The following is a 108,127-nucleotide window of genomic DNA, read 5'->3' on the forward strand; positions in this document are numbered from 1 at the left end:
ATGGTATACTTAACTCTAAACTTGCGTATCAGTCGGATTCAAAAGTACACAAAGTGGGATGTCCTCATGGTTAAGCATAGCAGCCTGTGTTCCTTTATAGCTATTGACTCATGGTCCTTACAGGGAAAGACTTTTTCAATCTAATGCAGTAAGATTGATTGTCTGTTCGACTAGCTCAATCTGGATCCAATAAACAGTATTTGTTACGTCTTGTAACCAAGCAATTAAAAGACAGACCAGAACACACAGTAACAGTTCAGTAAAACCAAAGAACAAACACACTATTAGTATAAATGTAGACTATCATAAACACACACTCTTTCACACTGAAAAGCATAAATATTGAAACACTCACTTATTCAACACACAGTTTCTGAATGGTTGAGGCCCTTTAGAGGCTGAGTATGGAGCCAAACATGTTTGGTTCTTTAAATAATAGTGAAAAGGAATAAACATTTTCATCACAAAATTCAGACGCAAGTCTTAACACACATTTTTGTTTATTTTACCACTGATGGCCAGCAATGGTTGTCACTGTGATACAGTGTGTGGGGATGATTGTCAACTTTGAATACCCCCTTTCCAGACTATTATTGGTAGAGTCCAGTGCAGATTGGGTCAGCTACCATCCTCGCGTGCCAGTCGAGGTAAATTACCGCAGACACCATCAAAGAACTGCCCCACCCTTAGAATAAAAATAGACCCTTAATGTCACTTTGCCAAATGTCTGGTACTGGGTCTTTTCAGGGCGGTACTGTGAAGGGAGCTGAAGATGAATAGGGACACATAAAGAATGAGATGGGCACTTAAGTGCAAGAGCATAGCTGGAACGTATCAACCCTGGGGTAAGAGTGGGCTAAACTGATCTACAAGTCATCACCGAGATGCTAAGTTAGCTAAACATCATGTGAGTTTCAGAATAACTTCATTTTCATCATCATTTACAGAAACACAATCACGATCTTGTTATCTTACCATCACACTCGTAAAGACTTTTTCCTATTTAGTTTTTACATAAAAATATAATAGCAAGCTCTCCCTTCAAGCACATGAGTTTTTCAGTCAATGTCTGTTCAAAAATCGGCGATTAAAAGGCACTTGGTGTAGATACATATTGAACACTTTTGGGTTCATTCAATCATTCAATCCCTGTTGCTCTGGGTTGGCAGACTTCATTCTTTTCTCCGATTCTGGGCAGTTGTGCTATTCTGTCAAGAGTCTGGACAGAAAAGACGTGTAGTTGCTTTTCTCTTTTGGCACGTTCCCATTGGTTGGAAAAACAAAACATTTCAGAAGTGTCTTTAAAAAGTGCTTGTGAGGTTGGTTGGGCTTTGTGCACACACCTTCCTCTCTCTCTCTTGTTCTTCTCAGGCATTCAGGAGAGCTTCAGCATTTCTTATTCCAGAAATCCACAGTACCATGAATAGGCATCAACATTCTGAAAACGAAAAAAATACAATTTAACATGCCGTACATTTTAATTTAATTAAGGGCTTTTCACTTTAACATTTGCACCATAGTGTAAAAAATGTATTGTAAAATTAGCTGGGTCTATCTATCTTAGAATAATATGAAAATTAATAAAAAGTAAATGTAATTTGAAGTGAATTTTAAGATTAGTTCATTCACACGCGTGCATCTGCAAAAAATCATTAGATATGTTCTATTTGTAAATGGATTGTGAAATTTTTATTTTAAGTAACATGAGTCGAAGGACCTATAATGACAAAAGAGAAAAACTGAAAACTGAATAGCACAGAGTTGGTCAGATTGATGGTCATTTTTCAAAAAGTAGGCCGTGAGCCATTCTCAGCCTCTCCACAAGACCCGTTGGTCTGCATAACATACCTTCACGTGTTGTGATGTTTGTAAAAAGAGAATAACTAATTTAGATAAACACAACAAAGGCCAAACTAACAACCATTAAAAAATGTTAGAAGACTTCATTAAAATGCATGCTTAAATTTATTTTATTTTATTTATGCTGAAATTTTATTTAAGAAGAAAATTGTATTTTTGCAAACAGAAATGTTTTTTTTCCTTAAAAAAACTTTTTTTTTAATAAATGTTTTTTTTTTAAATAGATGACTTTGAAATAATAATGAAATAAATAATGAAAATCAGCCAATGAGAGGTCAGAATAAATGGGAACTCCTTCAATATTGTATAAAAAGTCGGGGGTAAATGATAATAAATAATTTCTGCAAATTCGAGGCAATAGGTGACATTGATGTTGATCACTGAACATGAATAAAAATTATATTTGATTAAAAATAGTATTTGATGAGATGTCAGAGCTGAGATAATGGATGATTGCTGTCAAATGCATGGATATCAAAATATGCTGAAAATGTTAAAATTGTCAATTCTCATACTTCCACATTATAATAGATTCATCATCATGCATGTGTTTAGCACACCTGCTTAATTCTAAAACGTGGCTCAGGGAACAGAACATTGCTTTTCATTGCTACGTAGGTATGGAATATGCAGTTAACTGTTTTAAATAGAACGAAAATCAAGCACTGTTATACCATCTGATTCAGGATTTTTTTTTTTTATAAATGAATTCAGTGAAGTTGACATGAAGTTGTTATTGATGTACCACAAATGACATGGTGTGACTTTGGGAAGTAGTTGAAAATTGACTAATGTTCTTTTTGTTGTTTTTCTCAGTTTTGTAGTCCTGGCTCTAATTATTAAAAGGTTGCCTCCACCTCTCTTCCTCTCAGCGCAGTGCTTTATTTAGTCCCTTTAGAACAAGACGTACTGAAGGGAACACAGAGACAGAGTGACCCAAATGAATAATAAAAAAAATGAAACATCAGGGGATCATCAATGCACTAGCATATCTTACATTTAAAGATGCATGCAAATTAGGTAGACATTGAGATAGACGGTCACACTTTATTTTAAGGTCCAATTCTGGCTGTTAACAAACCATTATGTACAACTTTTGAGAATTGGTCCCTATACTTATACTTACTAAAGTGTTACCAGATAGACAAATAGATACAAAATGTACTCAGATTCAAATGAGAAATGATACACCCTTATTAACGTCATGCTTTATTCTATAATTTTGCATTTCATTTAAATGTATCTTGGTTTAACAGTGTTTGTATTATATTAAACAACAGGGGGATTAAAACTCCAACTCTAGAACTTATAATAATAATTTAATAAATGGATTTGAAATTGTAATGCTTGCGGGCCGGCTGCATTGATAAAGGTGAAACTGACTTACTGCAGTAAGTGCAGTAATGAGATGGACCACAGATCCATCCATCTCTTATTTCATCATGTGTTCTTTCACCTGATCAATTCAACAATGCCTCTGGGACCATGCCAGTCGCTACATTTTTTCTTCATCTCTCGCTGTCTGGTTTGTGACATGTTTTATGTTTTATCCCCCTGTCTGCATGACACACATTAGTTCAGTGGGGCAGAGAGTACAGTCAGGGACAGACTGTGAGTGTGCACATGACAGTGCACAGGAAGAAAAGCTGATGAGAGGCCTTAAATCGTATACTGGCATTTAGTATGTAATGTCTCCAGTATGCAAAAGAATGTATAGACAGCTATGTGTGTGCGACTGTGCATGTGTGAAAGAGAGCGAGAGAGAATTAACATGTGACAAACCCTTATGATAGTATGTCATGTTCCTTTTTACAATCTGAGTTTGTTAATCACTGAACAGCTTCACATCAAACTTTGGAGTGACATAGTGTGTTCGTCTTGGAATATGTATCTATGTGTGTGCACAAGTGTGTGTCTGTGTTCTTTCCTCAGCTGTTCTTTTATGTCAGTGTTGTAAGGCTCAATTACACCCACTCACACAAAAACATAGAGAATTCCTTCAGCAAAGCACACTGTTGTAGTCCACAAAATAAAGTGCAATATCAAGTGAATAAAAAAATAAAAAAAGTTATACAAATGACACATCAAAGCAGGGTAAAATAGTCCTCTGCTTTACAGCCGACTCATTGGACTCGTAGGACAGGGGCTTGTCCAGAGTCTCATAAAAATGTTGTAATGACCCTGCTAATACATTGTGTTCCATTTAGGTTAGAAACAGTATTTGTAATTAAATGTTAACAAGGTACAAATCTTATGTCTGCTTGTGTGAATATACTGGCTTAGTTTTGCGACGAAGGAAACAGAAGCAAAAAAGAGAAGTTCAACAACCCACAATGAACACGAAACGCACACACTTTGCTGACTCATCTGTAACCTCTAACTTGCACCTCAAGATCAACCGCTTTTACCAAGGTCTTTAAAAATACATGCAACATAAATCTCTCTCTCTCACTCCAGCTCTCTTCAGTAACTCCAGGCAGGATATAATATAGCACAGCAAAAATTTCACTCTATAATTAAAATACATTAAATGTCGACATGAAGCCCTCTAAAATTAAAATACATCTATCACATAACCGTCACATATCTCATATGCAGTCCCCTTTAGAGTAACTGATCTGGTATCATAGTTGTGATCACTGATGTGTCCTTAGGTTTGACATGTAACCCCAGGCTGTTTCGAAGGGACCGCCCTGCATGTGCTTACTGCACAGAAAGGTAGCTGAATTTGTAATAAAATAGCGTAAGTCAAGTCATAAGAGATAATAAGTGTGTATAATCTGTCTTTAAAACTTTAATAAACAGTGTGTCTGAGGGGCCAAGCTAGATCTGACAAAACCTTCCTTTGTAAAATTCAGGAACGATTGAAAAAACAAGATAAGTGTATGGGATGGGTTTATTTAGACAATGCAGTAAAAGTGTGCGTATGCTTACAGTCATGAACTCAGGGTTTTGGACAGAATTTGCTTTTATACATGATTCTCCACCTTAAAAAAAATGCTAATGCTAAGGGTCTATTTAATGCTAAATGCAATGGCCCAAAAAGCATATGGGAACTTGAAGCTACACTTTAAAATGTGAGATTTTACTGCATTAGTTGGTCTTGAGATCATTTTAGTAGTTGATATAGTTATCCTCAAGTTCACATGAGCTATAGTAACCACGTGTGAAATTCACAGACCATAAAATGTCCAATTGCATTTTTAACATTGAGACCGTTTCCCATTTGAAATCTAACAAACTTCTTTTGTGAAATGTTTTGCTTTAGAAGTGTGCATGTGCTGATTGTCTTTAAAATAAAATATTATTGATTAATATTTAGTTAATATAATGTTGACATTAACACATTTTAAAATGTGATCCAAATCCTTTTGAGACCCATTGAATTGTAAGCATGTGTGTGGAAACATTGGGTGGTTATGAAATCAGATTTTTTTCATCTTCAAGGGTGAGTCATAAAGCGTCTCACATGCGCCCTGCAGTATTTAACCTGCCAACACACATGGACAAGAACAAAAACCCACAAATACACACCTGATAAATGACACAGTCATCATTCACACAAACAAAAAGGTAGACAATGTAACATAGATTAGATTAAAACACAGTAGACAGAATGGGCCCAGGTATGGCATGTGCCGCATCCGGGGTCACTGTGTTTAATCTGCAATTGTTCCAGTGATGTATATACAGAGGGGAAAATAAGTATTTGACACTTCAGCATTTTTATCAGTAAGAGGATTTCTATGTGGGCTATTGACACAAAATTTCCACCAGATGTAGCCATCAAGAGAAATATTGCATTCATTCAAAGAAATCATAACATTTAAGTATGCAAATTCAGTCATAATGAATAAAGTGAAATGACACAGGGAATAAGTATTGAACACATGAAGGTAACAAGGTGCAACATGGAATAGAAAGCCAGGAGATCACCTGAAATCTTTCAGTATTGAGAGAGAAACCCTGCCCCCTATCAGTACTAATTGATATCTTCTCATTACCTAGGAGGCACACAGGAAAGACTTCATGATGGGTAAAAGCAAAGAACTCTCTGTAGATCTTCGTAATCTTATCGTTGAAAAGCATTTTGATGGGAATGGTTATAGGCGCATTTCCAGAATGCTGTATGTTCCTGCGAGCAATGTGGGGGCCATTATCCGGAAATGGAAAGAGCATCAGTTCACAATAAACTGGCCACGATCAGGTGCTCCACGTAAGATCCCTGTCCGAGCAGTCCAAAGAATAATCAGGAGAGTTCTCCAAGAGCCAAGAACCATTTGGGCAGAACTTCAGGAAGACCTTGCATCAGCAGGTACTGTTGTTTCAAAGAAAACTATAAGGAATGCACTGAACCACCATGGCATCCATGCACGCTCACCACGCAAGACTCCATTGCTGAACAAAAAGAATGTTGAGGCTCGGTTAAAGTTTGCGAAAGAACATTTGGAGAAGCCTGTGGATTATTGGGAGACTATAGCATGGTCAGATGAAAGTAAAATTGAACTTTTTGGCAGTCATTCTACACACCATTTTTGGAGAAGAAATGGCACTGCCCACCACCCCAAGAACACCATACCAACATGGTTTGGGGGTGGAAGCATCATGGTTTGGGGCTGCTTTTCAGCAAGGGGTACTGGCAGACTTCATATTATGGTATGAAGGTAGGATGAATAGAGAAATGTACCGGGACATTCTGGATAAAAATCAGCTGCCATCTACCAGAAAGCTGAAAATGAAAAGAGGGTGGACATTTCAGCAAGACAATGATCCCAAACACAAGGGCAAGGACACTTTGAAGTGGTTTCAAAGAAAGAAAATCAAGCTGCTTGAATGGCCCAGTCAATCACCTGACCTAAATCCCATAGAAAATCTATGGAGAGAACTGCAGGAGGCCCAAGGAACTTTCAAGATTTAAAGACCATTTGTGTGGAAGAATGGGCCAGAATCACTCCTGAGCAACGCAGACGACTGGTCTCTCCATACAAGAGGTGTCTAGAAGCTGTAATCACCAAAAAAGGCTTTTCTAAAAATTATTAAATAAAGTGTGTTCAATACTTATTCCTTGTGTCATTTCACTTGATTTATTATGACTGAACTTGTCTAGGCAAGGCAAGGCAAGGCAATTTTATTTATATAGCACATTTCATACACAGTGGCAATTCAAAGTGCTTTACATAGAAGAAATTAAAATAATAAAAAGAAATAAGAGTAATTAAAACAGTTTATAAAAGTAAAATACTTAAATGTTCTGATTTCTTTGTATGAATTCAATATTTGGCTTGATGGCTACATCTGGTGGAAATTTTGTGTCAATAGCCCACTTAGAAATCCCCTTACTGATAAAAATGCTGATGTGTCAAATACTTATTTTCCCCGCTGTAAATGACTGGATTGCACTGAAGCTACCATGCCGCCATGTTGGTATGCCCAAACATTCTATTAAATTAATAGGTTGTTATCACATATTATTAAACAGCTCATTTGAATGGTTGATTCTGATTGGCCAGTCACGACCTTCCAAGGGTTTTTATTTTCAAAAGGCTGTTATCGCGAAATAAGCCCCTTCAGTATGATAAAAGACCCAACGCGAATCACACTGTCAGGGCTTATTTCTACGATAACAACCGGCTGCCTGTACATTATCACTTACTTATTACACGGCTTATTGGAATGCTTGATTTGGATTGACCAGTGTTGACATTGGCAGGTTCGTTATTCCCAGATAACAACCTCTAAAAATCCTTTTGAAAGTTTTTTTTGCACAAATTAAATATAAATATATCTTTTAATAACATATATCACATTATATTTAATAATGATTAACCAAATTGGCTGTTCGTGACATTTGAACAGCGTTTCTTGCCTAAAAACCGAAAGTAAATGGGTTTTCCTTTTATGCATTCGGTAAAAATGAGCTAAAAAATATTAATGTCCAGTTTTATTCTCATTTGGCAATTACTTAATGATAAAACAGAATCTCAGCAGTCCCAGTTTTTATATCTAAAGTCTAACAGAACATTCTTACAACAATGTAATTGTCGTAAGCATATAAATGGTTCATTATTTAAAGTTGGGAATGTTCCTGTCATATTAGATATAGAGTGAGTAACGTTCATTTTCATTACAGTAGCGTACATATGAGATCAGCAGACTAATGAGACCTCAACATATGACAAATGTGCTTATTCTGAAATCTAAATACAGATACATACTGGCTATATATGTTCTTTAAGTCATGAAGCTTTATTTCTAAACATTTACACATGTGCCATTACAACAGTGTGCAATACACACTCACCTTCTATACATTGATTTTTAATTGTCACTTTTCTTTTCAAAATAAACATAAACATTGGAAAAACTTCAGAAGTAACAACTACCTTACACACACAATTTACACAACTAAAAACTTTTAGTCAAAGTCAAAGGCGCTCTATGTCAATTGGGCAAACCAAGATGGTGGCGTGATCGCTTCCGGGGACTTCACCTCTTGCCGTTGATCTAGCGTTCTAGGTGCAGTCCAGTCATTTATATAGATTAGTGACTTGTTCTCACGTAGGACTAGATGCTGAGAGGCTGCAAGCCCATTTATTCGTCTCTATGATTCAAACCTTTCCACTGGCTCAGTGGTTAGAGCATGGCACTATCAACGCCAAAGACATGGCTTTGATCCCAGGGGATTGCACATGCTCAGATAGAAATGTAAAGTACAATGCAATGCAAGTCACTTTGAATAAAAGTGTATGCCAAATGCGTAAATGTAAATCTGCATGTGCTTTAAGTGTGTGCATGTGTTTGTCAAATGCATGGGTTTGAAAAATAGCCTTGCTGTTTTATTTTTTATCACAAACAACACGCGGACGCAAGAGAAACAAGATGTTTTAGAGAGAACCCTGAATGTAATTACAGAACGGACGGAGATGTGTAAAGATGGAGAGCAAGAGTGCGTAAAGGGAAAAAATATAAAGACCTACAACAACAAAAATATTGAGGTAAATGGCTAGCTGATGTTTTTAAGCATCTGTACGTCACTCCAGAAGCTTTTCTATAGCTGCCAATTCGAAATCAGACATCTAGATCAATAGAAACAGACAGGAAAGTAATAAAATACTGAATGACAAAGGTGCTTGGGTATCTAAAATAATGCAGAAAGCCAGGGTGAAGAGCATATGCAGCTCATCAATCTTTATGAAGTCTTTGACAGGTTGACAGGACACTCAAAGCACACTGTAGTCACAGCTATGGTTCTGAGAAAAAGCAGCTTTTGTGGGAGAGTTGTCACATTCTGACTTCATATAAGGCCACATACAGGTTGATTTAGTTAATTGAATGTATGTGAGTGTCACATAACTCAGCCTGAGGCCCAGTATGTTCTTTCAACAGCCCCCACAAGCTTAAACCAGTCCTAGAGGGCTACATTCACTGAAGAAAAAATGTCTACAGTTATTCTTACACAGCTTCATAGACACAATGTGGAAGTGTGCAAACAGATTACATGCATGAGCATGTACAAATATTTGTGGTTGTTTGACATTGCCCTTGATGGGTATAATTCAAGAGTATTAGTTACAAAATATATTATTATTAGTGGTGGGCATAGATTAATTTTTTTAATCTAGATTAATTCCAAGATTAATCTAGATTAATCTAGATTAAAATGGCTCATTTGAATTCTGCCGAAGGCATTCAGAATATGTGTGCTACCCAAATAATGACTAAAAGTATGTCTTTGAGAACGGGTTTCTCAAGCCAGGTGGCGCATTAGACCAGGGGCTCATCTCCTGTTTCCAAAATGCTTCACAAACTGCTTGAGAAAGCTGTTCTACTATGATAATTGGTGATGACAATAAGTTATGTTCAATAAGATGTACTTGTGTTTACTTTCGCATTAGCTAAGGGATGATTTGCGTTTAGGTGGTACTTGAGACTGGAAGAGCTCCTACAGTACATTTACATTTAGTCATTTAGCAGACGCTTTTATCCAAAGCGACTTACAAAGAGTGAGGGAGCAACAAGCGATATGTCATACAGGAGCCATAATACATTAGATCTCAATACAAAGTTACTGGTTTCAACTAAAGCTAGACCACTACCTGTTGAGAGAAAGGTTTTTTTTTAAACCAATTCCGCATTGCACAAGGTGCAAACAACCTTAGTCTTGTCGAAGTTTCTATTGGGAAGCTTCTAAAAATTAATATTCCCTGAAGCAAACCCGGCGGCTTCATAGCTGCATCCATGTTAGCACGTCACGTTTGATGCGGTAATTTCACAGTAACGTTATGTTGTGTTCAGACCAAACGCGAATGGCGTGTCAAGCGCGAGTGATTTATATGTTAATGCAAAGAGCCAATAGACCTACTTGCTGCGCGAATGAAGCCCTGGTTATGAGATGATGAGGCGGCTTCTGCTTCCGCGAATGACGCGAATCACGCGAGTTGAAAAATCTCGTTTTCGCCCCGTACAGTGCAGTTAAGCTGGTATACATCCGCGCTAAAATATCAAGGTGAAAGTCATCATAGCTTGCGTAGTATAGACCCAGCTCCCAACCCAACTTTGAGAATAGATTAACGGCGACATTTTTTTTATCGCACGATAAGAGTCTCACTGCACGCCGTTAACGGCCCACCACTAATTATTATTATTACTATTCATGATTATTTTGTTGTTTAGATAATATGTTTGGTGCTTTAATACTTTTGTCTGATTCCTGAACCTATTCTATTCATCAAATACATGACACACAAGCACACACACACACACAGAAAAAAGGTTATGGGAAAAATGATTAATTTGCAAACCTTAATCCCTTTCCCAGTTTCCCAGAAGTCAAGTAGCCATAAACTCTTTACACACAAACTTAGTTGCCAAAGGACCTGGACGCTAAGATCTAACATCTGACCATCCCAGCTCAAGCTCAGGCAATTCCATCCCCAACCAAGAGCAAAGATGGTCTACGTGTCACATTAATGCAAAATTTACAATGATTAGTATTAAATGCTGAACTTACATCACATGACAGCAATTTGATGTTATAGCTGCACTCAGTTATGCCATTATTATTTTCCCTGCTTATAATATCAATCTGTTGCCTGATTTTGATAAAAAAATAAAACATAAAAATAAGACAAATTAGACCCAAACAGTTTCAACAAATGAAACTTCCTTAATCACAACTAATAAACTCTACCTATTCTTCATAAACATTTACTCAGTAACTTAAATTCAAAGCAACTGAGTGCAGCTGTGACACGTCAAAGGAGATCTGGTCCTCCCGGCTGAGACTTGTTTCTACCAAGGTTTTTCTCCATTTATTTATCATTGGAGTTTGGGTTCCTCTCCACAGGGCATTGTTGGCTGGCTTGCTCACCGGGATACTGCATTTATTAGATATTATTCACTAGAATAATCTCGCTTGTTCTATAAACACCATGCACTGTGCTTTGTTTTACATTTTCTGTGTTTTTCTCCTGTACAGCTGATTTGGAACAACCCACATTGTGAAAAGGGCTATATAAATAAATCAATTAATTGAATTGAACATATTTTATGCGTGTGTGTGTGTGTGTGTGTGTGTGTGTGTGTGTGTGTGTGTGTGTGTGCGTGTGTGTGCGTGTGTGTGCGTGTGTGTGCGTGTGTGTGCGTGTGTGTGCGTGTGTGTGCGTGAGCTAATGTTTGTGTGTTTGAGCAGAGAAGGCAAGATCCCCTCTCCAGAGTACGAGTACAACAGTCTTCATGCTTAAAGACACTATTGAGCAACTGAACAGTGAAATAGAATTAGAAACATTAAGCAATATCAAATATTGCAAAAGAGGAAAAACAGCAAAAGTACTAAATACAGATGTTTTAGTCAAGTTTAAGATATGTCAAAGATCTCACTTCAGTCAGCAATTTTACAGCAGTGTATTATATACATATAGCTCTATAGTGTTGCCCGGGACACAAGTCCGGACTTGAGCTAGAATCTTTATACAGATTATCTTCATACTGTAATAGAACATACAAACTTGTGGCAAGCTCCAGAAAGGACAAAAAAGGGGAGAATCCAAAGCTTAGAGAAAAGGCAGGATTGTAGAACGACATATCAGGTTGCCATATTCAAATAAAGATTTTAAAACAAAGATTTGGCTGTGACATATCACACATCAGGTGTAAAGGCCTTAAAACAATTCTACAAAAAAGTTTCAGAAAAGTGTTATTTGGTCTATTTGGCTTGTTTGATATCACCACGTCCTACTTTTTTCCTTTGAGGACAAATGTGTCTTGGTTCTTACAGGTGATACCTTTCTTTTTTTTACTATGGTAAAATGTTTCTAAAACATTTCTTTTCAGTGGTGAATTGCCAGCAACATCCATTTTAAGTTTATTTGAGACTTGGCCAAGTGAGTATTAAGAGTAACTTTTAATCGATTTGGGAGCTGCTTTAAGCAATAAAACAAAAAGCTTATAGAGCAAAAATTTAGGAAGCCTAAAATTAGGACTGTCTTGCACATTACTTTTAAAGTGTCACTTAAATCAGCAAGTTTGGAGATTTACTTCCAGCCATAAGATGATTTGCGAATACTGCCCCAAGTCTTCTTTAGTCTTTCAATAGGTTTGAGAGAAAACCTTGTATGCAAATGTACGCAAAAGACCAAAATGAAACACCATCATTCACTTTAAAGTATGCAGCTGTCAAATCAAATAAAGCACCCATGGGTGTAGGTTTGACGTCAATACTATGACATAAAACATAGCTGCATAATTATTTAGAGAGTTCCTCATATAAAGTGTATTGGTTTAGAAGACTTGTAATATAGAAGTATGTACTATTTGTTTCATAGTGGTTTTATGATCATTTCGAAGTTTGGTAAACTTTAATATGGAAAACATTAAGTTGGAAATTGTGCAAAATTTTAATTCCAGAAAAAAAAGCAAGGTTAAGGTGCATAAATATTGACTGAATTGTACTGCGTTTTGAAAGGAAACGGAGCCTGTATTTTATCAAAAAGAGGTTTTTAATAAGCTTGTCTCTGTTCTTTTTTTCCGTTGACAAAGCACTAACTTTGCAAACCAAAAGAAAGATGTTAACATAAGAATTGGTAAATAGTGGGTGTGTCATGAAATATAATTAGCCCATACATTTTTAAAAGATGGAGATTTCATTGAGCATGTGTGTATTCCTTAACCTACAAATCCTCTACACACAAAGACTAAATAGGAAGTCTAAACAATGCTTTAAGACAAGAAAAAAATAGGTGTGGTTAAGACAGAAGTAGAGAAAAGAGAGGGCATGCTGATTTTCGAGATCACAGTTCTATTTTGCTGATTTTTCATGTATGAAATAGCTTAATACATGTCAAATTACAGAAATATACTCCAAATTTACCACATGGCTGTAAAATAACATTTTACTTTACATTTTGTTAATGTAGTGTGTTTTCTGGCACCCCAGCTTTTTTACTGGATTTTTTTCAGTGTAAACTTTGGTACAAATAAGTCTCCACTAACACAATAACATATATGGGCTTGGATACTTAGATACTCCTACAGACTTCCTGAATGCCAAAAGCACCAATCAGATCTGTGTCTTGTGTCCAGGTACAGTAGCTCTGTGTTTAAGGGATCTAATCCAGTGTTCGAATTGTGTCAAAGCTCTTAGGGGGGCTATGTCCTCAAAATGCTGATAATCCATTAAAAGAGATCCATATGAGGGAGAGATTGAAGGATATACTCCTTTACCATGGTCTCAATCTTGCTTTAAATTTCTTACGTTTTTGCCTAGGTTTGATGAGTCTTTCTTGCGGAGATTTCACTTATTGTAAAATCTCTTAAATTTACTGATAACAAGAAAAACAAGTTTTTCTAAATGTATAATAACATTTTTCTTACTAATTGAGATTTTCCATTTTTTATTTATTTGTTTTCTTATCCTTTGATTCTCGTTCTTTATATTATTGTACTGCAGTGCTGTTCCCATTTTTGGAATATTAATAAAAAATCCCTTTGAGTGAGTGCGGGAGAGGACTCGGCCAAATCAATAGTGCCTGTCTGTACAGTGCTGCCAAACCAGCCAGTCACTGTATGCAGAAGCGTATGAGCGGTTTAAATGTTATTCATCTCCTGATAATATAGATCAAGTATATGAAAATAATCCATATGAACCAAAGCAGAATAAGAAAAACTAATGTCATTCCTTAGGGGTTAGAGTAGATGGGTACCCTTCTTGTTAGAGTCGGAGCTCATGTTTGCAGAAGGGAACGCACAATTCTCTGTGGAATGCGAATGTTTTTCGTGAACGGAAAATATTCGTGGGGAAACGCAGAAGTTTTGCAAAGCAACGCAATGTTCTTGGGGAGAGCAAAAGATTTAAAATATTTTTGCTCCCTTAGCTTACCTATTTTTTCCACCACCTGTATGTCCCTTTCAATATGAGAGGATCCGCATGCTGCAAGTGTCACTCTGTGCAACATCTCTGTCCATACATGTCATCAGTGAACACTGTGTGGCACGCTTGATCATGCATTGAAAGGCTATTTTCAGATAAAAATGTCATTTTAATTTCATTATTATGAAATTTGGACTAACAGTGTTTTGTTTTAGCGTGATGACTTACTTGACAAAAGACAATTTTGAGTTCTAAGTAGTCTAGTTTTAATGTAAAAACCGGACCGCCACAGCCCCCCCTAAATTGATCAAGTCTATATTCTTCACTCAGGTTATGTGAACCTTCACAGAAGTGCTTACTGAACAATGCTTTGACCGCAAAGAGATATGAACAAAACTATGCCAACATGCACACACACCCAAACAAGCCCTTGAATCGATAAAACGAGTGGGTCTTTCCATTACCTTAAACCTTTTCACACTCATAGGCTTACGAGAAAATACAGGCTGTACCCAACACAATAAATATATTGTAACGGCAATAATGTCAAACTGATTAAGAGAAAATGCTCTTATAAGACCGGTATTTCCTTACTCTTGCTTTTCTTTTTTATCTGCCCATCGTTCTGTCATTGCTGTCTCAGCTGACACCCTCACTTTCAACGGAATGAGCCCTGTCAGGTCTGAGATAAAGAGATTATTTACAGTGCACACACACATAAACACACACGCATACATGTGTGTGGATATACACACACTGACACAAACACACATATGGACACATTCAAAAGCACAAATCTATAGACATACATAATGGAATGTACAGAGATAACGGAGATCTCTAAGATTATGCGATTTTGAAGACTGATTGAAAATGTTTGAGGTTATGTAACAAAAACTGTAGACGCAAAAAAGAAAAATAGCATGAATTCAATGGGATAAGATGATGAAGAGTGAAGAAAAGTGCCTGAAGATAGAGTGGATGAGAAAATAAGTGTTTTTAAAAAGATTTTTCTTTGGCAGAGTAAGCTTGGGCAAAAATTATTTGTTGAGGGTCAAAGAGGAAAGGTAACAGAGGTTGAGGAATATTCATAAGATTTGCTATGACAACGATGTGTAACCCAATTTCCATGACGTAATAAGACAACAGTTTAAACTCCACAACATCGTGGCCTTCTCCTTTCCCTTTTTTCTGGTTCTCCCTCTAAACACTTGCTCCATATATACATCATGTAATTGATCTAAGTTGCACAATGGAATAATTAAATGAGAATTTGTGAGTATATACTCTGGGTAAAGTGTGACTCTGGGTAAAGTGTGACACAATATTCCAGATGGATTTGCAATTGTTACTATAACTAATGGGTAATGACAGTGAACTGATTCATATGGTCATTCACTTCTCATTCTGGCCCTTCTACACAAGTACACAAGTACACAAATGACAATGTTTGGCAATGCATTGAATGCATACCTTGAGACCTCTTTTTTTCTTTTACTCGCTTTGCATAAAATAGGGATTTATCCTTTACTATCTGAAATTCAGCCATTTCTATTGCTCTGTGCAGTCAATGGGAGATTAAGCATCAAAAGACAATATCCCTGGGCATTAACCTATGCTACTCTCACACACACACACACACACACACAGTACAACTCACAGCTGGGCAATTGTATAATACATTTACAACTGGGAACACATCCAAACTCACAGTCTGTGGGTGTGTGTGGGTTTAATTTTACCCGGTTCGTTGTATTCTGCTGCGTGGCCTAACGTTAAAAAAACTGCAACTCATCATTCACCTCTGCTGAGTTAAGCAGGGCCATCCAACAGAGGAGTGGAAGTACAAAGCAGGCATGCGAGTAAAAACAAAACGGGGGAGGGGAATTCCACCTAGACCATGAGGATTGTAAATATGGCTTCAGGTAATGTAACTGACTGCAACAGACGTTGATGCAATCACTGTCATGCACAAATAGTGTTACTACAATGATAAACATTAAATAAACTCATTCTGCTAAAAAGAAATCATAGCTGGTCAGCTCTAGAAAGTTATGTTTTGGATTCCGGTACCCGCATGAAAAGCTGACACCAGGCTTCTTAACAAGCTTAATCAGCAAGTTTTTATTTATCAATCAGCTTTTTCAAAAAACATGTTTGTTTACCAGCATCACCTGGTTCAGCACAAATCAGCACAAATTAGTTTCATAGTGGTCTATGCTAAACTGTTTAGCAAGAGCGTCCATAACCAGGAAACACAATTTTACTTGATGTGTATGGGATGTTGTAGCAAAAGATAAATTACATTTGTTAAATAATACATTATAGTTAGAATTTGTGTTAGGATATCACACGGGGACACCTGTGTAAGTGCACAGTAGAGGTCTTCTTGGGTCCAAACCCAACCCGAAATGACCCAAATCACTTTCTACCCAAACCCGACGTGCATAAACATTTTTTTAAAGAAAGACCCGACCAGAAACAGGCCCAATAAAGTTAGACTCGAGTCCGACCCGACTGAACGTAATTTTCTAACCCGAATGGACACATTAGTAAACTTCTTTGACGTATGTGTGTCTGCAGCACAGCACTCACCAGGTTGACCATCGGAGGTAGGCTACAGAAAACAAATCCCAGTGGCCTGGTAACCAGTTTGTCTCGCTGCTCCGTTTATTTTCATTTTATTTATGGATAAGCCCATTTTTTTTGTAACTGTGATTTCAGAATTTGTCTTTCAGTTTTAACCCGTGGATGTGAAAAACGAAATAGGCCAATAAAATTGAAATTGATAAGGCAACATACCGTTGTTGCAATAGGCAACTCTGGCAAATGGCATCAGAAAACTCAAGATAAAGACGGAAAACAGTATAATGATGCAGCTTGATCCAGTTTTCTTGATTGACAGGTCCGGCTCAATGTAAATTAGTCTACCATCCAGCCACACGATGTCGCATGAGGGGCTTGGTAACTGCACACATAAATGTCAGTTCGGGCATACTTCAGATTGCCTTTTAGGAGATGGAATATTGAATTACTCGCAGCTATTGTTTGGCACCGGAGTTAAGTTTTACTTGCACTTTTGCAGCTTTATAGTCTTGTGTTAAAGGGTGTTGAAGGAGACTCATCTCTAAGTTACCTCATTGTCCGTCTATTTAAAAAACTGTGTCTTTGCACCACATTACTGCGACATAATAATGCAAAAAGTAAATAAACGCCTAACAGAAATGACACATGCTGACATCTCTTGGTATTTACACATGCGCAGTAACTTACATGGATGTAAGCGTTTTCAGACATTTCAGCATTTGGGAAATGCTTGAAAGCGCTAGTGTGGATGAAGAGCGTTTTGAAAACAAAAACTAAGTTTTCAAATGAAAACGCACTAGTGGCCAGTATCTTTTAATTTTTTTTATTACAATTTACGTGTTATTAAATGAATCAAAAGAATGACATCATTTTGGCCAAGTGATTTAAATAAATAAACTGCCTATTTGGCCAAGCTGAATTGTAAAAACATTGCAATAATGTGCAGTATGCACTTTTAAGAAGTAATAAACAACATGAAAAGAAGTATCTGTAAGCTTTCTATTCATCTAGGCTAGTGTCTACTTTCATTCATTTCAGTTTAATGTTCAGACTGCAGAGACAACCTAAAGAGTAATTTACACAAAGAGTGTAAACATTTTAGTACATTTTTTTGTAAAGGGACTAAATGAGCAGGGGCTAACAGCCAAACCCTGAACATTTATTTCTGACATTATAATTAGGGGGGACTATTTATTGTCTTAGTATTAGTAAACGTAATTAAATGTATAAGTAACTCATATTTGATCAGGCAGGAAAAGAGCAGATATATTAGGTCCAGGTGTGAACTCATGCAGACACCAGTCTTGTCCCTCCATGTCAGCTGCTCTACAAGTGCAACCAATTTTGTCTTACCTTGCCCGTCCTACTTTCTGCCCTCCTGGACTAGTGCTATTTAACAACTTCAATTTCAAATCTAATTTAGCAGTGTTTTATAGAACACTGTAAACGGGCACATCAGACCATTTAATCATGGCTTTATATAATAAATCACAATATATAAAATGGATTGAAAATCATCTTAAAAAGTAATGTTGAAAAAAATGTATTGAGTAAATCCACCCAATTCCAATTGTAGCAGTAATTTTAAGTTGTTAACTAAACTCAATATGTATCCTTCTCAATGCAACTTTTTGTTGTCATACACAAATATAAATACTTACTGCATGTAAGTCAAAACACAATGAGCAAATGAGATGAGAGGCATCTCAGTACTAGCATTAGCACAGTTAAAGCTATTTGAATGATCCAATATATCAAGGTGTATACCACTCTTCAAAACAATGGCAACCCTAAAACTAAAAAATATAAAACCTCTTTTAAACCTCAAAGATAAATGAACATTACGCACACTAAATTTCTAAATGTACTGCCTAAATAAACTCTTACGCAAAGCATGCTGGGAACTGAAAATCCCCCTCAACCAGTTATGTTGAAAACTTGTTTATATTAAGTAAACTCAACGAGGTCCAATATTGTAGGGTTAATACCGTTATAGGTTTATTTAATTGCGTTCTACTCAACAATGTTAAGTTGACTGGTCAACACTTGTTAAGTAAAGCTGAAAGATCTACATTTTTAGTATAAATAACATAGTTCATTTATATTAATTCAGTTCCTTGCATTATTTATGTACTCTGAACAATGATGGGTTGAGTAAAACTAACAGCAGCGACAGCTCATTTCTTTGAGTATAGACTGGTGTCACAGTGAAACTCAATTTTACAATAGCTATAGGAAATTAAAAAAAAACATTTATTGTAATTGATAAATACATCTGATTAAGTCCGTTTTTAAGATTATTTTTAAGATTAATCATTAACTTGTTTTTTTTTATTTATTCCAGGGAATCTGACATATGTATGTAGCTGTGTATACTATACACCTGTAAACCTGAGCGAAAAATAAACAGATTCTGGTCTTGTACTGCTCAGTCTTTGTGAAAGTTGGATTACACGATATTCAAAGCCTCTCAAAATCATCAAACCAAAGCCAGATGTGGTGGGCTATTCGTGGATGTTCTAAAGTCCAAAGTACCTTTTACAGTACATGTATGCAAGGGTTTTTGGGTACATAACAGATGACTTTGAATAAATGGACGGAGTGTCCAAAAGTGTGCATTTGTGTTTGCGTGCGGAGTTTGGTGGATATCTGAACTGTGGTCCAGTTAAGCAAAAGCCCAAGAGAGGTAAAAAAACAAATTATAAAACCCAAGTTAAGCAACTATTTGAGTGCAGGGAATGGTTGCAAAACATTTTACGTCTCTGTGTCTAGGCACATTATGAGGTTATGTGTATTTGTGTATGAAAATAAGAGATAAAAATGCTCTGGCTTCAATATATTCTGCCCATAACCCTACATTTCGATGACTGCCGTCTTTGTGGCTGATTATGATCTAATATGTATAATTTTTCTCATTCTCCTTGTTAACAAACTGGCACTGTAGAGGAATTTACCTCTATAAGTGCCAGTAACTGTGTCTGTCTAAATCCACAGCTCTTCACACTCAGACACACGTGGCACTACCACACAAGGAGTCCTGCAAGAGCTTCAAACAATCTTAGTGTGTGTGTGTAGGTATGAGTCTAAGCGTGTATGAAACTTTGAGTATAATACCTATGGTACTTTGATGAATTTGGTTACTTTTCTTATCCACAAACAAAAAATAAACATCCATCAGCCTCTACATAGTACATACCACTCTAAACCAAAGACATTTAATTTCATAGGCATTCTGTTGCCACTCCTTTTCTTTACCCTTTAACTTTGTCTTTTTCTCCATTAGGTCCTGTATCAAAACTTGTAATTCTTCTCATTCTCTTTAAAAAAAAAAACGGCTTTCATTAACTATTATTCCCACTATAGCACTGAAAACTACCTCAATTGGTAGCTACAGGGCTAGCTATATAAAGAAATGTAAAACCCAAACAAATTAACCATGATCTTTCCTAACTTTGCACTTTCTCTCCCTTGCATAGTTTCTCCATCTGCCTTTCTCACATCCAGTCTATATGTCTCTCTTTTTCTGTCTCACTCCCATTGTGCCTCATATTCTCACCCTTCTCCCTCCTCCTTTCACTCATTTTAATCCGTCCTCTAAATCCGTCCTTGATGGGTGGGGGGGGGTGGTAGCTAACTTCCCATTCAACAGTTTCTCCCAAAAACTATTTTTGTACACACTCTCACTCTATTCGGACAGAGGCATTTTATTAAAAGGGGGGGGACAGAGCAGGGGAGCGATGAGTTCAAGCTTGCTGAAGCTGAAACACACAAGCAAGGGCAAAGGCACACACACGCACGCGGACATGGCAGCCAAGGAGGGAGATGATGAACAAAGGGATCATTTATTACATGCAGCAAAGGGGTGCTCTCGGTTGTGACCATGTTGGATCAGCGTAGTCTTGGCCCCTTCACAACATTCACAGCCAGCTTACTGCATTCGTGCCAATGCCATCCTGACCACTAAATGCGAATCGCCCACTCATAGGCATGCTTTATTCTCTGTTCTTCATTGCAATATTCTAAGTTAGAATTTAACTACGGTAAGAAAAACTGACAACTGACCTCAGAGTGTCACCTTCACTTTCAAAATGAAAATTCTGTCATCATTTACTGACCCTCTTGCCATTTCAAACCTGTATGACTTTCTTTCGTCAGCAGAACACAAAATAATATATTTTGAAGAATGTTGTTAACAGCCCCCCAATCACTTGTGCTGTGCTGTTCTGTGACCAACATATTTTAAAATGTCTTCTTTTGTGTTCTGCAGAAGAAAGAAAGTCATGCAGGTTTGAAATGAAAAGAGGGGGAGTAAATGATGATAGAATTTTCAATTTGAAGTGGAACTACTTTAAATTTAAGTATTAAATTTGTATTTTGCATAATTAGAACTGAACTCAGATTTAGATTAAGACGTGATTAGCATATGTATGAATAGTAACTGTATGTGAAAGACAATTTATGCAAACATGTTTTCACTGAATGGCAAGCAACATCAAAGCCACAATCCCATACATAAAATTAAGGACATGCATAAGGAACATAAATATATACAGACTGTAACTAAAAAAAGTTTAAAGACTATACTCAGACATTTAACAGACATTTAAACACTGGACATTTCTTAAATACATTTTGAAAAATAAATAAAATTTAAGACGGCAGAGAATGATATAGGCGGCAGACAAACCAATAGTTATACAATTTGTGGAAGGGAACTTCCCGGGGCTCTCTGATCAGCATTGTTGGCAATGTAATGCCAGACAGGCTGCTTGTGTATCTAGAGACACCAGGTTAATATGAATAAAGGATCAAATGAACCATGGCCTCATAAAGTTTTGTTATGGAACAAACTGTGCCCTGTTTCCAGTTTATCATAACTTGTTATTGACTAAAGTGGAACTAACGCCGAGATAAAAACAGTATACAAATACAGCCTCATATGTTGTGTGCTTAAAAGAAATCAGCCACAAAAACAGTAACATATAATATTGTGCTGAAAGAATATACAGTAGGAACTCAACCAGAACGAGCCTTCCACGGCGGTACATCTTTAATGTGTCGAGTATAACCCAGGTTTAAGATCAGAGTGCCTGTGTAAAACTCTGCGCGTGTTTGCTCGTGTGTATTGCGATGCACGTTATTCATTAAATATGGCAATGACATGATTTAGCTTTATTTCCTTTAAAACCGAATGTGCTCTAAAATATCGTTGGATTATCAGCATTTCCCCCATATGGAATAAATGCCACTGCCTGCAAACACAGCTGGGTTTCTCCAATGTTAACCCTGGATAAAGTTATAACCATTTACGTGTACATGTTGGTAGGCTACATTCTCATACATTGGGGACATGTTTTCATAAATCAAGAAATGTCTCTGCAGTAGGCTTTTCATAATGTCAGGCTTTTTAAAGTTCTTTTAAATGTTGCAGCCACAGCAAATTCGCGTTCAGAGACAAGCCCCATTCACAAATTGTATTGTACTGAAAGCGTGGTCTGTAAAAACATATGAAAACATTAAAAATGAAACTGTTGATCCAGTTTGCCAAATGAAAGCATGTTGTGATATATATGCATTAGATAGGACGTGATGAGATCTTTGGAGTTGGATAGCCAACCGAACTGCTTGTAACATAAACGTTGAAGAAACATTCTTTCTTTGTGTGATGCATCATTCTGCTTATAGTTCGTTTCAGAAACTACCTTTTAACTATTAGAATGTTAAAACTGATCATAATATTCAATCGACCGAGCAAACGGTGCGAGGCAAGAAACTTGCGACTTTAGCCGGTTTCTTTCTTTGTGAATATTTTTCAAATCGTCAGCCAAAATATCAGAAATGTTCCATTTGTTTTGTAGCTCAACTGACAAGTTAAACATCTTATTTGGAATACATTTAAAACTTCTACGTGCCAAAATAGTTCGGTTCTTGAATGACTTTCAAATAAGGCTCAATGTGAGATGGCGCTCTCGCAATTCGCTCAAAGCAGCATTTAAAATGGGATTTCTAGTGCAGTTTAAGCTTAGGAAACTATATGTATGCTATAAATGATATCAGGTTTAATTAATGATCAGAAATATGTTGTGTAAGTTGATTTTGCCAGCAATTTTATAAGTTAATGTTGCCAGGGTATCCTTTCCAGTTATCTGAACCCTGCACTTTAAATGCCTTTTAATATTCAGCTATTCAATTGAGAAGTTGCATATTTGAGAAGTTGCATATTTTGGACTGGCAGAAAATAAATTTCCTTGTATGAACCTCTTTGATCATAACACGTTCTAATGACTTTTGTTCTTATGATTAAATAATTACTTTACTATGTCCTGCATTTGGTTACATTCTCCGCCTATATTGATTCTTTATATTATAAAAGTGAATAACTTTTATAATATAAAATGTTTTAATCTTTAATGTGTTGCCTCCCGTCATGTAATACTGAATTTATTACATTGAATTTCACTGTTGCACAATTTGGTTAAGTACTGAAGGCGTAAACTCTTCCATTGCGCTTCCTGGCGGAAATTTTGCGAACTAGTTTCACATGTAAATGTTTTTTAACTGCCCCCCTTCAACAACAGGGTGGTAGAGAGCATTCTGGTCGACTACCTACTGTACAGAGTATATTGATTTTAGCATTTAATACTGTTCTTAGTCAACAACAGTTTGTAATTAGAACTGATCCTACCTGTACCATCTTTACTGCTACTGCTGCTGCCTTGATGTGTCCGTAGCTCTTCTGACTTGTAGAAGTCAATGCTAGCATATGTGTTGAGGCTTGAAGTGCTACTGCCTGAACCTCCAGTTCCCACAGAGCCCCCCGCAGCCCCACCACCTAGTACAGAGGAAAAGAGACGAGCAGCAGGGGTGTTGACAGCTGATTGACCATCTGTGTTAGTGTGGGGGCTTTCCTTGTTAGCCAGGTCCAAGTCTATGTAATTGAGGCCCTGCTCCATGAAGGATGTCTGTGAAGCAGATATGCTAGGTAGTCCAGGGTTGATGTAGTGAGTTGAAAGATCTGCTGAGCTATTCCCCCAGAGCATACCATCAAAACCAAGCCGACGGACTATAGCTTGGGTGTGATCAGGGAATGCAGAGGAAGATAACGTCGTAGAGCAAGGCGGAAGTGAGGAAGGAGCTTGGAACGTTTCAGAGCAGTGTCGCCGACGACCTTGAGGATCTGCTCGTATTACTTTAGCTCCGTGGTCTGGGTTTGGAACTTTGGCGAGGGGAAAATCTAGCCCCATTCCTAATCCTAGGGTAGGAACTACTGATTCAGGTTGATCTGGCAAAGAGGCTTTTGAAGATTTAGAACTTAAAGTTTTGTCTGACCTCTGGCTAAAGGCCATATTTGTGTAGTCAACACAAGCTCCAGGTGAATCTCCAGACTGTTGAGCTGATGACTTCCTGCTTTTTATATGTCCCACTTCAACCTCTGCTTCCTCACCATTTAGAGCTGTTGATCTATGCTCATCACAGGCTTTAGGGGCTGCTACAGGTGTGATAGGAGGGGTAGGGAATGATGGAAACACAAGTGCTGTGAGAGAGATGGGTGAGGGGGAAGGGGAGGCTCGTAACTCCATGTTGACATACTCCGAGGCAGTTGCTGGGAGGATGGAGGAGCTATGAGAGAAGGGCAAGAACCCAGCAACACAAGAGGTTGGCCTAAGTAATGGACATTGGCCACTAGGTAGAACAGAAGTATCGAGCTTAAGTCCTCCATTTCCATTTCTTCCTGTCTTTATGTTCCTCTCACCCTTGAACTCAATGCTAACATATTCCCCAGGGCTCTTTGGCTCGGAGGGAAGGGGTGTCTCACGAACTCTGGGAAGAGTGTTGGCTTTAGAGATATCCACAAACAAGCTAAGTGGCCGACCCCTCTGACCAGAATGCTTAACACCCCCAGACCCTTGTCTTTGCTGCAAGTGGCACTGATCAGTATCTTTGGCAGTACCACTTACTCCTCCTTTCACCTTGCCAGCTTTGTCCTCACCTTCACCTAAGCTTTCACAGCTAGCTGAACTGGAGGAGTATGAGGATGATGAAAGGGACAGATGTTGTCTAACAGGTGGTTCCTGATGCCTGGACTTGCTATTACTAAATCCTCTACCTCCACCAAACCCTCTACCTCCATTAACCAGAAGCTTCCCTCTCCCTTGCCCTTCCTCAAAGTGTGTTGTGGTATTATGTTTGTAGGAACGGGGTAGAGAATAGTATGAGTATACCATCTTGGGTGAAGGCTGCTGAGGATGCAGGTCTGATGGTGTGAAGGACTCATGTGGTGGTGGTGGTGGTGGTGTGCTATTGGCAGAGCGGGCACTAATAGGTGACATATTCATATAATCGCTGCCAGTGCGGCTATCTGCACTGCTACTGTCAATCCAGGCTGAAGGAACCCCACGCTGATCTGGCGAACAGCTACTATTGGGAGACATCATCATGTAGCCATCTGTGCTAGAAGGTGTTGGGCGGATCTGCTGGGGGGGTGAAATGCTGTTATTGGGGGTCATGGCCATGTAGTCATCTGCAGGTTTCAATTCGGGATCTGATACTGCTACTGAGAGAGAATGTGAAAGGGATACTGGGGAAGCTGTTACTCCCGGCAGCATAGACATGTAGCCATTATCAATTGCTCCGTTCCCTCCACCAATGGCAGCAGTTCCATCAGTCCCAGCATCACATTTGATGTCTGGAGCTACCTCTAAGTATCCTGTTCCACCCGTTGCTGCTCCAGAATCCTGCCTTGGAGCAAACGACTCTTGGCTGGTGGTACGGGTCATAACTGCATAGTCATCCTCTTCAAACACTTCCTCTCCAGCTTGACGGAGAGTTGCCAGTCGCTCTAAGGCCATGGGGGGGAGGGAGGCCCGCTTGCTCATTATCCTTGGCTCCGCTTCACATTCCCTACTAGAAGAGCGTCTCAGAACTCTCCTAGTCTGTGGTAATGCATGGTGTGGTAGCTGAGGTTTAGATGCCCCTCTCTGACCCATAAGAATGTAGTTAGATGCTTCATCCCCAAGAGAATGTCCACCTGAGGTACCCGCAGAACCTGTCTGCATTGTTGGTGTTAGCAGAGAGTGCTCACCGGGGCTTGATCCATATTCATCTGAGGATCCATAGTCGCTGAGAGAGCCTGAGACAGAGAGTTGCCGGAGAGGTATTCCACTATACACACTACCATTACCACCACTGCTGCCAGTCTCATTTTCAGTTCCACAAAACTCAGATGTAGGCTCAGAGCTAGAAGACAGGTTTGGTGCAGCTGAAGCAACAGGAGTTGAGGTGGATCTCATTAGAGCATGCTGTGTCATAACTGGGGTTGAAGCTCGAACAGATGTTGATCTCAGTATAGGGGTACTTGAGCATGATCCATTGGTGGTAGGACTTGAAAAGGATACACCTACATCATCAATTTTTCCACCATCACTGGATGTTCGAGTTCTGGGAAAGCTGTGTTGAGAAGGAGAGGTGCTATTGCCATTTCCACCTCCGGTACTTCCTGGTGGTTCAGTCCGTGGACGTCTTGTAAATCCAACTTGACTAGGTGGTGGGTTTGGGTGTTGACGTCGAGATGGAACGCTGATAGGATTTGATGCAGTGGCACCTCCCCCCGCTCCTGCAGCAGCTGACTGGGACTTACTCCGTTGTCGGAATTCCTCACTCAGAGCCTTCATGGCTTCCAACAGTGTTTCGTGCATATTCTGTGCTACCACAGAATCTTCCACTTGCATCCAAAACTCTCCAGGGCCAGTTACTGCAGACCGGCCGACTTCCACAAAGAAAAAGTTTTCAGAGTGACCACAACGTCTTACATTCATCAGCTGGAGAACAACAGCAGCTGCATCAGAGTTTAGCTTGACAAAGTTCACTGTCTTTTCAGTCAGACAGAGGCGGTAGATACCAACCAAATTCTTGGCTTGCCCCAGACCTTTAGGCCAAACCTTTACTTGCCAGACCTCCTTGAAGGCAGGACCAGGGGATGGCACACCATAGTCTTCACCATTTCCACTGTCACATAGTGCTTTAGCTGCAGAAAAGCAGAAAAAAAGTATAAGCACAGCATAGAATGAATGTAACAATAAATTATTTATACTATGAATAAGCACATTTGAATGAAGATTTCTTTGACTTTATCAATTCCACAAACCAAATTTTAATGGTTTTTACATTTCTGAGTAAGCAAAAAGGTGAAAATACTTGTTAAAGAAAATGCGAAAAGAGGACAAAGGTCCCTGATTAGTCAATAAACTAATTGCAGATTAGTCAATAAACCATTGCTTATCTGCAAACTTGCTACCATGAGTCAACATTATTAGTCAATAAAATGATTACAAATAATACCTGCATTCGTTGGTTAAAACATAATCTGTCATGTTGGACTGTGTAGCTTTATGTGAGTTCCCAGTGTAGAGAACCCACAATTTGGGTGAAAACACCAAAATAAAAAATGATAAACTATGTCAATAGCCTCATTACTCCATAACAAGAAGTTATTTATGTATCAGAGCTCCAACAAGCTAAGCCAAAACACAAATTTACCTTCCCAGAAGCATTGTTTAAACCTGCAAATTGTTTAACCCCCTCACAAACAAATGTTTCCTCTGGTTTTCCAAAGTTACGCTTACAGTATTCTCAGCCTCAGACGTCACGCCGTCCTTTCTGGAAACACTTCAGCACGTCATCTGATTGGTTCATTTTCACAGGATTTCGGGGAGACATGCGTGTCGCGTTCTTTAACGGCCCGCTTCGAAACAACAAAGACTTCTGATCTAAGAAGTAGGCTGTCGTGTTTACAACGGTTCATCACCGTATTCAAGTATTCATCACGATAGACTAAACGCTCAATTCTTAAAAGTATGCGAAGTTCATGGCTTTAAATTTAAACATTGTTGTTTCTGTTAACTTTTTACACATCCGTGAATGTACATCGGTCTGTTACTCGGTGACATTTCCATGACTCTAAACGTGACGCGGCACAAAACGAAACGTGAATGGTTCCATACATTACCTGTCGGTCATATGGCCTCTTGGGCGGGCCATTCCAAAGAAAGCGTCGATAAGTTCCAGACCTTCAGTATGTAGATAAGGCTTTGCCAGACTACCATTACAGGGCTTGTGTTTAAAATGTGTGCACCTGCCTTAACAGCCTAGCAAACTGTCTGAGGCCCCTAAGACAGGCTCCTCTGTTACAATTACAGTCATAAAGATTAAAAAAGGAAACATTAAAATATATCAAATATCAGAAAAGAAACACTCAGATTTTTCAACACAGATAAACAGTGATTGGACAAAACTAAAGGGAACAATGCTATGGGCAATTAGCTCTCTGAGGAAGAAATGGCTTAATAGTGAGTCGTTTGGTATCTTCATACTGATAAAGTATACAATCTCAAATTCCCAGTCAAATCTATCTTTTTAAAGATAAGTTTCCAAATGCTAACCCAAATCACAAAATAAAAATGTTAAGCAGTGCAAATCAGTTGACAAGGTATTCACTATTCTCTCTTTCTCACACAGTCCTGGCAAATCTTCCCAGAATCTCCTACAACAAACAGCTCTGTGAAACAACCATGAGATGTTCATGATCCTGTAGGATCTCATTCTTTAAATCTGTTTTACATTTGAGGGCTTTTCTTAATCTTCTGCATCTTGTTCCAAAAGACTTGCTTATGGAAATCATTACTCTCTCAGGTTTGCACTAGAGGGTGACACGGAAAAAATCCCGTCCCATCCTAATCCCACGAATAAACTGGGGGGAAATCCCGTCCCATCCTAATCCCACGAATAAACTGGGGGGAAATCCCGTCCCATCCCGGAAGAATGACTCCCATTCCCTCCCACTCCCGTGTTGCGTTTATTTAACGTTATTTACCTGCTCTTGGTGGGAGAAGCAGCGCTCGTGGTGCGGAAAGGGTTAAAATAAAGTTTGTTTGGCTTTAAATAAAGATATTACAGCAGGAGTCTTCATACGGGGACCGCGGACAATAGGGGGACTACAGTAGAACTGCAAGGGTTTCGCAAATTACTGTATACTCACAGGCAATTTATGGTTAAAAATGTAAAGCATTGGTACAGAAATATTACAACCAATGTTCTCTTTAAGCTGCGCACGTGCACGGCCGAATGGACTCATTGAAGCTCCAGGTCATTGTATTTCAAAAACATCCATTCAGACAGTGGAAGCAATGGAAGAAACGTTACAGCTGCATCATAAAAACCGGTAGGGCAAGAATCAGTGCAGTCTCCCTTCAGATAAAAGTCTGCATGCGTGAAAATAAAGTGTGTTCTCATATATTTCTAAAACTTCTGTTCATTTTGTTAAAGCGATAATTTGACAGCCAAATGACACCACACCTATCGATCTCTCCTTAGTCTGACATGATGCTCTGCAGAAAAAAACTTATGTTAATTTTTGTGTGACAGCCACGACAATGCTGATCCACGAAAAAGAGAAAGGAACTCAGAATTGTATAATAGCGGTGTGTTCTGCAACACACAGACAGGTGGAACAAATGAAAAGAATGACACTTTATAAAACGGCCTGATTTTAAAACAATGCATAAAATCTGCACTCATTTATTTCGCATCCAGAGACAAACCCTTCCTCCACTAGAATAATCTTTGTGCCATTAACCAGGGCCAGTCATCTCATTGAAGCCTTAATAAAAACCAAGGTAAAGTTCTATATCAGTCTAGCCAAGCTGGTGTTTCACTGGTTAAGTGCATGCTCAGTCATACAATTTATTAATATACACTATATTATCGATTTAGTAGTCCTGTGGTGTTTGTGAAACTGGGGTACATCATTAAAATGTTTGAAGTTTATGTGTGTGTGTGGTCAAACACTGCCTGGTCATGGGTTCGGATAGTCATGTAGTCAGAAACAAATGTATAATACAATGTAATGTAAATCGCTTTGGATCAAAGCATCTGCCAAATGCATAAATGTAAATGTAAGGGTATTTTTGAGTACTATTTGGAAACATCTTGCTCTAGTACCCCAAAGCATTACATGTCATTATACCCAGCCTCTTACTGTGAATCGAAGCATCACAACGCTTACAACACAAATGAAATGATTATAACCATGTGTTCAAAAAGCACACTGTGGCGTACAGAAGAGAGGACACCCTCCTCTGTTGTCTAACCAACATATTCGTTACAGTTTCCAGAATTTTCCTGTTGTGGTAACAAAACTGTGTGTGTTCTTTCTCCTGAAAGAACACATGAGATGTTTCTTTCTAACGTGGTTTGTCACACTGTGTGTGTATGTGATTTCATGTGATGTAAGCCGCTGTGAAACTGGTAGCCTGCATTAGATGAGTCATAGACATATGATAATCCATGCATTCTCCCGAAAGCTGCTTTCAGACAAAGACAGGTCCAGTTTACATTTTTTTTCAAGAGGAAGAAGATTCTACAGTTTTCTAGGCAACACATTGAACGGGAGTTCTAATTTGCCCAAACTACCCCCAAGCAAATCCCTAAAGGGATAGTTCACCCAAAAATGAACGTCTGTCACATTTTACTTGTATTCACTTGGCAGACGCTTTTATCCAAAGCGACTTACAAGTAGGGTACAGTGGGCAGCTATCACTGCAGAGCAAACAGGGGTAAAGTGCCTTGATCAAGGGCACTTCAGTTATTTCCTGGAAGGCACTGAGAATTGAACCAGCAACCTTCTGGCTACGAGTCCAACTCTCTTACCACTATATCACAACTGTCACCTTTTCCTTACCCTCTTGTCATTTAGAACCTTAATGACTTTCATTCTTTTGCAAAACACAAGAAGATAAAAATAAAATATTTTGAAGAAAGTTGGTGACCCACAGCAATGGCCCCCATTCACTTCTATAGTATGGACACAAAACCAATGCAAGTGAATGGGTGCAAGTTAACAACATTCTTCAAAATATCTTATTTTGTGTTCTGCGGAATAAAGTCATACAGGTTTGAGATGACAAGAGAGTAAGTAAATGATGATAGAATACTTAACTTTCACTTAACTTTGAGTAAAGCTGACTCACCAGGTCAATGTAATTGTCTTTCGGATGAGACCTTAAACCGAGGTCCTGACTCTCTGTGGTCATTAAAAATCCCAAATTTGCCCATAAGCCTCTATACATCATGGCCTCCGAATCATCCCCATATGTACTAATTGGCTTCGTAACTCTGTCTCCTCTCCACCAAAAAACTGGTGTGTGATGGGCGTTCTGGTGAAATATGGATGCCGTTGCATTATCCAGGTGGATGCAGCACATTGGTGGTGGTGGTTGAGTAGATTCCCCCTTCAATGTAAAGCGCTTTGAGTGTCCAGAAAAGCGCTATATAAATGCAATTAATTATTATTATTATTCACTAATCGCTCTCTGCGGACTCGTCTATAGCCCCGCCCCTCTCGTTCTCTCGTTTAGCTTCCCGCCTTCATTACCCACACCTGCCCATTGTTATCTCTCTTTTTAGTTCCCCTTTAAAATGCCCTCTCTATTGTCCTGTGGTCATTCGTTTTGCATGATGGTTTCTTGACCGTGTCTTTGGATTACCTTTTCGTGTTTCATGCCGTGTCATTAGTATGTCTGGTTCCTGTCATTTTAGTGTAAGTCTAGTTTTCTTATTTTGGGAATAGTTTGTTTGAAGTTTGTGTTTTGCAATAGTTTCCTCCTTTGTGGGTGATTTGTTTTATCATTAAAGTTCAGTGTTTCTTGCACCGCTGCCTGCGCTTCGGTTCTTCTCGTGCCATTTCCTGACACTAAACTAGCGGATAACATGCAGATAACCCAATGACTTCTGAAAATCTGTACATTTGCACCTCCTATAAGTAACAATAAAAGTAATGCTTGCTTGCCTTAGCAAACACCTCTGATGAAAAGTTGAGTGAAATACCAATGTGAGATCCCGGTGTACACCATTTAACAGCTGTCCCTCATTTTGTGAAAGACGACACTCATAGGTTTTATTCTTTTGTAGTTAATTTATCTGTCCAAAGTCCTTGAACTTAAAAGAACATAAAATCTGTACATCTGGATCTCTCTCTTTTATATCTGATAAATAAATCACATCTGGCGATCAACAACATTGCAACAAATAAAAGAGCTGAGTATTCAGTGCCAGAATAGGTGAACATGTCACTTTTAGCAGCAACTGGCTGCTGATCTAATGAGAAGAGAATTTCACAGTACTTCTACAATTACAAGGGCTTATGTGAACACTAGCATGACACCTCCAAAAATCATAGAAGCAGAGTCTTGAATAAATCAGCATCTTCTTAAAGCTTTGACGAATATACGTAAAACTATTAAAAATAGACCAGGGAAATAGCTTGAAATATTACTTTAAATATCAAGTGTCTAATTTATTATAGGTTAAAATACTTTCTGCGATCCCAACTTGACATGCAGAGGTAAATATTAGCAAGTGTTTCATATGTTCATTTCTCTGAAACACTGTAAACTCTGTTTGGTTTCAAAACATTGATCTGTTTGCTTTAATGGTCTGACTGATCAGTCAACGTCTGTCTCAACCAATAATGTGAGTATGGGTCTTTTTTCAGAACAATATAGGACAGAGAGAGTTTTATAATATAAGTCTATTTTCCCACAATTACACAATGCAACAATAAAATAAATCACAAATAATTTTTATTCTAACAATTGTCAATAGACTTGAAATAAATATATGCAAGAAGGTATTGTCACATGCATTAAACGCACAGAGAGCCAAGGCAAATATTTATTTTTTTCAGTTCAGATTAAATATGAGATTAGCCCTTTGCCTGATCTGTTTCCCCCTGCCATGGTTGTATTTCACACATACACACACACACGCACACATGCCCCCACACACTGCCCTTTCAAACACTAACACATGCGTAATCACACAAAAGTTGTATGTTTTAAGTTGTGGAGACTTTATAGATATAATGACTTTTATACTTTACCAACTGTTTATTCTGTTCATTAACCCTCACAGAAAACTTTCTGCATTTTTACATTTTCAAACAAACATCATTTTTAGTATGACTTTTATGTATAGAAACCTGTACAAATACAAATCATTATTTGTCTGCTTGTTAATAAACACTGTAAATCCATTTTAGCATAATGGCAAACCTTCCTTAAAGGGATACCCTGTTATCGTTTACTCACCATCAGGTTGTTTCAAACCTGTATGAATTTCTTTGTTCTGATGAACACAGAGAAAGATATTTGGAAGAATGTCAGTCATTTTCAGTTCTGGAACATCATCATTTTTATTAACATCTTTTTTGTTCTGTTGAACACAAAATTAGATATTTTGAAGAATTTTGGAAAATAAACAGGGGAACCTTTGACTACCATTTAATTTTTCCTCAATTCAATTTCAATGATGTTCCGGAACTGAAAATGAATAACATTCTTCCAAATACCTTTCTCTGTGTTCAGAGCAAAGTATCAGAGCAAAGTCATTTGTACATGTATGAAATTACATGATGGTGAGTAAATTACAGAATTTTTATTTTGGAGTGAACTAGCCCTTAAAATAGGCTGACACATTCATTAATTGTTCAGCTGACACAAAGGCTAAGAAAGTAGGTCACAAATACAAATGCCGTGTGGTGTAGCAAGGTCACTACAGCAGTGACATGGCACCGATCATAAAACACATCAGCAACTCAAGAAAATAACCTTAAACTTACTTTTTTACCACAACCAGGTCTAGTTCTAGTTTCAGGTATAGACCTCACTTAAAATGCTAAGCTCTATGAGATTTCTGCCATCATGCTCACTTTCTGCATTTTTGAGGAGGAGTTGAGTGAAGTAGCGCTGGCAGTATGTGTGTTACCTTACACCAGCAGAGGGGTTTAGTGAGGAGGGGGAGCAGGGTTTAGAGGGGAACAGGCACAGTTACGTAAGCGTTGTTTTGAAAGCATAGATGCTGTGCAACCGCAGCTGTCTGCATACATAAATGCATAAATAAGGATGTTGACTCAAAATGTTTTCTACTCAAAAATGAAAGGTTAACATTTAATTTCTAATACCGATCCTTGCATTTTAATCTTTACATACAAAATAAAGAGTCAAACAACTGTAAATAAGAACAATAAACAATTTTACTGAAATTACTAAGAATTATGTGATATTGAACACAAGATTTTTTTATGGTTTTGGTTTCCATCTGTTTCTGAAAACAGACAGGAGAAAGTAAATAGGTCAAATAACAGCACATTAAACAGATCAAAGCTAAAAATAGACAACTGTTGTATGAAACATTTTAAACCAGAACTGGTAAGATTTGTATCCATGTCAGCAAAGCGTTTTAAAATAATAGCCAACTGCTCTATGTAAGACCAAAGTCCAGTCCTGATCTTCCCTTCACCTGGTGCTATTAAGATAAGCAAAACAAGAAGGAAAGGAAAGAAACAGCTGGGAATGTGCGCATGAGAGCCTTCCGCAGCCAAGTGTCCCTGCATGTCTAAAGTCTCCCTCTGCAACCTATTTCTTTCGTAAACAGGGACAAAAACAGATAAATGAAGCGCCCCCTACACACAAACATGGCATCTGTAATAAAGTTTCTTTCGCACATGTGTTTTCTGTTATCACAGCACACACTTTCACAGCACACACTCAAAAAACACACAAATGCCAGGATTGCCATTTTAACCTAGATGAACACTTTGCTGGTCAGCATTATCATGACGTTTCCAAATCAGCTTGTGGTTTTTAGCTTCAGTGCCACATGGAAATGTATTTGTGGCTCTTACTTTGCCAAACCAGAGCTAGAGTGATTAAAGAGTTCTGCTGTCCACACCAGCACCAGACTGAGCAGTCACATAATTTTCTCCCAAGCACAAACCTCGAGGTAGTTGCTTTTATCCCAGCAATTGTACATATTATAGCTCCACTCTGCTGTTTTGTACATTGTGAAAGGTGTCTAATTTAGAGTTAAACACTCTAAAAGCAAATGTTTTTAACTCAAAATTGGCCATGCAAAACAATGAGAGCAAATTTCCACGAAAAGCCAGTCATTTCCAATACATTTTCTGTGGTGCCTCAGCAACTGAGTGACTTCTTCCACACAACACAATTGCCTTTTAATTTATGTATTTTTCGACATCAATTTATTATGATTATCATGTTTTCAAGGAATCAATTTCTGCACAAATAAACTCAACAACCTCTCTTTGCCTCAGAGATCAACCGTAACAAAACACAACAATAGAAGTCCATTTCATGACGTTGTTTATTAAATCAGGAAACCAGAAAATGAAGTCAGCTTTGGCTCATATTGCATGCCTACTGTATATCTGTGTGCATGATGTGAGAAATCAAGCCGACTTCTGACCAACATTTTAACATAAAGATATTTGTTAAGCTTGTATCGCAGACTGAAGGTGTTTCCCATGGATCAGTAAGACATACAGCCTCTACTTGCTTAACCCTGAATGTTGTCTCCTTATTTAGGTTACTATATAAATTTAAATAACTGTTTATACAATTATATTTATAATAACATGACTATATCATTTTACGGTCAAGAGCCATTACAGGAGAAAAGCTTGATATACACACAGAGGAGCCTAGCGTATATTTTTGTCACTGGTTGGGGAGTTAAACAGTCTTCAGGGTAAGTCTATGTTTAAACGCATCTAAGGACAAGTAATATTGTATAATGGGGTACATAAGGGTTAAACCAGATTTAAGCAGCTGTAAAGCAGACTCAAAACCTCTGTTATCCACTTTATTACATCAGATTTAGCAGTTAAAATAGTACACGCTCTTACTGCCATTCATGAGGTGTTTGCATGTGTGTGTGTCCAAGATCTCACATAGACAATAATTACCAGCATATTAAGCAGATGAGTGAGGATTAGGGAAGAGCCAGAGAAGCAGCTCAGCCACTGACAAGTGTACACAAAAACTCACACTGCCCTGGACAGCATGGGCAATGCCATGGTGCTGGTTAAAAGGTAAAGAAGGTAGCATCACATTAAGCATTGAACATTTCATAAAGGTCACTTCTGTTTCTTTCTATACAAACATTTCAGTGTTCTGAAAAGTCAGAAGAGGCTTTGTGTTTCATGCATGATGAGACTAACTACTGGATGCAGTTTTTGATTAAATAAAATACTTCTTATTAATTTGTTAAAAAAAAGCTTTTAACCTTAATAATTTAATCTTGAAATACAAGATTCCATTAACTGGAAATATTGACCATATCAGTCAGAGGTGCCAATGTAAGAATAACTGTTTCTCTAGCCTTACTTATCCTCACCGTTAGCATTTGCACAGATACCGGACATAAAATGTCACAGCTCCGACTTTCAATATTTGTTTAATTGGATTTCCTAATAAATCCCAGGAATCTTATTCTTCTCAAAATATTCTCTTTACTGTATGCACCATTGATAATACTGTTTATGCAAACGTCATTCAGCTTTGCTTGTACATACTGTACATGTAAGGTTCAAGCTGAGCAAGGTTCTTCAGTTGTTTTAAAAACTTTCCACAGTTAGTGAACTCAATGCCTGTGGTTTCTATGTTCCATATGTGGTTGGTCAGGAATATACTGATGAAATACAGTTTGAAGTCCAAAACACACGTCAAAGGGAAAATATTCGGTTGCATCACTGAACTCCCAAGCCACAATTGTTTAGGCCTACTTGGTTATGATTACCAATTTAATCACAAAGTAGCAAAGATCAAAGTCTGGAGTGAAAAATAATGATATGTAAATTAGGGATGCACGATAAATTATCGGCCGATAAATGGTCATTTTTAAAGTTATCAGTATCGGCCAATAATACAATTTAGGCCGATATATTATAGCCAATAATTAATTTCCTCTGCTTAAACTTCTTCAGCTGCACGCTGGTCACAGTTAAAATACTGTACAGTGCTGTCTTACTGTTGTGATCATTCACTTACTGCTATTGGCAAAACATTGTTGATGAAGGTACAGTATATAGATACAGTATTTATGAATATGTAAATGAAGAGACATATAGCATATTGTTTGAATCGGACTGCTGTCTGAATGCTTTCTGTCTTGAAACCTGTTAGAAATGTGACACTAAAGTACAATTTTCTGGGTTGAACAGCTAAAATTTGTTTATTAACTAAAAAATATACCAGAAAAGTTTGAAGGTTAAAGAACCGTTAACTAATTTAAAGTAGGCTTGGTACATGATTTTCAGGGAGAAAAAGGGAACTAATAGTTACCTTGTTTTCTGCAATCAATGTTTTCAAATAAAAGCAGTTATCCACTTTTTGCCTTTTGATTCAGTCTAAGGGAATTATATTCTAATATTTAGATACTTTATATCGGCTATATATCGGTTATCGGCTTCTAATGTTAAAGGATTATCTGTTATCGTTGTCGGCATTATGTTTTTTTGGGGGTGTTTAACAATGGATGTTCATGTTTCGAGTTTCACAAAACGCTTTATGTTTAAATGATGAGAATATGTTTACCGATGTCCCTCGTCTAGCCAAAAGACTGGATTTCTTCTCAGGCTGTTGTGATTGGTTGGTCCGCTCTAAGTGCACGTGTTTTCATAAGCTTTGGCTTTTAGCAATAAACAGTAACAATGTCATCAACTTCACTTCATCAGGTAAACACATGCAGATTGCTCGAAGTGTAACGGTGCATGTGCAAACGTCAATCTTTGTTAGAGATCACAATTTTTTGGGACCGATTGGATCATTGTATTGATTAACACTAATAACAGAAGCATTAGTTTTGCCTTTTTATTTTGGACCGTAGTTGGGTAATAAAACAAGCAGATTGACCAGGAGATATTTGCAAACAGGACTTCAAAGGAGATTTCAGTGTATTACACAGAACAGCTTTTACAGCCCAGTCATGTAAGCTGTTATCGACTGTTGGTTATCTTAGAATGTGTGTAGCAGAATTCTTATTACCAGCTGTAGGACTGTGATGAAAGTGAAAGTCATTAATTTCGCACCTCAGTAACATGTTTAGAATCTCTGATGACCAAACACTACTCTTCCGCTTCTCTAAGGAAGGCCTTGCCCCTTTTTTGGTATATTCCTTTGGGCAGAGGTTTTTCAAAACCTTGGAATAGTGACATTATTTACCAGGAATATATAGGAATGTAGTCCGCTTCCAGCTGTTCTCTGTAGTCCTTGAAAAGCGAATTCTATTAAAGACAATATCTCGCTTGACATTGAACTTTGAGCTTTATCATTTTTCAGATATTGTTTATGCTCCTAACAGCAACATTACATAAGTTTGAAAAGTGGCATCGCAGGGAATCGCAGCTTTAACATTGATGCAAGTGAATGAATGAATTAAGTAATTTAAGAGAAATGGGTTGCACCACATATTCAGTGAACTCCAAATTGAAAAAAATCAAAGCAGATTAAAGTGGTTACTGAAAGTTCATCGCCAGAATAATTTGGACGGTAGAGGACTTTAGATTACTTCAGAACAGCTTCTTTGTTGAACATAGAACGTATGTAAAAGTAAGCACAGAAAACGTGTTACAGGTCATCTCACAGTCCCATCAACAGTTCAATCCCAGCAGGAATCTTTGTGACTACAGAATTAAGACAGATGTCAAAATGTGTGATCAGCAAATCAGTTAATGTAGCCAGTTATCCATTTGGGGGTTTATTGACGACAACTGTAAGGTCATGTCCAGCTTGACCCTTTCATCTTATGGTGTCTTCTCCTTTGCACCCACTCTAAAAAACACATTAGTTTTCGTTCCATTTGTAAATCATGCACTAGGCATTAAGTATACATCAATAAAATGTAGTAACTCTTTGCAAACATAACATCTTCACAACCTGTATGCATTTTCGAAAGAAAAATTGCATGCCATATGGCTTGGGCTTTCATTATGCCCTCATTATATAATTGCTAGCTGAGTAATAGCACCTTGGACTCTTATTATTGGTTTCCAAAGGTTGCGTCACATGTTGGGTTAAGTCATATCTCCTGGACTCAAGGAACACGCAGGCCTATAATTGCTGCAGGAGTCACGGTCACTGCCCTTTTCTTCTGTTTACTCTTTACTAGTGTACCTGCCATTTCTAGGCCAGTGTATCCCAAAAGGACTTACAGGTTGTGTAATATTTAAAATAGTATGTATAGCTATAATGTTAATTATGCAAACTTTTTGAAAAGCAATGAGTGAGATTATTTAGGCATACAGACACTTGAGATGTTCGTTTACCAGAATTACGGAGAAAACAATTAATACATTAAATTTTAATCTGTTTAATTTTACGCTACATGTTTGTTTGCTGGTGTAGGTTGTGTTATAGTTGCGTATCATTCTCTTCTAAATATCTTGCAAAGTTACTTTGGAAACACTGTATGCCTAATAGAGACCTAATAAATAATATTACTTTCCTCAAAGTATGGAGCATGCAAATTTATAGATGTAAAAGGAAACTGTAATATATTCATATATGTTTGGTGGGAATATATACTTATTCATATTTTCAACAAATTAGTAGGCTTTAACAATAAACTATTAAATAACACGGAATAACAATGTATATAGTGTAACTACTGGAGACACGTTGTAACTAAACAGCTTCCAAAATCAAGATTTTATCAGCTGAGTTCCAATGCTCGCCTGCTTTTGTTTGTTATATAAATCATTTAATTAAAAAATATTTATTTTTAATAAAATGTTAGTTTTGTAATTAAAGAAGCTAACGTGTTTTATCTATTATGTTTTTATATTTAAAAACAAACATTTAATCATACACCTTCAGATCAAAAGATCTGTAAGATTAAGAGAAACATTTCAACCATGATCCTAACCTTAAAACTGTAGTGTATATTTGCCTTGTCTGAAAAAAATACACTAAGAGAAAGGGAGCTCTCGTTGTGTCTTAAGTTTACTGTTTGAGCAAGTTGATCTTTAAACGATAACATGCGCTCCTAGTGTGGCATTGTGGATGAGGAAGAAGTTGAACTGCAGTAACAGTCCTTCCCTTCTTTAACACTGAAGCAAAGGAGGCCCCTCTGTCCAACTCGGGGGGCTGAGGTAAAAACACTGTGCTATTATTTCAACAACACCACTAACTGTAGAACACAAAGAATGTACCACTTAACTAATATTAATTCCGTGGGAAAGACTGGATTTGCAAATTGCACGTGTGTTCTGTTCAACATATACACAAACTTACAGAAATTGATAATACACTGTAACAAATTTCCACGTTAACACGTTATTTCCCCGCTCTGTTGAGAAGCTACATCACTTTTACACAGTACTGCTTGATGCATTATTTTTTAGACTTACTCTTGCATTGAAGTTCCACCATCGCTTGAAACCATTCCTCCTGGTCTGTCTCATTATCCGCCGCCACAACAAAACTCTCAGCCCGTGTGTAAAGCGCGATCATGTGTTTATTCTTGGAGTCGACTCGTTTGTTTATGTTGAAGCACGTCTCCAGTGCCAGAACCTTTTTGGGCAAGGGAGCTTTACCCTTAAATTTCTTCTCATTCTCGTAGTATTCGAGACGGGCCGGGCCGCGCTCAGAGGCCGTCCGTAACACGAAGTACCGCCGGTGCATGGATTTCTGCTTGCGGAGATAGCCGCTCTTACGGACGTCCTCGGTGCTGCTCTGTGGTTCGGTCTGGTTCTCCATGGTTCGGTTGGGTGTCTTTCGCAACACCGCGGAAAAGTTTTAAGCCTTATTATTAGCGAAAAACAACAAATGTAACCTCCGTCTTCTGTTCCTCTGCAAAATTCATGTGCGTAAAGGTCGTGAGGGGTTGCAACAATCAGTTTCTTTCCCAAAATAATGTCATTGAATGCTGCCTTTTCTTGGCATTGGTCGAGCTGAATGGGTGAGCGCGTAGTCCACGGCCGCGCACACATGGGCACACGCGGTGCACTGTGCAAGAAATAGCGCAACTACTACGTTTTAAAAGAAGCTTTAAGAGTTCAGTAATCTTTTTACAGTAACATACAGTAGACAGCTCGCCGTCACCCCTCCTCTCCTACACAGCGAACAGCGCTACTGTGAAGCTGTCTGTCACTCATCGGTCCTGTGTAGTTTATGCGTCTGTGTGTGTTTGAGGGCGGAGAGAGTCGGCTATAGCTGTAGAACACGAAGCTGCCAACCAGAATCAGTTTTCATTCGAATCTGGGCTGTTCTGACTCAATACTGCTTAAACATACGTTATTTCTTAAGCCTTATTACATTGTTATCTGGTCGCAGACAATTGATGGGAATTACTGTATAACAAAAATGTTTATTTAAAACAATAATATTTTCATCAGCTAGTTACGGGAACGTTTTCCTATAACGTACGTGTAAGTCTCTAAAAATGAAAACGAAAAAAACCCCGTTATTTTAGGGGTTAAGGAATTTTGATTGTGCACTGAAATTGGAGACAAGGGCGCCATCTGACGGAAAAATTGGTACATTGCAGGTAAGTATTAGATAACCTTTAGGTTAAGCTGGTAATTTTTCCCCTGTTAAGTATTTAAACGATTGCAATCTGTTACCACAACAGCACTTCATCTGTTCTGTTTAAAGTTATTTCTTTGGTATGAGGTGGGCGTATTTCAACTTGAAAGGGGGAACAAAAATGGTTGTGACAAGTCAAGTAATACTACTAAGTAATACATTAAGCAGTCTAAAGCAGATAATACTGAAGTACTGACTGATAATAAGTTTGTAAGCGTTTAGGTTTCTTTCTTTAGTTTGTATATATATATACAATATAAATGTATTGTTTTTATAAACACACATATCTGTATATATATATATATATATATATATATATATATATTTCATTAAGAAATTTTATGTGGTTGCCTATTTTGGCAAATAAAATGGGCCACCAGTTTTCAGTTCAAAAGGGGTACTTTCTGATTTGTTAACAATGTGCATGTATAAATGTGTATTGATAAATAAAGCAGACAAACATTTGTTTTTACAGAATAAAATCCAAATGAAGAGAACAAACGACAATAGCTACATCTGTATCATGAGGAATATTTTATTGCTCTTAATAGCTCAGTTGTGTTTAAATTAATTTTTCTCATATTGTTTCTCAGAAGGTTGCTCAAATTGTGACAAATGTCAATTTGTGGCATTTGTTAGATTTCTGTATCTTTTTCCTATAAGAAAAATCTTATATTCTTGAGAATAAAGGGAGTACATTTTTTTCTTCCTTGGTGTGTAGAGATAACTGAGCTATTAAAGAGAAATAATCTTTATTTTTTGCTTATGGGTAAAGACCAACATATGTACCAAATGTTTTTTAATGTTACCTAATGTTTACATAACTTTGTAATTACAATATAGTCCTACTATATATTGACACACTATATTTGATGCTCACTTAATTTGATGCTGTAGCCTTTTAGATAGTAACCAAAAAGTGGTCCATTTTAGCTGCTTACCCTGCACGAATAAGAGAACATGCATATTTTTCGACCACCCTTAAATTTGATGTTAGGCCATTTTAGTTGCCTTCTAATTTTTATCAGTTAACTTTTATTTGTCCTGTGGTTTGGCAAGTAATAAAACGGAATCTAAGTACTTATTACACTGCAGGACATATCATGTCAAACAGTAATTGCAACTATATTGTTATAAACTATGATGATTCGGACATGAAAATTAGACTAGGTCACGTGGGCTGAAATTAATATTTTTTAATTTATATTTGAAAGCCCTAATGTTCATAGAGTGCAAATACATTCATAATGCGATATTGATCTTCACAGAAAAATATAAATGATGCTGTTTTAAAAAGATATTGCATTAAAATCCAAAAGCAGCAAATTCAATTTGATTTGCATCACATAGACAGAATCACATTGATACAACAGTTAGCTTTATGTATATGGATACAGCTCAATACAAGACCGTTCTATATAATCTGTTTTCAAATAAACAATCTCTACATTATACAGGATGCATGACAGTATTAGACAGTTTTTGGTCCATACACTAATCCCTCATAATAAATGAAATTGCAGTACATTCAGCAGCTTCCCGCTCTTGTGAAGCGCATGCAGTCCGACAATACTCACACAATTACATTAAAAACATGTAAAAAAAACATCAACGTCAAAATATGGAGAAATAAGCTCGGCATACATACACAGACAGATAAGTGAAGGAACGTCTGCGTCATTTATGCCGTCTCATTAACATGCAGCTGGATCCTAAAAACCAAATGCATTACTGAGATAATCCGAAACTTAAATATGCTACTGTTTTTGTTGTGTTTTGTTGGCACAAGAAACTATCATTTGGCAGTAACTGAAAGTTAAAGCAGCGGCTTGTGTGTGTGCATGTGTGTGTGTAATTGGTAAGGGTTCTAATAAACACCTTTTCACCTGAGTTTCTCCTGCTATCAGAAAACATTCCGATATTTGGCAAACCCACACACACAAACACACACGCATATATAGCTTGATTTATAGCATCTGATACAAAAAGAGCACACACTCGCACAGCTTGTACAAACAATAACATGTACAATATATGATAACAAACATCCACAGAATTGAACATACAAGAACAGACAGACATAAACTCAAAGTCAGAAATCAGACAGGTGTTGGGTGTTGTTATCATCTGGTTGAGCCCCCTCTGGTTCAGGATCAGATGAAGGGGTTCAGCGAAGCTCCTCTGCTAGGGTAAACATTCCCCTAGGAGAAGTCAAGAAAAAGTTAAACACTCCCATAACTACCCTTCCCAAAATCACACACACACACGTTGTTTTTATACATTATAGGGTACTTCCCATAGACATAATGACACACAAACACACACACTTGTTTAGCGCTCATACAAACATGGTATAGAAAACATAATAACTTTGTTAAAGGTTATTTAATCATGAAATTGGCAAGTAAACTAACTATGACCTGCAAATGGTTTATGCTACCTAGACACAGGGTTTTTTAGCACACAGTCCTGAGTAAGAACACTGGTAAAGATCTTGCTTACAGTAAAAGGGTTGACAGACATTGGTCGTGGGACTTTGGGCTTAGACTCAGGTGCAGGAAATGAGTTAAAACCTACAAACAAATAAGCAGGATTAAACAAATCGAATAAAATCAACATAATTCATTTCATATACGCACCCTTTTTTTCTACGTTTTTGAAGCAAACTAGTTAAATCAGGGTTTTTTAGAAAAGGATTTTTTTTTTCGTGGACTGCCCTTAACTTCCGGTACACATTCGCAAATAATAGAGTGCATGTAGATTATTTCTGATAACAAGTAAAAGAAACCGAACATTTACTTGTTACTTGTACTTCTTTTAAACTTGTCCCTACAATATTTTGAATTTAGACTGCAATACCAAGCTCCACCGCTAGATGTCAATGTCCCATACGGTTTCGTTAAATGCGACAAAACTACAGGACCCTTTAAACTAATTGTTTAGTCAATAATAATTGTTAACATTCAACAAAATTTAACAAATCGTTTATTTAATAGAATTATCATACAATAAAATTATAATATAAATTAATATTAACATAAATTAAATTAAATATAAATAGTTACATTATTTGACACTAGCCAGACTGATAAACAAACACATATTGGAGGTTAACTGCACGTCCGATTTATCTATATAAAGAGACGGGAGTGGCATTACGAAGCCCTGGACATTGTCTTTCTGAAGTGCTAATTCCTGGCTTAATATTTTAATTGATTAGTGAAGTATTTTAAGGACAAGTGGTTCGCTGCCATTAAGCCAATTTAAAGATTTACGTAAGCTTGCTATACTCACCATTGGTTTCCTGGTTACTAGACTGTTGGTGTGAGAAAGCACTTTGGGTGGTGGGAGCAGGAAAAGAGACAGACTGGTGAAACACAGCTGAGGAGGAGGTGTCATCTGTCAATCAAAGGCAGATTAAAATGTTCAAATCAAAAGTCTTGAGATGTCCTAAGAAACTTACAAAGACTTCATTCTCAAAGAGTGTGTTTGTCATACCTACTCTAATGTAAACTTGTGTTTCCATCTTGACATGTGACACTACACTCACCTAACGGATTATTAGGAACACCATACGTCGCCTTCAGAACTGCCTTAATTCTACGTGGCATTGATTCAACAAGGTGCTGAAAGCATTCTTTAGAAATGTTAGCCCATATTGATAGGATAGCATCTTGCAATTGATGGAGATTTGTGGGATGCACAAAGCTCCTGTTCCACCACATCCCAAAGATGCTCTATTGGGTTGAAATCTGGTGACTGTGGGGGACATTTTAGTACAGTGAACTCATTGTCATGTTCAAGAAACCAATTTGAAATGATTCGAGCTTTGTGACATGCTGCATTATCCTGCTGGAAGTAGCCATCAGAGGATGGGAACATGGTGGTCATAAAGGGATGGATATAGTCAGAAACAATGCTCAGTGAGGCCGTGGCATTTAAACGATGCCCAATTGGCACTAAGGGGCCTAAAGTGTACCAAGAAAACTTCCCCCACACCATTACACCACCACCATAATTACATTAATGAGAAATTGAACAGGTGTTCCTAATAATCCTTTAGGTGAGTGTATATTACTTATTGCATACCTGTACTGTATGTGTTTTAAATTACTTAGTGTCCAAGTTAATACAAAATACTTTATAAATAAATACATGACTTCATCCTCCTATATGTCTAACTTACCAGTCTCACTGTTTGTGTTGGTTTTGTGTTTAGATTTTGTACGTATTTTGTTTGATTTATTATGACTAGGGTATAGTTGTTCTGCACAGGAAGACCAACATTTCCAATTAAAAAATTCATCGCCAAGCACACTCCGTCAGATTTATAGTTATTGCAACAATGTTTCCTTCGTAATAAACAAAAATGTTTGGATTCTGACCAAGAATCAAATTAATGTTGTCAATAGAAGAACTTGGTGTGTAAAGTTTCAGAGAGAATATTGCTGATCTAGCATAAGCTTTTCTTTCCAGAAATGTAGAATCATACAATTGCAAAAAAATCCTCTCTTGTATTGAGACTTCCTGTTCTCTGAAAGCCAAAACATAAACAGGGTAGGAGCACAAACTTCTTACCCGTGGCTGTGCTTTTGAAGGGGTTACTGGGAGAGAGAACAGGCTGGGTGCAACTGGCTGTAGAACTGAAAGGGTTTGGGAAATCTGAATCAGGAAGAAAAAAGGAGAGGTGGTTATGTGTCTGACTGCACAGAATGCCTGTCATTAGCACCAAATGCATGTTAGATTTTAGTCCTCTTTTGACTTAATTGTTGTGAATTTACAGAAATTTCCAGCCTCCAGACTTTCTTTGGTCAGAGAATATCTGAGGTCAAACTGTAAGATCTTATATATGTTCCTCACAGAGCTGAGACAAATAGATTGTTTTCCGTATCGTGACGTATATCTTAGTTAAACGGCTTCTGAAATTAGAAAAAAATGTAGGGTGGGGCTTTATTTTGCCCTTTCTTTTTTTATTGGTTTGTTGTAAATTGGGCCTGGAAAGGAGGGCTAAAAACGCCTGGCCATTGGAGAGAGAGTATCCTAACTCTTTTTTGTTGCTGACATCATTTGTTGAAGAGTTGTTGTTGAGAGGGGGAGAGGAGCTTAATGTTGTTGACTAAAGATTTCAAGTGCAAATGAATAAAACTAATAATAATGGTGAGCACGGATAAATTATTTATAATAATCCCTGCAACACTTTGTAAAACACATAGAATTTTCCTATCTGATTTCATGGTGACTTTGACATCATACTGCAGTTTTTTTAAATGTCTTGTTCATGCTGCTCAGAGGTGACGCACAGCAGTTACAAATGCATGAATAATGTTGAGAATAATGGTAAAAATATATAACTATACATATAAATGATAAAAAATTAATATAATATATGTTAATAATAATAAATATTATATAAATGTAAAAATAAATTAGGATTTAGAAAGATTCTGTTAAAGTAATTCCAGATCTAAATGTCTACATTAGTTATTAAGGCAGCCCAGCCTGTGTCCATCCGCCTAGACCACAGCCATTCTTGAATGTCCTCCACTGGACCAGTCCTCTGAGAGTGACCTATTTATCAGCTATGGTGACCTAAGCATTTAACCCGTCCAGTTAGTAGGGAACTCACGCACTGCAAGTCGTGAACGCATATACACCCGGAGCAGTGGGCAGCTATCATTTCAGCTCAAGGGCACCTCAGTCCTACCGGCCTCTGAGAATCGAACCGGCAACCTTCTAGCCCTGAGTCCGACTCTCCAACTATAAGGCCACGACTACCCATACTATTAATGCATGCTCAGTGCCCCCGGTCCCGTATGACATAACATTAGAACACTTTTCCAAAATCAACACAACCATGCGTGCCAATCTGTTTGCTAAGGCTGTTCTCGCCCCACTGGCGCCGTTAATGCATGCTCAGTGCCCCCGGTTCCATATGGCAAAACATTCCAAAACAGAACACCATTTTATTACGTGGTCATTTGGCAGCCCATATTGCGTCCTTCCGTTTCAACCACAGCCAGTGGCTGCTTCTCTCAACAACGGTGGCAAGTTCTTTGACTACCGTCCGTTGGGCCTGTCCTCTGATCCCCACTTTCTTAGGCAGCCTCGTAGTGGATTTGCAAATAAAGCCCCTGCAGCCCACTTCCACCGGGAACACTTTGGCTGTCCATCACCGATCTTCAGCCTCCGCTGTCAAGTTGGAATACCGGAGATTATTTCTTTCAAATGCTTCATTAGTGGCCTCTTCCCAAGACAAAGTCAACCCAACTATGAGGACTGTCCTACTGGAGCTAAACCACAGAAACATGTCTGGCCGCAGGTTGGTCACTGCGATTTCCAATAGGAAAGTAAGTCTGTGGTTTAAAACTCGCATTTCCCAATCCCTGGCTATACTCAGCAGACCTGAATCCGGGGTTAAGGACTTGGCCCCCTGTTTTCCTCCCCTCCCAAATAAAGGGTTGCATTTTGGGGGATGGAATTTGCTGCCACTCTCTTGGTCTCTACTGCTGCAGCCAAACAGTTTAGTACTTGATTGTGGCGCCATGTGTATCTCCCCTAGGTCAAGCTCTTCTTACAACCCACAAGAATATGTTGAAAGTTTGCTGGAGATGCACATAGGTGGCACGCTGCACCAAAGATTTGTTGGTGAGGGCAGTAAATCATATGTAGCTCTTGTGATAAAACTCAGCCTGTTTGTTTCCATACTCCACAGGTCACTCCAAGTGATTTTGCATCGTTCAACCCCTTCCCACCTCATCGAACGGCCTTCCTGGGCTTCAGAGACCGCTCTGGTGCATCTACTTCCTCTTGATGCCAAACCTCCATCACTACACGGTGACGCTGTACCTTTGGAACTGCTTTTCGCCTTGCGGGTGTAGTTGATGCACACAGGCACAGCATACCACTTGGTGAGGTGGTGGCGACGCCAGATGACCCAGGACTAGTGTATGTACAGCCCAACCAACAAGATATTCACGTCCGTCAACATGTGATTGCGACAATATAAATCATAATCAGACACAAAGTTAATTTTTTGACCAATACCTTTAATGATTGGCTTATGTCTGTGTCTAAATGAACACAGGCACATGTCAACCACTTACCTCTTGAAAGTAATTTAATAAACGTTAAACAAATTAAACCTGAACAAAATACAGGGCAGGAAACAGATTTTATTAAAGAAATTGGTGGGTCCTTATCAGTACTAGTACTGGCCCCAGATTTACTTGTCGTTGGTGACTTTAACATCCATGTAGATAACGATACAGATGTCTTAAGAATGACTTTCAAAGACACTCTTAACTCCATGGGCGTTAGTCCTCATCTGTCAGGACCAGTGTTGTGCAAGTTACTTCCAAACTGTAATAGATTAAAGATTACTTGTTACTGTTATTTAAAAGTAATCCAAACAATATTACGGTTTGCAGAATTGTAATACGTTTCATGACTCCTGTATTACTTTTGAGTTACTTTAACTAAAATAATTTGTCCAATATGTTTTGTTCTGTTGAACTCAAAATATGTTTTGGGATTTAGGAAGCAAACAATTCTAGGTCACTATTGACTACCATTATAATCTTTTCTGCTATGGTAGTCAATAATGACGAAGAATTTTTAGTTGCTTACATTCTACCAAATATCTTTGTGTTCAACCGAACAAAGATATTTAAACAGGTTTGGAACAACAAGAGGGTGTGAAATCCATAACAGAATTTTTATTTTTGGGAAGAGTGTCCCTTTAAAAAAGATCCCATGTGTGCAGGCCACGCAGGGAAATGGACGAGAAACTTTTTTTCTCTTGGTAAAACAAGCAAAAACTTTCTTATGCAATAATTTAACCATGCTTATTTCGTATTTATAATGTGTACAGGCATGTCAATGCTTTAGTTGTTCTCGACTGCGTATAGCGCTGCTCAAACGTGATATTTGGCAGCCGGAAGAATCAACCGTCGTACACTTACACGTGATTTCTTACATCATGCAACGTGACATGCACCGTAGTACGAAACATTGGTAAAAACATAATTTGGATGCAATGTCTAATACCGTTATATTTTCCTCTTTGGTTGAGCTGAGCTCCCGCGTCCCTCATTGTACTGTAGACTGACTGTCATACGCTAGTTCCCCACACTTACCCCTACTTAAAAACGGCGCCAGTCCGTTGCCAGGTATTCATCAGAGTATGAATACACAAAAGTGGTAAGATTCTCCTCAATTAACAGACACACTCTGTCAATTTAAATCTAGACTACAGACGCATCTTTTTAATCTTGCATACACTACACTTCCGTAATATAAATCCTCTGAGGATTAAGGCTACATTAGTTAGATCAACCAGAACCAGAACACTTTCAACAACAACTGATGTACTTGTTGCATCAAAGAGTGCAGAACAGTACTCTACTCTCAGCCAGTCTTGTCTCATTGTTTCAAGGTTACCACAGTTAGCAGGATGCAGTTCATGCCTAGACCTGATGGTAGAGCAGAGAATGGGATGCGGCGACCTGACAAGAGCTAAAATGATAGAGCTGCATAAAGAAGAGTTTTTTTTCTCGATTGGAGTATTAGAATTTTAAAGTTTTACATAAATATTGGATATAGGAATTTATAGTCGGTTTAATATTTGACCGTGTTTCTCTCTCCTTTATCTTAAATGTGTGCTTTCATTGTGCGTACGTGTCTGTGTGTCCTTTCGTGTCAGTGTGTATGAGTGTATGTGTCTATGTCTATGTGCGTTAGTATGATTGCATATTGTATGTGTGGAGCGTTTGTATGTGGGTATGTCTGTCTTCTGTGATTTTACCTTTTTCTTGTTTTTACAGGTATAAATGCAATTTTTTTGCTTATAGTCAATATGTCTCATGTAAAGCTGCTTTGTTACAATGACAATTGTAAAAAAAACTTTATAAATAAAGTTGAGTTAACAGTGATTTGAGTCGGTTCATTATTTAGGCGTGCACAAAATGCTACGGATACGTAAAATGTCTGGTGTACCTTTGGTCAGTTATTTTGCTTGCATTTGATATTGAAACAAGCTGGTAAGCTATGTGAACCACAGTAAAGCAAATGAGAAACACCTTCAAGTCAGTCCTGTTGTAAAGCCGAATCTCCTACAGCAACGTATACAACTCCAGAGAGTAAAGTGTCACCCACAATGGAGGCAACTCTGCAAGTTAATCGACTTCAAATTTTTTCTCTTGTGTTTTTCACTGATTGTAAACTGCCCCGTCACTTCAGTCACTGGTTTTAACCAGATTGTTCAGACTTGCTCAATAGGACTAGGTGTTATAACCCCCCTATTTCAGCACAGTAATAATACACATAATAATTTCTATTCAAAATTAACCAATATATAGTCATTCTCATTATATATATATATATATATATATATATATATATATATATATCAGTGGCGTCTGCTGATCTTTTAAAGAGGGGAAGCTCATTTTCGGCCTAAATCATAAAAATTGCCATTTATTTGTATGTAAATTCTGCCCTACGTTCCTTTTCAAGAAAATGCTCTATAACCCTGTCGTACCAACCAGGCGTCTTTTCCAGTGACTTTAATTAATGAACAAACGATCTAATGTAAATATATATATATTTAACTCAAGGGGAGGAAATGTGGGAATTATGTTAAACTGAAACAATGAATGTGGTGTGAAATATACGATGAAGGTTGCAGCAGTTTGTCTTTCGACTACACATATAAAAATCCGCGAAGGGACTGAGTTGGAAATGGAGACACAGAGTAATACGCGTCATAATCTGAAGACCACGCCCACACCAACCGTCTCTTTGCATTGCGAGAAGCTGCCGCCTCCTTGTCATTTATGATTTATAGCAAAAAAAAAATGTCTAAAAGCTGATATGTGACAATGTGTATAGCAAACAAGCTAAAAAAAACAAAACAAGAAATACGTTTTTATAAGCTGTCGACCCCAAAAAACGAGCGTTTTAGGACATAAAAGGGGATTAAAAAGAGATGACAGACCCTCCAATCATCACGCAGACGTTTGGGGTCCAGGCCAGCCCACTCCTCCATTCATCCCAGAGACGCTGAGCGTCCGTGGGCGGGACATAATCGCAGCATTATCCAATGACCATCTTGTTTAAGCACTGAAAAAAACTGTTTAAAGCAGCCCCATTGAAGTCAATGGACACTGGGCTTCAACAGAGTAATGCACTGTACACTACGGGAATGAATGAGAAGGAAATCGAGTCAGCCGACCTAAGTAGCTGATTCTGAACAAAATTGTTTTCGTTCGAGATGAACGTGCTTAACACATTTTTAGTCAATAAAATGTTAACATAATAGTACATATATTTGACCATTCATTTTTTGACAATTATAGGGGAAGCTGAGCTTCCCTTGCAGTCTTAAAGAAATCGCGTCTGATATATATATATAGCCAATCATCGTTATTGGTTGATAGAAGCCATTTTTTTCAGTTAATGGTTTGAAAACAGCAGACAATCAGAGTTTGCAATTCTGGTTAGGCTAAACACATCAACTACAGTATTGTACACAACAGTTCCTTTAAAAACTCTAGGTGTCAGGGTTTTGTGGTGGAAGAACCCAATTGCAGGCAGACAGTGGTGAGGGGGTTAACAAGAGACTTTAATAATATATTAAACAAACAAAAAACTCAATGGGGAAAAACAAACTAAGGCAGTAAACTACAAAACAAAGACTTCCCAAAACAGTGGCAAAAACATACAGACAGGGTCAAAGCATAAACTCACACTACAAACAGGAACTGGGAACACAAGGTAATCTCCAAGGTAAAAGACAGTATTTTGCAAGGCACACATCAACACAAGTACATACAAGGAACGAGCACAGGACAATAGACATGAGGATATTATATAGGGAGACAGACAAAGGATAATAACAAGGGGCAGGTGTGGGTAATGAAACACTCAAGGAAAGCTAACGAGGAACGAGATGGCCGGAACAAAGACGAGCACCAAAGAGAGAGTATCGAAGGCCGATATGGTCACGTCTCTCTCACACATAAAACATAAGACTTCGTCATGAATCTGCCCCAAGACCAAGAATAGACATGACATGAAGGCAGACTCATGACACTAGGTTTCTTTCTGTGTTTGGATCACAGTTCCTTTCGAACTCTATGTACCTCTAGGTTCCCTATGAACTCAAGGTGTTCTCAAATAATCAGATCAAATTCATAAATAGGTTGGATGTTGTGAGAGAATATTCTCAGGAGAGCTCTGGGAGCAAGAGACCAACACAGGGGAGTATTTGCTTTGGCTTTCTCACTTGTTTATTTTCACACAGGCACCCCTTTATATTAGGTACAGAAAAAGAAAACAAGAACAGCTGCAAGCAAAATATGTTTAGGTTTCATCTTATGACCAAAAAAGTATGACAAGGTATCTGCAAGAAGGTATGTCTAGGGTCTGTTTATAACCTAACAGACAAACAATGTTTGTCCTCTTCTCCCCATGGCCTTGCATGCCATAGGTTATATTTATTTGTGTGGGGAACTAAAACCTAACAAGTATTTTTTAACTGCTTACTTGCAAATGTTTGTGATCCAGAGGTGGCCTCTGGAACTCCTGGGGAACTGAAAATAAGAGGACAATAAATATTACATGGGCATATACCAGTACACAGAAATTGACTATGAAGATATCAGTCAACATGTTAACATGTTTATTTATACTGTGGTAAAACCTTCACCTTGCAGGGGTGGAACTTGAAGACAGCCGGCTACCAAAAAGGGTGCTATACTGAGGGGGTCCATCAGAGGGAGTTGTTGAAACAGCTTCAACAAATGTAGGAGAAAACCTTGGCTCAAAATCATCTCAAAGCATATACTGCACATAGACTTCCACCAAGAAAATTGATAACATTCATCATATACATACATGAGGAAAAATAATTATTGCTGATTTTTTAAGTGTGGCTGCTTACAAAGAAATGGAGGGTCTATCATTTTTATAGTAGGTTTATTTTAACTGATAAAGACAGAACATACAAATGAAATCAGGGGGGAAAATGTTATATAAAGGTTATAACTTGATTTCCATTTCAGTCAGTGAAATAAGTAGTTGATCCCCTTCCAACTAGCAAGAATTCTGGCTCAATAGATTGGTTATGTGCCTATATGGACCACAGATTAGTCCTGTCACTTTAAGAAAGGACTCCTTAATCAGTTTGTTATGTATTTAAAAGATGCCTGCCAACAGAATCTGTATTTTTTGCATTCAACCTCTCCACCAACATGGTCAAGACCAAATAGGTTTTAAAGGATGTCAGGGACAAGATTGTAGACATGCGCTAACCTTGAATAGGCTACAGACAGAAGCGTGGTGAGAAGGAGACTACTGTTGGTTTTGATTAGTTGGAAATAGAAGAAATATAAAATAACTATCAAATGCCCTTGTTCTGGAGCTCCCTACAAGATTTCCCCAATGGAGAAAAAATGACCATGGGAAAGGTTAAAGATCAGCCCAGAACTACACGGAAGAAGCCTTTTAATGATTTCAAGTAAGTTGGGACCACAGTTAGCAAGCAGACCATTGATAACACGTTATGCAATGCTATGCTATGCTATGCTATATACTGTATATTGAAATCCTGAAGCACCCGCAAGGTACTCCAGCCAAAGAATTCTAACAATGAACATCAAAATTATTCAGAAAAGGCTTTGGCGAAAGTGCAGGCACTGCTGTGAGACCAATATTGACTCCTGTGTTTGGAGGGAGAGAAATGTTGACTATGACCCCAAGAACTCCATCCCTACAGAGAAGCACAGTGTTGGAAACATTATGCTTTAGGGCTTTTTCTCTGCTACGGCCAAAGGATGACTTCACCGCATTGAGGGGCTGAGGGACAGGCCAGTGTACCGTAAAACTAGGTTGAGAACCTCCTCCCTTTAATTAGATCACTGGAGATGGGTCGTGGATGTGCCTATTAAATGACAAACACCTAAAACATATTGCCAAGACAACCAAAGAGGCATACTAAATGTCCTAGCCAGTCTCTAGACCGTAGTCGTATAGAAAATCTGTGAGGGAAATTGAAACTCCAATTTGCTGAGCGACAGCCAAGAAACCTTAAACATTTACAGAGGAGTAGACTAAAATGTATCCTGACACATGTGTAAACCTGGTGACCAACTATCAGAAATGTTTTACCTCTGTGCTTGCCAACAAGGGTTTCTCCACCAAATTCAAAGTTATTGTAACAAATCTCAATAAAATGGAAGGAAGGAGGCGGGAACCGGCAAACATTTAAACATTTAATAAAGTAATATAACAGCCGGCGGCCCCTCACGGACGACCGCCGGCGAACAAAACATAATATAAATACAAACATAACATAAGTTCGGGCCCGGTCCTCTCTCTTCGACGGTCCGGTCGCTCGTTCCTTTTATATTCTCCCAGCTCCTATGTGATTCGAGGCCGGTGTGCGCACAGCTGGCGCTAATTCACAATTACTCACCGGACTCGAACCACAGTCTCGCCCCGCCTACTCTACTACAGTTATGTTTTGCTCGGAGATCAAATACTTATTTCACTGACTGAAATGCAAATCTATTTATAATTTTTATATTAAAAAAAAAATCACAGCTTTTTTAATATTCTGTCTCTATCAGTTAAAATAAACCCACCATAAAAATGATAGACCCTTCATTTCTTTGTAAGCAGGCAAACTTACAAAATCAGCAGGGGATCAAATAATTATTTCCCTCACTGTAAGAGTCTTACCTGGGACAGGAGTGTTGTCTGATAACACCTTGTCAAGCTGTGATAAGGCTGCGTACTTATCCTGAGTTGCAGTGGGCGGAGCAGCAGTACTTAGCGTGTTATGGATGTGGCTTAGACCTCCAAAATCCAAACTAAGTGATTTAGGGAAGGATCTGAATGGAGCGCCCGCCCCAGTAGACAAAGTGCGACCTAAACCAGAGAGATGAGTCTGGAGGCTATCAACAAATTTACTCTGAATGCATGCAGATGCATGCAAATAGTAAAACATGCATCAGTTTCCCACATTCTTTCACATAAACCTGGAAGATCTGTGATGTATGGCTTTTGACTTAACTGGCTAAAGCGGAGCTAAAATATTTGTATATAAAAATATACTCTATTTTATTGAAACAGAAAATTTATCTTTTTATGCCTGTTTTTTACTTTAGGCCCACTGGCTTACATGATACTTTGGCCACACGCTGCTGACATGTGAATGGTGCATATTTAGGTCAATATAAACAGCATTCCATGGGGGTTGAATTTGCATTGTATAAAATGGGATTTAAGCCTCTCTACCTTTTCACTTCTTTCTCTTTGAACACATAAACCTAGTATAATTGCACACTAATGGATGTGCATTTTTTTCTTTTGCATTTCATGGCCAGTTTACTCAACATTACAGTTAGGTGGTCTGAATATCTGTAGTTTTTGCAAAGCACAACTTAAAATGACATAAAACTTACCTAAAGTGAAGCTGTTTTTGAAAGTGGTGCTTGCTGTGGAATAAAGTATATGAAAGTGAAAGTGAGGCCAAGTATTGTGTTCTATACTAAATTTGAGCTCTGCATTTAACCCATCCAAGTGCACACACGGTGAACACACACCTAGAACAGTGAGCAGCCATTGCTGGGGGGATCGCTGCCAAGGATCTCACCTCAGCCATGGTATTGAAGGTGGAGGAGAGTGCTGATCATTCACTCCCCCCACCTACAATACCTGCTGGTACTGAGGCTCGAACCAGCAACGTTTGGGTTACAAGTCCAAGTCTATAACCATTAGGTTTCGACTGCAAGGATCTCAAATTAAAAGGAAACGTATGGCACAAGGCAAAAAAAACCTAGATGTCCAATTCTTCTGCCAAAAACATTATAATTTTGGACCCCTACTTATGTTTAGCATAATACATTTACATTTAGTCATTTAGCAGACGATTTTATCCAAAGCGACTTACAAAGAGTTTAAGGAGCAATAAGCAATATTTCATACACGAGGAATAATGCAATAGGTGCCAATACAAAGTTACTGGTTTTAACAAAACTAGACCACTACCTGTTGAGAGAAAGAGAGAGGGTTAGTTTTTTTTTGTCTGTCAAGTATTCACAGAAGAGATGGGTTTTAAGTCGTTTTCTGAATGTTGTGAGAGATGTGGTTGACCGGACCAAGTTAGGAAGAATGTTCCACCAGGAAAGAGTTGTGAATGTGAATGAGCAGGAAAGCGATTTCCTGGCCTTATAAGAAGGCAGTACAAGACGCCGCTGGTTTGCTGAACGCAGGGATCTTGATGGGCTTTAGGGCCGGTGCAAATCCAGTGATAGACCTGTAGGCAAGCATTAGTGACTTGAATCTGATACAGGCTTCAACCGGTAGCCAGCGGAGAGAGCTGAAAAGGGGTGTCACATGAGCCCTTTTGGACTGTTGGAAGATGAGTCGTGCTGCTGCGTTCTGAACCAGCTGGAGCGGTTTGATAGCCTTTGCAGGAAGACAAGCAAGGAGAGCATTGCAGTAGTCCAACCTTGAGATTACCAGGGCCTGGATAAGGAGTTGTGCCGCATGCACAGGGAGATAGGGTCTAACCTTTCTAATGTTGAAAAAGGCATATCTGCATGACCTCGTTGTCTTTGCAATGTGATCATTAAAGGACAGCTGTTTAATCAAATATGACTCTGAGGTTCCTGGCTGTTTTGGAAGGAATGATTGTGGTATTGCCAAGTTGGATGGTGATAGTGTTTCATAGCGGGGTGCACCGGAAAAACACAAGTAGTTCTGTCTTGGCAAAGTTGAGCTGTAGGTGATGCTCTTTCATCCAAGCTGAGATGTCCTCTAGGCAGGCTGCAATGCGAGCTGCTACAGTGGTATCGTCTGGATGAAACGAGATGTAAATCTGGGTGTCGTCAGCATAGCAGTTATACGAGAAGCCATGTGTCCGTATGATGGGTCCCAAGGATGCAACACATGAAGAAGTCCAAGCACCGATCCCTGAGGGATCCCAGTGATCATGTGGTGAGCAGTGGACAGCGAGCCTCTACATGACTTGCTCCATGACACTCTGAAGGATCTGCCGGAGATGTAGGATTTGAACCAGCGGAGAGGACAGCCTGAGATTCCTAGAGATGACAGGGTTTCTAGCAGTATATGGTGACTGACAGTGTCAAATGGTGCCGATAGGTCTAGCAGAATCAGGACCAAGGATTTAGATTCCGCCTTTGCTAGCCGCAGTGCTTCTGTGACTGATAGCAGTGCAGACTCAGTGAAGTGGTTTGTTTTGAAGCCAGGCTCCTTTTCATCCAATAGTTTGTTCTGGGATAGTTAGGATGACACCTGGATGAATGCTACCCTTTCAAGTGTTTTTGCAATAATACAAAATTTTGCAATATTGGTAAATTGTTAGTTTTTTAGTTCTTTACATCAAAATGTCTTAGTAATCACTCTTAGTTCTTACTTTGCTGACAAGTTTGAGCAAAAAAAGCTATCTTGGGTTTGATTCCCAAATAATATTTATACGATCAATCTATTACATGTGGCCTGATCTGAAGGACACCATTCTAACAAATTAACATGTTTAAAAAATACACATTTAAGATTTTCAATGCGATCTCACACTTTATGGTGTTTTACTAAACTAAGTTCGGGAGGAGCAGGAGCAGGAGCAGATAATTAACTCGGCTGGTCGGCTGTCAGCAATCTCAACAATCAACCTATCACTTCAAAGAGAGAGAGAGAGAGTGTCTCTATAAATAGTCAAGACGTCTTACCTTCACTCTCTCTTCAGTCTCAAGCATTGGTATATCCAATTACAGAAATGTCAGAGAACGAAACAGCCCAAATGGACAACTCCATCGAAGATCTAGGTCCTTCGGCGTCCACAAGCGACGGCCAGCCCAGCAGCGCACGCAGGGAAAAATCACAAAAACCCGCGGCTACTCCAAGAGGCCGTCGGCTTTCCCGCGCTTCCTCCTCTACCCCTAGACGCAGTGGCACACAGTCACCGCCGCCTTCCAGGCTGGCACCGACGTCCCCAGCTTCCTCATATGCTTCCATCCTTCCCGACCTCCCGCCTATCGAGATGTGGACGGTCGTAGGATTACGACAAGCGCTACTCAAAGCAAACGTCCATTTTTCACGGCGATTGAACAAAGCCGAACTATATGGTATGTACTCCTCCCTCCAGCCGGATTCCCGGAATACGCCAAATGTCACCCAGACGAGGGCAACAGGAAAGCCGAGGCAGGTTCGCGATTCCCCGTATCTACGGCCGGGTCAGACTCCAACGAGGAGCGGCCTCAGGTCCGAAAACCGCCGGAGCGTTCCCTCTGCAAGCTTGGGCCGCGCCCCGGAGGCCAGAACCGACGAGCCGCCCTGGCAGCGCGAGCATGGCTCCGCAAGCGGCCCCAGCTCACCCACACATCCTCGCTCTCTCCTCCAATCCTTTTTCCAGCCAATGGCCTGCGGCCCCGCCTTCGTTTTCCAGTGCGAGGCTCCCTCCACTGACGTCACAGGCGCAGGTTTACGACTTCTCCGCCTTCCCTCAGGTCTCAGGCACAGGCAATGTAAACAGCGCAAGACCGGCCTCGCAAATGGTCCCAGCAATTAAAGGGTACCTAAGCGGAATTCAATTCTTCCACAAACTTATTTTTAACTCAACCTGCACAGCTATATCCAGTCCTCAAACCTCCATGCTCATCAAAGGAATTCAAAGAGCTCAACCCGCCTCCCCGGACAAAAGACAACCCATAACTTTGGATATATTAACCAAATGCATTTCTACCCTCCGCAGAGGTTACCACTCCACGCACACCACCCGCACACTCGACGCCATGTTCACTCTGGCTTTTTTTGGATTTCTCAGATGCTCCGAAATGACAACTACATCTAGCTTCAACCCTTCGGTCCACCCCACCATCTCCGACTTGGCAGTGCTCGACGCAGAAACAATCTCCTTCCACATCAAGCAAAGTAAGACGGATCAATTCAAAAGAGGCCATTTCATCTTCATATTCAATCTTCAATCCCCCATCCAGCCGTACCAAACCCTCCTGGCCTACCTACAGTTCAGGAGATCACAGACAAAATTACCATCGGAACCTCTCTTCATAGATGACTCCGGTCGTCCAGCCTCACGTTTCTGGTTCCAAAAGCATCTTAAATCAGTATTGCGCCAATCCAGCATACCCGAAGAACATTTCTCGAGTCATTCCTTTCGCATCGGCGCAGCTACCACAGCCGCCCAGAAAGGTCTCTCCCAGCCGCAAATCCAAGCTCTCGGTCGCTGGACCTCAGAGGCTTTCAAAAGCTACATTCGGACGGACCGCTCGCTCATCAAAGAAGCCCATCGGACACTAATCTCCCAGATCATCTAGCATCAACCTACCACAGCATAGCGGCAGCATCCACCCCACACCGGCCCGTATCTCCATCCACGTTCTGCAGCAGACTTCACTCCCTTAAAGGCCAGCATCGCAGCAAGCGACCGCCCCATAAGGGCCCGTGCCTTCATCTATTTTCCGCAGGCATCGCAGCAGCGACCGCCCCTCAAGGGCCCGCGCCTCCATCCATGTTTCTGCAGCAGCATACATCATTCACATAGAGGCCAGCATCGCAGCTAGCGACCGCCCCATAAGGGCCCGTGCCTTCATCAATGTCTTGCAGCAAGCGGACATCCTACACACACATAGGCCAGCATCACAGCAGCGACCGCCCCTCAAGGGCCCGCGCCTCCATCCTTGTTTCTGCAGCAGCACACTTCATTCACATAGAGGCCAGCATCGCAGCTAGCGACCGCCCCATAAGGGCCCGTGCCTTCATCAATGTCTTGCAGCAAGCGGACATCCTACACACACATAGGCCAGCTTCACAGCAGCGACCGCCCCTCAAGGGCCCGTGCCTCCATCCATGTTTCTGCAGAAGCAGGCATCCTACACAAAGAGGCCATAATCGCAGAAGCGACCGCCCCTCAACGGCCCGCGCCTTCATCTACTTCCTTCAGCAGCAATCACCAATTACATAGAGGACAGCATCGCAGCATGCGACCGCCCCTCAAGGGCCCGCGCCTCCATCCATGTTTCTGCAGCGGCATACATCATTCACATAGAGGCCAGCATCGCAGCTAGCGACCGCCCCATAAGGGCCCGTGCCTTCATCAATGTCTTGCAGCAAGCGGACATCCTACACACACATAGGCCAGCATCACAGCAGCGACCTCCCCTCAAGGGCCCGTGCCTCCATCCATGTTTCTGCAGAAGCAGGCATCCTACACAAAGAGGCCATAATCGCAGAAGCGACCGCCCCTCAACGGCCCGCGCCTTCATCTACTTCCTTCAGCAGCAATCACCAATTACATAGAGGACAGCATCGCAGCATGCGACCGCCCCTCAAGGGCCCGCGCCTCCATCCATGTTTCTGCAGCGGCATACATCATTCACATAGAGGCCAGCATCGCAGCTAGCGACCGCCCCATAAGGGCCCGTGCCTTCATCAATGTCTTGCAGCAAGCGGACATCCTACACACACATAGGCCAGCATCACAGCAGCGACCGCCCCTCAAGGGCCCGCGCCTCCATCCATTTTTCGGCAGCAGCATACATCATTCACATAGAGGCCAGCATCGCAGCTAGCGACCGCCCCATAAGGGCCCGTGCCTTCATCAATGTCTTGCAGCAAGCGGACATCCTACACACACATAGGCCAGCATCACAGCAGCGACCGCCCCTCAAGGGCCCGTGCCTCCATCCATGTTTCTGCAGAAGCAGGCATCCTACACACAGAGGCCAGCATCGCAGAAGCGACCGCCCCTCAAGGGCCCGTGCCTTTATCTACTTCCTTCAGCAGCAATCACCAATTACATAGAGGCCAGCATCGCAGCAAGCGACCGCCCCATAAGGGCCCGCGCCTTCATCAATGTCTTGCAGCAGCAGACATCTTACACACAGAGGCCAGCATCGCAGCAGCGACTGCCCCTCAAGGGCCCGCGCCTCCATCCATCTTTTCTGCAGCAGCATACATCATACACATAGAGGCCAGCACCACAGTAAGCGACCGCCCCATAAGGGCCCGTGCCTTCATCAATGTCTTGCAGCAGCAGACATCCTACAAACACATAGGCCAGCATCGCAGCAGCGAACGCCCCTCAAGGGCCCGTGCCTCCATCTATGTTTCTGCAGCAGCAGGCATCCTACACACAGAGGCCAGCATCGCAGAAGCGACCGCCCACAAGGGCCCGTGCCTCCATCCATGGTCTACAGCATTAGACATCATCCACTCAGAGGCCCGCATCGCGGCAGCAATCGCCCCACAAAGGCCCGTGCCTCCATCTATGTTCAGCAGCAACAGGCATCATTCACTTCGAGGCCAGAATCGCGGCAGCAATCGCCCCACCAGGGCCTGTGCCTCCATCTACGTGCTGCAGCAGCAGGCATCCTACACACAGAGGCCAGCATCGCAGCAGCGACCGCCCACAAGGGCCAGTGCCTCCATCTACGTCCTACAGCAGGCACAACTCCTTTAGAGGGCAGCTTCGCAGCAGCGGTCGCCCACAAGGGCCCGTGCCTCCATCCATGGTCTACAGCATTAGACATCATCCACTCAGAGGCCCGCATCGCGGCAGAAATCGCCCCACCAGGGCCCGTGCCTCCATCTACGTTCCACAGCAGCAGACACCACTCCCCTAGAGGCCAGCATCGCAGCAGCGACCGCCCCACAAGGGTCCGTGCCTCATCTACGCCCTTCAGCAGCAATCACCATTAACTTAGAGGACAGCATCGCAGCAGCGACCACCCACAAGGGCCCGTGCTTTCAGCTACGTCCTACAGCAGCAGACATCACTCCCTGAGAGGCCAGCATCACAGCAGCGACCTCACAAGGCCCCGTGCATACATCTATTTCTGCAGCAGCAGACATATTTCACTCAGAGCCCACAGGGCCCGCGCCTCCATCAATGTCCCGTAGCAGCAGACATCACTCTCTTACATCGCAGCAGAGACCGCTCCCCAAGGGCCCATGCCTCAATCTACATCCCTTGCTTCTTTCATCCCTCCGATCAGCCGGCATCTTTCTCCAGGAAACCTCAAATTCCCCGCTTCAGTAACACCTGAAGTCTCTTCAAGACTCCACAATATCGGCTTTCATACCAAGCAAGGCCTGGTCACCAGCAGCCAATACCAGCCTCGTTTTTGGGGGGTGTGCATATGCGGCTGCTGTCTTGCATCGGTTGCATCTCTTGGGGGGGAGTGTTCCGGGTTCAGGCTAATGCCGGATTCGGAGCCCTCACCCCGGACAGGGGGGAGTGCTCTGAGCTCGGAAGAATGAACGAGCTCGGAGCCCTCTCCCCGACAGCACGCCAAATACGCATACCCTCAAACTACTCTATTATCTGTGTAGGTGAACTCGTGAAATGGTGTTTTACTAAACTAAGTTCGGGAGGAGCAGGAGCAGATAATTAACTCGGCTGGTCGGCTGTCAGCAATCTCAACAATCAACCTATCACTTCAAAGAGAGAGAGAGAGAGTGTCTCTATAAATAGTCAAGACGTCTTACCTTCACTCTCTCTTCAGTCTCAAGCATCCCACCACCACCCCGGCTCCTCACCTGGAGCCCCTCGTCTCCAGCAGGACACAAAGGGGGGGGGGGAGTGTTCCGGGTTCAGGCTAATGCCGGATTCGGAGCCCTCACCCCGGACAGGGGGGAGTGCTCTGAGCTCGGAAGAATGAACGAGCTCGGAGCCCTCTCCCCGACAGCACGCCAAATACGCATACCCTCAAACTACTCTATTATCTGTGTAGGTGAACTCGTGAACTTTGTGATGGTGACAGAACACATGTGACGTAAAGTGATTTAAATGAATGTGTGTTCATATGTGTTTCTCTGTTTACCTGAAGGACGTGGAAGGGCAGGAAAGGAGGAGAGATGACACTGGGGTCCAACTCCTGAAGAAATGGTCCCTGGTCTCTGTCTCTCCATTCCACTCAACAAGGTGTCTAAGAAAGAGAGTAAAGCAAGAATTAAAAGGGAAAAAAACTCTTAATTATGACTCACTGTACAGTACACAGGTGTAGAGGACATGAGAAAAAAAATTAATGCAAAAAAGGGAAGTGGAGAAAAGAAGTAGCTAGAGAAGTGAGCAGAGGAAGAAAAGATTGAGGTTAGAATTTAGGAGCAGAACGGTTGATAGCAAGTGATAAAGTGATACTCTACCTTTAATGGGAGGGTCTCTGAAGCTTTGAGAGCGGGTGGGTCTGGTAGTGAACCCTTCAGTACGGTTATCAGCTGGAGACACAGCAGGAGCTCTGTCCCATACTGATAGTTGAGACTGGGACTGTGGGAATATGTTTCTTTTATTTTTCTATTTATAGTATTGTCAATACATCAATAGTAAGGTTTACAGAAATGTTACTGTATAAAAAATTAACTTTACCCAGAATAAAATTTTAAATAACATACATGTACTTTTTTCATCATATAATTGTTTCTATCTTTTCTCACCAGTGTTCGAGTGGGCCGGATTGTGGGAATATGAGAATGTCCAGATGGAGGCTGATTTTGAGCGGGACCATGTGAAGCAGGAACAGCCTGAACACCCGGACCCCATGGAGCCTCTGCATCCCTGCGAATCTTGCTTTTAGAGAAATGCCTGGAAAACAGACACTACTTATAACATGCTTTGACCTAAGAAAAAACAGAAGCAGTCAGAGGATGGATGTCTGAATGTATGATGTGAAATTTCAAGGTGCGCTCACCATTTCTTTCTCTCATATTTTTCCTGGAGGAACTCTTTTAGCTTCTGTGTGTCACGTGCATCAAAACAGCCGTCTGTTTTTGGGTCAAATATGCAGAGCCAAGTTCTCCTTCCAACCTAAAGTCCCCACCAGCAAAGAATACGGTTTAAATTCTCAATAACAAGGTCTAATCTGTAAAAAATTTACTAATCATTGTGATGCATATGTAATGGAGATTGCAATGAGTTCTTCCTTAAAGCGGGTGTAACACACAAGATTTCTGCCAATCTCATATTAATCTTGAGTCCTTTTAGAGTAGTATTGCATACTTCGTATCTTCGAAGAGTATTTGGTTTGATCACATTTATAAAAGATAGATACAGCTGTACGATTGTTTCCGAAAACATACGCCGCATGCGGGGGGGAGGGGTAGGCTGAACCAAAGCATGTGCGCACCCATTGTCAACAAAACACAGACATCAGTTTCACTCGCCGCATTCGGTTCATGTCCACCATCTTTTAGCGCTGGGACGGCTCCATATATCAGTTTCAAACAATCTCCAAATCCAGTGTTATATCCAGCGTTTGTATAACATTCATCACCCAAATGCAGTAAATACAAGTGAATGTGACGTCTGTGCATGCTCCTTCTCCTGCTCTCCTGTGGCCATGCCACGTGCTTTTCCGGGAGAATTGTCCAATAAGGGACTAAGGAATGTTGTTACAAAACAGTTTTAAACCAAGTTAAACCATTAACTTTTCTTCAATACACATTTTTCATATTTTTTTATTATCATTACATAAATTATTGAACATTACAATTTCCCTAAATACAGTTTTACAACCTGCATTAAATTACAGAATCTTCTCTTGCCCAAATAACTTCTTAAATTGAAGAACACTGTGACTGAAAATAAGTATAAATAATAAAATATAACTAAACTTAATCACTTAATCAACCTTTTTCATTTTTGTACTCTCACAAATTCTAAGATAACAATAAAATAATTCAACTTTATTCTTGTCTGTTTCTGTTTATGAAACTACCATTGCTTTATTTTATTTTATTTTTCTGAAATGTAAAATAACTTGTCTTTATCTTGGGTCTGTAGTCCTAAAAGAAGTGGCTTGATTTTAAGTGAATTCTAATCTAAATATGTATATGTATGTGCCCTTTTTTGTGTTAGTAAAGAACTCAATCAGGAATATATCAGAAATATTGGTTGATTTATTCATTTTTATAGTTTTGATTTTTTCAAATAGTGTTGAATTTCAATTTACCTCAGTTAAATGACCATAGTTTTAACGTAAGACAATTAATCGGGTTAAATGGAATTTAAATTTGTTTTACACATAGTGAACGACGTCAACATGAGTTTAGCATCACAATTAGCATGTAGTACAGTGGTGTAGTCGACTCGGGGCCATACGCACGCATACGCCGTATGCTTACTTTTTACACATGGCTGTTTGCGTATTACGACTTCTAAAGATCTATATTAGCGTATACCCACTTGTTCTCCTGCTTAACGTCTCCAAGCTGCTTTTGTGGTTGCTTTCCCTTTAACCGTATCGCGTTCAAAATTCAGTCATACAATTGGTGCATTTCTTAAGAAAATTTTAAAAAAATCTTGCGGCCCCACCTCCGACAGCCACGCCAAGCGCATCATCTTCAGTGTTGGCAACTCGCCAAAGGGGATAAAGGGGATCTGTCACAGCCCAAACTGCAGCATCCGGATAAATTAGAAACCAAGGTTAAGATCTCCACTTTGCCAATGTTTATTTATATTTGTGCACAATCTCCAGCACGAAAGTAGCACAGTAGTGTATTTCATGTGGATGTATCGCGTTTGTGATTGTGCTCTACAGTTACTGAACAGTGGTCTCACAAAACGACCATTTCTGAACAATTGTATGAAGATATCGTGACAAAAAAGACAATAATCAAAATACTGAATGTGTCCATTATGAAAACGCGTATGAGAAAGTCAAGTTATTATGAGACATTCAACAGGCGAGCTCACCGCTTGATAAGGCAGGAAATTCTAGCAATGTAGCTACTAGTTCTATCGTCTACAGCAGTGGTTACAGCGTCTCGTTCCCTCCATCAGGGAACTGAGGTTACATATGTAACCAAGACGTTCCCTTTCTGTCCTTTCTAACTTTCACGGACGGGGCCTTAGCTCTCTATAGGCGAGAGGCTGTCCGGGTCAGTTTACACCGGGTAAGCGCGACTCTTAATCAGAGAAGCGCTACAGAGGCCACCTCCTACCCGTGGGGAGGAATATGGTGGATAAAAGTATGGTCTCGTCCTTGGAGGAGAACGCATGGAATGTGCGGACTGGGTAGTTAACCGCGAGGTGGAGGTCCACCTGGGGAAGTTCATGGGTTACCATGTGTGGGAACCATAGTCATGAGAGTATAGCAGACGGAACAACCCACGGTGGGGGTGTTGCTGCGTCTGACAGCACCAGGCCGGTAAGAACTATCTGTGATAGGTCATATGGTATCCCGGCCTAAGGGAAAGGTTGCTCTGCCCAACCAATCCGCAGAGGGTGCTTTGCTTAGTGATGGATGGAATGCCTGTTCTTAACCAGAGTCTGGGTAAGAAGGGAGGCTGGTGAGGTACCAATTTTCTTAGCCATGTGATAGGTTAAGAAGAAAAGGTATATATAGCACACTGACCCAACCTGCTAGAGGGTGGGATGGTGCTTTCGCAGGCATACGCCCTCCCGGATGCCAGTCCTACATGTCGCCACGTAGGACGTGGGCTGACACCGGGTTTACGAGAAGATTGTAAAACCTTGCGAAGGTGGTGGGCGTAGCCCAACCCGCAGCCCTACAAATGTCTGCTAGAGACGCACCTCTGGCCAATGCCCATGAGGAGGCCAGACCCCGTGTGGAGTGAGCCGTAACCGACAATGGGCATGGGAGATTCTGTGATCGGTATGCCGTCGTAACGGCATCCACGATCCAGTGCGATAATCTCTTCTTGGAGACAGCCTTCCCCTTCTGCTGTCCTCCAAAACAGACAAAGAGCTGGTCAGAGCTGCGGAAGCTCTGTGTGCGGTCTAAGTAGAGGCGCAGTGCGCGTACTGGACACAACACGGACCGGGTTGGGTCTTCCTCCCCGATGGGGAGCGCCTGCAAGTTCACCACTTGGTCCCGAAAGGGAGTAGTGGGAACTTTGGGCACGTATCCGAGCCTGGGTCTCAGGACAACGTGAGAGTTACCAGGCCCGAATTCAAGGCAATCCGGGGACACAGAGAATGCTTGGAGGTCCCCTACCCTCTTGAAGGAGGCGAGCGCCAACAGAAGGGCCGTCTTACTCGTCAGGTGAGGAAGATCGGAAGCTTCAAGTGGCTCGAAGGGAGGCCTGGATAGGCCCCCCAGGACCACGTTAAGGTCCCAAGAGGGTACGGAGCGGAGACGAGGCGGGTTCCGCCTTCTCGCGCCCCTTAGGAACCTGGTGATCAGGTCGTGTTGTCCTAGAGACCTTCCATCTACTGAATCGTGATGAGAGGCAATTACGGCTACATACACTTTCAGCGTGGAAGGGGAGATGTTAGTCTCCAATTTCTCTTGTAGGAAGGACAACACGATACCGATCGAGCATCTCTGTGGGTCTGCTCCTTGGGAGAGACACCAGGATGAGAAGAGGCGCCATTTTTAAGCGTATAACCGCCTAGTGGATGGCGCTCTGGCCTGTGCAATGGTTTCAGCCACAGCGGGGTGTAACCTGCTCAGGATCTCCTCGTCCCGTCCAGAGACCAGACATGGAGGTTCCAGAGGTCTGGTCTGGGATGCCATAACGTGCCCATCCCCTGAGAGAGCAGGTCCTCTGTTAGGGGAATGGGCCAGGGGGGAGCTGTTGTCAAGAGCATCAGCTCTGAGAACCAAGTGCGGTTGGGCCAGTACGGCGCAACCATTAACACTTGTTGCTCCTCTTCCCTGACCTTGCACAGTGTGTGTGCAAGGAGGCTCACTGGGGGGAAGGCGTACTTCCGCTTGTCCCGCGGCCAGCTGTGCGCAAGGGCATCCGTGCCGAGGGGAGCCTTGGGCAGGGCATACCAAAGCGGACAATGGGTGTTGTCTCGGGAGGCAAAGAGGTCTATCTGTGCCTGGCCGAACTGTACCCAAATGAGCTGAACTGCGCGGGGGTGGAGTCGCCACTCTCCGCAGGGCGTGTACTGGCGAGAGAGCGCGTCGGCTGTCTCGTTTAGTACGCCTGGGATGTGTGTGGCCCGCAGGGAGCGGATCACCTGCTGACTCCAGAGGAGGAGGCGTCGGGCAAGTTGTGTTAGCTGCCGAGAGTGTACGCCACCCTGGCGATTGATATACGCTACGGCTGCCGTACTGTCCAGGCGGACCAGTACGTGCTGGCCCTGCACCAGAGGCCGGAGCCTTCTCAGTGCAAGCAGCACCGCCCACAACTCTAGGCAATTGATATGCCAGCGCAGCCGGGGGCCCGTCCAGCGCCCCGCTACTGCGTCCCTGCAGCGAGGCATCTGTTGTCACCACAACGTGCCTCGTAATCTGCCCGAGGGGAACTCCCGCTCGGAGAAAGGTCATCGAAGGCCATGGGTTTAGAGTGCGTCGGCAGACAGGAGTTACCACCATACGCCTGTTGCCGGTGTGCCACGCCGTCCTCGGAACTCGACTCTGTAGCCAATGCTGAAGCGGTCGCATGTGCATCAATCCGAGGGGTATTACCCCCGCGGAAGACGCCATGTGTCCCAGGAGCCTCTGAAATTGTTTCAGGGGGACCGCCGACTGCCTGAAGTGTTCCAGGCAGTTCAACATTGACTGGGCGCGTGCTGCGGACAGCTGCGCCGTCATGGTGACAGAGTTGAGTTCCATACCGAGAAAGAGGATGCTCTGGACTGGGGAGAGTTTGCTCTTTTCTCGGTTGACCTGAAAGCCCAATCGATCTAGGTGCCGGAGCACCAGGTCCCTCTGCGTACACAACAGATCTCGCGAGTGCGCCAAGATAAGCCAGTCGTCGAGATAGTTGAGTATTCGCACACCCTTCTCCCGGAGAGGAGAAAGGGCGGCCTCCACGATCTTCGTAAAGACTCGTGGAGACAGGGACAGACCGAGGTCGATTGCCACAAACCAATCCTGCCACCTGATAGATGTCAGGATGCGCCTCTGGGTTAGCATCCTGAAAGGCAGCTTGTGAAGGTGCCTGTTCAGGGTACGTAAGTCCAGAATGGGGCGCAACCCTCCGTCTTTCTTGGGAACGATGAAGTAAGGGCTGTAAAACCCGCTGTACATCTCGGCTTGTGGGACGGACTCGATCGCCTGTTTCGCCAGGAGGGTGGAGACCTCTGCCCGAAGCACGGAGGCGTCTCTGCCTCTGAGAGAGGGGGAGATGATGCCCCGGAACTTGGGAGGGGCCCTGGCGAACTGGATCGAGTAGCCGAGACGGACCGTCCGCATTAGCCACCGAGACAGTGTGGGCAACTTTTGCCAAGCTCCCATGGACTGTGACAGGGGGACTAAGGGGACGGTCTGCTTCATCATTCCGACCGAGGGTGGTTCGTTGGCAGGCAGAGCCAACCGCATGTCGCGGAGGTTTCCCCGGAGGGATGGTTGACTCCGCCTTTTTGCCTGCCTGGCGGGAGAACAGCACGCACTGTCATTTGAGAGTGGTGACAGTTGTCGCATGTGTACGGCCTCACACCTCGCCAGGGTGTGAGGTCGGTTCGCCGAGCACAGTCCGGTGGAGTGTGCGATCGGCTGGAATGAACACCCGGGGAAAGCAACTCTCTTTGTGAGTAAGTGGGCGCCAGGCCCTGAAAAGGGCCTGGCTGTGGAGACGAGGCAGGGATCGTCCCATACCGACCGGTCAGAGATGGTACTGTGAGGGTCGGGCCAGATGTTGCTTCCTCCGGTGTCTTCTCGTCAGGGCCGCTTCTTCCTAGAAGGTTGTTGACGAGGAGGAGGTCTTCCCTTCGGGCTCTTTTTCCGGGGTGCAGCACGGGGGTGCACTTGAACCGGTGCAGAGTTCGAAGGGGTCCGGGGCTGTCGGGGAGCAGGTTGTGCGCGGGAACTCCGAGGCCTGGGGGCGGCCGAGTCGCGACGCGGTAAGATATGGCTTATAGCCTCCGTCTGCTCCTTCACCGCCGAGAACTGCTGTGCGAAGTTGGGCCAGTACGGCGCAACCATTAACACTTGTTGCTCCTCTTCCCTGACCTTGCACAGTGTGTGTGCAAGGAGGCTCACTGGGGGGAAGGCTGTCACCAAACAGCCCACCCTGCGAGATGGGTGCGTCGAGAAAGCGGACCAGAGGTGTCTCTCCTGGACCACCAGAGTGGACATCGTCCGACCCAGGGCCCGCGCCGTCACCTTAGTCGCCCGTAGAGCGAGGTCAGTGGCGGCACGGAGTTCCTGCATAACACCTGGGTCGGTCCTGCCCTCGTGGAGCTCTCTCAACGCCTTAGCCTGGTGGACCTGCAGGATGGCCATGGCGTGGAGAGAGGAGGCGGCCTGGCCCGCAGCACTGTAAGCCTTCGCCACCAGGGATGCCGAAGTCTTACAGGCTTTGGACGGAAGGGGAGGTCGGGTCCTCCAGGTGGCCATCGCCATCGCCATCGAGGGAGGTGAGGGAGGCGGAGCTGGACTGAGAGGAGCGAGCCGTGAGTGGGGCGCTCCATGTCCGACACAGCTCCTCATGCACCTCCGGGAAGAATGGAACCGGGGGTGGGCGTGGCTTGACACCACGATCCGACCCCAGAAACCATGTGTCCAACCGCGAGCGTTGGGGTAGAGGCAGTGCTGTACACTGCAACCCAATGCTCGCGGCAGCCCGGGTTAGCATGGCCGACATCTCAACGTCTGCTTCCTCCAGAGCTTGGCCCCCCGTAGGGGGAAGCTCGGATTCGTCATTGTCGGATGCCAGCAAATCTCCCTCCGATGCTGCGATAGACATCTCATCTTCGCCACGCCCCGTTTCCGAGTGCGTGGATGAGGATCCGGACGGTATGCCACCGCCGGTTGGGGAACGGTCAGAAGAGCGTGCTGGGGTGTGAACGGCCCGTGAGCGCTTGGCTGGCGGGTTGACGCTCACAGTAGCCCCCGAATCACTAACGCTGCTAACACGAGAGGACATCGGGGCCGTAGCCACAGATGCCACAACCCTGGTAGCAGACGAAATGTTGGCTGGTTCCCAACCGTGACCGCAACTTCTGCATGACAATCTGCCCGCAGTGCGGGCAAGATGTGTCAACGAAGGCTGCTTCAGCGTGCTGGACGCCCAGACACCTAACACAGCGATCGTGTCCATCCCCCTCCTCGATGAGGGTACCGCACCCAAGAGAACAGCGGGACATGCCGCGCTGTAGAGTGCCGAGTCCTGAAAAGGACTTTTTGGAAATAGCTCTGACACCACTGGAACCACCGAGACGCCCAGGGGAAGGTCGCTGCAGGAAGGGACGATCCGCTGCAACACGTCGAAGATCCGGTAGTGAAGTTTGAAGAGGATTTGAGAATCCTGAGATGTAATCATGAGCGATGGCTCTGAAGAACAAAAGGTAAGTGAATGCTGCACGCCGGCCTCCTTTTATACCGGATTTCCGGGGGCGGAGCCCGGCATGCAAATTGCATTCGCCAAATTTCATTGGCCTTTTCTATAGTAGTCAGAGTTGATTGGTTCTCAAGGGCGAACCCCATCTGTCGTTCTCGACACAACGTCGAGAGACCGACAGAAAGGGAACCACTGGTCTACAGAGACGTACTAATCTTTTTTTCTTTGTGCTCCAATTCGTGTGCATGCAATTTAATGTTTTTATCAGCTTTGCAGCAACACATCCATGCTCGTAACTAGCGATGCTGGTTCCGCCTTTACGCAATGACGCTGTTCCGGGGTGGGGGCGTGGTCAGATCGAAATGCATTTTCAAGTCCACATTGAATTTTGCAACACTCAACGCGCTGTGTGTAAATGAAAATGCAATCCCAAATGTTCCATCTGTTAATGTTAATGCATTTATGGAAAATTACATTAGAATTTCCTTTTTGCTACAGTTTTGCTTTTTACTATCTTACATATATAATAAATCCAGAGAATGCATTTTCATTTTCATTTTGCAACTTAAAGAGCATTAAAAATATCCATTTAGATAACATTAAAACTAGTATAGGAACTGACAAATGTAATTCATATAATTTAATTTTTATTTTCATTTTGCCCTTAATGTTGCACATACGTTATTTGAAATGTATATTTAGATACACAATAGCATTGTCAATTTACATACTGCATTGCCATTTTGAATATTAAATTGCAAATTGAATTTTGCAACACATATGCTTCCATATAGACGGAGCAACGAAGGTGAATACTGGACAGTCAAACATTGCCTGTGCACTGCATGATGTGTGCGGGCGCGGGAGGAGACTCGCGAAGTTCGGTGGAACCACTCAGTCACGAGCGTAAAATGAGCCGTGAAAGACAGCCGTCTTGAACGGACGTTTACTTGCATATTTGACGTTATTGCCCGCGTCGCTGGCAACATACGATCGTTTTTGAATCGGCAAGACGTGACACTGACCGGCCGGTCGCGGTCATGGCCGATCATGCGAAAACTGTCCGATTCCGGTTTCAGACCAGTCAATCGGTGCACCTCTAGAGAACATCTTTGCTGAAACAGGAAAGGAGGAATGAGTCCGAGCAGATTTTCGCCAAGGTCTAACGCCGGTTACAGTGAGGGAGAAGATTGTGGTGCCAATGATGGGTGTGAATGTGAGTGCATGAATGTGTGTTAATTGGTTAGGGAGTGATAGAGTGGTTCCTACTTTTAAACTCTATTCAGATATAGTGACCAGAAAGACAGGTTCACTCATAACTTTGTGTAAATACTCTTCAATGTAGTAAGAACTCACTCTTTGTACAATACATTAAGTTAGCCCACTTCTTTGCTTTTGAAGACCCCAAGAAATATAATTTAAAGTTTTTCTTAATAAGAATATATGTTCGCCTTAAAGGATCATTGTGTGATTTTTAGTTGCATATGTTGGCGAGGTTGCGAACTACAACCAACAGCTCACTCCACTTCTCCCGAAGCACTAGGGAGGCTGAGAGAGGATTAAGATGTCGTCACATTTTTCGCTTCTATCCCAAATTAAAATTGTGTTAACGAAATGCATTCTGTAGAGCACTTTGTCCATTTAGAGCTACTGTAGAAACAACATGGCGACATGGCAACAACATTCCATGCAAGCCGACCCGCTGTGAGTGAATAGAATAGCTCGTTAAAAGGTACGAAATTATGTTTTATTAACAAAGTTCGGGAGGAACCTAAGCATATAATCAGCCCGCTGGTATATCATCAGAAATCAAATATAGCTTGAGCATGTGACCTCATCACAATCATCTGGGCTGGTACAACATCAGCAATCACAGCATTTACCCTATCAGCTCAAGCAAGCTCCATCATAAATAGACAAGCAGTCTTACCTGATGCTTCTCGCAAGTTCAACATCGTTCCAGTTTCGTCACAATGTTTGAGACTCCCATTGTTTCTACGGTTCCTGATGTACCAGATCCTTCGGCGCCATCATGCACACCCCAGCACACCAGCTCAGGATCGGATTATACGGAAGATTCCCAAGCTTCGCCTTGGGCCGTCAGCTCCGCCACTCAGAGCGTCGTGCACCTAAGCGGAAAAGATCGTCATCTCTCCCACCGGTGCGATATCCTTCGTGGGCGTCGTCATACACCTCAGCAATCCCTGAGATACCAGCATTCCGCAAGTGGACGGTCCAGAGCCATCGTCTGGCCCATTCCAACGTGGACGTCCCCTTCAGCAGCCGGATGTCAAAACCAGACCTCTAAAATCTCTACGCGTCGTCCTAGGCCGAAGCCCACTTGCTGAGATCGGCTCGACCGGCCACCAACGACGAACCAGACTCGGCTCGGGGTCCCGTCCATTCCCGGCACGGGAAATCTACCTCCGCACCTCGGCATGGCCTCCCTAATTTAAGCCGCCGCAGCAAGCCTTCGGCTAGTCTAGGCAGCACTCTGGGTCCGATGAAAACCATGGTTATCCCTGCCGAGCACCTACAGCAGCCCGCGGCATCCCAGCTCGATGTGCAGTACAACATTTCGACTGCAGCCGACCGCCCAGGCAAGACGGGTTGACAACCTTAAGGGCCCCAGCTCAACAAATCGTCTCTAGCGTGAGGCTGCCTCCGCTGGGGATACAAGCGCTGGGTTCCGGACCACCCCATGCCGGCTCCTTTACCAACTTATACGGAGTTGATCTTCCGGTAAATTACCCACTGCAAACCCTTCTCGATGCCTCTCTCAATTTCATCACCCAGGCAGTTTCCCTCAGGACCCTGCAATCATATCTTACGGTGTGGAGAAGTTTCAGATCGTTTCACCAAGCTTTCAGCATTCCCTTCCCAGATTTTTCTCTACTCACCATTACCTCCTACATCTCATTCCTCAACACAGCTAAAAGCCTTCAGGCCAGCTCTATCAGAGGATACTTGAGCGGAATCCAGTTCTTCCACAAATGAATATTAAATTCTCCATCAACAGCCATAACCAGCTCCCAAACATCCATGATTATCAAAGGCATACAGAGATCTCAACCCACCCGTCCAGACGCCAGGCGACCGATAACCCTGGAAACTCTCACCAAATGTATCTCCACCCTCCGCAAAGGATATCACGCACGTCCGCACACTCAACCGTGTCTGATCTACTAGCAATGGATTCGGAGACGATATCATACTCGATCAAGCAAAGCAAGACGGATCAAACCAGGAGAGGCCATTTCGTCTACATCTTCAACCTCCAGTCACCGATACAACCGTACCAAACCCTCTTAGCCTACCTCTACTTCATGAAATCTCGGACCACAGCTGCATCGGACCCCCTCTTCGTTGACGACTCTAATCGCCCGGTCACACGTTTCTGGTTTCAAAAGCACCTCAAAGCCATCCTGCTACAATCCGGCATCCCAGCAGACAACTTTTCCAGTCACTCCTTCCGCATAGGAGCAGCAACCACAGCCTCCCAAAAGGGCCTCTCTCAGCCACAAATCCAAACACTCGGCTACTGGTCATCAGAAGCTTTCAGAAGCTACATCCGAACAGACCTCTCACTTATCAGGGAAGCCCATCGAACCCTTGTTTCGCATATCGTCCTCAGTCATCCCACACGCGATCGAACATCAACCACTCCAGCAGTATATTCCCAAGCAGGACACCCAACCATCGCAGCAATCACCTCAGCAATCACCAGCGCTTCAACGTGAAGACATGTTGCTCTAGACCGCATCCGCAGGGGCCAGCACTCGCATCTTGCGCTCTGCAGTGAAAGACTTCATAGCTGAAGTCAGCATCGCCATAATAATAATTCTGAAGAGGCCAGTGCTTCCACCTCGATGATGAAAGCACCATCACAAAGCCAGTATCGCCGCAACGACCGCCCCCGCAGGGGCCCATACTTCCTCCCGTGCTCTGCCGCAGCAATCACATCTCCATTACGACACCTTCCAACAGGTGTCGGGTTGTTGAATTTCAACAACCTCCCTAGAGCCAGTATCACCGCAACGACCGCCCCAGCCGGGGCCCTTGCTTCCTCCCGTGCTCTGCCGCAGCAGTCACAATCACTATCCAATCCCTTCCAATCACCTCCCTGAAGCCAGTATCGCCGCAGCAACCGCCCCCGCAGGGGCCCGCGCTTCCTCCCATGTTTTACCATCGGGTAGAACTAAGAAGCCCAGCATGTTTCAGATGGTTCCGACACCCCCATCATCACAACCTCCAAACGCAATGCTTCATGCCGCTTCAAGAAATTGACATCCCACCAACCTACCAGGCACCCTCATTTCACCTTCTGAGCCTCAACAGTCCCCGGAAGAGTCTCTAGCCCAGTTTCCATCTCATCAACCACATTCCCGAAGGACCCTCATCCTCTCGTCTCCACCCACTTCAGGCATTCGCCATGAAGCCAGAACTGCAGCAGCGACCGCCCCTGCAGGGGCCCGAGCTTCCAACTTGTGATCTGAGGCAGAGTCACTTCTCGTCATGAAGCCAGCATCGCAGCAGCGACCGCCCCCGCAGGGGCACGTGATTCCAACTCATGCTCTGCAGCAGCAGACACCACTCGCCATGAAGCCAGTATCACCGCAGCAACCGCCCCCGCAGGGGCCTGTGGTTCCAACTCGTGCCCTGCAGCAGCAGACACCACTCGCCCTGAAACCAGCATCGCAGCAGCAATAGCCCAGAGGGGCCTTCATCCTTTGCATTAAACACTTGTGCAGGCACCTCCGCAACGCCTAGAAGGGCATTTCTTGGGGGTTATGCGTACTCCAGCGGCTGTTCAGCTTTATCTGCATTTGGGGGGGTGTTCTGGGCTCAAGCCGGTTCCGAGCCCAGCGCACTTGCCCTAACCAGGGTAGAGTGCTTCGGGTTCGGATAGACCCGGTGAGCTCGGAGCCCACTCCTAGCACAGCATGCCAAATACACATAACCTTCATATCCTATGCTTTACCAATTCATCCTACAACCTAGCTGCTTATCTGCGAGGGTGAACTCGTGAAAAACATAATGCTTCAATACGTAAGATCTTTATACACATCTGAACGCATAGTTATGTTTATTATATTGCATTTCTAAAATTGCACACTGGAAATTTGAGGCTACTAAACATGAGATTTTGCGTTAGAAAGTATTAGTATTAAAACGTAAAGTCAGGATTTAAAATGATTTAAAACTCTTGATTAAGTTTAGCTGAAGAAAGGAAGACATATACAGGACAGCATGAGGGAGATAATTTCGAGCTACCAGCAATCAAACCATCTTCAAGTAAAGATAAATAAATAACACATTACCTGATTAACAAAGTCAGGGTTTACAGTATTATCTGTATTTTAGTATTATTTAAAAATGTATAAGCATTATAGATTCTTCCTTCCTCTTTTGTTCCCATTCTTCGTCTTTTTAGCCAAAAATGCATTTATGCTTTAATACAAATAATCCTGCTTGCCGATATTTGTTGAGTGTTGGATATGATTAAAAAAGATAGATTTTGCACAGTTAGGTTGTATTAAACATATTATGATGAACCACAAATTGATTAAGTGAATATAATTTTTGAAATGTAAGTAACCAAGCTAGTGTCCTGTTTCAGAAGAACTCAGTGCATTGAAGGAAGCTACACATTTCAAGGCACAACTGGACTAGTTGTTACATATGCCTAAAGCAACACAACAAGGGCATAATTGGTAATTTTTCCAAATAGAGGTTACAAAACAATAACAAAACCTTGATGATGCTGTGAATGAGCTTGAAATGATGAGAGTTGTAGTCTTCACCAATATTCCAACTGTCTCTACCAACTCATGCAGCAACACCTGTGTGCTACAGTGTAGATTGTAGACCTGCCACTCACCTCGTTGCCATGGTTTTGCAAAAACTCCACTTCCTGTTGGGAGAAGGTTGTCATGGAAATAGACTTAACTCTGTGGGGTGGATTTAGTCCTCTCCTGAAAGAGAAACCGCAAACACAAACACAAACGGCTTAATTAAGATCGGTATCATTCATCGTGTTATTCATTTTGTATTAAAAGATAAAACCTATGAAATACATAAATAATTAAATGGTGCAGGATGTGATGGGGCGTCAGGACTGTGAATTGTAGAAAATGCAACCTTCTGCAACAACACATAACAATCGTGGAAAAGGCGGTGCGTAATTACTTCAGTTTTGGTGACAAACAATAATTTAAAAATATTACACGGTTTTTTGCAGTTGCAGATTAACCATGTAGCATCGCTTGGTGCAATCGCGCCGTCTCTTTGCTGGCATGCAAAAAACAAGAGGCATAGATAGCATACTGATGCCAAACCTGATATCACGACGAAAGGATACGTAACAAGCGAGACTGTTACACGCCTGAAAATGACAAAGTAGTAATTACACGCGGTCTTGAATGTAAACAGAACCACCAAAGATCGTTTACAGTTCTTCGATTTCTTGGCCCACATTTTTTTTTTTAAATACAGATCTTTAGGCGCCACTGCAAGTCGAGAGTTGTTGTATATTAACTTAAGAGTAACCACTAAGAAAGTAATATTTGCGTATGTCAGTGCAAAATCACAGTGTGTATTATTACTTACAGCATTCCAGAGCATGATGTGCAAACGAAGCAGCCCACTGTGATATCAATGTATGTCACCCCGGGCTGATTGCACTCAAAGCAATGCTTGTTCACCCCCGTCTGGGCGAGCTCTCGGACCTTTCGGGCGCATACCTCCTGGTTGTCCCGGTGCTTTCGGTTCGACATGCCAGTGCTCTAGTGTCGCACACACCCCCGGAACTAAAGATGTTGTCGGAGAGCCCTTAACTGGCCCACCCTTGCACTTTAAGCCCGACAGCCTTTTTAATCCAATATGTTCCTCACGCCCGCATTATAACAGCGCCTATGCGGCTGATATTTCATGCAGGGGCGAAACAAATCTAACATGCGTAGTCCCCCGCGTTTTAACGTGGTTTAACGACTGGGCGATCCGCCTGTCCGGTGCACGTTTTACAACCGCCGTAATTATTTATTCATTGCTGCGTCTTTCTCTGGGCGCAAAAATCCGTGTTTACGGCCACAGCATCCTTCTTCTAACGCGGTCCGTTGATTCACATCCGTTCGCATGTAAAAAGACATCGCTCAGGGCGCACAGTCCGTGCTGTTGCGCACCCTTCTTTCCTTTCCATTAAAGAATCTCGAGGGTGGAGAAAAGAAACCCAGACGAAAGATCCTAGTAACCGTGTACAATGCCCCCGGTAAGCGAAAAGACGCAGGAAAAATCGGCATTAAGCTGCTTAACAATTTTTTTGTTCATGATGGCTATGTTGCCATTATTTTGTGCTTATTTATTTTCAGGTTTACTCAGCAACATGAGATTTTATCGTGGACACTAGTAGGCTTTATCACCCCCTTCAGTATGACGTTTGAAATAAAAAATGTTGTTCCTCGTGTGTTTATTAACTCTTTGTATGAAGTACTTAAATTAGCTTGTAATATCCCATGTGGATATTTCGCTGGAAACGTCAGCTAAATAAACCTAATGCTTTTACAAATAATTTAACTATGATGCTGGTGTATTTCATTGGATTAACTGAGGCATCTCCCGTTTTGCTGATATTATTTTGGCCTTGTAAACTGGGCTTGCAGTTTAAAAGATGTAATGCCATGGATACTTTCTACCACCAGAGGTGGTAGTTGCCCAATGTATCAATGTATTGTCTAACGGTAAACAAAATGTATTTTTTCTAGATTTCTTTACATCTTTATGCATTGTTGCTTCAACAATTATCACTACACTAAATGCATTGTTGGGAAATATATTTATATATATATATGGCACGACAACACTGACTTTATGTTAGATAGTGTTTAGAGACGTATTTGTGGCAATGTGGTGGGTGTACAGTTAGTGTGGGACAGTTAAAGGGATACTTTACCTATAAATGAAAATTCTATAATAATTTACTTACCTTTGAGTTGTTCCAAATCTCCATACATTTCTTTGTTATGATGAATGTTTATAACCAAAGAGATTTTGCCCCCCATTGACTCCCATAGTAGGAAAATTACTTTTTGAAGTAATTTTGAAGAACGTAGCAAACAGTTCTGGGGCACTCTGACTAGGTAGTGAATGGGGGGCAAAATCTGTCTGGTTATAAGCATTCTTCCAAATATCTTTCTCTGGGTTTATAAGAACAAAGAAATGTATACAGATTTGGACCAATTCGAAGGTGAGTAAATGTTGACAGAATTTTCATTGATGGGTAAAGTATCCCTTTAAGGTTACATCTCTGAATCGCAGCTTTTGCGGTTCTGTTTGGCTTTTGATTTATTACAGCTGGCAGGTGTGGCTTTCTTATGAACAACAGGTTAAACCAGGTCTACCCAAGCACAATACACAGATCTAATGACGAATGACACATGTTTGAAAATGTGGAGAACACTCCCTATACGTTTCAAGTGAAACTGGGATGTGGACGCAAAAACTAATAGTTGAATGATCTTGTACTATTTGAAGCAAAAACAAAACAAATTTCTTCAGATGAAGACCTTATCCTTGATCCGCTAAACATCAAACTGCTTGTTACACAAAAAAATACAGAAAGGGCCACTGCTGTTGTTTATGGCGCGTCAAACCAAACCCGGAAATAAAGTGCACGCAAAGGAGGCGGACCAACTGTAAAGGGCGGAAAAAGTGTTCGTCTGCGAAATGCGAAAAGTTTCAGTCCCTCAAGGGAGATCTGCAAGGAAATGGTGTTTGATGAGTTGAAGCGAACATCGATAAACCCGTGAATCTCTGGACAAACAAATGGAAGAAACACACGAAATCGGACGTATAATAAAAGCGCGCTCTTAAAATTTCAGGAAGAGTTGGGGCCGTAATTGTTGGTATGGTTATCTAAATTAATTTTTGAATCGATCTTTGATTTTATAAAATTGTATTCATCATTTAAGTATATATTTATATAATTTCTTTCACGTAATGTCGAGAACGCAGTGAATTTCCTCAAAAAAATACAACATTTATTGTACTTTTTAAAGGATGCTATTTGCTTTCACCATCCAATGGATACTGTTGTAATTCATTGTTTCTGAATGACTCTTGGTGCGGTTCACAAGATTGATCTAAAGCATTGGATATACAAAGCTTGAAGAAGAGGTGTATTATCCCTTTCTGGGTCCACCACTAAGGAATTAAAGAGTTGTGTCGTTTCGAATTCTCACAAGATGACGGTTAAACTCGACTTTGAAGAGTGCCTGAAAGACTCCCCGAGATTCAGGTAAATTAATTATTACCATGTCAATACATAATCCAATTTGTTTTCAGGATTACCAAACTACACCAAATAATGTTAAACAAAACTCACAAAATTCATCTCAATTGTTACTGTACGGGTGTGCTTAACTTAATCTCATATCAGCGTAAAATGCCGTCTCAAAATCTGCTTGAGTCCCAAAGGAGTAATGAATGGAAGGCTGGCTGGCTGAGATTTTTCACTCAGATGAATAATTCCATGCTGTAACATGTCATTTTTTGTAGTTTTCTTGCTTTCATCAATGTCTTTTTTTGGTTTGCCTCTCTACTTAGGCCTACTTGTGGCCACATAATGGAAAGTAAGACATGCTATGTTTTCGTGGCTGCAGAGTGAGCAGAAGCAGGGTTTAGCGAGTTCGCAAATTAGGTCACAGTACACGCATAGTATCCATTTTATCTATCGAATAGAGATACAAGACATGTGTTATTGATCTAGTCCATATGTAAAGAATGTAAGGGTCTTTTGGATCTTAAGATACAGAAAGCAAGTTCACAAAACAAGATGCATAGGGCCAGTGAAATAAACACTGTTGAGGCCTACAGTAGTTTACTTCAGACCAAAGCTACCTCCGGTTGCTAAGTAACCGCTGGATGGTGGTGGGGGAGCAGGAAGTGACTCGAGAGATACTAAAATGATAAACATGAGACAGGAAGTGTGTTTCAGGGGTGGATTGCTGCGGAAAGACGTGTGCACTTACAAATATACACAATACAATTTTAACCCCCATCCAAGCACACAGTGCACAATCCTTAGAGAATGCATGGTAAAACCTGCATAGTATCTTCAAAAGGACTAGCCCTTTTATTTAATATTTTTTGAGTGATGTCATGCATTTCGGTCACCAGTTCTTTGTTAATAAGAGGAGGTGAGTTTAGAAAGTTAGAAAGAATAGAAGCATTTGTACTGTTGCTGTTTGTTAAAAAAAAAGAGAAAAACCACAAAGAGCCACAAGCCGTTATTCTGTGTTTGCAGTGAGAAACAAAACCGACAAGAAGATGATGACTCACTGAAAGATGCATTAAAAGTCTGTTGTATACAGAACATACATACATAAACTAATTACTGTTCCCTTTCGAGGAGTAGTCAAGCATGTTGTACATATGTTTTTGATCTCTAAGTTGAAACATTGTGTTACATTAATTTGTCAGGATTTGTTGTTTCACAGTGTGAGTTAGAATGATTGACCTTTTAATTCATTTATTCTGTTGCATGTGTTTTATTGTTTTAACAGGGCTGAAATTGACACTGTGGAGGCTAATGTTAATGAATTAGAGTCAAGACTTGAAAAGGTGAGACCCGGAGATGCTGAGAGACTCACATAATTATATTCTGCCTATTCCTCTTAAACCATAACAGAGAAAACAGAGAAGACCCTCATACTTTACTAACACCAACACCATAAAATAACATTTGAAATACAGTTGCTGCAGGTGAGGTTTATTAAATCAAAATTGAAAGATCCAATTCCCCAATTTGCGATGAAGTTGTTGTTACTGTTCCTCTCTCCTGCCACGTATGTTATGAATTTTTTGAAAAGATACAGTGTAATGTTGTGTTCTGAGAGGAACTGCAAAGAGGAATTACCAATTGAAAAGCTGTTGACCTCAAGCACCAATTTCCCTTGAATAAATTAGACCAGCTTGTTTCAAGCCACAGAGCTCATTCTCTTCTTTTCTATAATTTTACTAGTTGTTTTGAGCTCCTAAAAAAATAAATGTGTGTGTGTTTTTGAGATTAGTTTTGATGAATTACTATAAAAGTCTGTCTGTTTGTGTAGTTAGTGAAACAGTGCCACACTATGCTGGAGACGGGTCGAGTGTATTGCCAGAACAGTAAAAGCTTTGTAAATGGGCTGAAAGAGCTGGGACATCACTGTTCTGAGGACAGCACTATAGGGGTAAGTGTCTTCAAAATAGAATCACATACACAAAAACCCATGCAGGGTTAGCCACTTCACCAAGAGTTTTGCTCTTAACAGAAGCTTTAATACAGGTTTCCTTCTTTTAGGAGTGTTTAGACAAGTTTTCCAAAAAACTGTCAAACATCCTTGGTGCTCAAGAGGTAAGTCTTACATTTCACCGTTACTCATAGCAACCTAAATGCCAACAGTCTGTGTGGTTCTACTTTTCCTTTGGCTTGCCTCCCACTGTTCTGTGACTTCTGTCTCTCCCATCAGGAGGTTATTGAAACCACACAGAAGTCTGTGAAGTTAAAACTGCAGAATTTTGTGAAAGAGTAAGTGGAGGTTTCCATTCAGCCAGTAAATGAATAAATGTATGCATGGATGTAGGGTTAAACTGAAGCATGAATAAAAAATTTAAATGTCATTTTTATAATCTCTCAATTTCTTTCCCAACCCTCCTCTAAGCGATGTGAAACGTTTTAAGGATGTGCGTAAGGAATTTGAGCGGAACAGTGAAAACCTGGAGGCAGCAGTGGGCAGGAACGCTCAGGCACCACGGGGAAAACAGCATGAGGTGGAAGATGCCAGCAATAACCTGTTGAGCACAAGGAGAGCATTCAGATCAGGAGCACTGGACTATGTGTTACAGGTAAACATACTGTATACATCCATTTACAGACTCTTTCATTTACACGCATTGGTTATATACAATATAAAAGCAATGTTACATGCTCTCATTCTATAATACTACAACTGCAAGGCTACTAGTTACTTATTGTTCCTGTTTTTTCCATCTAGATTAATGTAATAGAGTCAAGGAAGAAGACCGAAATTCTTATGGCGGTATGTATCATAGAATACGGTGATGTAGGCATTAAAATGTAGAGCTCTATGATAATAATGTAAACTAAATGGAAATGAATATTCACATTTCTTTATTGTCTTCCGTGTGTGTGTGTGTGTGGTTTGTCAGATGCTTTCTCTTATGGAGGCCCAGGCTCTGTTCTTTCAGCAAGGTTACCAGTCACTCACAGAACTGGAAAACTATCGCAAGGAGTTGAAGGATGAGGTGAGGGGTGATCTGTCTACATACACAAGCCAACAGAAAGGAAAGCAAAAGTGTATCAGGTATCAAGCTGGTTGTTAGACGAAGGCACTAAGAGTTGTTTGGAAGAGGAAATTGACATGTAGTCAAGTAAAAATAGTGGAAAGATTAAATAACAACAGGGTGTAATGAGAGGAATATGATGGCATATTGAGGGATCACATCACGACACATCATGACAGGAAGTTGTTTGCCAGAATGAGCAACAACAGGAAACAGTACGCCTCACATGCTGGTTTGTGTCATGTGTTGGCACATACTTTCAAGATAGCAGAACATTAAAATGCTAGAACAAAACGTAACGCTGTTACTAGTTAAAACAAATACTGCTGCATTTTAATTTTAATAGCAAGATCTCTTCGTGGAACTTATTAATTACACACTGTAACAAATCTTTATAGTTTTTAAACAAGTATGCAATGCTAATTATTGTGGTAATATTTATTTTCATGTAGCATCAATGTTTTATTATATTTTAGAAATTAGAAATTTTCCAATTGTCACCGTCAGAAAATCCTTGGCATTTCTGTTGCACAGGGAAGGGTGGTTGAAGCGATGACGGGTGGCTAGTGACTACCCCTGGAACATGGTTCGTGAGGACAGTATTAGTCAAAAAAAATAAAAACGATCAAACGTACACTTCTGAAGTTTTGGACGACTGTTAAACTGTTGTTTTGAGCTCAGTGTTATGCCAGTACCTTGTAATTTCTGCATACAAGTAATAATACTGAAATGTATAAATGTGTAAAAAAAAAATGTGAGTACCGTGATGGTAAAAATAATAATGTGATTTTCGTGTTCAGCATGTTAAACTTCATAAAGAAACCGTAAAAATTCAGTGCAGTGATTGTACATGGTTGTTAGTTTAATAATATGTTCATATATTGTAATAAGAACAAAAAAAATCTGTTTTTAAGAAGTTACTCGATGCTGTGGAACATGAAGTTATTATGTAGACATTTTAGACAGGAAACTTACTCACCTTCTACTGGCCTGCGAAAACCACAAAACCTGCTCATAACTTCCTGTACGCAAAGGAAATGGTGAAACGCTTAGCATGACACATACAAGAGATGTCAAGAGCCTATAGCTTTGGGATTTCTGAGAATTATTTTGGTCCACAGTATTTGAAAAAATAGAAAATGAAAATGTTTTCAAACAATATACAGGGTGTTTTTAAAAGTAGTCAGAGAAACAAGGAAACAGGGAAATGTGTTTTGATGAATGTCACATGACAGACTCGAACAAAGCATGAGAGAGAACAGGACAGTCAGAATAACAAGTGAAGGTGGACATATAGGTCAGGAAGTTAAGCAAGCCCCAGCATCTCCTACATCCTTTCGCCTTCAGTTAAGCATTGAGTGACGTGTACTTTGACATGTGTTCTGACTGTGGTCCGAAAATCTGCAGCACCCTCAATAGGCTGCAATTATAATGCACTCACCGTCATAGCTCATGACTGGATAAGTCTTTTAATAACAATGTACAAAAGTGGTGATTATGGCTAAGCCATGTGTTTATAAATGTATGATATACAACCAAGCTCAGGATCTAGCTAAATGCATATCACAGCACACAGCTGGAGATGATCCAAACCTCAGTCTCCAAGAGTTTCTAGCCTTTCAGGATTTTCTGTCTGGTTTGACAAGTCCTAAATTTTGAAAGTAAAAGTTGTTTTGTTTATTAAAACATTGTACAAATTTGATTCAAAATTATATTTAAATTATGAAATGTCATATAGATGTTTTATTGTCTCTTAGTACACTCAACTGGTCCTGAATTCTGCAAGAGAGAAAAGAGACATGGAGCAAAGACATGCTGCTGTCAAGAAAAAGGTAGTAACAAACAGACTATTGTATTTGTACACATAGGCACAGTACATAATACAAAAGACACTTCTAAAGGAAGATTTATTTGTATTGGCATCCTTAGGACGTGACGTATGATGACTCCATTATGGACTTCAGCCCAGATGCACCCAATGGCATCGTAATGGAAGGTTACCTGTACAAAAGAGCTAGCAATGCTTTCAAAACATGGAGCAGGTACATGTTTCCATACTTTGTCCCTTTCCATAGAGCAGCTTAAATTGATTGATTTTGTTTAAGGTCAGACAACATACTATTTTACTGTCCCTTTAGAAACAATTTATCTTCTTTTAATTCAATAGATTTACTTTTGTGGCTTGTTGAACTTCTGTCATTTGCTTTAATTTAATTTATCATTTTATGGAGTCTTTTAAACATTTGTCCTTTATACCTTTATACTTTGTCTATGAGCACGAATTTGCACTTTCACCTATTTTTTTCACTACACTTGTGTCCATTGTGGACGTAGAATTTCTGTGGTATCGGAGGTGATTCATAAGTACATGTCTAAATGCATTATTAATACCTCACATGGCGATGATACGTTCGACTGTGTGTTCATGTTGCAGGCGTTGGTTTTCCATTCAGAAAAACCAGTTGGTTTACCAAAAAAAACATAATGTAAGTATGGACGTCTAACAAGAAGTTGGCAGCATTTATCATTTATCAATAACAACTGAACTAACAAAAAAATTCACACAAACATACCAACTGGAAATAAAAATGAGATATCTTAAAATTATCTGAACTGTCTATCTAAATGAATCAATTGAAGAGCAAATTAAGTCTCTATATTTTCCTAAGAATACTGCAATCAGAATTTTAGCATTTTAGAAGAACCCAACAATGTTTCAACTGTCCTCACATTTGATTCTAAGAAAAGTAAACTTCAAGCAATTTCTTCTTAAAACAAATCATTTTTGTTTGGTATTTTCATGGATAGTGTTAAATTTTATAGGTAATTTGGTTAAATATGTCTGATTTGTGACTATTATTTTTCTACTAAGGTGTTTACAAAACATAAGACCTTAATTGAAAAGAAGTGAGCGCATCAGCATGTTCTTTTCTGTAACCTCATAAATATACACCACATACAGAATGCAAATATTGTTTTACTTAAACCTTTTCTGCATATAGGAGCAGCCCACTGTTGTTGTGGAGGACTTGCGTTTATGCACAGTAAAGCACTGCACTGAACAAGAAAGACGTTTTTGCTTTGAGGTCGTCTCTCCATCTAAGTGAGTCTATGTGTGCGGGGCTGGTGTTTTAAATGTAATGTATATTAGAGCAATAGTTTTTTTTTGTATATGCTAATGTAGATGTTTTGTAAATGTTATTCTGTATTTACATAACCTACCAAAACTCTAAATAGCAATCTGTATGTGTGCTTGTCCATAGGAGCTGCTTGCTGCAGGCTGATTCAGAGCGCCAGCAGCAAGGCTGGATCAATGCTGTTCAAAACAGCATAGCCTCAGCGTTCCAAGAGAGAAGAGATGACACTCTAAGTCCTGTAAAGCATACACTAATTCACATGTTTGTTTTTGTTTTAGTGGGGACAATCCATTATGTTCAGTTAATAGAATATTGAGCTTACTGATGTCTTCAATCAACTACATACACGTCACCTACACCATTTTTTTTTCATTTTTAGAAAATAATCAGTAAACGTTATTTTGTATGCTTATTTTTACTGCTGGATGTATTAGGGTGTTATTTATTTTGGGGACCATTGGCTTGTACCACTAATCTATATAAATGACTGGATTGCTCATGACGTCATTACACTGAAGCTACCGCGCTGCCATGTTGGTATGCCCAAATGTTCTATTAAATTAATACAGAGTTATCACATATTCACGATAACACAGTAACTCAGCAGTTACTGTTTTTATATCTAAAGTCTCTTAGTACATTCTTACAACGCAAATGTCTTAAGCAAATGGTTAATCATTTAAGATTCGAAATTTTCCTATTTTATTAGATATTGAGTTAATTTTCATTACAGTAGCATAATGATCAGCAGACTAACGAGACCTCAACATATGACAAATGTGCTTATTCTGAAATCTAAATACAGATAAATACATGCTGTATGTGTTCCTCAAGTCACAAAGCATTATTTCAAGTCGAGGCTCTGCCTAAAATAAACATAAACGTTTGAAAAAACATCAGAAGCAACAATTAATTTAAACACACATGTGAACTAAAAACTTTCCTAATAATATGAAAAACTGGTAATTTTTTTAAATCGTCATTTTGACAAAGTCAATGGCACTCTTTGTCAGTTGGGCATACCAAGATGGCGGCGAGATTGCTTAAGGAGACTTCACCTCCTATCATTGGTTTAGCGTTCTAGGTGCAATACAGTCATTTATATAGATCAGTGGCTTGTACCTGCAAAGTAACAGATTTTTACCCGATAATCAATGTTTAAAGGGCTTAAAGGGAAAGGTGTTTCTGCACTTTAAAAATTGTCAGAATGTCTCTGTAAAGTTTCAGCTCAAAATACACCACATATCTTTAGATATGTTGAACATGACATTGTGGCTGCAATGGAAAATGCGCCGTTTTTATGTGTGTCTCTTTAAATGCATATGAGCTTCTGCTCCCCTCCCCGTATGCAAAATATGAGGTACAGCGCTTACACATGTGCTTTGGATGATATCAAGACAAGCAATATGACGGAAAGCGCAATTGTGTCTGTGAAGCCTTGTCCAACCAAAACCATACACTAACTGCAATAAAAATCAACTTAATGCCTTGTTCATAAATACCAATTAAATGTAAAAGACAAAAACATAGATAGAAACAACATATGCTAAAAAAAGTAAATTCTTCCCGAACGCTAAGTAATCATCGTTAATCGTTAATAACTCTGGCCCCCGAGGTTGCATCGGGATGAACCCGGGCTCGTCGGAAAGGTCTCCTCATGGCCACCTTTTATGTTCCATTTCACATCCAACAGCAGCACACATTTGTTGTTTCTTAGAAATGTTTGTTGCTGGCTAATGGCTACATCTGCTCTTGACTGAAAATGTCTGACAGCGTGTGTCTGGTGGAAGGTGGAACTACGTACGTAAAACAGATTCTGTGAGCGGTCATGAGCAGGAGTAAACAATGTGACATCAGATTGATAGGGGATCGCCAACAGCCTCTTTTGTGTCACAAAGGAGATTACAAAAAGAATAATAGATGAATTTATATAATTACAGGGTGTTTCTGCACACACTTTGGCGACTCAATTTCTGGTAGATAAACATTTAAAAGTGCATTTTCTGGGATAGCGGCCCTTTAAACGAACATTTATGTGTTTCTCAGAGAGATCGCTGTAGTTCAGTGTCCGGGGGAAATGTGCGTTTGAGTGGAAGTGGAGGGGAGTCTGAAACTTCTGGTCGGGAGGCGTTGGAAGAGGTGCAGGCCATTCCGGGGAACAGGCAGTGCTGTGACTGCGGGGAACCAGGACCCGACTGGGCCTCTATTAATCTGGGCATTACATTGTGCATCACCTGCTCTGGTATACACAGGTAATACACACACATAAACATTATACTGTATCTTGTGAATGTGCACCTAAAATTTTGGTTTTGTGTTTACAGGAGTTTAGGTGTCCACTTTTCAAAGGTACGATCCCTTACGCTGGACTCCTGGGAACCTGAGCTCATCAAAGTAAGAATACACACACATTTTCATTTATTTCATATTTTACTCTCTTCTCTTGTCATGTCATCTTTTGTTTCTTCATCACTTTCTGTCTTCAGCTCATGTGTGAGTTAGGAAACGCAGCTATAAACAAGATCTATGAGGCTCGTATAGATGAGATCACCATCAAGAAGCCCCACCCCTCTAGTCCAAGGTAGGTACTCTGTATTGACATGCACATGAGTTTACTACCAAGACTTTGCATAGCTATTTTATGAAAAAATATATACAAGTGCATATTTTATACAAAAATACATATTTTTGGTAACAATAGTGGTGGTTCTCTCTGTGTAATTGATCTTATCTCAGGCAAGACAAGGAATCATGGATTCGCTCAAAATATGTGGAGAAGAAATTCATCCACAAGCTCCCGGAGACTGGTAGAGGTCCGCTCCTGCGACGTTCCAGTGCTCGACGTAATCGAGCAACTACAGAAGACAGACAGACCGCACGACCCGCACTCAAACCGAAACCCACACGAGCCACTCTGCCACGACTTACAGGTACACGGATCCATATTTCCTAAAAACTCAATGAACACAAACCCTTCCTTTTATTTCACTCCCTCCAGCTGTGAAAACTACATACACACTACATAGAATACTACACTTAAAGAGATATTTCACCCCAAAGTTCTGTCATAATTTACTCAACCCCTAGTTGTTCCAAAAGGGTCTAAATTTTGTTGTTCCGCTGAACACAAAAAGAGATATTTAGATGTATGCCTCTAAAACTACTATGGTAGTCAAGGGTGCCCTAGAAATGTTTTGTCTCCAGATTCTTCTAAATGTCTTCTTTTCTGTTCAACAGAACAAAGAATTTTATACAGTTTTAGAACAAATACAGTAAATAGTAACAGAATTTTCATTTTTGGGTGAACTATCAATTTAAATGGAGTCTTCAGGCAGTTTATGCTGCCTTCATGTGCTCTCGGAATTTCAATAAATCCCGCTTCAACCAAGAAATAATTAATTTACGGTGCTCTTTTAATGTTAGCATATACTTGTAAATTTTTAAGGCTACTAAATCATTAGTAACATTAATATTTTAATGTTACTAAATCCAGACGTTACATTCGGGTTGAAGTAGGAATTATCAAATTTCTTAGTGCATGTGAATCCAACATTATTACAGCCTAAGCGCCCTCTAGCTGTCATAACAATGTGTGAACCTTTTAGATGGTTCCTTACCCACCATTTTTTCGCGATTTAAACTGCATTTTATCGGTAGATTTATTCTCTGGTATATATCTTGCTATAGCGCAATGCTTTACCTGTCACGAAAACTGACTGAGCACCCTGACACAGACTGCGGGAATGGGATTTTTTTTTTATCAAACAACAAACCCACGATGGGGCAAACAATAAATAAAAAAACAAGGCCTCAAACAAAAACTTCCGACGAGGGGGCAAAAAAAACAAGTCCAAACAACGAAATAATAAATTCACAAAACACAAGGCAAGACAGGAACCATGTATAATCCCGGGGGGCATGGCAGGAACCAGGTATAATCCTGGGGGCAAAACAGGAACAAGGTATAGTCCTTGGGGGCAAGACAGGAACAAGGTACAATCCTGGAGGGCAAGACAGGAACAAGGTATACTGGGGGGCAAGACAGGAACAATGTATAATCCTTTTGGGGAATCCTTCACTCGGACATTAGCAAAACACACAGACGAACTATAACGTACAGGCATAGGACAGAATAATAGGGCATTAAATAGGGGAGCACTAATGAGTGATGATAATTAAGGGCAGGTGAGGGGAATGAACCACTAATGGAATCTAACAGAAAGATTACACGTGGCAGGTGAGGGGAATGAAACACTAATGGGACATTGACGGGGAAACGATGGGATGGGCCCAAGGCACGCAACAGGAGGACACATGGGGCAAAGTCTAAACAAAGGCCAGGCGTCTCCACACATAACACAACAAGCACAAAAGACATGGTACTGTCATGACTTCGTACACAGAACAAGAAAACTCATGACAAGGAGGACAGAATCATGACATAACCAGTCCAAATACATTAATACGAGATTATCACGCATATAAAACCCCAAAATGCACTATGGTGAATGCATAGTACTGTCTTATGGGTCAGAAGATATGTTCCTTAAACGCTTCTAATGTCAGAAAAAAATCAGTAAATATTTAAGAATAGTTTCGGTTTCTTATGACTGCTTTGATTCACTGAACAAAATTAGAAGCCCATAAAAAAGAAATAAACTGTTGCTATACATTGCAGATGACTGACAGCCTGTTTGGAATGCTGCAGACATACTCTCAGTTGCCTGTTATTTGTTTTGTTTTTCTTGTAGGCTTGACCCCAAGTGACATAATGAAGAACAATTCCAGCGCTCCTAAAGGTTCGACACAAATAAATATGATAAATAAAAGACAGTTACAGAAAATGATAAAATTATAAATCTCTCACATTCTGCATAGAATTACAAACGTTTACTTACTCTCTTTCTCTCTCTCTGCAGAGAATGATGAAGAGGAAGATCTTAGTGGCCTTCATCCTGGGGCTTTGCTGTATCGATCAGCGGCCATGCAACATTTCCCAATCATGGCAGACGCTCTAGCGCACGGCGCCGATGTCAACTGGGTCAACTTGGCGGAAGACAGCAAAACTCCACTAATACAAGCTGCTATGGCAGTAAGTGTGTCTGTTTGTGTGTGTTTATTATAGATTGCCCCCATTTACCAAACAGTTTTCCTGGTGCAGTTAATCTTGTGTCACCGCCCACAAGCTGGGAAAACTTTTAACAAATGTTTGTGGATTTTTTAACAAATATAACAACAGTGACTCATCTAGTGATGATTAAATTCAAAAGAGGAACAATATAACAGCCTGTGGTTTGTGTTGGATTTGGTTGTGTGTTTATTTCTACAGAACTCCTTGGCAGCCTGTGAGTTCCTCCTGCAGAACGGAGCTCATGTTAACCAGGTGGACTCCAATGGGAAAGGACCACTACACCATGCTACTATACTTGGACATACAGGGTAATACACACTTAGGCTTATTACAAACAATGTGCTACCAAACACTGTTATATGACCTAACGTGCTTGTGTTGTTGGTTTGTTATAGGCTGGTGTGTCTGTTTCTGAAAAGAGCAGCAGACTACAACGCCAAAGATAATGAGGGTAAAGACCCTATCGGCATAGCCATAGATAATGCCAATGCAGACATCGTCACTCTGTAAGTAGTGTCATAGAGCCAGATTTTTTATTGATTTTCTTTTTTGATAGATATGTTTGCGATTTACTTTTTCTGAAAGAGAACATTCCTATTACAGAGGGAAAGAACGGCTGACATGTTTGTGTAATGTTTGTAACTAAGTCATTAACATGAATTTAAAATTATATTATATTTAAAACTATGACAAAGTGAATATCAAAGGGTGCTCACTGTTCATTGATATCTCGTTTACTGGAGTGTCTCAAACAAAATATTTTTCAAAGATTTGATTGCTTAAACCTAGCAAAAATTGTCAAATTCAGTTAAGATACTACTATTTTTGCAGCCTAGTGTCTGAATTTATTTCCAATCCAAAGCCTGTGCAAACTAATTTACTAGATTGTGTAAACTGTATGCATTATGGGTAAAATAAACAGCAAATGGAGATATCCAGTGGGTGAGACTGTGGCTTGGTTCAACTTCATTCAAATGCATTTGAAAACAGCCCTTTTTACATCCACATTAGCATTTTTCAAATTCAACACTAAAATGAAATGTTTAAAAATTATTGAATAATTTTAGTCTGTGTCAAAGAAATCATTAAAAGACTATACAAATTCATGCATTTTTCAATGCACTATTTAGATTGAAGGACATGTATTTTTTTATTTATTGCTTTTTATTTTATGTATAATTAAGCCTTAAAAGGATAGTTCACCCAAAAATGTTACATCTGTCATTAATTACACACCCTCAAGTTGTTCCAAACCTGTTTAAATATCTTTGTTTGGTTGAAGATATTTGGACGAATGCTTCACCATTGATTCACCATTTTAATGGTAGTCAATGGTGCCCCAGAAATCTCTGTTTTCCTACTTTCAAATATCTTTCTATGTGTTCAGAACAAAGCAATTTATACAGGTTTAGAGACAACTTGACTGAAGGTGAGTAATTCATGACAGATTTTTCATTTTTGGGTGAACTATCAACATTTTCAGTCAGTTCTAAATGTTAAATTTAGTTCAATTGTATTTTGTTCTAACATTTGTGTAGTGTTAAAAACCTGAAATAGGAAGTGCTTCTGCACCAGTGTTGCAAAATGGTCTATAGCTTATTAAATTAACAGTTGCAGAGAACAATTATTGCCTTACAGTTCACATGATGATGTACTTTCTGCAAATAACTTCATTAACCAGTCGTCTTGTGTGGTTTTTACAGACTCCGGATAGCCAAGATGAACAAGGAGATGCGGGAGATGGACGGCACTCCATCAGGTTATTCTGAGGGGTGGGGATATGGTGGTGGGACTGGGGTTGTGATTGTACAGACGAAAAAAACCTTTCAGTCTCTCAAGAACCAGTTAAGTGGTCAAGCAAAAGGTGGCCACAATTAACTGGCTGTAAATGTAGATGATTTAGAGAAGGAAATAAAAGACAGTATATGGATTTGTGCACTTTGGTATAGCACTTTAAAGATCGTGTATCACTTATGATATCTCATATGAATCTTGAGTGCCTATACAGTAATATTGCATACCTCGTATCTTTGAGTATTTTGTTTGATCAAATTTATGAAAGAGAGATTATTTCTGGAAAAACATGAGCTGCTGGAGGTGGGACTAGTGGGGAGAGTGGGATGGAACTACAGCAAGAGCAACCAACACATCATCACATTAATCCCTTTTTGTACATTATGCATAACCACGCCAATTGCCAACAAAAAACAGACGTATGACTCAGTTTGACTTGGTTAACTGCTTAGTTAGCAGTTCATGTCCGGCATCTTTTAGCACTGGGACAGTGCCATCTCTCAGTTTCAAACAATCTCCAAATACAGCAGTATATCCACCATTTATATAACTTCCATCACTGAAATGTTGTGAACAAACAGACAAACCTAAACATCACTATCGCAAGAGTTACTCCCATTTCACACTGCACACGTAAGCAGTGCTAAGGCAGAGCAGCACGTAGGGAAAATAGACTCGGAGCCAAAATGATCGCTACACTGCACCACACATGTGCGTTGTTAAACGGGAGTAACGTGGTGCAGCGTAGTGCAGTGCAGTTACTCTTGATGGGAAGCGTTCTCGCTCGTCGGATTGGCTTGTGGGCAGGCTCTTTCTTTCACCTTGACGTGCTTTTCCAGGATAGTGGCCGATAAAAAGAATAGGATCCCTTTGACGACACAGGGATCCAAAATTATAAAAAAAACTTTCCGAAACAAGTTGGAGTGCTGGGGGAGGGTATCAAGTATAGAAATACTATGTCATACTTCCAAACTAATTTTTTAACAAGTTGGCCATGTTAAGCATGAGAAGCCAGCACATTTATAAGTGTAAAGAAGTCAGAATGCATGACATCGCATGAAACCCAATCAATTACGGGTGGTTTCCCGGACCGGGATTAAGCCAGGACTAGGCAGTAGTTAAATCGGGATATTTAAAAACTGAGTAGATCATTTGGAAAATGCTAACGTTTACCAGAAGCTGTTGGATCGGTTCCATTGAAGTCATGTCACATTCACCGGTGAGAAACAGTGATGATCGGTGCCTTCTCTTCAGGGGAAGCAAATTCATAATACGTGCTCAGCGTTTCACGTGAACCTATGTGCATCACGCATCATGTCAAGATACGTGCCTGCAGCAGCACGTTGAAAGGGTTTATGATAAAAGAGATGCTTGCATTCAGAAGACACTGTATTAACACTTAACTCTGATTACACATGAGACTCAACTCAACTTTATTTATATAGCACTTTTTACAATTTTCATTGTTACAAAGCAGCTACACATGATACATATTGACTACAAGCAAAACAATGAAAATTATATACCTGTAAAAGCAAGAAAAAGGTGAAAACACAAAAAACAGACATTTACATTTAGCAGACGCTTTTATCCAAAGCGACTTACAGTGCACTTATTACAGGGACAATCCCCCTGGAGCAACGTGGAGTAAGGTGTCTTTGCTCAAGGACACACTGGTGGTGGATGCTGGGATCGAACCAGCAACCTTTGATTTACCAGTTCAGTGGTTTAACCCACTAGACCACCATCTCACCATACCTACGCACAAACTCTCCACACACACACAATATGCACGCATACTCACACACATCGACATAGACACGAACAATGCAGCACTAAGGTCTAGCAGCACCAATAACAAAATACAACCTTAGTCAGACGCAAAAAGGCAGATAATTTTTAACTTTGATCAAAGCAGTTTCTGTACTGTGATCTAGACTGGAATTCTTCATTGATGTCATCCCTTTGTAGGATGGAGCATAATTGAGTTGAAACTACTTTTTTCAGAACTTTAGATATGAAAGGTAGATTCGATATAGGCCTGTAATTCCCTAGTTCTCTAGGGTCAAGTATTTTTTTTTTGACAAGGGGCCTTATAACAGTGCACCTTATATGCTTTAGGCACATGTCCAATGTCAGAGATGAGTAAATAATACTAAGAAGAGGATCTATAATTTCTTGGAACATCTCTTTCATTAGTTTTGTAGGTATAGAGTCTAGCATGCATGTTGTTGATTTAGATGATCTAATGATTTTAGACAGTTCATCGTGAACTACGGTAGAAAATAATTGCAATTTCTCCTTAGGGGCACTGTAGTTAGTTTGTTCAGCGGGTTTCACTTCTGGTTGCATCGTTATAATTTTTTCGCTCATATCTTGGATTTGACTGGTTAAGTAGTTCATAAATTCATCACTGTTATGCTGATATCCAGAATCTGAAGTCGCTGACAATTTATTTTTTGTTAATTTAGCCACTGTGTTAAATAAAAACCTAGGGTTGTGCTGGTTTTATTCTAATAGTGATGAAAAATAGGCGGATATAGATGTTTTTAAGGCTTTCATGTATTTTCGAGTACTATCCTTCCATGCTGTATGAAATACCTCTAATTAAGTTGTGCTCTATTTTTCCGGTCGCATTGTTTAGAGCCTGAGTGTGTTCGTTATACCACGGTGTTGGGCTGCCATTTTTAATCTTCTTTAAACGCAGAGGAGCAAGTGTCTAGTGTTTCCGAGAAGGTGGAGTTAAAATTTTCAATATCAATGTCAAGATCTTCACTGTTATTTTTCCTGCTAGAGATTTGAGACAATTCAGGCAGATAATATGGTAGTTGCATTAATTGCTCTAACATATTTGTTTCAAGGACATTGATTTGCAGCTGTAGGCCAGTGAAGCAAACATAGTATCAGATATTGATCCAAGTGTCTTCACTCTGCCTTAGGATTGTCCACTTTTATACCGTAAGACAGTATTAGATCTTAAGTATGATTACGAAGGTGACTGGGTCCTGACACATGTTGACTAACACCCATGGAGTTAAGAGTGTCTTTGAAAGCCATTCCTAAGGCATCTGTAATGTTATAGTCATCAACAACACAGACTCTATCAGTGGCCAGTATTAGTTCAGATAAGAACCCACCAAATACTTTAATAGAATCTGTGTGGTGCCCTAGAGGCCTATATAGAATAGCTAGAATAAATTTAAAAAAAAAAGTACCTTGACTTCAAAAGAATTGTATTTAAAATTATTCCTCTGGGAGATGCTAAAATAATTAGTGTAAAGTGCAGCGACACCTCCCTCTCTGCCTTTAAGACGAGGCTCGTGTTTATAATAATAATGTTTAATTTGTTTAAATTACTTTCAAAAGGATTACGCATTATTTTATGTTTGCTAATCCGGGGGACAGACACAGTCTCTATTTTACTTTTAGGGAGAAGGGGTTGTACATTTTGTGTATTCTGTGACGTGAGACGGCAAGCAGACAGTTGGTTAAGCCATTCTGTCTGCTTCCTGACCTGGGCCCCAGTGAGTCAAGCTTTAGCATTATTAAGACTGTGTGCCATATTTCTAGACAGGAGAGAAGCCCCAATCCAGGTGGGATGGATACCATCTCGTTTCAACAGGTCAGGTCTAACCTCAAAACTCTTCTAGTTATTTATAAAAACTATATCATTCTGCAGGCACCAATCTCATCACCACGATAAGCAGTGAGGGGACCAGAGAATATTACATTGTCTGACATAGTGCTTGCAAGCGCACACACCTCTTTAAAATGATCTTTGGTGATCTCCAATTGACGGAGTCAAGCATCATTTGTGCCGACGGGAATAACAATTTTACTGAATTTACGATTAGCCTTAGCCAGCACATTTAAATTTGACTTGATATCAGGCGCTCTGGCTCCCGGTAAACATTTGAATGTGGTGGCTGGTGCCTCTATGCTAACGTTCCGAACAATAGAATCACCAATAACTAGGGCACTTTCAGCAGGTTTCTCAGTCGGTGCTTCGCTGAGTGGGGCAAACCTGTTAACGCCGTTAACGCAGTGAGATTCTTATCGCGCGATAAAAAAAATGTCGCCGTTAATCTATTCTGAAAGTTGGGTTGGGAGCTGGGTCTATACTACGCAAGCTATGATGACTTTCACCTTGATATTTTAGCGCAGATGTATACCAGCTTAACTGCACTGTACGGGGCGAGAACGAGATTTTTCAACTCGCGTGATTCGCGTCATTCGCGGAAGCAGAAGCCGCCTCATCATCTCATAACCAGGGCTTCATTCGCGTCCTTAGCGCCGCCTCATCATCTCATAACCAGGGCTTCATTCGCGCGATTCGCGCAGCAAGTAGGTCTATTGGCTCTTTGCATTAACATATAAATCACTCGCGCTTGACACGGCATTCGCGTTTGGTCTGAACACAACATAACGTTACTGTGAAATTACCGCATCAAACGTGACGTGCTAACATGGATGCAGCTATGAAGCCGCCGGGTTTGCTTCAGGGAATATTAATTTTTAAGAAGCTTCCCAATAGAAACATCGACAAGACTAAGGTTGTTTGCACCTTGTGCAATGCGGAATTGGTTTAAAAAAAACACTTTCTCTCAACAGGTAGTGGTCTAGCTTTTGTTGAAACCAGTAACTTTGTATTGAGATCTAATGTATTATGGCTCCTGTATGACATATCGCTTGTTGCTCCCTCACTCTTTGTAAATCGCTTTGGATAAAAGCGTCTGCTAAATGTAAATGTAAATGTACTGTAGGAGCTCTTCCAGTCTCAAGTACCACCTAAACGCAAATCATCCCTTAGCTAATGCGGAAGTAAACACAAGTTCATCTTATTGAACATAATTTAATTTTCATCACCAATTATCATAGTAGAACAGCTTTCTCAAGCAGTTTGTGATGCATTTTGGAAACAGGAGATGAGCCCCTGGTCTAATGCGCCACCTGGCTTGAGAAACCCGTTCATTATTTGGGTAGAACACATATTCTGAATGCCTTCGGCAGAATTCAAATGAGCCATTTTAATCTAGATTAATCTAGATTAATCTTGGAATTAATCTAGATTAATCTAGATTAAAAAAATTAATCTATGCCCACCACTACATCAACACAGCATCATAAAAGCAGCCAGACATGTGCTATATTTATAGATGTGTAAATATGCAGCAACGTTTAATGTGTAATACATTATATTTTTTAACACTGTCTTCCTGTGAAACACATTTCATTCCACACACATGCACAGTCTCGATCCCGCAAGACACACAGAACTATACAGTGCATTCACACTCTTATGATACAGAGGGAAATGATACCCATAAACATACACACTACACACCTTTATCCTGCACACATTTATCGTTCCTTAAGCAAAGCTACATGCATTGTGATCTGGTGACTCTATAAGAAAGCCATTGAAATGAATGATATTTCACCTTTTTGACATTTATGAAGGAATGCCTCTTCCTATGAGCATCACATTTTGCATCCTTATTAAGTGTCATAATATGTATAATAGTACTAAATGGCAAGTCAGTTGGATTATTTTTTTAAGGAGTAGCGACCTATAACATACTCGTTTCACGCTAATATAATAAAGCACCCTGTTATGGTCACAAAACTAAAAAACACTCAACATATTTTTGATGATTATTGACCTAGAGAGTCCAAAGAAATATACTGTGGTGGAAATTTTGAAATTGCTTGAAAATCCTTGAACAAGTTAGCAAAAGTAGGTTTTTTACATCATCACCAATAACTCACAAACCATTTGATAGACATCAATGGTTCAAGAGGCAAAGTTGTTATGAATAAGGAGATCTATCGTTTGATATCAATAGTTTTTGTATTAGTCAAATGTCACGTGACACAGAGTTGTCTAGGCCACCAAAAGACATGTACATTTAGCCATTTTTACTGTTATAGCGCCACCTAGTGTCCAAACGCCACGTTATTTTCTATGGGACCTTGGAGTGTTAGTCTACACATATTTTCCGACCCCCAAGATGATTTGTTAAGCCGTTCTGGATTTATGACCATTTAAATGTGATAGGCTCCGCCCATTTTTTAATTTTGGCACCCTTAAGCGACCGTGAAAGGAAATTTATATTTTTTTTCCATAATTATTTACAATCACTTTCCACAGAAGTCATTCGCATTGTTTTGGTTCCGATCGTCCAAAAAAACAAAGACTAGTTCGCGAAAGTAGGTTTTTGACATCATCAGCGATAACTCACAAACCGTTCGATCGACAGAAGTTGTTCGAGAGGCAAAGTGGCTCAGAAAAAGGAGTCCTATTATATGATATAAATAGTTTGGGTATATGTCAAATATCACGTGATACACAGTTGTTCATGCACTCCAAAAGCGTTATTACGCCCCCCGGTGGCCGAATAAGTTCATGTTTCTTACAGACCTTCAGGACCATGAGACGAATAAGTCCGGTGAGTGTCTTTTCGATCAGCCTTTGTTAACCCGGTGTAATGAGCGCTCAAACTTCATCGACCAATGGCGGCCATGTTTTTTAAGATACGCCAATGTCCTTTTAGATATTCATGTAGAATGAGACAAAGACACACTATACCAAATAATAGGTCAATCGGGCAAACTGTTGCGTAGTTATAACCATTTTCTAGCTCATTCAAATTATAGCGCCACCTAGTGGCCAAACGCCGCATTTGTTTTATTGTGACCCCGGATTGAGGGTCTACACATATGTTCCAAGCCCCATGAAGATATCTCAAACAGTTCAGGAGTTATGGCCATTTTAGTTCAATATGTTACTTCCTGTTTGGACATTTTTGCGCCCTCTAGCGATCGGGGATGAAAATTTCAACTTTTTTTAAATAATTATTCATATTCACACTCCACAGAACTCATCAGCGTTGGTTTGGTTCCAATAGGGCAAAAATCCAGGGACTAGTTCATTTTTTTTTTTTCATAAAATGCAAATTAGCGGAAAAATTTGCATACCGGAAATGAAATCGGAGATATATGTTTTTTAAGTTTTGAGCCAATGATTAAACTGATATAAGACACTTGGGTGTGCGACAAACGGTTTTGGAGTAACAAGCGCAAACGCGTTTGGTATTGCTATAGCGCCACCTATGGGTCGATATGGCTGGCTCCGTGTATCTGAGTAGCGACAAGGACTACTACCATCTGACCAAGTCTCAGCTCTGTCGGCCTTACGGTTTGGGCTGCAGTATCAGTTTTATGGCAGAATAATAATAAGAAGAAGAAGAAGAATAAAAATCTTAACAAATACAATAGGTTTCTAGCCCTTCGGGCTCGAACCCTAATAACATTAAGACCAAGTGCACGTGCAAGGATACAAACTAGCCGCCGGCAGCGATGCAAACACCACAGACTTATCGAGTATTTAGCAAACGCGAGCATCTTATTACGCGAGCTTTTATTAAAAACAATTTTGACGCGTCTGCGTTACATGTTTTGCCGAGCTTCGCATTACTGCTTCCTCTGAAGAGGAGTCACGGATCGCCACTGGTGAAAAAAAGGCCCTTCCACCCTGAAATTACTATCCATTTTCTCAAATGACGTAAATTAGATGGCTAAATACTTTCAGTTAAACTTTTTTTTGTAAATCTTCCCTTTCATGGGTTTTGCTCATAATGTTTTTCTTATCGGTTGTTTTCCCTCATAAGCAGGATCATATTCCAAAATTTGGGGAAAATCTGCAGAATTCCACAGAATAGTTTGAAATTTGTTAACATTTGTACACAAATATAAATATTTGTTAATGTGTTCAAATAGTCTTCTAATGCTGCCTGTCTATGCATTTTAAGGCAGGTGACAGCAGATTTGGTTCTGCTTATTCAAAAAAAAGCATAGAAGTCTTATTGATTATTGCAAAGACTGATTAAACTCTCCATATACCCGACCAAATTCCTCAAAATTAATTTAAACCAACAGAAAGGTTCATTGTCCAGACATTGTCATATTTTTATATAATACTGTAAGAAAAAGTAGGCTATATATTTAATTGGATTATTACGAAAGAGCTTGTAACTTTATTATGTTACTTCTAGTCTGTAATAATGACACTTTTCTGAATGTTCACAACACAACTTAAAGATAACTTAACAAGAGAATTTGCCTGTCGTTCATTCTTGATGTGAACGTATTTGAAATGATACAGCGGTGTCTAATAACAAATACGTTCCCTGAACTTCTCAGGCTCATTAAAATCCATCACAGCAAACAACCCACACTGCTAACACGCTCACATAGTGTGTGTATACTTGTTAATAACAAGCACTAAAATCCAAGGAATTCCACAGAATTTTCTGCGGAAATCTACGAGCGCTTATTCAGGTGCTGCCTCATCGAGCATTGGTATGCACGCAGTGTGTGGAATAAACACAAACGGAGAGCAGAGCGCAGGTCGTGTCTGCCGCTAGAGCACCTCATGAGGTCTGGAAGTCCACCTTCCCTGAGACCTGTACAGCTCTCTCTCTCTCGCTAGCCTGGCTTTTTTTTAAGTGAGGCGCTTCCATTGGAAACACTTCAAAAACAAGTATATTTACACGGACCGCAGAAAATATCAATCGCAAATTGCAGACCGTTTTAGGCGGAGTATGGAGCCCTGCGGAAGTAAAAACGTTCGCAACTTCTGGTTCACAGGGACTTTAAACTCTGTCCGGGAATCCGCCCCTGAATGTTAACAGAAAAGGTCATATGTCAGTAGAAAATAATGTTTTTTTTTGGAAACTCCTAAAACAAAGTCAGTTACAACAAAATATAAAGCAGCATTGTAGCACAACATGAGAACACAAGTAGTCATAACTCTCTATTACTTTTAATCCATTATTGTAATGCATTGTGTATAATGTTCTGGTAATTTGGTATCTTATATCATCCACATTTAAACAAGCAGTGTAAAAGGGTTGACAGTGACTCATCTCAGTGACTTATGTGTAACATATCTGTTACATCATGTTATTGCACGAATCTCAGTATGGCAGTGTGTATTAAAACAAATCTTATCTTATCAGCGATGCAGTTACAATTCAAATACATGAGTTCAGTGCACTCCAAGTCGCAAAATGTAACTGTGAAAGTTATCTTTTTAAATCTAAGAAGTTTCAACATAAGCCAAAGTTATATTTTAGCATTTTTAAAGCATCAACCATTTCCTTAGTAAGACACTCTAGGTCTTTTATAGAGAAATGCCCCTTGGTTTTCCCAAGTGGCATTAGTCTGCTTTACAGCTATACATTTCAGAATTTTCAGGTTCATCTGGGACTTGATTTATAGGAATTATACATTTATTTAATTCATCTGCAGGTCATTGCAGTGCTTGCAATCCAACATTGTATTAAAAACTCTCTCTCACTACTACTTTTACTTCTCTATAAAAATCCATAATTCCCCAAACATACTGTTGTACATTAATTCATTCTCAGTTTTAACAGTTTTTCATTCTGTTCATTTTTAGAATGTTCACTGCCATTTATAAACTTTATAGACTGCTTCCTTTAATTATTTATCCATCTATATTGCATATTATCAATAATCTCAGTCTTCTGTTCTGGTTCACTTCTGTTCTATTTTCGGACCTTATTATTTTTCCAAACCTTATAACACTATTTTTATGCCTTGCAAGTACTAGTATTTCTATTAATTCAGCTATTACAGAATAATATATCCGGATTGATATTTGGCATTGAATGGAGTATCACCACCGCCAATCAATCTTTACAATTAACTCACCATTAATGCAGTCAAATAGAGATCATTACTCAAAATACAACGATCAATATAACCAATGTAATAGGATATTGTTACTCTGAATCAAATACACAATGACATATGTTTACAGCTGTCTTTTGGTGCTTATGGCTTTTGCATCTTCTTTTTTATGGTCTGGGGCTTTTTCAATGTAGTTGTTGTTTGTGTCTGTGTCTCTGTATACAAAACTGTTTTAGCTGTTGGTCTGTGTGTCTGTGTATATATGTGCATGTCCTGAGATGGGTGGCCAGGTGTCTACTGTACTGCTTGCAGTGTGTGTCTTCTGCGCTGCAGGCTACAGGTAAACCTCTGCTACCGTACGCTGTATTGTATGCGTAACAGCTACACACAGATTTTTCTGTCTTTCAACATTGAGTGTAGTACAGTCTAATTTATGCATGTTCTTGTTCTTCTTTGAAAAAATACAGTCTAGTTACAGGATAGTGTATAAGGAAGGATAATTAAATGATTGCATTAAATGTACAGTTGTGCAGTTGTTAAACTTATTCTTATTAGATTTGTTTAATGCTAATCATTTCTTCCTTTCTCTATATCTGCATATCTCTTACTGCAGGTGACGATACCTACCATGACATCTTCAGGGATTTCTCACAAATGGCCTCCAACAACCCAGAGAAGCTTAAACGACGTAGCACCGACATGAAATAAACCATTCGGCCACTAGATATCAGTGTTACGCCATGCGCACACACACACACACACACACACACACTTGCACATATCAGAGTACAAGATAAAGTTCATTATGGTTTTCATGCTGAATCATCATGTGGAGGCCCTAGACAACATAGAAAACTGTAACCTGCATTGAAAAGCAGGTTAATTTGTTTTTTCTGCCTTAAGTGAGAATTTAAGCGTGAATCTAAAAATGCAGGTTTTAACGTAGGCTATTTATTCTAGTTTTGGCTTAAGCATTGTACCTATATGGTGCTTAGCATGTAGTGAACTGATATTTACAGTCAATTGTTTCTGCGGTCAAAATTGCCATTATTTATCTAATGAGGGACTTTTGTTCTTCTGATAATTTATAACGGAGCAAGTTTTCAGGTTCATGCTTAGGAAGTGACAAATAGCTAAGCAAACCCGAGGTGAAGTTTACCTTTAAATGCTTTTAAATTAGAATTTAAAACAGTGAATGCATTTCTGATTTGAATGATTTAAAATGTAAATTAATGTTTTTCCTCTCTTGTTTACTCTTTTCAGAGCCACAGTGTTAACGCAACTTGAATGTAAACTGTTGTTTGGGTGGGAGATCTTTTTTAACTTTTCTTTATAATAGAATTGTATTTCTTCTTGTTTTAAGACTCAAGCAAAACATTCGAAAAAGGGTTTACTTGCTATTTTATAAGTAGGCCTCTGCAATGTTCTCAGCAACATTTACTGTACAAATGAACTACCCTAAAAATGGTAGATGTGTAGCTAAATAAATAATACTTCTTACTGCGTGACTTGTTTCTGATAACACATTTTAGTATTCAAAATGGTTTATTGGTGAATCTCTTACATTTTTTACTTGTGTTTTAACATAATGTGGGCATCTTGAGCTTTTAGCATAGAATTAACAAATGCATGATATATAGCCACATCGTTATCACGCTAATATCAGGACATTTACCAAAATCTGTATTTTTAAAACAAACAATGTCTAAGAAATATTTGCAAAAGGGCTACACTCTCAGTCATAGCTCCAATATCATAAAACAAAACGAGAAAATTCATTTACTTTACTAATAGCCATTAGAAGATCCATTTGACACAATTTCCTTTTGACAATGTGTCTTGTGCTATGTTTCAAGGTTAACAGAAGGGGGATGTTTAGTATAATAGGACTGAGTAAAACAAGAAACATTTCTGAAGGATTAAATCACATTACGTCGTTGTGAAGTAGTAAGAATGGGGGCATAAAGGGTACATGTTTTTTAGTGTTTTAGGTTCTTATTAATGTTTTAAATTTTACATGTTACAGCCTATTTGTACTAAGCATAATGTGCAGGATGTATTTACTTAAAAATAAAATGCATTTTCAAGTTAATATTCATTATTCATAAAGATTAGTTGGAAATTTGAATCTGTAACCTGAAGTCTTGGAACTATATTGGATACGCTGTTGTTACTGAGATTACATCTGTTATTGACACCATGCCCAGCGAACGTCAGGTTCTGGAATATATCGAAAGCCAACAGGATAACAAGTCGCGTACTTTGGATCGCCGTTTTAAAATTAAAACGACGATTTCTTAACGCCGGCAGACGTTAAATAAGGGCCGTCTGGTGCTAAATTTACGTCATAAGCCACCACTCGTTCGAGTTAAGTTAACGTCACACGTCACTCAAAATGCAAATGTATTAGCTAATATACAAAGCCCCTCCTCTTCTGGGTTTACGCGCTCTACGGCAAGTCGGAGGCCCGTGTCATCTCAAATCAATATCCAGCTTAACTTTGAGGAAAAACAAAAAATTTATAGAAATGAAAGAAAAACCCGATGAAAAACATATAACTAATGCAGTATGTTCCAGGAAGCTATGTGTAAAATGTGTAATATGTCAAGTCAAGTCATGATTAAAGGTACCGTAGTTCACCTTCCCAATACGAAATATCTTTCATCATTTACCAATGGTCCCGATTGAATTCTGTTGTATGAAGAAAAGTCAATGTGGACGAACGGTTTTCTGTTACTAACTTTCTTTCAAGTATCTTCTTTTGTGTTTATAAGGTTCACACATTATACAGTCATACAGGTTTGAAAAGTTAAGAGGGTGGGTAAATGATTACAGAATTCTCACTATGCTTATGCGACATGCAATGAGTCACCATGTCTTTGACTGGTTCGAGTCCCCCTTGGACCACTTGCAGTCTATTTTAGTTTTATTTAGTAATCAGTTATTTATTTGTATTTATTCAGCGGTTAAAACATTCATATTAATGTTCATATTGCAAATGTGACCAAGCCATTTTAAATTGATTAGGTTGACCATGGATCATTCAAAACAACTGACAGAAAACCTGACCAGACGCCCCTAGAGAACATATATGGAATATAGAGTCTAAGAGTGTAATGACCATGGCAACCTTGCTGGACCCAAGTTTTAAAACCTTTGGGTTCCTCAATCAAAATAAAATGTCTAAAGCTGTTGGAAGGCTAAAAGCGGAGTATACCACCATCATCAGAATCCAAGAACAAACCCCATCAACTCCAAGCAGTCAACAGGCTGCAACTACTATAAGTATATATCTTTTTTATAATTTTGGAAAAAAAACTTGAATAATTCATGACATGCATAGACCGAAGTAAAAAACCTGCAATGCCACAGCTGATACAGTAAAAGAGGTTGATCAATACCTAAAGGAAACTAACCCAGAAACCCATGATCCACTTGAATACTGGAAAGAACAAAAACATGTTTTTCCCCATCTATATCTGATGACGGTGGTGTGTACACCAGCCTCCTCCGTACCTTGTTAGAGAGTGTTTTCAAAGACAGGAGAGTTATTGTGCAAAGGAGAAATAGTCTCGGACCTAACACTGTCAAAAAAATATTATTTCTCAATAAAAAAACAGTAAAATAGTCTTTTATGGGCCCACATTCTTCTTTACCCAGATACACAAGCACATTTAATAACTACATAATCCATGAATTAGGCTATCTGTCATTACGTTTATATAGTCTCCTAAACAAGATACAGGCAATGTTATTACACATTACAGATAGTAGTCAATTACATGTCATATACAAGTATTTTTGTTTAAAAAAATGCAACATTTTCTCACTACCCTGGGGACCCACAACACGCTAAACAATGTAACACATTGACTTTTATATTAACATAATTGCCACAATATGGTACATGAATATTATCAGCATATGATTTTTATTTTTACACTATAGTGTACAATTGCATCAATGAGGTGGATGTTCCAGACGACTGTAATACATTTACTGATCCACTAGATGGCACTGTAATCGATACTCCAACACTTCGAATCTTTTCTCGATCCAGTTAGAGAAAACCCTCATAGCTTCACGAGGCTTCATTTAGACATCCCTACACCAATGTAACTTAAATCCACTTTATAAGGTAAACGTGTGACATAATAACATCCAAAGGAACATTGAACTTAGACCAGGTAAACATCCACGTGAAGTGAGAGGTAGGCATAACGTTTATCCATGAAACAACTAGACCTGACAAACATGCATGGGTGAGTGTTGGTTATATGTGGTGTGGTGTGCTGTGGATGATGGCGTGCAAGTGTGACTGTAATCAGTGATGATGAGTGAGTGCACAGAGTTCTGGGAAATGGAGTTCGTAACTAAAAGTCCGGTGAGAGTGTGCAGGGAGGTGTTTGAAGAGGCGCTGGTGCAAGGGCCATGGTCGGCGTTGATACTGCGGGTGTTACATGTGCAGAAAACATTTTTGTACCATGCGTCACTATTGCTTAGAGTTGGGGTAATCGAACTC

General features: G+C 40.5%; 3 protein-coding genes across 5 annotated transcripts; 1 reads left to right on the top strand and 2 right to left on the bottom strand.

Moving 5' to 3' along the window:
• Nucleotides 1–481: 481 nt before the first annotated feature.
• On the bottom strand, nt 482–40,916 carry si:ch73-335l21.1 (insulin receptor substrate 1-B). The gene is made up of 3 exons (XM_056753751.1): nt 40,074–40,916; nt 23,499–26,837; nt 482–1,438 (listed from the first exon to the last, which is right to left on the bottom strand). Exons 1-3 carry the CDS (start codon nt 40,420–40,422, stop codon nt 1,431–1,433), a joined length of 3,696 nt encoding a protein of 1,231 aa, XP_056609729.1. The 5' UTR covers nt 40,423–40,916; the 3' UTR covers nt 482–1,430.
• A 1,515-nt stretch (nt 40,917–42,431) lies between these two features.
• On the bottom strand, nt 42,432–78,927 carry agfg2 (ArfGAP with FG repeats 2). Of its 2 annotated transcripts, XM_056753761.1 has the most exons (14): nt 78,097–78,927; nt 77,369–77,462; nt 63,981–64,096; nt 63,727–63,874; nt 63,439–63,559; nt 63,117–63,221; nt 55,716–55,748; nt 54,991–55,179; nt 52,958–53,042; nt 52,795–52,841; nt 45,829–45,912; nt 44,545–44,649; nt 43,753–43,823; nt 42,432–43,451 (listed from the first exon to the last, which is right to left on the bottom strand). In XM_056753761.1, exons 1-14 carry the CDS (start codon nt 78,261–78,263, stop codon nt 43,404–43,406), a joined length of 1,413 nt encoding a protein of 470 aa, XP_056609739.1. In that variant the 5' UTR covers nt 78,264–78,927; the 3' UTR covers nt 42,432–43,403. The 2 variants fall into 2 exon arrangements, with proteins under 2 accessions (XP_056609739.1, XP_056609748.1); XM_056753770.1 differs by lacking the exon at nt 55,716–55,748.
• Nucleotides 78,928–80,182: 1,255 nt separating this feature from the next.
• Nucleotides 80,183–105,105, top strand: acap1 (ArfGAP with coiled-coil, ankyrin repeat and PH domains 1). Of its 2 annotated transcripts, none has more exons than XM_056753349.1 (24): nt 80,183–80,387; nt 80,541–80,779; nt 82,047–82,104; nt 82,593–82,712; nt 82,823–82,876; nt 82,992–83,050; nt 83,184–83,367; nt 83,517–83,561; nt 83,692–83,787; nt 85,584–85,658; nt 85,756–85,868; nt 86,261–86,312; nt 86,829–86,929; nt 87,090–87,201; nt 89,010–89,215; nt 89,288–89,357; nt 89,450–89,544; nt 89,700–89,893; nt 91,715–91,762; nt 91,883–92,055; nt 92,293–92,402; nt 92,490–92,600; nt 93,798–93,853; nt 104,219–105,105. In XM_056753349.1, the coding sequence occupies exons 2-24, from the start codon at nt 80,727–80,729 to the stop codon at nt 104,311–104,313; spliced, it is 2,280 nt and encodes a 759-aa protein (XP_056609327.1). In that variant the 5' UTR covers nt 80,183–80,387; nt 80,541–80,726; the 3' UTR covers nt 104,314–105,105. The 2 variants fall into 2 exon arrangements, with proteins under 2 accessions (XP_056609327.1, XP_056609249.1); XM_056753271.1 differs by having other exon boundaries at nt 80,619–80,779.
• Nucleotides 105,106–108,127: the final 3,022 nt, after the last annotated feature.

The sequence above is a fragment of the Triplophysa dalaica genome, chromosome 1, assembly GCF_015846415.1.
Source record: "Triplophysa dalaica isolate WHDGS20190420 chromosome 1, ASM1584641v1, whole genome shotgun sequence".
Taxonomy (NCBI): domain Eukaryota; kingdom Metazoa; phylum Chordata; class Actinopteri; order Cypriniformes; family Nemacheilidae; genus Triplophysa; species Triplophysa dalaica.

Coding starts and splice junctions, on each gene's coding strand:
- si:ch73-335l21.1 (XM_056753751.1), bottom strand. CDS start 40,422: ATGGAGAACCAGACCGAACCACAGAGCAGCACCGAGGACGTCCGTAAG. Junction 26,838..40,073: donor GGTGGAACTTCAATGCAAGA/GTAAGTCTAAAA, acceptor GCTTTTCTGCAG/CTAAAGCACTATGTGACAGT.
- agfg2 (XM_056753761.1), bottom strand. CDS start 78,263: ATGTCGAACCGAAAGCACCGGGACAACCAGGAGGTATGCGCCCGAAAG. Junction 53,043..54,990: donor AGACAACACTCCTGTCCCAG/GTAAGACTCTTA, acceptor CATTTGTTGAAG/CTGTTTCAACAACTCCCTCT. Junction 44,650..45,828: donor CTTCAAAAGCACAGCCACGG/GTAAGAAGTTTG, acceptor TTTGATTGACAG/ATGACACCTCCTCCTCAGCT.
- acap1 (XM_056753349.1), top strand. CDS start 80,727: ATGACGGTTAAACTCGACTTTGAAGAGTGCCTGAAAGACTCCCCGAGA. Junction 80,780..82,046: donor AAAGACTCCCCGAGATTCAG/GTAAATTAATTA, acceptor TTGTTTTAACAG/GGCTGAAATTGACACTGTGG. Junction 89,545..89,699: donor CCCCACCCCTCTAGTCCAAG/GTAGGTACTCTG, acceptor ATCTTATCTCAG/GCAAGACAAGGAATCATGGA.